General features: G+C 51.4%; 4 protein-coding genes across 7 annotated transcripts in view; 2 read left to right on the top strand and 2 right to left on the bottom strand.

The window, feature by feature from the left end:
- Positions 1 to 258: 258 nt before the first annotated feature.
- Positions 259 to 60,611, bottom strand: OLFM2 (olfactomedin 2). Of its 2 annotated transcripts, none has more exons than XM_059159901.1 (6): positions 60,434 to 60,611; positions 4,434 to 4,583; positions 3,332 to 3,478; positions 2,876 to 3,095; positions 2,427 to 2,533; positions 259 to 1,389 (listed from the first exon to the last, which is right to left on the bottom strand). In XM_059159901.1, exons 1-6 carry the CDS (start codon positions 60,497 to 60,499, stop codon positions 712 to 714), a joined length of 1,368 nt encoding a protein of 455 aa, XP_059015884.1. In that variant the 5' UTR covers positions 60,500 to 60,611; the 3' UTR covers positions 259 to 711. The 2 variants fall into 2 exon arrangements, with proteins under 2 accessions (XP_059015884.1, XP_059015883.1); XM_059159900.1 differs by lacking the exon at positions 60,434 to 60,611 and adding an exon at positions 43,479 to 43,741.
- Positions 60,612 to 74,821: 14,210 nt separating this feature from the next.
- COL5A3 (collagen type V alpha 3 chain) lies at positions 74,822 to 111,434 on the bottom strand. 3 transcript variants are annotated; one of them, XM_059159904.1, is made up of 67 exons: positions 111,192 to 111,431; positions 107,432 to 107,590; positions 107,148 to 107,337; positions 106,915 to 107,071; positions 106,153 to 106,257; positions 105,702 to 105,854; positions 103,775 to 103,888; positions 103,523 to 103,669; positions 102,413 to 102,460; positions 102,298 to 102,339; positions 101,918 to 101,980; positions 101,284 to 101,358; positions 101,104 to 101,187; positions 100,868 to 100,924; positions 100,721 to 100,774; positions 100,490 to 100,543; positions 99,884 to 99,937; positions 99,749 to 99,802; positions 99,531 to 99,584; positions 99,135 to 99,179; positions 98,974 to 99,027; positions 98,747 to 98,791; positions 98,541 to 98,594; positions 97,972 to 98,016; positions 96,971 to 97,024; positions 96,837 to 96,881; positions 96,653 to 96,706; positions 95,024 to 95,068; positions 94,862 to 94,915; positions 94,614 to 94,721; positions 94,109 to 94,162; positions 91,140 to 91,193; positions 90,231 to 90,275; positions 89,918 to 89,971; positions 89,751 to 89,795; positions 89,340 to 89,393; positions 89,188 to 89,241; positions 89,044 to 89,097; positions 88,803 to 88,910; positions 88,555 to 88,644; positions 88,230 to 88,283; positions 87,325 to 87,432; positions 87,112 to 87,219; positions 86,971 to 87,024; positions 86,461 to 86,514; positions 85,738 to 85,845; positions 85,610 to 85,663; positions 85,424 to 85,477; positions 85,252 to 85,305; positions 85,063 to 85,116; positions 84,430 to 84,537; positions 83,744 to 83,797; positions 83,520 to 83,573; positions 83,162 to 83,215; positions 82,937 to 82,990; positions 82,662 to 82,769; positions 82,427 to 82,480; positions 81,870 to 81,923; positions 81,577 to 81,684; positions 81,246 to 81,299; positions 81,130 to 81,165; positions 80,632 to 80,685; positions 79,834 to 80,041; positions 79,640 to 79,752; positions 78,000 to 78,068; positions 75,884 to 76,123; positions 74,822 to 75,795 (listed from the first exon to the last, which is right to left on the bottom strand). In XM_059159904.1, the coding sequence occupies exons 1-67, from the start codon at positions 111,277 to 111,279 to the stop codon at positions 75,649 to 75,651; spliced, it is 5,238 nt and encodes a 1,745-aa protein (XP_059015887.1). In that variant the 5' UTR covers positions 111,280 to 111,431; the 3' UTR covers positions 74,822 to 75,648. The 3 variants fall into 3 exon arrangements, with proteins under 3 accessions (XP_059015887.1, XP_059015886.1, XP_059015888.1); XM_059159903.1 differs by having other exon boundaries at positions 107,432 to 107,593; XM_059159905.1 differs by lacking the exons at positions 74,822 to 75,795; positions 75,884 to 76,123; positions 78,000 to 78,068; positions 79,640 to 79,752 and having other exon boundaries at positions 79,903 to 80,041; positions 81,639 to 81,684; positions 107,432 to 107,593; positions 111,192 to 111,434.
- Positions 111,435 to 113,082: 1,648 nt separating this feature from the next.
- On the top strand, positions 113,083 to 119,613 carry RDH8 (retinol dehydrogenase 8). Its single transcript, XM_059165122.1, has 6 exons — positions 113,083 to 113,200; positions 116,351 to 116,512; positions 117,174 to 117,353; positions 118,471 to 118,564; positions 118,912 to 119,095; positions 119,202 to 119,613. The coding sequence occupies exons 1-6, from the start codon at positions 113,098 to 113,100 to the stop codon at positions 119,415 to 119,417; spliced, it is 939 nt and encodes a 312-aa protein (XP_059021105.1). The 5' UTR covers positions 113,083 to 113,097; the 3' UTR covers positions 119,418 to 119,613.
- Positions 119,614 to 130,470: 10,857 nt separating this feature from the next.
- Positions 130,471 to 140,083, top strand: part of LOC131823497 (complement C3-like) — a 26,058-nt gene continuing 16,445 nt past the window's right edge. Inside the window, exons 1-18 of the mRNA XM_059159906.1 lie at positions 130,471 to 130,611; positions 130,742 to 130,949; positions 131,417 to 131,591; positions 131,776 to 131,846; positions 131,949 to 132,037; positions 132,117 to 132,199; positions 132,439 to 132,526; positions 133,257 to 133,359; positions 133,463 to 133,583; positions 133,849 to 133,964; positions 134,607 to 134,747; positions 134,829 to 135,035; positions 135,265 to 135,465; positions 135,980 to 136,141; positions 136,410 to 136,539; positions 137,430 to 137,510; positions 139,529 to 139,726; positions 139,881 to 139,992. Of these exons, the coding sequence (XP_059015889.1) occupies positions 130,541 to 130,611; positions 130,742 to 130,949; positions 131,417 to 131,591; positions 131,776 to 131,846; positions 131,949 to 132,037; positions 132,117 to 132,199; positions 132,439 to 132,526; positions 133,257 to 133,359; positions 133,463 to 133,583; positions 133,849 to 133,964; positions 134,607 to 134,747; positions 134,829 to 135,035; positions 135,265 to 135,465; positions 135,980 to 136,141; positions 136,410 to 136,539; positions 137,430 to 137,510; positions 139,529 to 139,726; positions 139,881 to 139,992 (2,357 nt within the window). The 5' untranslated portion in view covers positions 130,471 to 130,540. The remainder of the gene's footprint in view (positions 130,612 to 130,741; positions 130,950 to 131,416; positions 131,592 to 131,775; positions 131,847 to 131,948; positions 132,038 to 132,116; positions 132,200 to 132,438; positions 132,527 to 133,256; positions 133,360 to 133,462; positions 133,584 to 133,848; positions 133,965 to 134,606; positions 134,748 to 134,828; positions 135,036 to 135,264; positions 135,466 to 135,979; positions 136,142 to 136,409; positions 136,540 to 137,429; positions 137,511 to 139,528; positions 139,727 to 139,880; positions 139,993 to 140,083) is intronic.

The following is a 140,083-nucleotide window of genomic DNA, read 5'->3' on the forward strand; positions in this document are numbered from 1 at the left end:
TTCCTCGTTGTGATAGAATCCTCGGTTGTTTGGATCAAATTGCTGCCAGACAAACTGTTTTCAGACAAAACAACTTTGGCTTGGGTCTCCTCACCTGTCTTCCCCAAGGGCTCGCCCTGCCATGCCCCCGGCGTGGCCCCCAGGCTGGGCTTGTCAGCCTGGGACCCAGGGGACCCAGCTGGGATGGGTCTCCAGGCTCCCACTTAGCCTCCACCTTGCCTCCTCTGCCCCACTGGGACACACAGAGCAACCAAAGCATCAAATGTCAAAGGTCCCGTTTATTCCAGCAACCTGGAAAGAAAGTGTAAATTAAAAAAGAAACATTCATGCACTCAAATCCTTGAAGGGGAGGAGGGGACTCAGAGGGAGGGCCTGGGGGGGGGGGGGCGGCATGGGGGGGGGAGGGAAGAGAGGGAGCCGGAGCCGCAGACAGGGAAAGAACTGGAGAGTCAGATCCATGAAAAGAAAGAGACGAGGGACATCAATAAAAAGGCGGAAAGAGTGAAGTATCAAAATCAGAGACCAACAAAGGAAAAAAGACACAGAGAGAAGCACTAGTAGAAATACGGGGGCAGAGAAGGAAAGCCTGGCGAAAAGGGAGGGAGAGGGGAAAAATGGAGGGGAGAGGGGGTTGAGAGAGGGCCCGACAGAGACAGAAAGCTGGAGGGACCCCCAGCGCCCCGGCGCGGGCAGCCAGAGCTCCCGCAGCCGCTAGGGGTCCCCCGCGGTGCTGATGACGTGGAAGAGGGTGACGTTGTAGAGCACCTGGTGGCCGTTGTTCCAGGTGTAAAGGGCCCGCTCCCGGGGGTTGTAATCCAGCATGGAGATGTGGGAGTACTGGTTGTGGAAGGGCACGTCCGTGTACTCGTAACTGGACGTGTTGGTGAAATAGGCGAAGTAGACCTTGGCCCCGGCCAGGTGGGAGTTGGTCACGTAGAGCACGCCGCAGATCATGAAGGCCTCCCCGGCGCTGCGCTTCGGGTAGCCGGTGTCCCAGGAGCGCACGACCTCGAGGGTGTGCGGGTCCAGCCGGCTGACCACAATGTTGCCCGCGTTCTGGTTGGTGGTGTACACGGCCCAGAGCCCGCTCTCGTCCACCATGAAGTCCATGTCCGAGAAGCCGCCCCAGGAGTAGGGGAAGGTGTTGTTGTAGCCGGCCCCTGGCAGGCTCCGCTGCACCAGCACCGAGCGCGAGCGAAAATGGTACTTCACCACCACGTTGCTCTGGTACTTGTTGTAGAAGAGGGAGCCGTTGTACACCACGTGGCCGGTGCCTGCCCACGGCTGCGGCAGCAGGTGCTGGATAAAGTTCTGGCCTTTGATGAAGTCCCCCAGGGTGCGGAACTCCAGGACCCGCCGGCCCTTGTAATAACCATCCATGTACCAGACCTACAAGAGAGCCGCTCGTCGCTGCCCCGCCGCCCTGGACCCAGCCGCCCAAAGGCCCCAGCAACCACATGGGCATCACCCGAGGTCATCAGGGAGCCACAGTCACTAAGTGGTCAGGAGTCAGTCGTGGGATGCCCAGTGGCTATTCCTGACCGGTCATAGTCCCAGGAATGACATCATTTGATCGGGAAACACCACTGGTCTGAAAACAGACACTTGTTACCCAAGGATCAGAGGAAGTCGCGGTCCATGGTGACTCGCGGGGCCCAGGAATTCACCACTCATTGGAGATGGGATGGTTAGTGGCCACTGGACAGGCCTGGGCTGACAGGGTCACTTGAATTCAGCCCTGTAGCCACAGGATGACCTCGCCTGCCAGCAGCGGCTCCTCTCCCATCGCCACCTATGGTCGCCATGTCAGTTAGCAGGCGTGAGTGCCCCCCTGAGCACTGATGATCGGGCCAAGCATTTTAAAAAACTTTCATGCCAACGCAATCATGACCATTTTGAAGGTACAGAGATTGAGGCTCAAAGACACTAAGGAACCTACCCAAGGTTCTCTAGCTAAGAATTAGGGGGCAGCAGGATGCAAATCCAAGTCTGATTCCCAAACCCAAGCTCTTCACCACTTGGGTGAACCACCATAATCCCGGGGAGGCCAGTGATCCTAGTGAGACACTGGCTATTGACGACCTCTAGTCTGTGACACTCAGTGACGGCCTGGTGACCGGTGTCAGTCACTAGGATAGTCACTGGACAGTTAGTGGGTGGTTCCTGTGGGTCAGAGGTGATGGGCATTCGTGACCATAGAGACCACTGGAAGTCTGAAGATCAACAGACTTGGTTATTCTCGGGGCTGGGAGGTCCTCCATCACCTGGTGGTTGCTAGACAGTAGAGGGCAGGGCCAAGGGCCCTGGAGATCCTAGGACATTTCAGGCTACAAGAGAGGCACTGGTGTGGAATTACTGGGCACCTGTGGGCAGCCACAGGTTGTCTCCCCCAGGGTCTGACCCTCAGAGTGGGCACAGTCACTCACCCGGCTATCCGCACTAGGGGCCATTGTGTCGGTCATCCAGGAGCCGAAGCGGGACCCCATGGCCCGAATGGTGATGGGGTTACTGACCCCAGTCAGCTTCCCACAACCTGGGAGGCAGGAACAGGGTAGATAAGGGTAAAGGACGGAAGGAGCCCAAGTGGAACAGGGCAAGGATCACGTGGTATGATCCAACTGGGAAGAGCTGGGACCAGGGTAAGGGGGGATCCAGAAACCTGATCCCAAGATGGAGTTAGGTTGCAGGTAAAGGGACTGGGAGTCAAGGGTCAGGGCCATTTCCAGTTTGGGAGTCTATTTTAGGCATTGGATAGAGAAGTCAAAGGTCAAAGCTGATAAGTTAGAGATCAAAACTATGTCCGGCTTTTGGGCCCCCAGGGGGTATTAGGGATGAGCATGGAGGTCAGGGGTCAAAGTCAAGGGTCAAGGCATACCCAGCTTCTGGGCGCAGGCATGGAGCCGCGCCTCCAGGGCCATCACCCGCTGCTGCAGGTCCTCGTAGCCGTAGGCGCCCATCTCCTCCTGGATGGCCGCAAGGCTGCTGGAGAGATTCCTCACCTCCTCCCGCAGGCGCACGATGGTGCGCGTGTCCGCCTTGTACTGCTCCAGGACTGAGCTCAAGGGCAACAGCTCCGACATCCTGTCCTTCAGCTCCTGCCCACCAAGAGGGAACCCTCACTGATCATAACCCCTGACCTTTGACCCAGCCTTTGACCTATAACTTCACCCACCTATCTCTGATGCACACCTGGCCCTTGACACTTGGTCCACAGTAGACCCTGGAGCCCAGCATACCCTTGGTCCTTCCCGGACATGACCCCACTCTCAGAACTAACAGACGCCGATCCCAATTCTTCCCGTGGCCTCTGACCCGACCCAGAAGGACCCACCTGGAAGCTCTTGGTTGAGAGGGACCCGTCGGCTGCCCGGAGTCGTGCGTCCAGGCTTCTCATGAGGGTCTCCATGCTGCGCACGTACTGGAGGTCGCGGTACGTCCGCAACTCAAGGACCTCCATGGACTGGGAGACGTTCTGGACCTAGGAGCTTAGGAACGTTAGGGAGAGCCAGGCTCCTGCCCTTCCCGAGCCCTGAGATGCCACAGATGCCTGGTGGAGCTGGACGGAGGCCAATGGCCCCCAGTCAGTTCTTCACACAGCCGCCAGAGGGAGCTGTTTAAAAGGAAGACCCTGGGGGCCAGTCCTGCCTCCTCACCATGTTCATCCACTGGCGACCACCAGCCCCTTTCCTCTCATGGACTCTAAGCTCCTTCCCTCCTCAGAGCCTTCCCACCTGTCGATTCCTCTACCCCGAGCGCTGCTTCCCCTCTTCTTGCCACGCTGGCTTGCTCATCCTTCCCGCCTCATCTCCAGCGTCACCTGCTCAGAGTGGCCTTCCCCGACCCCCTGCTTCCAGCAGCCCCCTATCCTTTCTCCCATCCTTTCTCCCTGGTTATCTTCTCCCCAGCTACACCTACCACCTGGAACATTCTTACTCATCTGCCTCCTTCCGGTGAGATCCTCACGGGCAGACCCAGTGTCTAGCTTGTCCCCAGCGAAATCCCCAGTGCCCAGCATTGGCCTAAATTAGATGCTCAGTAAGTGCTTTTCAGCTATGAATGAACTGAATTCCCTTGCCCTGTGTGCTTCTTGGGTTGGAGGGTGAGACGCCTCCTCAAGGAACACAAGACATTTTCCTCAGCAGGTGAGTCTGGGGAGCTGAAGAGCTGAGCAGGGCGTGTGTGGTGAGGCCCGAGATCACACATGGGAGACTCGGATGCGGTCTTTCCCGTCCCCACACAACCCTCAGCTTCTCCAAAGAAGCCCCGAACAGATATTGACTAAAATATCCACGTGAAGGGGAGCCGGGTGATCCACCAGCTCTGAACAATCTGTATGGCTAGATCTAGCCCCCAGCTGGCCTGGATGGGGGCCGAAGGCAGAGTGGGAATTGGGAGATTTTCACGGTCTTCTGGGGAACCCGGAAAGTTCTTACCTTCTCCATCAGCTGCCGCAGCTCCCGGCTCCGACCATCGCGGGAGCAGGTGCTCTGTGCGGGGATCACAGCCGTGCAGATGCATTTCCCGTCGGGGGCCTGAGCCGAGGTGTACAGCTGCCAGCCTTCCTCTGGACTTTGGAAGAGGGTCTGTAGGGAAGTCAGGGGTCAGAGAGCAGGAACCCAATGGGGGAGTCACCCTGCCCGTGCTGGAGGAGAAAGAGGACCCAGGGAAATGACAGATGCCCTGGAATGTGCTGGACTATGTGCCGAATACCTGATGCGTGTGATCCCAATCCCTCCTCAAGGAAACCCATTTTACAGATGATGAGACTGAGGTACAGGCTGTTAAGGAACACGGCGAGGAACTGAGGGTTTCGAGCCCTTCCGCAAGACAGGAATTCATTCTCTCCCGCATGCTCACATCCACACAGCACTGCCTCCATAACTGTAAATAGGGCACAGACCCACTGGTATTGATCCCCAAACCTGGAACTCCGTCTCGGCTTTCCCAGAGCACTGTGAAACATGGATTCTGCAGACAACTCAGGGGCTGCTAAGTGCAACCCTACTGTTATTATCTCCCACCCCACCCCTGCTCCAGAGAAGCCCAGGTAAGATGATGGCCAAAGGGTGACAGAATCCTTATAGGGACTTCTAGGCCCTTGAAAAGAAAGCATCACGGCAGACTCCTACATTCAACTTCAGGTCAGTTAATAGGTTTAGAGGTTTAGATAATTCAGGGATCAATCATGGCTGTTGCCCAAGCCACACTCCTTGGAACACTGGCCATCTTTCCAGGCATGCGCAGTGAGCAAATAAACCCGGCATTGCTGGGTAAAACAAGTTCCTTTGATGCAGGACTTATCAGAGACCTTGAAGGCTAATGTGCATCAGGGAACTCCAAAATTTTCTACACCTACTAGAAAATACAAGTGCCCATTCTATGCCTGGCATAGGGTCTGGGATAGGGCTAGGGAGAGAGGAATGAAGACAATGTCTGGCCGCTGCCTGTGGATGGAGGAGGCAGACATCAAACAAGTAACCCCCCCCAATACTTCCAGAACTATTCACGGCAGTGAATGCTGCAAAGAAAGTGCAAGGAGTAACATGGAGTCTTCCTCAGGCTGGGGATTTCAGAGGAGGGACCCCAGAGGAGGGACATTTGAGTTGAACTTGAGGGATGAGTGAGCCAGGAGAAGGGAATAGGGGAAAGGACACTTTTGATAGCACAAATTCAAATCAATATCTGGAGGTATTTAAGAAACATTGCTCAAAAAGCACTAATTAGGGTTGCCTGGGTGGCTCAGTGGGTTAAAGCCTCTGCCTTCGGCTCAGGTCACGATCTCAAGGTCCTGGGATAGGGCCCCGCATCGGGCTCTCTGCTCAGCGGGAAGCCTGCTTCCCCCTCTCTCTCTGCCTGCCTCTCTGCCTACCTGTGATCTCTCTCTCTGTCAAATAAATAAATCTTTAAAAAAAAAAAAGAAAGAAAGAAAGAAAGAAAGAAAGAAAGAAATATTGTTCAAAAAGCACTGAGTAGGGACGCCTGGGTGGCTCAGTGGGTTAAGCCTCTGCCTTTGGCTCAGGTCATGATCACAGGGTCCTGGGATCGAGCTCCGCATCAGGCTCTCTGCTCAGCGGGGAGGCTGCTTCCTTCTCTCTCTTTTCCTGCCTCTGTCTACTTGTGATCTCTCTCTCTCTCTCTCTGTCAAATTAAAAAAAAAAAAAAAAAAAAAAAGCACTGAGTAATCACTGGATGGAACATGGTGGGCCCCCAGAGCCGGCCCCCTTGAACTTCCCCAGAACATTCTGGACTTAGTCATAAGTCTCAATCTTTTCGTTTTTATCAGGGCATAATGGTCTCCTTTGTTCAGGAAATATTTGGTAAGTTCCTACTGTGTGTCAGGCTCTATTGTGGACACTGAAAACACAGCAGTAAACAAAATGCGCAAACACAAAAGCTCTTCTAGAAGCTTACGTTAGACAAAGACAGAAATAGACAAGTAAATGCCAAATATTTAAAGGGTGATGAGTGCCACAGAGAAAAGTAATATAGGGAAGTAATGATGGGGGGGTGGTGCTGTGGTTGGGGGTTGCAATTTTAAGGTGGCCTGGGAGGGCCTCCAAGAAAGTGTCATTTGAGTCAAGGTGAGGGATGAGCCATGCAGATACCTGGGCATGTTGCAGGCAGAGATAAAAGCAGGTGCAAAGGCCCTGAGGCAGTACCATGCCTGGTATGTTAAGGAAACCTGGGAAAGGCTGGCATGGCTAGAGGAGGGAGAAAGGTAGTGGGGCAGAGGGAGGGAACAGGACAGCTTGTGAGGGACCTGTGGGCTATTGGAAGAACTTCACAGTTTTTCCTGAGGGAGGTGGGAACCACAGATGCTTTCGAACAAGGAGGGAGGTCACCAGATTCAGGTGCTCACCGGCACCCCCTGGAGGCTAGGGGGGGGGGGACAGGCTGGGGAGCAAGAACAAGACCAGGGCCAATGAGACCACATAGGTCCAGGTGAACAGGATGGGTAGTGGCTGTAGAGGTGGGCAACGGAAAATTCTGGTCCTAACCAGGATGTGTTCCTACATACCTGGAAGAAATTTTGATAAAACCCAAGTGTTTTACAGAGAAACAAAGCCCCACAATAATTGTTCATTTGGACAGCTGTTAAGTGATTGCCCCACAGAAGATGTTCCCATGAGCTGTAACAGAGATAAGCCAGGCTGTGAGTTATGAGCAATGCTGGAGATGCCAGCTATTAGCGCACCTTTTTTTTTCTCTTCCACTCAATAAAGTCTTTTTTTAAAGCTGATTGTAATGTGAGCAACTGATGTAATTGTACAGATGAGCTTGACTCCTCCACTAATTTATAAGGGAAACAAGCCATTCATAAACGCCATCTGAAATTATTGTAATTAGTCATTCTTTGTGCCTTGGGTTCACCCTTTTGAAGTTGGGGAGATCCCCCTTTTTACCAGTCCACGTCTCCTCCATGGAGCATTGAAGTCACCCACCTTCCCAGCCTTTCTCGCACACAGGGATGATACAGGTAGAGCCAACACTCATGGCTCCCCAGGCCTTCAGTGCAGCAGGCCCCCCGCCCACCCCCCAGCAGTCCCCAACAGTGCCACAAAGGAGTTAGTGATAGATGTCAGCTGCCCTCTCACCTCTCCGGTAGGAAGGCTCTGATGGGCCTGCTGCAGACAATTCTCCAGGGGATCCCACTGGGAGCTGTGCTCCAGGTGCCCATGGTGGTGCCCTCCTCCTTAGCTCGCTCTGCATGGGGGTCCTTCACTTCTCCGATCGGTTCCTGGTGGTATCACCTCCTAGGTGGGTACTTGCACTCAACCCCCTCCACTAGCTCTGCTTCTGAGGGAGTCTCACCTAAGACAAGAAGGGGGGACCCAAGAACGCCTTCCACCTCAATTCCAGAAGAATGTGAGACTAGCTTTTTCTCTTTTCATCACAAATCTGGTTCTTTAAAACAAAACAAAACAAAGAAGTTGGTGCCTAAGCACCCCCATCTGTGTTCCCTTGGCTCTGATCTCCAAGCAATTTGGACAGAACCCCCTCCCCCCACCCAAGATTCTCATTTGTGCAGAGACAATGCAGCCCGGTTCAACATAATTAACATCTCCTTTCTACAATTCCTAGTGTGTCCTTTGAAGCAAACAAGCCATTTTCTCTCAACATACGAAATATTGAATTGTAAAAGAGAACCAAGATTTAAGTGGCAAGGAGAGAAGGCCTCCACGGCTTTCCTAAAATAATTGTCTGCGTTGGACGCACCTCGCTGAAGTGTTCTCTGCAGCAGTGTAATTAAATGCCTGGGGCTTGGCTGCCAAATCTGAGCACAGCAGAGATCCCCGAGTTTCGCCTGGCAGGTTCAAGTTCAAATACACAATCAAGTTCACGTCCCCGGGAACCACTGGAAATGTCCTGAAAGGCTCCCTCTTGAAGAGTGCAAATGCCAGCTCTCTAACTGGGTTTAGCTTGGAACCTCGGTCATGAACTCTTGGAGGTAACAGTCCTAGGAACAGAGAATGGCCCATCTTAAGAAAAATGCTTTTAACAGCAGGTGCAAGAACCCAGGAACTGTCCAGGTACAGAAACCTGCGATCAGGTGGCCTGTCTCACCTCAGAAGTGGCAAATGTACTGGCGAAGCCAGCTGCTCTCTTGGCTGAGTTGCTGGTTCTGAGTTTGATATTCCTGCTAATGGGCTCTAAGCGGGTAAGCTCTGAGCTCAAGTAGCTGTTTCTCAAATTGTCTTTTCTGGCTGGGATTTCTTTCAAATACTTTTGCTGAGGATGATGCCCCAATTAAGCAGCAGTCCCCGTAACAGGTCCAGGACTGACACACAGGAAAAATTGTTCTCACTGTCACACCTGGAATCATCATCTCAGCCTCCAGCATTGCCACCTCCCTCTTGGTTCCAACACAGTCCCTGGTTCCTCCAGGGGCGGGGGGTGGGGGACAGCTATAGAACCTCAGGGAAGCCACCCGTGGAGAACTGGCCATCCGGGGTTAGCCAGCAGGAAGAGAGCGAGCGGCTGCCTCTTAATAAGACAAGGATATTATTGCATTTGAGGCCGGGTAATTTAATCAGGAGGCAGAAGTGGCTTGGAGCTTATGTATTTATTTGTACCCTGCCCTGTTCCAGAGGACTCCAAGTGGTTTACAAGGATATGTAAACTACCACACGATAGCTTCAATTAGATAGCTGAGAAGGAATTCGATGTTTCTGGACGGCAGTCTGCCAATCCCGAGCCAAAGCCTCAAGGTTCCTGCATTTGCATTTAACCCAGCCAATCCCAGAGGAAGAATTTAGCCCAGGGGAATCGAGTGGACCAGCATGCAAGTGTTACAAGGATGCTCATTTAAAGCACTGTTTCAAATTGGACCACTGGAATTTCCCCCCTGCATTGTTGGAGGGTAGGGGGCTTTTGCACATGCACAGCAGGGAATACTATGCAGCCATGAAAAGGAGAGTTTAGTGGCGATTTTTATTGTCATCTTCAGATTGGTCTTATCTTCTAAATTTCTTGATCCTTTAAATTTTTTTTTTTTTTTTTTTGCAAGGGAGACAAGGAAGGAAGGGAAAAGTGGGGACATTGAGCCAGAAATTAGGCTAAGAACAACTCATCCCTTTAAAACCCGAACAACCAGCATATGGTCAGGCCATAAATTTGGCTCCAAGTTCCTTAGCAGCCAACTCAAAAAGGAAAAGCTGGTCATTTATGCGGCTCCCAGTGTCCCGAAACAAAACGCGCCAGATGCTCAGGGGCTGGCTTCCCTATTTTCGGTACCGAGAACAGGCAAGGATCTCTCCCACGATCCTCCCAAAAAGGAGTCCCTGTGATGTCACCAGCATCTCTCCCGGCAACACTCTTATCCCGGGTGGTGGGGGGAGGGGCAAAACAGGTGACGGGGATGAAGAGGCACAATATTCCAGTTATAAAATAAATAAGTCACAGGGATGAAAAGCACAGCATAGGGAACGTAGTTGATCTATTGTAACAACGTCATATGGAGACAGATGGTGACTATACTTCTCATCGTGAGCCCTGCATGAAGTATACAATTATCAAATCACTATGTTGTACACCTGAAACTAATATCACATTATATATTTTTTCAATTAAACAAATGTGTGCCACGGGATACCTGGGAGGCTCAGTCGGTGAAGTGTCTGCCTTCGGCTCAGTTCATGGTCCCAGGGTGCTGGGTTCGAGCCCTATGGCAGGCTCTGTGCTCGGCAGGGAGCCTGCTTCTCCCTCTCCCTCTGCCCCTCCCCACTGCTCGTGCTCATGTGTGTGCAAGCCCTCTCTCTCTCTCTCTCTCAAATAAATAAATAAAATCTTTGGGGGGGGGGTGCTTCTGACAGAAACAACTCATTTCCTTTAGATGTTTCTCACTCCTACTCAGATGGTAGAGCAGAGTCTGGGGGTCAGGCTGTCTGGGTTTAGGTCCTGGCTTGGCTACTGGCTCGTCCTCTTTCTGGAGCAAGTTACTTCATCTCTGATGAGAGTCCCGTGGAGCTGTGGCTGAGGCCATGGGATGAGGAACAGCCGCAAAAAGCCAATGTTGGAGAGGAGTTAGCCCCGTGGAAGATGGGAGATGCTTCCTCTGTCTTCAGCCCCATGTGGCTCAGTTGGCTCCCTGTCCTGGAGGGGAGTCCTGTCTCATCTTGGCCAGCTGGCAATCAACAAGTCTACACTGCTGGTCCTTGTCTCTGGTCCATCCTTGGGTCTTCCTGAAACACCTGCTTTTCCCACTTCTAGGTCCTTGCCCTGGCTGCACCCTCTGCCATGAAGACTCTTGTCCCATCTCATGGCTGGGCTAACCCTTCCCATTCCTGGGGGCTCTTGCATAAATATCTCTTCCAAAACCAGCCATAAGTAGGTAATTGGCAGGCATTGTCATTCGGGCCTTTGACAGGGGAAGAAACTGGGGCAGAGGGTTCAGACCTCCAGTCTACACCTCCATGCCTTCCCTTCCCAGCACTGCTTCAAGGCCTGATCACAGTGGCCATTAGGACCTCACGGGGTGGCCACTGGCTCCGCCTGCCTGCCTCTGCCCCTATCTGCTTGGCTCACCGACCACATTCCTTGGGGCCTAGCATGCTGAATGTTTGTTGAATGAATGACTGGACCGTGGGTGGCCGGGGGGGACAGAGAGCAAAGCCCTTGACAGAGCCACCATGCGTTTCCCGTTCCGCCACCGAAATAGCTTCTGTCTGTCCTCAGGAAGAATCAGAGATTGTGTGGTATCAGGCTGGGGACAGGCACCCGGCAGACTCAGAAGTGGTCACAGCTTCTCCCTGACTGCAGGGACAGCAGAAGGGCCGTGATGAATACTCAGGGACATGTCTGCTACATCTGAGCCATGACAGGGGCCGTGTCCCTTCGGAGGGCTTGAGATAACACCAGTCTGCTCCTGTCAGACCTCGAGATATTGGGCAAATGCCCCCCTGAGTGATAAGCTTGACAGGTTTTAAAGACAGTTATCCGCTCACCCGTGCCTCCAGAGCCTAAGCCCCTGGGGCTCTTCCTGAGACAGCCTGTGGCTGGGGGCGACTGTGAGCCCATCATTCATTCATTCATTCATTCCCTCCTTCCCATCTTGCCCCAAGTGGCTATTCAGGCCAGTAGTGCAGCACAACCTTCTACTGTCTGAAGCCACCCACGCCTTGGGGACAGAAGACCCCGAACGCTTGAGCCCCAGGCAAAGCCAGGACTAATGTTCCAGGATGTCTTAGTCTCTGCCATCACAGTGCCAATGGGGACCAGTAATCAATGACTCCGACTCTCTTGGGAAATGCAGGAAGAGACCCAGGTCGTTCAGTCCGACTGACCTCTGCCACTCAAGTCCAAGGACAGTGTGGGGAAGGCTTGCCTTGTACAGGTATTTACACACTCAGTCCACTCCATCAGAGTGTGGCCTACACGGCATTAGAACCACCATGAATTCCTGCAGACAGCCCTAAAAGTAGGGTGTATGGGCAGGGGTTTGCATGAAGGCCATGGATTCTCATACCAGGGTCACGTCAGTCATCACTCAAGCTTGCATTGAGGAACTGCAAGTCCCCACCATCCCCACCCATAACACTCGAGGACACCCCATTTGAGAACTTTTGGGGCGGGAACAAACCTTCTCCTGAGCCTGCTGATTCTCCCAGGCCTCCTTTCTTGTCCTCTATGACTCCTGAGCTCTTTATCACCCCAGGGCCTTTGAACTTGCTGCTCACCACACAGTTGTCCAGGTGAACCATAATGCGGGCCTCCCCAGGGTAGATGCAATTAGGACAGGGAGGCCCGAGCTCAGGATCTGCTGAGGGGCCAGACCCGGGTGGAAGGAAAGAGGAGGAAGATGAACGATAGGGTGGGTGGACGGGGGTGTCATTTACTGAGATGGAGAAGGCTGGAGGAGGGGCCTGTGGCAGACCAAGGGGCAGGTGGGGAGATGGAAATCCAGAGTCCAGCCTGACACGTGCATCTGGGGGCTGCCTGCAGAGAGATGGGATTTAAAGTCACAGAACGGATGAAGGAAAGGAGCAGACACCAAGCACCCCCACCAAGGCCTCATATTTTATTTAACACCCATAGAGCTTGCCCTTTGCTATGGACTGAAAGTCTCTGTCTCCCCAAAATTCGTCTGTTGAAACCCCACCCCCAACGTGATGGCATTTGAAGGTGAGTCCTCTGGGAGCAAGAGCAAGCAGAGAGCTCCCTCTCTCCTCCTCCTCCCGAGGACACAGCGAGAGGGCGTGGTTTGCGAGCCCAGAATCCGGAATCCAGTTCTCTTCAGACACTGAATCCGCCCGCACACACCTCGATAGACCCTGTAGCCTCCAGGACTGTGAGAAACCGCGGTTGGCTGCTCAAGCCCCTCCATCTGTACCCGTGTGTTCTAGAGCCCACACAGACTAAGGCATTAAGCTGCTTTACATGCCAAGCCCTCACAGCCTCCCCTGGCGCAGCGAGGTGGGTACCAACACTAGCTCCGTTTTACAGAGGGGGAAACTGAGGCACAGAGAGGCACGTCCGTTGTCCCAACCCACGCTGTGGATAAGTATCCAAGCCAGGATTTGGACCCTGACCTGTCAGACTCTTAAATCCTTGAATCCTCAAATCCAGAGTCTCAAATCTTAGCCACGATGCTCAGGGGAAAAGAGTCTCTCCCTCCGCGGAAGCTTGGCCTCAAGACTTGCAGCTCTGATCCACTCTTCCCCGAAAAGCCCGAGCTGGCTTTTGACATGTCACTTCCACATTGAACCTTTTGTGGCTCTAGGTGCCCTCCGCCTAAAGCCAGTCATTAGTCCTACCCTGAGGAGCCCAGCTAAATTCTGAGCCTCCCCACTTGCCTGTCTCTGCCCCACAGTTATTTTAGTTTCCTTTTCCTGCCCCTGGACGTTCCTCTGTACTCTGTTCTTTGCTTAGGACACTCCCCCCCCCCCACCTTCACATGGGGAAAACCTGCTAAGGCCTTCAGAGAGTGGGGTGTTCTGGTTTCAATGCTTTAAATGGCATTAAAAAAAAAGATTTTATTTATTTATTTGGCAGAGAGAGAGGAACACATGCAGGGGGAGCTGGAGAGGGAGAAGCAAGCTTCCCGTTGAGTAGAGAGCCCAACACAGGGCTCGATCCCAGGACCCTGGGACCATGACCTGATCTAAAGGCAGATGTTTAATGACTGAGCCACCCAGGCACCCTTTTAAATGGCATTTTTAGTATTGCCCACACAAGACATACACACACAGAGTCCTGTGACCATGAGACAAGCCCGTTCTATGCACAGAAGTCCCTCAGCATCATTAAAGTGGTAGTAGTAATAATAATAACTAATAATAGCATCATCATCATTATCAGTAAAGCTGACATCAATGGCATACATCCTGTGAGCCAGACCCTATTCTGGGTGTTTTTGCAGCTAATTTTTCACCAATCCTCCTAAGAACCCTGTGCAGTCGAACCAAAATAAATGTTCAAGTCCTGGATATGCAGCTACCCCTTGTGAGTTCCGAAGCTGATCGCTTAGCCTCTGTCATTTGTAAAAAGGAGATCAAGACTGTCCTCTGCTCCCCAAATGTGCACACACACTTAGGTGTAAGCTGCTGGACAGCTCCCCCTTGCTCTGTATGGTTGGGAACTACATTTCCCACACTGCCTTGCTCTCTGGCTTCCAGAAAGGTCCAGCCAATGGAAGGCATTCGAGGAAGACCTGAGAGTGGCAGGGGTATTTCCCCCCTTGTGTCTTGTGTTCTGGCCTATCTACATCCCCTCTGTGGCTTCAGCTTTCACTAATAGTTCCACTCCTGGGCTCTGTACCACCTTTTCTATCTGACCCCAGATACAGGGGTCAGGCTCTCTGCTGTTGCTAATCTCTGGGTTTCATCTCCAATCCTTGTTTAGTTTTATATCTCTTCCATCATCTTTGTATCCAGTTCTCCAAATTAAAATCCCTACAGTTCCTCAAAGAGATGTTTCTTTAGTCAGACCCTGAAGGAAACAGTAGCTGCTCAATAAATGCATGCGCACAGACAGGGAGCTCTAGAGTTTGAACAGCACAGGCTGGTTTCAGTCCAAATTCCAATCTGTTCCTTCCTGTGCGACTTGTGGCAAGTAGCTTAACCCCTCTGTGCCTTTTTTTTATTTAATATTTTTTAAAGATTTTATTTATTTATTTGACAGACAGAGAACACAAGTAGGCAGAGAGGCAGGCAGAGAGAGAGGAAGGGAAGCAGGCTCCCTGCTGAGCAGAGAGCCCAACGAGGGGCTCGATCCCAGGACCCTGGGATCATGACCTGAGCTGAAGGCAGAGACTTTAACCCAGTGAGCCACCCAGGCACCCCATCTCTGTGCCTTTCTTAACCTTTCTGCTTTCTCATCTAGAAGCTGTGGTTGTAACAGCCAGACTTCACTCAGTTGTCCTCAGGTTGAGGAGTTAGAACATGTCAGGAGTCAACTGTAGCGCCCAGCACACTGCATGCTCAATCAGGAGGACCTTTTCTAGCAACCTGGAACCACCGATGTTCTAGAATAGTTCCATGTCCCCTGCTGACTTTTTCTAAATCATTTATTTATTCTGGAATAACTTTAGACTTACAGAAAAGTTGTGAAGATCGGATGGAGAGCTCCCATATGCCCTCCACCCAATTTCCCCTGTTGATAACATCTTACATGCCCTGGTACCCTTGTCACAACTAAGAAAGCAACACTGGTGCACCACTATGACGAAATTTCAGATTTTATGGGATTTCCCCTAGGTTTTCCACCAATGTCCTTTTCCTGGTCCAGAGTCCCATCCAGAATCCCACGTTGCGTTTAGTCCCCACATCTCCTTCATCTTCCTCTCACATCTGTGATCGTTTCTTGGTCTTTCCTTTCTCAGGACCTTGGCAGTTTTTAGGACTAGTGGTCAAGGACTTTGCACATGCCCCACTGGCTTTGAAGGGCAGGAACCAGGTCTTAATTTCTCCCCGCAGTTCCCTGGCACACCGCCCGATGCCTAGCACACAGTGGCTGCTTCACAGACACTTCCTCCTAAGTGAATGAATACATGAATGGCAATCATTTATTTCTTTATTCTCCCACACCCCGTGTTCTGTAGGCATCCCTGCCAGAGGCTAGATCTAGAAAAGTTCACAGTGAAATAAAAGCTCTTCTCTTTTCAGAAGGGTTCCTTTTTGATCCTTTCTTTGTAGACATCAAGGATTCATTTCTTTAATATTTAGGGGTTTTTGTACCAAAGAGAAGCAGCTACATTTGCATCAGACGTCTCATTTTTCAAGGCAAGGGAGAGAGATCTTTCCTGCAAGATGGGTTTCTTCCTTCCCCAAGCTGTCACTTGATTTCTCTGCCTCTCCCTCCCCAGCCTTTGGGCCGCTGGCAGGGGCAGAGTGGGGGTTTGGGGCTCTGGAATCATCCATACTTTGATGTCCTCTCTGTCACAGCCCAAGGAAGCTTAATTAGAACTCCACAAAGTTGCCGAGACCAAACCAGCCTCAGGAACTGGTGCAGGAGCCTGGCTGGTGACGGAGATGAATTAGAAGCTTTATTTCCCATCCCTCTGAATGGCTCAATATTTGCCACGGGGACTTGGAGACCTGCCTTTGGGTACACAGAGTGTGCCCTCTTTCTAACATTAGCAGGTCAGAAATGGGAACTCCCTTTAGCCATGCAAGCCTGCAGGTCTGGCTGCTTTTTATTTCTCAGCCCTGGCAGGGGATGCTGAATGCAGGGACATGAGAAAAATGCCCCTGTCGAGGTCAATCCCCCCCAACACAGTCCCCACTGTTGGAAGACACTGGCCCGGGTTTAATCTCTCGCCTGAAGTTTGTCAGAAGTAAAAATGAGCCTGGGTGAGCTTTTCCGACACTTCCCTCGACTTACAGGAATTCAATTTCTAGACTGGGCATAAATTTGCAGCCATCAGCGCCCGCGGTGGGGGCTGGGGCTGGGCATATTGGCCGGGGATGGATTTCTGAAATCAATCCGTCGGCATGTGGAAAAGGTCGTCATGGGGGAAATTTATCTTCCGTGGCTGGCTGAGGCATTTCACGCCGATAGCCAGGGACGCCCCTGCACAAAATGGAGGTGTTCGCTGTGAGGTTCCCAGATGGGGGCTGGAGGGAGGAAACCTTGAAGGCTGGAGAGTGTGGTCAGGAGGTGACAGGAGACCAACCTGCTGGCTAATAACTCACAGGGACAGCCAGCAGCCAGCACTGCCTGAAAAGCTACTTCCACTGGCTCCGTGTATGACCCTGGGGGGCGGCGAGTTAATGTGGGGTCCAAACCTTTTGTCATTTGGCTGCATCTTTGACAAACATCCTGGGGTTTTGAGGAAGTGAGCCATAAATGGCGTTCAGTTCCTCCAGCTCCGGGGAGGTCACAGAGCTTGGTCATTGAGGGCTCCAACTCTGGAGCCAGACACCTGAGTTCAAATTCCAGCTCTGCTGTATGACCTTGGGCAAGCAACAGGCAGCCCAAGCCTCCGTTTCCCCAACTGTAATGTGGGGCTAAGAATAGGAGTGATGTTATTGAGATTGTTGTTAATGGATTCAGATGGCTTAACACAGGCAATGTCATACACAAGGGAGTGTGATAAAATTGATTATGGAATAAAAATAAGCAGATAGGTGCTGACAGAGAACACAAAAAGGCAGCCAAGTATCTGGGGGACCTTTAAATCTGCATTTAAATCCTGGCTCTGTGTTACCTTGGACAAGGTACTTATCCTCTCTGAGTCTCAGTTTGCCTGTCTCTCCAAAGTGGGGGGGGGGGGGGTGATGACAATGTTGGTGTTTTGAGGGTTAAGGGAGCTAATGTATTTGAAAGACAAGGGAAGGGGTGAATATAAAACAGTACAACAAGTGCTGTACTGGGGGCCGCATGGGGTGCTGTAAGCAGAGGCTGGCTACGGACCCTGGTTATAAGGATTCAGGAACAGCCTTCTGGAAGAAGCTAGAACCAAACAGACTGGATGAATGGGTGAGTGAGAGGGTTCTAGGCAGAAGGAGCTGTGTGGGCAAAGACCTGGGTCGGGGGGAGAAATGGGCATCCTACAAATATTTACTGAGCACCTGCTATGTGCTGGGCACACTTTAGGCACTGGAGACACGGCAGCAAACGAGACAAAGATCTCAGCCCTCATGTCAGTTCCACTCTGGTAAGAGGAGACGCAGCACATGCAAAAGCTGTGCAATGGAGTGCCAAACCTCAAATCGGGAGGCAGGAGGTGAGCTGGGTGTTCTGCCGGTCTGTCCAGATCCCCTCGCCCCACTCCTGCAACCTCTCTGTGCTCTGGGAGGCTGATCCCTGCAGCCCTTGCCTCCCAGAAACCCCTGCCCTCCACTGGAAGCTGGTCAATGATGGCAGCCATCAGAGACAGGGGAGCAGAGGAGAGAGAGTTTGGGGGTGGGGGGAGACACAGTTCAACCCATAACCACATATGAGTAGGGGAAGATCTGGTCAGGAACATCGTGGAGGATGGACTGGCCCAAGCAAGACAGAGACACAGAGAAATCCACCAGGTGAGCACATTGGAGGGCTGACTTGGCCCATCCTTGTAAGTTTTCCAGAGCTCTCAAAGAAATGAATCTCAAAGACAGAAAACGGTCCAGCCACGAGACACTTCCTCCTTTCAAAGGGGAGGGGGCAGTGACAGCCACCAGGGTCACCGGAGCCCTTTGTTAGCGAGAATGGGCCACTTGAAGGGAAATCGATCCCAGCTAAGCGTTGAGCAGCTGCTCCCAGCCAGCACTTCCAGAGAGAGGCCCTTTGCCCCTTCTCCTCCAGGTCTGGGACGGGAGCCAGCAGGGGCCTGAAGATTATTCTGCCAGGTGGCAGGCCCCAGAAGGGCCTTCAATCAGCATGCATTGTGGTGTCCATCCCAGGTGGCATTTCGGCATCACCTCCAGCCTCAGTACTAAGCAGAGACCAGCTCCCCATGTAATGATTATTATCGTCCCCAGCCTTGCCAAGCACCGCCTGTGTGCCAGGCACTATTCATGCACAGTGCATGTGCAAGAGACCTCCTAGTGTCACCTCCTAGACACGTGACCTTGGGCAAGTGACTTGGAACTCATTGTGCCTCAGTTTCCCCATCTGTGAATCAGGGTTGTCATGGATGTAAATGAGTGCCTGTGCACAGAGCTTTGAACCATACAAAGAACCATGTAAGGTGAGGGAGGAAAAGTCAAGAGGTTGAGTCTGATAAGGAAAAGGGGGGAACAGGTGCCACGCTGGATGTTTCCATGGAAGGGATTTAATACAGCGAGTGTAAGACTGAAGAGCCAGAGAGGCTGAAAGAGGGCAGTGGGGGGAGTGAATGATCAAAAGAATAGTAAAGTGCTGGCAGGGCAAAGGGAGGAGCCCAGGAGCTGGGACCACTAAGCAGGACTCGTAACCCCCTGAGTGGAGGGCAGGTGGGAGCTAGACCCAGGAGGAGACAAGGCCACAGCCTATGGCAAAGAAAGGAGGGAAAAATCCTCCGGCTTCTCTCTTCCTCCCACCTCCAACTGCTACCACAGCCTACCATTGGCTGAACCTAACAGGAAGCCAGAGAGCAAGGGAACTTGGGAGATGTAGTTTTCAGGGGTCACCTGTCCTGCAGTACAGAGAACAAAGGGCAAGGAACAGAGCTGAGGGACACCAGGTAAGTGACCAGCCCACAAGTCTGTGGCCCCGTGCCGCCTCTCCCTAAAGTTGTCTTAACCACCAAGCTACAAACTTACAGAACATTTGCTTGGCTCACCTCTCCCATTTCCTGCACCACAAAAAGTCTGATGGGACAGAAATAATGCTGGATCCTTCTTGTCCATAGTTAAGAGCGAAGTTTCACCTCCTACAAGAAACATTCCCTGATTACCTCCTTAAAGAAGCCCTTTTCAGTCCCCATCGCCGTGCCTACCACTTGTCATGGCAGATGCCTTACTATATATATTTGCTGGCTGCTGTGGCTCTTTCCCACAAGGAAGTAAATGTACAAGTACAAACACCTCAGGTCTTGGCAATTACCATGTTCTCAATGCCTAGAACAGCACTTGGCCCATAGTAGGTGCTCAATAAATGTTCGTACAATGTTTTTTGTTTTGTTTTGTTTACAATGCTGCTGGTTTATATATTAAGCGGTGGGGCTAGAATTACAAACACAGGTCTGTGGGGCTACAGAGATGCTGGTGTTTCTACTCTGATGCCCTCCAGCCAGCTACCCAAACTCTGCCTCCTCCAGCACTGAGAGTAAACATCACCGCCTCCAGGAAGCTGCTCTATCCCTACAGACAGATCAGGGACCTCTCCCACTGTGTGTCTCCATAGTTCCCTACCCCTTCCCTCTCACAAGGTTCTTATATTTTATACCTTTACTTGCCTGGGTGGGTGTCTGTTTGCCCTACTAAGCTGTGAGCTCCACAGGGGCAGGGCTCCATCTACTTTCCCACTGGGGCCCCCAAACTAGCACATGCTGGACAGAACAGGCAAGCCTCATCAGGACATGAATGAAAGAATGAATGAATGAATGAATGAATGAACAAATGCCTCCTGCACACTCTGAGTCCTCCAAGGGACCTCCTTCTTCCACTCTCTTTGCCCACCCTCTCTCAGGCTCACTTCCCTTCTTCCCTCTCCTTCTCAGGGTGGGTATGAGGGCTCTGGGTTTTGAAGGAGTCATGGGATCTAAGGCAGATGGGGGTAGTTTGGAAGCACATAGACCCTGGAGCCTAAGAACTTGAGTTCAAATCCTGGCTGCTCCGCTTTCTAGCTGTGTGACCTTGGGCAAGTGATTTAACCTCTCTGTGCATCTGTTTCCACACCTGCAAAATGGGTACCATAGCAGTGTCTTTCAATAGGACCATGGGAGAATTAAATGAGCTGTCCTGACCTGCTTCAGAGCAGCATCTCTTCCTCTCAGTTCCCATCTGAAATTCCCAGACAAGTTTGGGAAGCAGAGGGCTGAGTCTCCAGCAGTTAATAAATCCAGAAAGGATCTCAGCTGTGTCAAGGGAGCCCTGGTGCCAAATTGGCCTGATTTTCATCCCAAGAGAGCTGGGAACAGTTCTGGTGTCAGACATCCGTGCTATGATCGGCATAAATGCCCTATGCTCTTGTGACCCTGTTCATTGGAGCCTGGGGGTGTAGGAGATGCTCTTGGGTCTCTGCCCAGGTCTCCTCACTGGGCACACCCACCCCACAGATGCTGAGTGGGAGCTCCCAGCACTTGTGATCTTTTCTGGAGACCTGGAGACCTTTTCTGGGCTTTAGGGAATCACCACTCCCTGGAGACCCTGAGAGGCATCACCCGCCCCCCAGAGCAGCCAAATCAGAATTGACATGGTGGTCCAGAAGCCCACCCTTCTGCAATCCAAGTTACCTTGCAGAGGGACCTCCACCCCCATGGAGCAGGGAAAAACCAGAATTTACCTGAGGCTTCACCCAGCTCCTCCCCACTCCTGCTTTCCTTACCCTCCACTCACAGTTAACCATGTGCTCCAAATCCCTGACTCGGGATTAGCTTCTCGGGAACCCAACCTAAGACGGGGGGAAACAATAAACATTCAACCTAACGGTATCTGTATGGGTGACCCTTCAAAGTTCACGTTCATACCCAGGCACCACGTTCTGTCATTTTCACCTATACAGGCAATCCGCCTGCCAACCCTGAGAGCAGCTCTGGCTTCAAAATGCATCCCAAGTTCTGCCCAGTCCAACCAGTCTCCATGTGCAGCCCCATCACTACTCTCCAAGGCTCGCTCTGTTGCATTTTTCACATAAAAGGGCACTACCCCTTGATCCTGCTTTAAAATGAATCTTGCTTCTTGTCTCTCTCCCCCACGATACCATCAGCTCCCCCAGGGCAGGGATGTTTATTGCTTTACTCATTGCTGAGTTCTCAAACTAGAACAGTGCCCAGCACACGGTACGGGCTCAATAAACACTTCTGGACTCAAACAAAAAATCCTTGAATGCATTCGCTTGGAGACTGCTTTAATCGCCTCTTTCTTGTACAGCTTTACAATTTCTCATTCTTCTACTCACTTCTCACCATCTCAGCAGTCATCTCCCGGGGGAAGGTGCCTCTGCCCTCATGCCCCTGCTGCCAGCCTGGCCCCACAGCAGTCAGAGGGCGCCTGTGAGAACCTCAAGCCATATTCTTCCACTCTCTACAACACTCTATGGCTCCTAGCTCCTCTGGGCAAAATCCTCACCACGGCCCACAGGGCCCTGAGCAATTTGTCCTGTTCCTTCCCTGCCTTGTCCTGCCCCTGTCCCTCTCTCCCCTCCCCCACTCTGCCCCAGCCCTGCGTGTCTGCTCCCTGCTCCTGCAACACCTCGAGCCTGCTTCTTCTCTCTCAAGTCTTGATGCTGGCTGTTCCCTCTGCCTGGAATGTCCTTCCACCTCCTTCAAATCTTTACTTAAATGTCACGGTTTCCAGAGCCCTTCCTTGATGGCTCCCACCCGGGGTCAAAAGTACAAGCGTCTCACCACTACCTACCCCCTTGCTACCTTACCAGCCTCTGACACGTTTTTACACGGATTGCATGTATTATCATTCTTCCCTCCAGAACGCCAGGCAGGGATTTTTACCTGTTTTTGTTCACTGCTATGTCACCAGCACCTACAATAGCGCCTCACACTCAACAGGTACTTGGTACCTGGTTTGTTAAAATTCTGCACAAACACGCTTTGAGGCAGGGACTCAAAGTGTCCCCCTTGCACAGATGAGGAAACCAAGGCCCAGCGAGAGGTCACGGGTCAGGCAGTGGCCCATGCACTGGGGCCACAGACGTTTCCCTGGTGTGTGAGATGGTGCGTGACTGTGTGTCATGTGGGCTGGTCTGAGCCTGAGGGGCTGTAACTGCCTGACCGTGGACATGGGAAGCCGCCTGGACACGTTCAAACGGATTTTGCATGAGTCTCTGTGTGCAGAAGGGAGGCAGCGGGCCAGACCACAGGCAGGTGCAAACGCGTGTCTGTGTACTCGCTGTGGGTGTGTGACAGTGCAGGGGAGGATGGGAATTTGTGCAACCAGAGCCAAGCTGTGTGTGTGTGTGTGTGTGTGTGTGCGCGCGCGTGCGTGCAGAGGGGTAGCTCCAGGAGGCTTGGATGGGGTTGGAACTGAACTTGAAGGAATGTGGTGGGTGAGGGAAGAACCCCGTCAGCCACAGGCCTGTTATTTATAGACGGATCTTGGTTCATAAATTCTAAATGTTTTTTTTTTTTTTTTTTTATCTCTCTCACTGCCAGGCCCCTATAAATATTCATGAGCTTCCTGCCTTGGAATATTTAAGTAGTTGAAAGGAGGAGTGGGTGGGCCATGAGGGGAAGGAGGGGGTCTCCGTTGTTGTTGGAGGACATGCGGGTGGGGAGAACGGGGGTCTTTCTGGATTTGCCTTCTCCCCTCCGTGCTCCCCTTCCAAGCTGCAGCTGGCAAGACGGGGAAGGTTCTCAGCCAATACAGAGATCTCCCAATGCCTATTATTATTCTTCCCCAGTGTCTGTGGAAAAATACCGCCCACTCCAGGGGCAGAGAAGGTGTCTGCGTTGTTTTCTCAGCTCCGGCTTGGAAACTCATTACCCTGGGACCCCCGGCTCCGGAGGGAGGGGGAGGACCCTCAGATGTGCCAGGAGGCAAAGGATCTCTGCAGGCAAGCCACCGGGAGGGCATGTGGAGCCCCGTGCCTGGCCCTGAGGAGAGGGACGGGTCATAAAGGTGGGTCCCTGCAGGAGGAGATGAAGCATGTGCGTGGGACACTGCAGGCGTGAGCGTGCAACTCTCTGAAAGTGTGAGTGACCATGACGGTCAATTCAACTGTTCACAACTTTCCCATTTCTTCTCTCTCGGGCGCATCATAGAGCTGAGTTTCTCCAGCGTGGCCCCATGACTCCCTCTAACCAACGCCACGTGAGTGTCGGTGACTTGCCGGTGACGGCTTTAAGAGCCACTGCATGATTTGCCACGTTCCTGTCTCAGCCATTGTGGAAATGTGTGCTGATGAGAAGCCTGTGTCAGCTGGGGTCCCAAAGTAACCATACAAGGTAGAGACCCCTGTCAACTGCATGAGTTCATTTGAAGAGCGCATGGACGTGTGGCACCTCTGGGTGGCCGAGAACACACTACGGTGCATAGCCACTTATAAGCCCAAGTGTGTGAGCATCAGCGAGTGTGTGAAATTACACATATGCACGTGTCAACCAGAGACAAGGAAGAGCGTGCAAGACTGTGGGGGAAAGACTGTGAGTGTAAAAGGCAAGGCACTGCACTGCACACCTCCAGGGGGCGCTGTTCTCAGAGCACACCACTCCCCTAGAATCATGCCATCGTCACAAATACGACAGTGTCGTCACGGGGGAGGCAGTGTCTGAGTGTGCTGCCTTGGTCGGCTGACCGTGTGTCTGTGAGACCGATGTGGTCTCTGCATGTGGTACATGAGGATTTGTGTGTGGCTGTTGTGTCATTGTGTACATCTGTGCAAAGCATGTTGCTGTGTGTCTGAGGCACAGGCATGCGTTTGGGGCTGTGTGTGTGTGTGTGTGTGTGTGTCCGCTGCAGTGTGCATGTGTGAGCCCCTGTGTGTTACATGCCTGTGGAATGTAGGGACCGCTCTAGTCTGCACCAGACAGGTCACAGTCAACATGGAAGGATGGATGGCCACCTTCGGCATTCCCGAGCTGTCGGCCCCACTGAGCGTGTTTCCCAGCTCATGGTTCTGCACTGGCTCAAACTCAGGTCCTAGGATGATCTTACATTGGAAAATAAAATTCATGCCCCCTCATTAGTCCTGGGACCTGCCATGTCACTTGCAATGGCTATTAATCACAGAGGTACTCAACAGTTCAAGGGAGGAGTCTCAAAAAGCCGGGAGATCCCCACAAAGCAAATCTGCTCTCCCTCATCTGCCCCAAGATAAGCCTGTTCTCTGTTTCTGTCATCCTGAGCTCTGCTCTGGTCTACCCCAGGACCTGGGTTTGGCCTTGTCTATCTCAGGTTTCCACTATAGCTCTGATATATTCAGGACCTGAATTTGTTCAGGCTTATCTTGGGTCTTTCCCTAGACCCCAAGTTTAGCCTCTGTGTACCCAGGGTTTGGGGCTGACCCTCATCTGTCTCAGAGTCAACCATGGAGTATCTTAAGACCTCAAGGGTATATCCCTGCTCTGCCCCAGGATTTGACCTAATCCCAAGTCTTGGAACCTGAGTTGAGCCTGGTCTATCTCAGTATCGGGTTCCACCTTCATTGAGCTTGACTTCATAACTGGCTGAGAAATCCATTAGCTGAAGCTTCTTCTTCCTGAGCATCTCCCCACTCACGGAGCTCAGGCCTCTGAATGTCCACTGCAACGGAGTCTTGTGTCCCGGGATTAACGAGGGTAGGGGAACTTTATTTTCCAATGTCATTACCTGAAGTTCATCAAAGTGGATTTTATGGGTCTTTTTCAAGGATTATTACAAGGCTTTCTTGATGGGCTATTACAAACGGCATTAATCTTCAAGAACAGGGGACTTTATGGGAACCAATCACAAGTCTTACCTCATAAATTCTGGAGCTGGACATCTGAGCTCTCTCTAGGCCCAGAGGCCAACCCTCAGGCCAGGAGTTCAGGAAGGGACTTTGAAGAAGGCTTTCTTCATGGTGGTGCAGCACAGGTGTCATGGGGCCACTTGAACTAAGCAGAAAGACTCTAGACATTTTCCATTCTCCTCTAACCTTCCTTGATTTCCCAGGGAAAATTAGAGGCATAAAACAGAATCCCGGGGCACCTGGGTGGCTCAGTGGGTTAAAGCCTCTGCCTTCGGTTCAGGTCATGATCCCAGCATCCTGGGATTGAGCCCCGCATCGCATCAGGCTCTCTGCTCAGCAGGGAGCCTGCTTCCCTCCCCCACAACCTGCCTCTCTGCCTACTTGTGATCTCTGTCTGCCAAATAAATAAATAAAATCTTAAAAAAAAAAAAAAAAAAAAGAATCCCTCTTCTCCTGTCATTATCTCCAAACTTCTTCCCCATCCTGGCCCTTACTTCCTGCTGCAGTGGAGGAACTGCCCTGCATCTTCAGGTTCACGCAGCTGTTCTTGTTTTGTCCCTTTCCCCCTTCTTGGGAGTCTTACACAATCAATATCCTGTCTTTGTCTTGCATATTCAACTTCTCCCTTGCAGGCAGATCTCTCTCATTAGTTTTTAAAGAACTCAAGTCTCTCCTATTAAAAAACCAAAATACCTTACTTGATTCCTCCCTCCATCTGTCTCCTACTTCTTCCCTCTCCCTAGTTGCCTACACTAACTCCCTCCTCTACCACTCCTACCTAGTTTTTGACCCCACCATATGACCAACACAGCTCTTGCGAAGTCCACCAACAGCCTCCATGTTTCTAAATCCAATGGACATACTTCTCAGCCCACCACCTTCCTTGACCTCTCAGCAGGATCGGACTCTGTTGAGTGTTCTCGCTTTCTTGATACATTTCCTTCCCTTGGACACTATGACACACGCTTGCATGGTTCCCTCCTACATCGACACATCTCCTTTTCTTCATCATCCACCTAGTCATTAAATGTTACTCTAAACCAGGGATTCTCAACCTCAGCACTAGTGATATTTTGGCTGGTAACAATTCTGCACCCTGTAGGGTGTTCAGCAGTTTCCACCCACTAGATGCCAGAACTACCCCATCCCAGCTGTGACAATAAATGTCTCCAGATATTGCCAAATGTCTCCTGGGTGTGAAATCGCCTCCCAGTTGAGAACCACTTACCCTTGCCAAAGCTTCCATCACCACCTGCATGCATAAATGTCTTCAGAACTCCAAACCCATATATACCGCTGACTCTTTGACCTGCCCCACTTTGGTTGTCTCAAAAGCATCTCAATCCCAACATACTCAAAATGAAATGCAAGATCTCCTCTCTTGAACCTAGTTCTCATCATCTTCACAGCACCGCCCCCTCCCACTGCCGCCAAGTCAGTGGTTCAGATGCCCGGGCGTTATGCTCACCCCCATTTCCATTCCCTCATCAAGTCTCATTGATTTTAACTTCTTGGTATTTTGTGTTCATGCATGGCTCTCCATCTTTTTTTTTTTTTTAAGTGTGATTGATTGATTGATTGATTGATTTGCAGGGGGCAGAAAAGAGGGAGAGAGAATCTCAAGCAGGCTCCTTGCTGAGTGTGAAGTCTGACACGGGGGCTCAATCCCACACCCCAATATCATGACCTGAGCTGAAATCAAAAGTCAGACACTCAACAGAGTGAGCCACTCAGGCACCCTGGTTCTCTATCTTTATCACCACTCAGTAGTCCAATTGAGTCCAAACGGTCTACTCTCACAGTTCAGAAAGTCTGTCTGGTCTACCCTGATAGACCTTTTCTTTTGCCTTTCTACTCTACAGATGAGAACCTCAGGGAACTTTCACAATGCGTATCTGATTATAACATCCTCCCAACCAAAACCTCATTAGTAGATTCTCTTTTTTCTTAGAATACAGACAAAAGTCCTTAACACAACCATAAAGCCCTGCAGCTTTACCGTAACTTTACTTATCTCTGCTTTCATCCCACACAGTCCTTACCCTCCAAGGTCTTCTTTAATCTGTCATACTGTCCACACTTTCTCTCACCCCAGAGCCTTTGCATAAGAAGTTCCGCGTTGGTGGTATAGTGGTGAGCATAGCTGCCTTCCGTAAGAAGTTCCCTCTGTCCAGAGCACCCTTTGCTCTTAGCTTCAGATCCCAGCTCTTGCTTTCTACACCTTTCCAAATTACATCAAATCCCTTTATTAGAAGCTCTTATAACACCATGGATCTTTTCCTGAAAGCTGTTATCATAGCTGCCATTTATACTTATTTGTGAATATTTGACCATTACCTGTCTCCCCATTTTGAAGGATGCCCCACGCACTCTGTCTGCCTGACTCACCTCTTCTCTCCTGTGATGTACATAGTAGGTCCTCACAAGTACTTGTTGAATAAATACATGGGTGGAAAAATGGCCCCACTGCTCTCAGGATAAAGTTTGAGTGTCTTCCCTGGCATTTAAGGCTCTCCATCACCTCGAGGACTGAGCTCTCAGTCTATAAAAGGTCAGGGCAGACACCAAAGGGCACAAGATGCCAAATAGAGAATAATAATTCAGCAGAAGCAGGGCATTGAAGACAAGGGATGATCAAGAGAATATACGTCCCATTGGGAGGGGGGAAATCTTGAGGAGACACTGGCTTTCCATAGAGCACAGAAGGGGGTGCAGACCATCATCTCTTCCTGGCTATTAAGAGATAGGATGACCTAGCTGTCATCTGGCCAGCTCTGGTCCCCACTTCTTTTAGAAATTCTCCTTAGGGGGCACGTGGGTGGTTCAGTCGGTTAAGCATCTACCTTCAGCTCAGGTCAGGATCCCAGGGTCCCGGGATCAAGTTCCACATCGGGATCCCTGCTCAGCAGGGAGCCTGCTTCTCCCTCTCGTTCTGCCTGTCCCCCTGCTTGTCGTCTCTCTCTCTCTCTCAAATAAATAAATAAAATCTTTTTTAAAAGGAAAGAAAGAAAAGAAACTCCCCTTGGGCCTCATATTTCTCTCCAGCTACCATCCCATTCCTGTGTTCCTTTTTCTCACCCTCACATATGATCCATCAGCAAGTCCTGGTGGCTCTACTTCAAACATGTACCAAATCTGCCCACTGCTCACCATTCTGGATGCTTCTATCTTGGCACAGCCACAACTGGTTTTGCTTGGACTCCTGTGGTTACCTCCTCCCTCACCTCCCTGCTTCCACCCTCACTCCCTGAAACCCATTCCCTAACAAGGAAGTTAGAGGGATCTTCCAACAATGTGAGTCAGTCAGATCATGGCACTCTTCCCCACTGCAACTGGTCCAGCACTTAGAATAAAAACCAACAACTCAGACTCCTGGGTGGCTCAGTTGGTTGGGTGTCTGCCTCCGGCTCAGGTCGTGATCCCAGGACCAGGCACAGCCCCGCTTGGGCTCTTTGCTCAGCAGGGAGTCTGCTTCTCCCTCTCCCTCTGACCCTCCCCTCCTGCTTGTGCACGGTCTCTCTCTCAAATAAATAAATAAAATCTTTTTTTTTTTAAAGTTGCTAAGTAAGTGGATCTTCAGTTGTCACTACACACACATATACACACACACAGGTAATTATGTGATGGAGATGTTAACTAACCCTATTGTGGTAATCATTTCACAATATATATGTGTATCAAATCATGTCATCGTACACCTTAAACTTGCACAATGTTAGATGCCAGTTACATCTCAATGAAGACGGAAAAACATGTCACCTCCCCAGAGAGCCTGCCCAGATGTCCTGACAAAACAAGCCTCCTGGCTACTTTCTTCCCCATCTCCTTGTTGTCTTTACAGCGCTTATCTATCTGAAATGAACCTGTTTATATTTATTTGCTTACATGTTTAGTTTGTGTCCAGTATAAAATACACATTGCAAGACTGAAACAGATCCGTCATATTCACAGCTGTGTCTCAGCACCTACAATAGCATCTGGGACTCTAGGTATGTCCAATCAGCTTGTCCAGTGAATGAATGAATGCATGAGTAAAAGATGGGTGTCTATCACTGCCCCCCCCAGGTTCCCTTCCAAGAGAAGGCTCCTACCTGTAAATCCCTACTGAGAAAGAGACCTCCATAACAACATGTTCCCTGGTACCCAAGGTATCCAGTCTCAGCAAACTGGACAAGTTGATTCCTGATACACATTGAAACGGGCAAATTCTCCATTCCAGGGAGATGGGTTTAGAATGTGAAGGTCAAGGCAATTAAAAGATGTGGGATTGTGGCGTTGAAGAGGATCAGGGGCTTCTGGACTGAGGGGCACCCAGAGTGGAGGGGGATAGGAGAGAAGGGATTCATTCCTGAATCCAAAGCATCCCAACCTCTGCCACCATGCCTTGCCCAGGTTTAACTCTTGGCACAGCGCTATTACAGGATTATAACTTCTCCCCGTTACCACTAAAATGCAAGCTCCACGAGAGCAAGCGTCTTGTTTCTCTTTCTACCTGGTGCATAGTAGGTGCGCAGTAAGCATTTGCTACTGAATTGAAGTGAGTGTGTGAGCGATGGCTTTCCAAGGTCCTGGAGCCCTGGGCACTGGGTTTTGTGAGACTCCCTGCATTCCTTATCTAAAGCTCCTCTTAAACCAGGCCATTTTAGGGGGCTTTCTATTCCAAACACATTCTGACACCCACCCAAACCGAGGCAGACAGACCAGACTGTGATGCTTAGAGGCAAATGAGAACAAAGAGGGATGTCAGGGAAGAACCAACCAACGAGAAAGGAAACCATGGCTTTCAAGGACTGATTCTCTCAAGTGAGAGCAGGAGAGAAACAGACAAAGCTGGAAGCCCTGAGGGACGCTGCGCTGGGTGCCAGGACAGGACCGTCGGGGGGATGAGAGAAAAGGCTGGAAAACTAGACACAAAGGACAAGGATCTCTTTGCATTTCAAGGAGAATATTCATAATGGTAATAATGATGCTGCTCAGTGATAATTATGGTCCCTAACATTCACTGGGCTCTTCCTTGTGCCAAGCACTCCAACCATTTGCCAGCACTGGCCACCATAATTAGCTCTGATGGGAGGAGGGCATCGATAGGGGAGAATCTCAACTGAAACAGTCTGGGGAGTGCGGCTGGGCTCAGGACACTATATTCCTGGATGGTGTCACTGGGCCACCCAGGTCCCCAGGTGCCTTTAGATTTCCCCTCCCTGTTCTTCTGAAAAGGACCTGGGGACTCCACGGCCATTCCTATTGGCTTTGAGATCTCACTTTGCCAGGAATCCAAGAAACTGAGGGGAGGAGGAGAGCTTGGACATTCACTTCCCAAAAGAGTAGCATGTGGAGGGACACCTGGGTGGCTCAGTCAGTTAAGCATCTGCCTTCCACTTAGATTATGATCCTAGGGTCCTGGGATCAAGTCCCGAGTTGGGAATCCTTGCTCAGAGAGGAGCCTGCTTCTCCCTCTGCCTGCCATCCCCCCTGCTGGTGCTCACTCTCTGACAAATAAATAAATAAAAATCTTTAAAAAAAAAAAAAAAAAAAAAAGGAGGAGGGCACCTGGGTGGCTCAGTGGGTAAAGCCGCTGCCTTCAGCTCAGGTCATGATCTCAGGGTCCTGGGATCGAGCCCCAGGTCGGGCTCTCTGCTCAACACGGAACCTGCCTCCCCCCCTTCTCTCTCTGCCTACTTGTGATCTCTGTCTGTCAAATAAATACATAAAATCTTTTTTTTTTTTTTAAAGTAGCTTGTGGACACTGGGGTACACAGGAGTTCTGACTGTGTAGACATCTGTGTTTATCTACAGGCGCCGGTGAGCATCTGTGTTCTGGACACACAGAACATCCAGGCTCATCTGTGACCAGCCACGTCTACAGGTGCACACTCGTGTAAACCCAGGCAAAGCCTGATGTGCCTCAGTGGACAAGTGCAAGTGTGTATGTCTCACACTGTCGCCGACTGGCCATGAACATTCCCTTCACTCTGAAACAGTCATCAGCGTTCTATTCCCATATGCTCTGCGCACAATTCACAAGCCCCCAAGTCAATCTGCATAATCGGTCTTCATGTGTGCACAGACACATATGTTTGTGTTTCCTGCCTTCTCCCTGAGTGTCCGCGTCCGTGTCCACGCGCGGCTCTAGATCCACGTCCGTAAATGCATGTTGCCTAATCCCACAACCAGTTCCACCACCATGTGTGATCACGCATGTGAATGCCTCCCTGTAAGATACCCATGACCCTCTACGTGACCCCACATGCATGTCTCCCCAGAAGCCACGAACATGTCACAGATCTGCATCCATCCAACAAAACCAGGTGAAACAGGTGAATTCACTGGAATTAAACGTTAAAGAAGAGTCACGCTTTCGCAGGTATAATTCTCGATGTCCTTCTGTGTCTACCTGCATCCGCGAACATTCGCACACTTCTCTCAGGAACTGAGAGGAACTGACATCTGTGCACATTCTGTCGGTGGCGCTCTTAGGTCTCCCTGACTAACTCATTAGCATTGCAGTCAGTCCTGAAATATTCCTGCAGAATCTATGCTTTACTAATAAGCCTGATGTCCTGCTGAGGTCACATGGCACTTGCGAGGGCTAATAGAGCCGGCCTCAGCCAGCAGGGTTGGGGAATCCTGGCCTCCTGGAAGAGCCAGAGAATGCACTCACCGTAATGAGCAAACTCTTCTTCCTTCTCACTGCACCAAGGCGTCCCAGCCACTGCCTGTTGAGATGTTTACAGCCCCCAAACCACCACGGAATTGCACAAAGGGGTGCATCTCCAGAGCTGTCATGGTACAGAAGACTGCATCACCCATCAGAGTGCTCCACTGAGGGCTGCATCAACAGATGGGTCATTATACTGTGGGCTGCATTACCTTGTCGGGCATTACACTGAGGGCTACATCATCAAACCTGTCTTTATACGTGAAGATGGCCTCATCCTTTCGGTCGGAACACTGAGGGCCCCAATCCCAGGCTGATGAGCATTATACTGAGGAGCTTACTAGCCAGAAAATAAAACTCGAGAAGCAACTTTTTCCCTTTGCATTGATAACTCCTCTGAGTAAGGCTGAGAAGTAATCCTAAGGGAACCGGTAGGACCACAGCAGTGGGGGAACCAGGGATCCTGAAGCGATGCACTGGGAAAAGGAAGCTGCTGCAACAGAGGAGCACACGGTACATCGAGGGCTGGAATTCAACCCTGCTGGCCCAGCGATGCTGGAGGTGCTGGGGAAATTCCGAGTGTGTAGCTGCAGGGCTGCCTGACTAGTTCCTCCTGGAAGCCATAGATACCGTCATGCCTCCTCTATTCCTGCCACCGAGGTCTGCAAGACACATCTTGTCCTGCCTTCAAGGACAGACGCCTCGCCTGCCAGTGCAGAGCTCCAGAGCACGGCATGTGAGCGTGCATGCTACGACAGGCCCTGGCATGAGCCACATCCTCTGCTGGGCTCCATGTGTCCTGTGGCACCCCGACACACTCAGGCGTGCTATGCTCAGACGTTCCCATGTGAGAGACACGCTCCGCCCTGCTCCAACACATCCCATGGGCTCAGACATGCCCGGCCACCATCAGATTCTCCTTCTACAAAGGGGCATGCCTGCCATGAAGACATGCCCTGACACGTTCAAACACGCTAGGACACATAACAGCATGCAGGGCAGTCTCCAACAGACATCCATGTGCTCCAGCAGGCTCGGGGGAGCTGGCAGGTCTCCAGCTTCCACCCCTGAGGCCACACGCCTGTGGCCACCTTGCCCTTCCAGATGGATGGATGGGGCAGCGGGGAGAAGGCGGTTATAAATTAAACATTGAGACACCGCCTGAGCACCAGACTCCTGCTATCTATTCATTGGCTGGTTCTCTCCCAGGAGGCTGCGGGACCACAGGATGGGGAAGAGGGCAGGGGAAGTGGCTCATTTAATTAATTAGTCCTAATTGAGATATCTTTGTAAATATCCCTTTATTGAAGGACACGAACCCATTGTTTCATGGGAATTTGCTGTCTCCATCTCTAGCCCCTGAGTATCGCAGAAACAACAAGAAAAGAAAGAGCAATCCAAAGGGCTGCTTGAACCCTAGCCGTGCTTCTGACAATGACAGCAGCGCTGAGGGACAGACAGGGAGGCTCAGAGAGACAGAGATCCAGGCGGAATTACGGCAGAGAGACCAAGAGATATGGGTGGAGAGAGATAGGGAAACAACACAGGGCAGGAGACAGCACAGCAGGTAACAGGGGGGTCACAAGATGCCAGCAGAGTCAGGATGCAGGCCCCAAAATGAGGGAAGTGGGAGAGGCTGCCGGAGACAGGAGGAGAAACTACACAACAGGGAGACCAGATGGACCACAGCTCCTCTGCCTTTTCCTGCCTCACCTGGTCTCCTCATCTCTTGGGCAAACTAGCCACTGCAGCAGCAGCAACAATCAAGCCTGATTCCTCTTTGGCCCCTGCTACTCTCCTCTTCTCTCTCCCTCCCCCAATCACCCCTGCAATCATCTCCCTTGTTCAAAATGAGCTTCTGCAGCTGCAGCCCAGACAGCTGTTCCATCTTGGAGCCAGTGCTGGGGCCTGATGGCTGGGTCCTGATGGCTGGGTCCTAGAGGGAGGCCTTCCTCGGTGGCAGCAGGGGAGGGGGAATGGGGGGTGGAGGAAAGGGGCTCACCTGGAGCTCAGGCGCCCACCCACACCTCACCGTGAGATCCCATGAAAGCTTGGCTCTAATCCCTGGCACCCCTGGGGGTCCAGATATCCCAGGCCCCCTCTAGGGCCTTCATGGGCTCACACTGGTCTGGCTCCTCCTGTCTCATTCACTGAATCCTGCCAACACCCACCACGGGTTCTGGCTCTGTCCTGTCTCAAGAGCCCTCTTGGGTCTGAGAATTCTGGTTTCTCCCCCGACCCCTGTAAGAGACCTGGACTGTGATACAGCAACTATGGTAACATAGAAACAGGATCCCAGAGACAGACAGACAGACAGACAGACAGAGGGAGATAGACAGATATAGACCTAGAGATAAGGATGGAACAGATATAGAGACAGAGACACCAAGAGGCAGAGATGACAGAATCAGAGACAGAAGGGAAACAGAGAAGCAAAGACAGAGACACACAGAGAGGACTTAGGGACAGACAGAAACATAGAGAAAAGACAGAGAGTATGAGAAAGAGAGGCAGACACTGAGACACAGGCAGACAGAGATAATCACCAACATTCACTTAACAAACAGTTACTGAATGTCAACCATGTGTTGTAAATACACAGTTAAGACAAAGAGAGGGGAATATGGCTGAGGCAAAAATGTGAGAAAAAGATGGACAGAAACAGAGATTCAAAAGACAGAATTTTAAAACAGTGAAGTATCCAAGGTGAGGCAGAGAGAGACAAGATTGGGAACCAGCCTGCCCCCTGAGGTCTCCCCATGGCAGCCTCTTCCCTCCCACACACAGAAAGACCCGAGCCCACATCAAACTCTCTTAAAGCGCCTGGGGCTCCCCCAGATGGCTGCTTTTCTTCCTCGCCCAGCTTTGTGGCTGCTCCCCACTGGTACTGCACAAAGAGGTGTCAGCCATCCAGAGTCAGAGGGGAGAAGGATGCTGGGGGCATGAAAGACACCAAGAAACAGAAACCAGATCCTCCCTCTGGAAGAGAAAGACAGTTTTAGCCACACGCGAGTGGCCCTAAAGCCTAGACCACCATCCCTTTGTGGCTGTCCATGGTGCTGACTGTAGAGACAGGCTGCACCTCAAGCCATTTCTTATGTTGGCCTCAAACTCGGGGTGCACAAGATCTAGGTAGTCAGGAACACCCTATGGGCTCAGGCCGCTACCTACTCACCAGCCCCTCAGACACACCACCTGCCATCCCACCTCAACACCTTCCTGTTCTCTCGGCCTCCCTCCCTCCAACTCACCAGCTCCGTCTCTGCCCAACTCTTACTGAACCTTCATATCTCAGGGCAAATGTCACCTCTTCAGGGAAGCCTTCCCTGACCACCCCTTCGCAATCTCGGCTACATATCTTCTCCTCCGTGGCCCCTACCAAACTGTGATTTTATAGCCATTTGCACAATTCCACATTCACTATGTCTCCCTATGAAGCTCTAAGAGGGAAGAGACAGTCTCCCTTTTCACTGCTCTATTTCCAGTCCCTAGCACAGGACTTGGCATATGGAGGGACTCAGTGATTGCGGGGTGGGAATGACTCTGCTCTCTGATGGCAAGACTACTCCATGCCTTGATGTGGGAAGTTGGCAAAGTGCACATCGTCAGACATCCGTTCAAACAGAGAAGGATTGAAAAACAAGGGCACAGGAAAAGAAGCTTGAAGAAACAGATGCTTCTGGGATGCCTGGGTGGCTCAAATTTGTTAAGCGTCCAACTCTTGATTTCAGCTCAGGTTATGGTCTCAGGGTTGGGAGACGGAGCCCCATGTTGAGCCCTACATCAGGCTCTGCATTCAGTGGGGAACCTGCTCAAGATTCTCTCTCCCTCCCCCTCTGCCCCTCCTCCCGCTTTCTCTCTCTCTCTCTCTTTCTCTCTAAATATAAATAAATCTTTAAAAAGACGGAAGGGGGGCGCCTGGGTGGCTCAGTGGGTTAAGCTGCTGCCTTCAGCTCAGGTCATGATCTCGGGGTCCTGGATCGAGTCCCACATCGGGCTCTCTGCTCAGCAGGGAGCCTGCTTCCCTCTCTCTCTCTCTCTCTGCCTGCCTCTCCATCTACTTGTGATTTCTCTCTGTCAAATAAATAAATAAAATCTTTAAAAAAAATAAAAAATAAAAAATAAAAAGACGGAAGGAAGGAAGGAAGGAAGAAGGAAAGAAAGAAAGAAAGAAAGAAAGAAAGAAAGAAAGACAAACAGACACTTCTTTTTTTTTTTTTAATTTATTTATTTATTTGACAGACAGAGATCACAAGTAGGCAGAGAAGCAGGCAGAGAGAGAGAGGGAGGAAGCAGGCTCCCCAGTGAGCAGAAAGCCTGATGCAGGGCTCGATCCCAGGACCTTGAGATCATGACCTGAGCCGAAGGCAGAGGCTCCAATCCACTGCGCTACCCAGGTGCCCCCAAACAGACACTTCTGATCCTTAGGAAAAGATTCAGAAATCACAGAAATACTCTTCAAAGTTCAGAGGTGCCATCAGGAGGAAGAAGGGCTAAGTAGTCTCATGGGGGAAGAAAGAACTGAGACCATTGAGGACACACCTACTGCCCTAAAGGAGAAAATCCCAGTAATAAACAAAAGGGACAAAGAGCTTGCATGGCACTTCTATTCTGTTGGTGGCAAATAATTATCAAGATGATTTCAGATAATTATGAGTGCTGGGCAGAAAATAGAACAGGTCCAAATAACAGTGTGGGGACATTTTAGCTGGGGTGGTCAAAGGAGGTCTCTTTGAGGAGGTAACATTTGAGTTGGGACCTGCGTGGTGAGAAGGAGCAGGCTAGAAGACATTCCCCGAGATGGCAAAGCAAATGCAAAGTTCCAGAGGTGACAGGAATAAGAGGAGGGATGGAAGAGTGGTCCAAGACCTGAGACTCAAGTAGGTAGGGTCTTGAAATAATAACAGCAATAATAATTAAAATTGTTAACCTTTATATGCATCTTCCATGTGTCAGGTACACTGCTAAGCACAGTGTTACATGGAACATTCTACCATTATCCCCACTTCATAGATAAAGAAACTGAGGCTTAGTAAGTTGGACCAGTGTCAGCAGTTTAGATTTGGTTCAAGTAAGGTAGGCATAAGTTCAAAGGAGGCAAATTTCACACTCACAATCTAGAAGGATTTTCTAACAACTAGAGAGCTCTTTAAAAATGCAACAGGAAGGGACGCCTGGGTGGCACAGTCAGTTGAGGGCTGACTCTTGGTTTCAGCTCAGGTTGTGATCTTAGGGTCGTGAGATAGAGCCCCGTGACAGGCTCCACACTCAGTGTAGTGTCTGCTTGAGATTCTCTCTCCCTCTCCCCCTGCCGCTCCCACTCATGCTCACTCTCTTTCTCTAAAATAAGGAAATAATTTTTTTTAAAAAAAGGCAACAGGCAACTTCATATTCCTTTTCTGCTCCAAATCCCTCCAAATCTGCCATCCTTTGACACTCAGAATGAAGTACAGGTTCCTCCAACCAAATCCTTTCATGACACAGACCCCTGTGGTGCCTCAGGCCACTCCCACACTCCTCCCAGCATAAAACATAGATCTCCAGGAACTCTGAACTGCTTGGTCTCTCTGTGCACACCAGGATGCCCCTTGCCTCTGAGCCTTTGTTCATTCTGTTCCTTCTTGTTCTGTCTTTGCCTGGCCAATTCCTTCTCAAATGTAAGACCTGGTGTGAGTACCATCACCTCCAGAAAACCTCAGCCGCACCCTGGCTAGTTTCAGTGTCCTCCTCTGCACCCCTATAACACTCCAGAAATATGCTTATTATCACACATACCATGTCACGTCACTGTTGAAAAGGCTGCAATCTGACTGAAGTCGGGGATGTTATTCATCTCTATGTCCCATAGTCCAGAACCCTTCCCGGTACAAAGTAGGTGCTCAATAAATGTTTCCTCCTGCTTTGAAGTGTTTGAGCAAAAGCTGGAAGTTTACAATTTAGGAGCAGGTAGATATGGTAGGTGGGGGCTCAAATCCACAGTATACCTACTTATCTCTACTCCCTTGGCCCCCACCTTGGTCCAGCCCCCATCATCACTCACCTGGACCAGCACAGTGGCCTCCTCCCTGGTCTTCTGGCTCCCGCCCTCATACGCTTCCCCCCCCACCCCCAGTCTGCCCTCCTCATAGGGGCCAGCGGGAAACTGAACATCTGAGCCAAGTCCTATCCCTCTTCCGCTCAGAACCTTCCCTGGAATTCCACTTATTCACTCAACACGTGTTTACTGAGCACCTACTATTGCTAGGCCCTAAGCCAGGCACTAGGGCCACAACATTCAATTAAATTTTTATTTTTTTTTTTTTTTTTTAAAGATTTTATTTATTTATTTGACAGAGAGAAATCACAAGTAGATGGAGAGGCAGCCAGAGAGAGAGAGAGGGAAACAGGCTCCCTGCTGAGCAGAGAGCCCGATGCGGGACTTGATCCCAGGACCCTGAGATCATGACCTGAGCCAGAGGCAGCGGCTCAACCCACTGAGCCACCCAGGCGCCCCTCAATTAAATTTTTAAAAAGCCCTGCCCTCATGGAGCTGACATTATAGCGGGAGTGAACCAGGTAGCAGGATAAATAATGGACTGTCCAGAGTATCTTAGAAGTTTGCAAGGAGGAATGGAAAGCATGAGCAGTTCCAGGTTAAAAACTAAAATCCGAGGGCGCCTGGATGGCTCAATCATTAAGCATCTGCCTTCACCTCAGGTCATGATCCCAGGGTACTTGGATCAAGCCCTGCATTGGGCTCCCTACTCAGTGGGCAGCCTGCTTCTTCCTCTCCCACTCCCCCTGCTTGTGTTCCCTCTCTCACCGTGTGTGTCTCTCTCTGTGTCAAATAATAAATAAAATCTTTAAAAAATAATAAAATTTAAAAAAATAAAAAATAACTAACATCCCTACAAGGTTGCCCCATCCCTGAACATGACGCAGCTCCCCCACCACCTCCCTGTCTTCATCCCCAACTGCTTTCCCCCCTTCTCTCACTCTGCTTTGACCACTGGTTTCCTCAGTTTCTCCAAAATTTCAGGCATGTTCCCACCTCAGGGCCTTTGCACTTGCTCTTCTCTCTGTTTGTAACTCTCTTCCTTTAGATACGAGCCCTCTCTCGCTTCCTTCAGATCTCTGGCCAAATGTCACCTGCTCAGAGGGGCCACTCAATCTAAAATAATCCCTCCTCACTCTCCACTCCCCTTACTCTGCTCTTATGCTTCTTCACTGTACATGCATCACCATCTAAAATATTATAGATTTATCTATATGGTTATTTATTTCTCCCTATCCTGGCTCTAGAATGTCAGCTCCCTGAGGACAAGGGTATTTGTCTGTTTTGTTCACTGTTTTGCCCCTGGTCCCTAGAATAGTTGACACGCATAAAGTATGTGGTCGATAAGAATTTGTTGAATAAATGAGTGAATGAACAAGTGGAGATATGCTCCAAGAGAGCTCTTGTTAATTCAGATAAGAGGGGGAGGAATCAGCAGAGTAGGGTGCTGTTTAGGGCTGTTCACAAGGATCTGGCCACCCCTCTCTCTGTTCAGATCAAGGTAGAACCACACTTCTCGCCCTCTGTGAGGTTAGGCATGCCATGCGGCTTGTGTGAACCAAGGAAATGTGACAAAGTAACATTCCAGGGTAGAGCCTTAGGAACTGAGGCAGGATTTGCTGTGCCTCTCCCTTTTCTGTTTCAGTGATCATTCCCCACACAGCCTCCATCCTCCTGAGCCCCTGAATGACTACTGTGGATAAAGTTCTCCAGCCAACAATAAATATAAAGTGCAAGGGAGAAACGAACCTGTGTTGTGTTAAACCACATGGTACCTTGTGTACCTTGACCTCTCTTGACTGATATGGAGTCTCTGGTGCCTTCCACCCCAACCCCCACCTCCACCCCAACCCCCACCTCCACCCCCACCCTCACCCCACCCAGGAAACTGCCAAGAAAAGACATGGAATCTGCACATAGCTGCTCAGACCCTCCCCCCCATTCCTCCCATGAGGAAAAGAGTCCTCTGAAACGGAATACCTCTTGTTCATCTCCCCTTCCTTTTTCTAGCCTTTAAGGGTGAGTGGATGGGCAAGATGCAGGTAATTCTAACATACAAGATGCAGGTAATTCTCCTCGGTCGCTGTAATGACAGCAGCCACTAGCAAGGGGCTGACAGCTTTTAGTCTGGTTCTGGATTTATGACGTCCAGGTGAGGAGCCATTCCGCCGAGGGCTCCCACCCCACAGGGATGGTTTATGGCTGAGCGCTGGACAAAGGTAGAAGCGGTGGAAGCTTCTTCCCCATTCCTTTCCAGAGACGGCCTATAATAGCATTCTTAGAACCTCCTAGAATGCTAAGCTGCTTCTCTAGATTGAATCAGGGAGGGAAATCCTGAGACAAGAATGTCCAGAGGGTCTGGGCTCACCCCCACCTCAGCACAGAACCCCTTTATTAAGTCAAACACCGGCATCCAATCTTCTGCCCTATGACTGGGAATTCTTGCTACCTGGGTCCCTAAACCCCTCCGTTAACCCACATTGGTGGACTAGACTCTTCTACAACTCCTTACTGAGCACCTCGGATGTGCCTAGTAATTTCCATTTGTTCTCCCCAACCCTTGGAAGGTGCATTCTTTTTTTTTTTTTTTTTTTTTTTTTTACATTTTATTTTTAAGTCATCTCTACACCCTACATGGGGCTGGAACTCACAACCCCGCGATCAAGAGTCACATGCTCCACTGACCGAGCTGGCCAGGAGCCCCAGGAGGGCAGATTCTTGATTTAGACACTTGACAGATATTTCTTCTGTGCCTACTATGCACTTGGCTATCACAGCAAACAAAGCAATTCCTTCTTACTGAACACCTACTATGCTCCTGGCCATTGGTTTCCACTTGAAGGTGAGATCCATGAAACTTTATGAAAATCTGATGTTGGTTCAGTCACTTGGCAAATATTTATTGTAGCATTCCTATGCATCAGGTCTTAGGGTTTGGTAACGAGCAAAGCACAGGAGTCCTCTGTGGTTTCTCATGGATCCCATAGTCTAAGGGGGACTCTAAACTCTCCTTGACTAATGAAGATAATGAATCTTAGAGAGATTAAATAACTTCCCCACGGGCATCTGCTAGTAAAGCGCAGGGCCAGGATTCAAATATAGGTATGTATGACTTAGAGCCCTATCACTAACTGAGCATCTACTATGTCAGGCACTGAGCTGGAGATTTTAAGCATAAACATGCTTGACACAGAGGAGGCAAATCAATAGTTTTGCTGAATAAACAAAATGGATGGAAGGGTGGGTGTATAGAGAATAGATGAAGAGATGGCTGCATGATGGACGGAGAGAGGGCTGGCTGGATACACGGACAGAGATGGATGGATGGAGGGATGGATGCATGGAAGGAGAGATAGAGAGACAGATGATGGACAACGGCTGGCTGAAGAGACAGGTGGATGGAGAGATGTAAGGGTGGATAAAGAGACGGACAGATGGAGAAATGATGGAAGGGTGGGTGGGTGGGTGGGCGGGCGGGGAGCTGGGCTATAGATCTGTTACCCACAAGAGTTCTGTGAGGTAGGAGTTATCATCCCATTTTATATATGAAGAAACCACAGCTCGGAATCATGAACTCACTGGTGCCCAGAGTCAAGAACAAGTCATAGAGCAAGATGGGGGAGAGTGGATTCCAACCTTAGCCTACCAGACTCCCAAAACCCTTTCTAGAGCACTGTCTTGTCACAGTTCCCCTTCAGGTACTATCCTAAGTCTCCTGGCATCTCACTCTAGAGAGCCTTGTGCAAGGCTCAGTGGGATTGAGGGATGGGGTGGGGATCAGGGATGGGAGTAATACTTTCAGATGGTAACTTCATGGAAGCACTAGACTGTGGTCCTATTAGCTATAGATAGGTCAGAATGAAGACCAGTTCTATTTGGGTACACATACATGTACACACACTTATAGAAAACCCATGGTTCACACAGGAATCTGCTCACATGCATACAAGGTAGTCACACACACCATTCATACACACATATATGCACACCCTTCTAAAGACACATGTCTACACTTACATGCACACACACACACATACATATTAGCACAGACAAAATCATAACTCAGAGACATACTCTTCCACACTTATGCACACTTTCCTCACACACCATATGCTAGACATATTACACGCACACATTTACACACACTCACACTCTGTCAGAGTGAGGGAGGGGAAAGCAGCTTCCGATTTCAATGAGACCCATCTCTCATCCCCCTCAGAAGGCAAGAGCAAGAAGGCTGTCACAAATCCCTACATGCACATGCAATCGTGGAACACATGCAAACCCACAGTCAGGGACACAGAACTGCAGACACACACTTAGACACATCCACACCCAGACACACTGAGGGACACACAATGAGGGACACACTCATCCTGGGACACACCTTCACACACAGGAAGACACACCTGGACCCTCACGTTGGCAAAGTTCCTAAACTTTCTCCCTTGATTCCCCCCCCCCAACCCCACTCACACACCAAAACTCATGCCGAAATAAACACACCAGGATATACTTGAATCATATCACGGGATGTGACAGACACAAATAAAGACATTGTTTCACACATTAGCTTCAAGTCTGAGAATTTGGACTGAAAGCCCTCACCCGCGCCAAGCCCGATATCATTTCCCCCCAGGGGTGGGACAAAGCCTGGGCACAGTGTTTGGGGTCACCAACAACCCACCCCCCCCCAACTTGCCTTCAACCCTTGGGAGCAAAGACTTCTTTTCCTTTCAGCAAGGAGAAAGAAAGAAGTGTGTGTGGGGGGGGGTGGCCGCTGGGGGGCTGAACCAGGGAGCTGGTGAAGTTAGGGAAATACTGGGCAGGAGAGGGAGCTCCATGCATCCCAGTTCCACCTACTGGGAGGAGTCCCACAAACAGACTGAAGAGGGGAGACGGTGGGAGGGGGAGGCCATATCTGGAGGACTCCGAGGTAAGTTTGCAGTGGAGGGTGCCTTCTCCCCCTCCCCAGGACACCAGGAACACCGTTACTGATCACCACTGAACCTCCCTGCCCCTTCCCCCAAAAAAAACCTCTGTGGCAAGGGAAGCTGGAGGATGAAGGTGATGGAGCAGGACAGGATGGGCTGAGGGAAGGGGCAACCTGTGCTTCTGGGGGCTGTGCCAGCCCTTGCCCCTACCCCAGTCTTGAGAGCCATCTGCCTCCTAGAGAGAGCAAGTTCTGGGAATACATATTCGGCACATGGTGAAGCAGATAACCAGGAAGGAGATGCTGCGGTGGGGGTAGGGGGTGCAGGGGAAAGAAAAAGACAGACAAAAAGAGATACAAAGTCAGAGACAGAGCAAAAGAGAGACAAAGACAGGGAGAAACAGTGAGAAGCAAACCAGAGGGGAAAGAATAGATAGAGACAGAGAGAAAAAGACAGAGAGGGAGACGGGACGACTCAGAAACAGGCAGCAATCCTGAAGGTGGAGACGCTCGGAGACCCCGCGGTTCCCCCATTCAGAGGCAAGGTCCCTCCCAGCCCCCCGAATCTACCCTCCCGCTCCGCCCCACTCGCCCGGACCCGGCTCAGTTGCGCAGCCCTTGCCGCCTGCGCGGGGAGCGGAGCGAGCCTAGTACGTTGTTGCCACTCGGACACTGCTCACTAATAATGAGAAGCAGTAATAATAATAACAAGAATAAACGGTGCGGGGTGGGGGGCTCGGGGTCCCGGGGCTCCTCCGCATCCAGCCCCCAGCCCCCAGCCCCAGGAGGGCGCCCCCAGGCCGGGGGCTCTGGGAAGCTGGAGGGCGGGGGCCCCCGGGGGCTGCGGCGGCGCCGGCGCGGGCACCACGCCCCCCGGGAGTGCCCCCCGCGCGGCGGCCACTCACGATTTTCTCTGAGGCGCCCGCGCGGGACACGGTGCCGTTGAGCCCCACGAGCGAGGGCAGCGTCTGCGACATCCAGTTGGTGACCATGGCCATGGTGCTCAGCACGGCCCCGATCTTGAGCAGCGGCACCGACATCGCGCCCCCGCCTCATGCCCCGCGGCCGCCCGCCGCGCGTCCCTTCTCCGGCCCGCCGCCTGGCGCTCGGTCCCTCGCCACCCAGCCGCCCCGGGGGCGCGAGCGCGAGCTGGGGGCCGGGGCCGGGGCCGGCCGGGGGGCTCGCGGACGCCGGCTGCGGCTCTGCGCGCCTGGCGGGCTCCGCTTATAAAGCGCCGGCTCGGCCCCCCACCCCCTCCCGCGCCTCCGCGCCGGGCACTTCCAGCCGCCGTGACGTCACGGCTCCGGCCCGGAGCCCGGCGGGGGCGGGGGGCGCCCAGACTGCCCCCACTCCCCAGACCCCGGCGCCGCCCCGCCGGGACCGCCCCCCGGGTGAAGGCCCCCTGCGGCGGTGTTCCCCACCTGCCCCACCCCCACCGCCGCGGCATTCCCAGCCCCGCCCCCCATTGGTGTTCCCGCCCCCCCCCCAGCCCCCGGCACTCCCGGGCTACCCTCCGCGCACAGTCCCTTTCGGAGCCCTCGGCGCTCGACCGTCCCCCCCAACCCCTGGGCTCAGTGGGCAGCTGCCCCACGCGGACCACCCGAAGCTGGCAGGGGCCCGGAGTCGCAAGCCCCCACCCTCCTACGGTTAGAACACCGACCCCGGCTCTCTGGAACCCGGCAGCGCAGGCGTCGCGGGCCGTGGAGGCGAGACCCGTGCGCGCCCCCTGAACAGGGCAGCACAGGGTCTCATTTCCCTCGGGGAAGGGGCTTCCCCGGTACCACTCTGGGGACCCCTCGGTGGATTCGGGACCAGGGAAGCCCAGAGTGGTAGGTCTAGAGCCAGTGGACGCGACCGCTTGGATGCCGGTGCGGCAGTGGGGGGTCACCCGGGCAGCCCAGAGGATTTCCCACTACACCGAGGGGCGCATCGTAACCGGGGGCGGCTGAGACGGAGGAGTCAGCCTTTTGCAGACTAGTCCCAGGCGGGTCTCCACTCACAACTCGAACTTGGGGTGGGGGCGGGAAACTGACACTTGGGCCCTTCCTCCAGGCCCCAGGGCTCGGGGCTCGGGGATCCGCCCCTTCCACGCCGGGGGAGTGCAGAGCGGTCCCCAACCCACCCACGCACCAGCCGGCGGCGGGGGCGGCAAGGCGGCCGGGAGGAGCACCCGGCGGGTTTTAATTTCCTCTGTTTTCCCTGCACTCACGCCCCCTCCCGGCGTCCCCGCATCACCTCGCGCTGCCGCCCCGGCCGCCGCCGCCGTCGCCCGCAGCCCGCGGCCGCCGCCGTCTGGAGGCGGCGATGACTCAGGCCTTTCCGGGCCGTGGCCGCTAGCCGAGGGCTCGCCGAGGGAGAAGCACTCAACACGGCGGTAGGGGTCTTGAACTGCCCTTTTTTCTGAGCTTTAACTCCGAGGCAGGTGCTGAGCCCTGGTGACCCCCAGCAAAGACCCCTCCGCCTCAGTTTCCTCATCTGCAATGGGGCTGGTTGTGAGGACCCATGTACCTAATATGTGTAAAGGGCTCAGCTGTCCTGAGAATCAAATTAAAGATTTACTGAACATCTACTATGTGCAAGGAACTGCGAACAACAGATAAAAATGCCTTTGTGGAGCTAAACACTGTATGGGGCAAGGTAGACAAGAGGTAGGAGGGGGAGGAGGAAGAAAAAGTAAAATAGGTAGGGTAAGGGGAGGAAGGAACATCCAGTCAAAACAGGAGAGTAAACTTTAGTCAGGATGGTTGGAGAGTGATATTTGGATACCTGAGGGAAGAGTTACAAAGAAAACAGCAAGTGCAAAGGCCCTGAGGTACTAAGATAACTTCAAGGAAAGGCCAGTGTGGTTGGAGCAGAGTGAGCTGGGAGAGCATGTGTGTGTGTGTCTAGGGGAGTGGGTGCTGTGCTTGTAAAGTACTTTGCAGTGTGTCTGGGCCGTGCCAAGCATTTAATAAGTAGCAGCTGCCTTTATTATTATTTGCAACTAATGATAAACTTTAAAAAATGAGATGTGTCCTAGCCTCCTTGCACTACAGCTTGCATTTACAAGTGCTGAACACTTAGCAAATGTGCTGGCTGAGCCCCAGTTGCAACCTCCCAGGAAAAGTACAGCAACATCCCTATTTGCAGGTGAGGAAACTGGGCTTGAAGAAGAGAGAGGACCAACTTGAGGCGACCCAGCAGGTAAACAGGGGCTCAAGATTTTAATCCAGGCCTGTCTGATTTCAGACTCTGGGCTCCAAGGTCTCCCCGCCTAGAGAATTTGGAACCCACTGACATTCTCTCACTCACCATTGGTGCTGTGGGAACATGCCCTATAGCTCTTCCCGTCAGGCTCTTCCAAGGAGTGGTCTACCCTCACAGCTGCTTTGCTGTCTCTACTGCCTCACCTCCTGCCTCCTGAATGCTCCCAAACTCCTCTCACCAAAGGCAGGAGTGACCTTCCAATCTGCCCATCCCACAGCCTCACATGAGCCCTTATTTAGTTATCCCAATGGTTAGTCTTCATGGATCATTCCCTCTTCTTTCTTTCTTTCTTTTTCTTTTTTCTTTTTTTCTTTCTTTCTTTTTTTTTTTTTTTTTTTAGATTTTTATTTATTTATTTGACAGAGGGAGAGAGATCACAAGTAGGCAGAGCAGCAGGCAGAGAGAGGAGGGGAAGCAGAGAGCCAGATGTGGGGCTTGATCCCAGGACGCTGAGATCATGACCTGGGCTGAAGGCAGAGGCTTAACCCACTGAGCCACCCAGGCACCCCTCATTCCTTCTTTCTTGAAAGTAATTTCTCTTTTGACTTCACAAACACCTTATCATTTCCTAGTGCCACTCTCCCCTCTCTGGCTGCATCATCACTGTCTCCTGCCTTTTCCCTAAATGTCTATGTCTCGCAGGGTTTTGTCCTGGGTCCCCACTCATCTCATTCTGTGTAGAGTGCCTGGACCATCACACCCACTTCCAAAGTTTTGGTTCTGTCTGGCACACTCCCACCTCAGGACCTTTGTACTTGCTGTGCATTGCTGTCCACTCTACCCAGAACACTTTTTTTTAAGATTTATTAATTTACTTGAGAGAGAGCATGCATGCGAGTGGGGGCAGCAGAGGGAGAGAGAGAGAGAATCCTCAAGCCAACTCCCCACAGAACTCAGAGACTGACATAGGGCTGCAGCCAAGCACCCTGCAATCATGCCCTGAGCCAAAACCAAGAGCCAGATGCTTAACTGACTGAGCCACCCAGGTGCCCCCCAGAACTATTACCACAGATACACATTTAGCTGTTCCTTTATTTATATCTCTGCTTTATCAATGTATAGGTCAGAGGCATGCCCTACCTTTCTCCAGAAAACTACATTTCCCAGGTTCCCTTACACACTGGCTTCCTGTTAGGCTTATCCAATGGGAGGCACTGGAAGGAGACTGGAGGGTGGAAGGGGGGGAGAAGCCAGGGTATTTCTCCCTGCTCGTTCTGCTTGGGGTTGTGGTGCTTTCGGTGGTGGCTACATCCCCCACCATGGTCCCAGCTCCCACAGAAGAGCCCCCTTCTCATCATAACACCCATCTGTCAGGTCCCTCAAGCAGTTTTGTACTCTGGTCTATTGCTGGACGCCCTGATCAACCCCATCAGTTTGGCTTCTCAACTCATCTTACACTTAACCAATTCCCTGTATTAAATTCCCTCTCCTTAAAACACCTAGAGCAGTTTGTTTCCCCAGCTGAAGTCTGAGTGATATGGCCATCATGTCGGAAGGACCTTCCCTGACCACTTCATTGACGATAACAGCCCCCACCACACTCTGTCCCTTACTCTTCTTTATTTTCTCATACAGCATTTATCCCCATGTGACATGATTTTTATTTGTTTATGGTCTGTCTCCTCCACCAGACTTTCAGTTTCACAAGGGTACCTACCTAGCCGTATTTTTCACAACTGAAACCCCAGGGCTTAGAATAGTGCTTGGCACATAGCAGGTGCTCAAAAAAAGTGTTGTTGATTGACTGACTAAATGAATCTATAGCTAAGGCTCCCAAAGGTATATCTACAGCTCAGATCTTCAGCTGGAGTTCAGACCCTATGCCCATCTGCTTCTTGAATATCTCACCTGTGTTTCACAGGACTATAGCACATGACGCCCACCAGAACAACCTCAGTCAGAAAGAGGGGCGGTGCTGCTGATGATGTAGAGATATGGGAACCTGTTGTTATGGAGAATATAAAATGTTGCAACCACTTTGAGAAATAATCTAGCCCTTTCCTAAACAGTTACACAGGGGTGCGTAGGGGCTCAGTCCGTTGAGCATTGGACTCTTGGGTTTGGGTCAAGTCATGGTCTCAGGGTCATGAGCTCAGTGTGGAGTCTGCTTGAGATTCTTTCTCTCTTTCCTTCTTCCTCCTCCTTCCCCCACCAAGCCCCTGCTTGCACTCTCTCTCTAAAATAAATAAATAAATAATCTTTTTTTTTTTTTAAAGAAAGTTAAACTGAAACTTACCACAAGACCCAACAATACCATATACCTGAGAGAAATAAGTCCATTCCAAGACTTGTATGTGAATATTCATGCCAACATTTTTCATCATGAAGGAGACCATCCAAACGCCCATCAAGTAGCAAATGGATAAACAAACTGTGGTACATCCATACAGGAAACGTCACTCAACAATAAAAAGAAACAAAGAACAAACATGTGCTACAACATGGACAAACCTTGAGAATATTTCACCAAGTGAAAGAAACCAGATACAAAAGGCCACATTTTGGGGCACCTGGGTGACTCAGTCAGTTAAGCGTCTGCCTTCAGCTTAGGTCATGATCCCAGGGTCCTGGGTTCAAGCCCCACGTTGGGCTCCCTGCTCAGGGGGGAGTCTGTTTCTCCCTCTCCCTCACCCTCTGCCCCTCCTCTGGCTCTTGCCCTCTCTCTCTCTCCCAAATAAATAAAATCTTTAAAAAAAAAAAAAAAAAAGGTTGGGGCATCTGGGTGGGTCAGTGGGTTAAAGCCTCTGGCTTTAGCTTGGGTCATGATCCCAGGCTCCTGGGATTGAGCCCATGTTGGGCTCTCTGCTCAGCAGGGAGCCTGCTTCCTCCTCTTTCTCTGCCTGCCTCTCTGCCTACTTATGACCTCTCTGTCTCTCTCTCTCTGTGAAATAAATAAAATCTTAAAAAAAAAAAGCCACATTTTGTATGATTCCATTTATACAAAATGTCCAGAAAAGGCAAACCAATAGAGATAGAAATTAGATTAGTGATTGCGTGGTACTAAGGGTGGGTGTGGGGATGGACTGCACATGGGTATGAGGGATCTTCTGGGAGTGATGGAATGTCCTAAAACTGGACTGGGGTGATATTTGAACAACTCTGAAAATTTACTAAAAAGCCACTGAATTGCATACTTTTTTGGCATTGTAAATTACACCTCCACAAAACTGTCCAGGGGGAGCATTCTTAAATTGGCCCTTCAAGCCCCCTCCCCTGATGTGCCCTGCAATTGCACTGATGTGAGGAGTCCTTACATTTTGTGCCCCGTTTCCTTGCTTGCTCCGCCACGGTCCTGGCCCAGATGTTACCTCGGTTAGAAGCTACGGACTGTGCCCCCATATCCTTCCTTCTCCTTCCCTACTCCACTCAAACCAACGCTCACTGATCTTGATGCAGAAATGTCTCCAGAAACTATCCTTCCTCCCTCTCTCTCCTTTTCTCTTTCTCTCTCTTTATATATATATAAGATTTATTTTTTTTATTTTACAGAGGTGGGGAGGGGAATAGGGTGAGAAAGTCTTAAACAGACTCCATGCTGAGCTTGGAGCCTGACACAGGGCTTGATCTCACAACCCTGAGATCACATACTGAGACGAAACCAAGAGTGTGATGCTTCACCGACTGCGCCCTCCCAAGGCACCCCTGATATTTATTTATTTAAGTCATCTCTACACCCAATGTGGGGCTCAAACTCATGACCCTGAGATCAAGAGTCACACGCTCCTCCAACTGAGCCAGGCAGGCACCCCAAGAATGTATCCCTTCTTCCCTATCACCACCATCACTCTAAGCACTGTGGTGGGGAGTGCCTTAGGTTGAATGTTTGTGGCCCACCCCCCAATTCCTATATTGAGACCTAATCCCCATAATGTGATGGTATTTGGAGATGAGGCCTTTGGGAGGTGATTAGGTCATGACGGTGGCTGAAAGCATTAGTGTCCTTAAGAAAGAGAGCTCCAGAGAGTTCTGTCTCCCTTCCACCATATAAGAAAACAGAGAGGAAACACCCAATCTGCCAGCACTTTGATCTTGGACTTCCCAGCCTCCAGAACTGTGGGAAATGCATCTTTATTGTTTATGAGTCACTCAATCCATGGTATTTTGTTAGAGCAAACTGAATGCACCGGGACCAGGAGCCACGTCAAGAAATGTTTTTCCCCTGGGGCTCCTGGGTGGCTCAGTGGGTTAAGCCACTGCCTTCGGCTCAGGTCATGATCTCAGGGTCCTGGGATGGAGTCCCGAGTTGGGCTCTCTGCTCAGCGGGGAGCCTGCTTCCCTCTCTCTCTCTCTCTGCCTGCCTCTCCATCTACTTGTGATTTCTCTCTGTCAAGTAAATAAATAAAATCTTTAAAAAAAAAAAAAAAAAAAGAAAGAAAGAAATGTTTTTCCCCTGACCTGAAAATTCTCCGGAGGGAACAAGTTGACAACTGTCGGAAATAATTACCATGGTTGCTAAGGTTTACTGAGTATGAATCCCATGCTAGGTATTATAGGCAGCAATGTACGTGTAATAATTCACTTAGCCCTCAGAGGTAGATAGGACTACAATTCCTATTTTTAAAATGAGGAAACAGGGGCACCTGGGTGGTTCAGTCATTAAGCAGCTGCCTTCGGCTCAGGGCACGGTCCTAGGGTCCTAAGATCGAACCCCGCATCAGGCCCCCTGCTCGGTGGGAAGCCTGCTTCTCCCTCTCCCACTCCCCCTGCTTGTATTCCCCTTCTCACCGTCTCTCTCTCTATGTCAAATAAACAAAATAAAACCTTAAAAATAATAAAATAATAAAATAAAATGGGGAAACAGAGGCACAGAGATGCTAAGAGATTTCCTGAAGGCCCCCAGGATACAATCCCAGACGGTAAGGCTCCCAAGTCTACATGGTGCTTGGTCAACTAGGTCTATTCACAGGGGAAAGAAAAAATGTTGATCCCTACCTCATATCCTATGCAAAGATCAATTCCAAATGGATTGTGTATCTAAATGTGAAAGTCAAACAATAAATCTTTTAGAAGAAAATACAGAACATCTTCATTACTCTGAGGGTAGGCAAAGATTTCTAAAACCGGACACTAACAAGCACTAACCTTAAAAGGGGACAAATATTATCTGAACTACATTAAAATTAAGAAGTTCTATTGATCAAAGACTCCATTAAGAGAATGAAAAGACAAGCCACAGAGTGGGAGAAGATGTCTGCAATCCTTACGTCCGACAGAGACTCATATCTTATTTAATCTCTATGAGGTCCGTATAGATAAATACAGATCCATATCTAAAATCTGGATACACAGGGACACATAGATTCCTACAAATCAGTAAGAAAAAGGCAGGCAGTGGAATAGAGCATTTCACAAAAGGGAACACTGAGCGGTCCATAAACATGTGAAAAGGTATTTAAAATTAATCATCAAGAAATGTAAATTAAATCCAAAACATGTTACCGCTCCACACCCACCGGAACAGCTAAAGGAAAAAGGAGAGACACCACCAAGTGCTGCAGACAATGCGAAGCAGCTGGATTGCTCAAATCCTAAGAGTAAATGGAAAGACTGAAGAGTCTTTGAGACTTTGGAGGAATGGCAGCATTTCCTAAAGCTCCATATATTCCTCCCTACAGCTCAGCGCTCTGCTCCTTGATGTATACAGTGGAGTCTCATTATTTGCGGATTCCCTACTGGCAAACTCACCAACGTGCTACGATTTATGTGTAACCCCAAAGTCAATACTCATGGGGCTTTTGTGGTCATTCCTGGACATGCATACAGGGGCACCAAAAAATAAAAAATATATAGAGTCACCAACCCGCAGGTTCCCAACTGAAGTCCAACACAGACATACTCTGCCTTCTTGCTTCAACTCTTAAAACTGTAAACAAGCGTTTTTTAAAAAAAGATTTTATTTATTTATTTGACAGACAGAGATCACAAGTAGGCAGAGAGGCAGGCAGAGAGAGAGGAGGAAGCAGGCTCCCCACCTGGCAGAGAGCCTGATGTGGGGTTCGATCCCAGAACCCTGGGATCATGACCTGAGCCGAAGGCAGAGGCTTTAACCCACTGAGCCACCCAGGCACCCCAACAAGCATTTTTTTCACTGGTTATTTGTTGCCAAGGTTTTCATTTTTTTGGTGTACTTTTCATTATCATTGGTGATTTCACTATTTTTTTTAAAGATTTTTATTATTTATTTGAGAGAGAGAGGGAGAGAACATGAGATTGGGGAGGGTAGAAGGAAGAAGCAGACTCCCTGCTGTGCAGAGAGCCCGATGGGGACTCGATCCTGTGACTCCAGAATCATGACCTGAGCCAAACGCAGTCACTTAACCAACTGGGTCACCCAGGTGCCCAGTGACTTCACTATTTTAAATGGCCACCAAGCAGAGTGCTAACTGCTCTATCGTGTTACAAAGTACACGCAAGCTGTGACATGTCTTTGAAGAAAACACATCTTGTCAATAAGCTTCGTTCAGGCTTGAGTTATAATGCCTTTGGCCATGAGTCTGATGTTAATCGACCAACAGAACATATTAAATAAGGTGTTTTTTAAGCAGAAACATACATAAAACTAGGTGGCATCCTGTTTGGTCAACAAAATATGCAACCAGAGGCTTACAGAACTCTAACCCCACTTTGATCCCACGCCGTCAGTCGGTACTCGCGAAAACCCAACAGAAATGCAAACAAGCATTTGCTGAAGACGGAGTGTCAGAATATTTATACCAGCACTGTCTGTGTCAGCCGCAAGCTTCACCAACCCGAATGCCCAGAAAGAGTAGAATGAATATATCACGGTAGAGTCACACCATGGAAAGCCATAAAGTGGTGACAACAGACAAAGACCACAAAACGGTAATATTTTTGGAGGCATCTTACAAACATAATGTTAAGTGAGACCAGCTGGGTCCCCAGAACAACATACCTCCTGACTTCACGAAGTTACAAAGCTGGCCCAACCCGTGCGTGGTGAGAGATGTTAGCTTAGAGCTAACTCGTGGGGAGCAGGTGCTAACTAGACGGGGCACGAGGGGGCCTTCTGGATACGTGAAAAATTCTGTTTCTTTACCGGGGACTGGTAACACCATGTCACTTCAAGACAATTTCTCAAGCTGCACCTTTATGATCTGCACACTTCTCGGTAGATAGGTTTCACGTCAATAAGAAAATTGACTCGATATATGAATTCAGGTGTAAGTTCCTTCCCTGTTTGATGTGCAGCAGGTAAAAACGATGGAACTTGCCGGCAGAAAAGCTGAGAAACACAAACCCGAAAGAAAACAAAAACAAAAACAAAACACAAAGCAAGCGAAACTAAGTGTCCTCTGCAAGAAGCCCTGTGGCCTCCCTTATTCACACGTAAGGAAGTCATGAATTCATGTCCACACACACACACACACACACACAACTTGGCGCGCCTCAAAACACAAATGGCGTTACTCTCCTGGCCCAAGCCTGCTTTCTGCGTTTTGCTTGGCGACAGCAAGTGTTTGGAGCTGGTGTGGAAACATGTCTCGCTTTCGTCTCCCTGAAAGTCTCAGAGCCCCACACCCCTCCTGTCATCTCTGCTTTCCTGCCTGGTTCAGAATTCCAGGAGGAGGCTGGGAAGGAGACAGTTGTCCTTGTTAAGGATCCCAGACAGAGGTTCGAACAGAGAGGTTCGCTCCTTCCATGCCCCAAATGTTAGTCCTGCTAGGCCACTGGCTGCCACCAATTTGCCCCAGGACTGCCAGCTCCTGCGGTAATCCTGTCTCTTTGCCTTCACCTGCAATGTCTTTCCATGTTACAGCCAGAGGCTCTGGCCCTCACCCAAATCCAACCAGGTCTCATTCTGGGCTTTAAAATCTCTTACTTAGGGGCACTTGGGTGACTCAGTAGGTTAAGCGTCCAACTCTTGATTTTGGCTCAGGTCATGATCTCAGGGTGGTGAGATCAAGCCCCCTGACTGTGCTCACAGTGGAGCCTGCTTAAGATTCTTTCCGTTGGGACACCTGGGTGACTTAGTTGGTTAAGCGGCTGCCTTCGGCTCAGGTCATGATCCCAGTGTCCTGGGATCAAGTCCCACACTGGGCTCCTAGCTTGGCAGGAAGCCCGCTTCACCCTCTGCCTCTGCCTGCCACTCTGCCTGCCTGTGCTCGCTTGCACGCTCTCTCTCTCTCTCTCTCTGACAAATAAATAGAGTCTTTAAAAAAAAAAGATTCTTTCAGGTGCCTGGGTGGCTCAGTGGGTTAAGCCTCTGCGTTCAGCTCAGGTCTTGATCTCAGGATCCTGGGATCTAGCCCTGCATTGGGCTCTCTGCTCAGGGGAGAGCCTGCTTCCCCCTCTCTCTCTGCCTGCCTACTGATTGACTACATGTGATCTCTGTCAAATAAATAAATAAAATCTTAAAAAAAAAAAAAAAAAAGATTCTCTCTCTCCCTCTCCTTCTGCCCTTCCCCGTCCACTCTCTCGCCTTTTCCTTAAGCAACAGAGAAACAAACAACCTGATTTAAAAATGGACAGAAGACTTGACGTATTTCGGAAGAAGACACACAAGCAACAATAAACACGTAAGAAGAAGCCCGGCATCACCATCTCTTCGCCAAGTGCAAATCAAAACCACAGCGAGAGATGACGTCACACCCGTGGGCTCAAGTCAAAAAGCCAAGGAGTAACAACACTGCCGGCGAGACGCAGAGAAGTGGAGCCCACGGGCACAGGTGGTGGGAGTGTGACCTGGTGCAGCCGCTGTGGGCAACAGCCAGGAGGCAACCCCACTTCCGGGCACACGCCCAAAAGAGTTGGACACCAGGTCTCCAAGAGCTATTCCCGCCTCCTGTCCACAGCGGCGTTATTCACAATAGCTCCACATTCTGCTTATCCCTTCATCCTTCAGTGGACATCTGGGTTGCTTCCGCCTTTTAGCTATTGTGTAGGGCGGGGAGAGTGGGCACAAGCAGGGGGAGCAGCAGGCAGGGGGAGAAGCAGGCTCCCCCCTGAGCAAGGAGCCTAATGTGGAGCTCAATCCCAGGACACTGGGATCATGCCTGGAACCGGAGGCAGCCGCTTAAAGGACTGAGCCATCCAGGAGCCCCGGCGAATTGTACATTTAAAAATGGCTAGGATGGTAGATTTTGTTACGTGTATTTTGCCACAATTTTTAAAAATCTTCTTTTTTGTTTTAAAGGTTTTATTTATTTATTTGACAGAGAGAGAGATCACAAGTAGGCAGAGAGGCAGACAGAGAGGGAGGACGAAGCAGGCTCCCTGCTGAGCAGAAAGCCCGAGGCGGGGCTCCATCCCAGGACCCTAACATTTGGCAGAGGTTTAACCCACTGAGCCACCCAGGCACCCCTAAAAAATCTTCTCTTTAAACACACATACACACACACACGCCCTCCTTAGTCCTGAGAACTACTGCACGGTGGGCTGCGTCACACACTTCTAAGTCCTCACTTGGTGTGTTTCACATAGAAATGACTAGAGACATGAGGAAGACAAAGAATCCGGTTTACCATGTGTTCATCACATATTTTGGAGGGAATAACCGGGACTTTCTCAGGGCCAAAAAGGGGAGGAGCTATTTGCCAATTTCATCCAGTGGCTTCAACTGACTTTGCCTTGTGGTTTCTTGCTTCTCCCGCTGTGACTCCCTGTCTTCTCATCAATTTTTTTTTTAACATTTTACTTATTTACTTGATGGGGGAGAGAGAGAGAGATCACAAGTAGGCAGAGGGGGAGGGAGAAGCAGGTTCCCTGCTGAGCAGAGAGCCCAAGGAGGGGCTCAATCCCAGGACCCTGGGATCATGACCTGAGCCGAAGGCAGAGGCTTAACCCACTGAGCACCCAGGCGCCCCCGTCTTCTCGTCTACTAAACAGGGCTGAGATGCGAGCTGTCCAGGATGTCCAGAACTATGTGTAAGTGAAAGTAAACAGGCTCGAAGAAAGCCTACAGGGGCTCCCAGAAGCAATGAACACAGACTTCATAGATTCTGTTCTGACTCCTCTCTGTTCTTCCTGGTTTCTCCTTGGTTTGTGGCTGAGCCCTAGACGGATGAAGCTCGCTATGAGATGCACGGGCCTTCCACACAGCACAAAGACATATCCGTGTTCTCAGGTGAGAGTTCCCGAAAAGTGGGTAACAAGCTCTCCCACTCCTGTCACAACCCCCTTCTTCCCAGCACAGCCAGACTCAGCTTCAGAGAAGTGCAATCTACCATCCCACCCTTGAGGGCTCACATCGTCACCCAGACCTTGGTGTCTGGTGTGAGGCTCAAAACGCAGAAGATTCCCAATGAGCACTTTCTAAATAAGTGAAAACAGCAAGTTACCGCCTCCCGGGTGCTCATGCTGAGTTCTGGGGACAAAAGTCATTGCCCAAACCAGTTGCCAGGCTTGTAAGAAACCCATCCACATGCACATGGTCAAACCATATGAAGATAGTCACTGTGGACACCTACCCACGTACATGATTATGGCACACACATGCCCCTGTGCCCGCTCTGTCAATGCCAAGTACAGAGTCCTGAAACATATGCACACCCCCGTGCACAGCACAGATGAACTCCTGTAGGGCCAAGGGTCGTGAGGCAAGTGATATGAGTCATTCAAGGGCAGAAAGAGTTCCAGGGTTTATTTAAAATTTCGATATTTTGTATCACAGATTTTTTGTATTAATTTTGATTTTCTTAAAATATTATTTATCTTAGTTTCTAACTTTTTTTTTTTTTTTTGGTCATCCCCTTCAATTTTGCACCTGAGGTTAGTGCCTCAGTTACCTCACCCTGGCCCGGGGCATTGACACACTTTCTGCCTGCACACCTTCAGGAGAGCCACGCGCGGACACACACCACCTCTGCACAAACCTCATTTTACCACTAGGTGTCACCCCAGCTCTTTCATCTTGAGCCTGGGTTTGACTCCCGGCCCCCCCTTCCCCTTCCCTAGGAAGAAAATGTCCAATTCACTTATCTGAATGTCCTCAAGACTTCCTTTTACTTCCTTCCCCCTGGGACATTTACATTTTCTAAAGGAGCCCAAGCGAAGAGAGTGTTAACCCCAAAGAGTGGTGCCCTATAATGGTGGGATTTGAGGCACAAATGAAGAAGGTGGGGTTTCCTGATGCTTCCCATCCAAGAGCGGAGGTTGAGTTGAAATGGGTAGGGGATGGCCCAAGGGGACAGTTGTTCCCTCCTTCCTCCTTTGGTACAAGAGTCCCACTGTTTGAGAAAGAAAGAAACTCTGTGGGAGGAGGAGGGAGATTCATTCATTCATTGAAGTTTTTATTTTAACAGATGCTTGTTGAGCACCTACTGGGTGCCTGGCTCAAAGTCCACCGGACCCTGAGGAGCTGCCACTCTACGGGGAGTCAGACAATGAATGAATAAACAAATTGTGGAGAAGTAGTGACAGGCTCTGAAGAAAAACAACAGAGTGAGAGCTCAGAGAGTGGCTGTGGGGAGGTCATTTTAGAAGGCTAGTCAGGGTGGGTCTCCTGGAGGAGGTGTCACTGAAGTAGAAGGAGAGGGAGGGAACAGTGTCCCAATCAGAAGGAATGGCAAGTGCAAAGGCCCCAAGGTATGCAGTACAAACTGAATTATTCTTCCCTCCCATCCTGTGGGGATCCCAGGGAAGAGATGATGTCAGATCCACAGAGTGGCCAGTCCAGATCTATAGCTAGATCTTAGGGAGGACTGCCCAGTAGTCAGGAAGTGGGCCTCTTTCACTCAGGGAAAGCTATCTGGTAGTCTCCAAGGCAGTCACAGGCCAGACCCAGAACATCTGACACAAACCCTGGATGGATAGATGGATGGATGACTCCTTGGACAGGTGCTACTCCCTGTTCTCAGGGTCAAATCCAAACTCCCATCTATAGCCCACAAATTCCCACTGCATCTGGCCCCTGCTGGCTTCCCTGGCCTCATCTCTCGGCAATGTCCCCTCCCCTCACTCCTCTCCAGACACACCAGCCTCCTTATCTGCTCGTCAAAAATGCCAAGATGCTTGCACCTCAGGGTCTTTGCACTTGTCTTCCCTCTGCCTTGAATGCTCTTCCCCCGGATCCTCAGAAGTTATCCTCTCTGACCTCCTTCAGGGGTCACCTCAAATACCACCTCCTTAGAGACATCATCTCTGGCCACACCTGTTAGAATAGCTGCCCACACCACCACTATCCCTCTTTAATCCCCTGGTTTTTATTCTTCACTCCACCTGCACTGTATTATACACTCATTTTGTTGCTGACACTGTATTACACATTTACTCAGGTCTTGCCTGTCTCCCCCCCCCCCCACAAGAGGGCGGGGATTTGATAACTTGATCTCCCCAGTGCTTAACCACATCTGCTGTTCAAATGGACAAATAAACGACTTCCAAGGACCGCTGGTGGAGCCCAGGACCCATCAGGGACTGAGAAGGGGACTCTGGGACCAGATGGGGGGTGGACAAAGGACAGAGCATTCATTCTTCAGAGCCTTTCCTTCTCTGGAGCGCCAGACTGGGTGGGCCTGCTAGGTGCTGAGGCCAGTTTAGGACGCTGTAGTTCCCGTGGTGGCCGCCTGGAGGCACTGCAGCTAGTTATAGGACCCCGCCACCTCCAACTGACCACCCCAGTTTAGCCCCGCCTTCCTAACCTAGTTTAGTCCCGCCCCCCAAGCAACGCCCTTGGCCTCAGGGGGTCCATAAACACACCCCACCCCCACCCCCGCCCACCTTTCTCTGCACTCTCCAGCACCACTAGTCAATCTCGAGGGCTAGCAGGGGTGGAGGAGAATCCAGAGGTGGTGATTCCCAAGGGTCCTTCTTGGAAGCCAAATTCACCTTCCCTCCTGGTTCATTTTTGTGCCAGCGTTCTCTCAACCTTCTTCCTTTTTTGGTCTCTCTTTACTTCTCTCTGGCTGGCATCTCAACTGAGCGTCTCCTGTGTGCGGCCTGATGCCAGGCACTGGTCACACTGCCCATCCCAGCCAGGATGTGGGTCCTGAGATGGGAAACCAAGAAGTGAGGGCTGGGGCCCCACAACCTCTCTCCCTATGGCCTGGAGGTCTATTTAAAGTCGGACCTCCAGCCCTCCCATGGCCCCCTGCGGTGGGCATTTCTTCTCTTGACCGGGAAAGAGAAGGTGCCAGGACAGTTTTCCCTCCAAGCTTCTACCTAAAACACTCTTCTAGTTTCTACACAGGCACTGTCCACACCCACGGAGTGGATTATTTAACAAGAAGGTAAATGCGTGGGCTCAGGCACGGGGCTGCCTTTGTTCAATTCTGTCTTGCCACTCCTGAGCTGTCTCAGCTTGACAAGCGACTTAACTTTTCTGTGCCTCCGTTTCTTCGTCTGCAAAATGAAGGGAACAGTCACGCCCACGGGCGGGTGCCAGGAGGGCCTTCTTTCTCGTTGTGTGCTCCAAACGGCACCCAGCACATAATGAGCACTTAATACATGTTAGCTGTATTATAATTATTATTTTAGACTCCAGCTTCCCTCTGAGCTCCTACAGATCTGGGAATTGAGGGGGCTCCCGCCTCCAAGATGGAGGAGAAAAGAGGTTTCCCAACAGCTGAAGAAAACTGGGACACCCCCTCCCATTCTACAAGGCCCCCCAAGCCTGCCCAAGAGATGGGGGAACTATGAAGAGGAAGACTTGTTTCTGGGAAAGCATGAATGGGGCGTACGAGGCACCAACACACACGTACACGCACACACACATGCATGGATGTACCCGTTTGCACACACAGCTCCTAGTCTTCCTCCTCCCTTTCAAAGAGATTTACTCAAAGGCACAGAATAGCACACGGTCACCCCAAACTCTCACACAGCCACACACCTGGTCATGCACATTTTGTACAACGCCCAGACAGACGGAAAGAATCATGGGGACACACACAGATGTGTATACACAGACCTTTATACACGGCTTCAGTTGCCCACACACGGCCGGGATTAACACAATCCTCACTTGCTGTCACACCACCAGCCACACAGACACACAACTCCAGGTGGCAGGCTCACAAGCCTGGCACTGTCACATCACCCCTCCAGCCACAGCCTCCCACTGTCACACACAGGCTCTCCCTCACGCACAAACACCCTCTCCCATCACACCCCAACTCAAAGCCGAACACACAAACTCTGTCACACCCAGCCGTGACACAGACACACACACATTTACCCAGCACCCCTCCAGCACCTCACACACGTTCCCATCAGTCACTCACACGTGAGTCCCGCCCCCTTCCCCACATTAGGGGTGCAGGTGAGGAGAGGGGGGCTGCAAAATTTGGGCACCTCCTGCCATAATGGGGGGGAGTGAAGGGTAAGCAACACCCCAGACCCCCCTGAAGTTGCCCCCGCAACCCCACTCAGCTTCAGTGAGATGGCGGGTGTGGGCTCCGGGTCACCGAGAGGATGAGAACCCCGAAGCTGGGGTCAGACTGTCCCCCAAACCATCTCAGCTCGGGGCTGGAGGTGAAGCCCCCTTTCCTTTCCCCAAAACCAGGGTAGATGTCCCAGTCCCTCCCCCGCTGCGACCCCCGCCCCTCTCAGCCCCGGGGCGCTTATGAAGCCCCAAACCGCCTTTCCGTCGGGACCCCCTAAGACCCTCTCCCCTCCTGGGGCCCTTTGCGCCTGCACCTGCCCGCCGGGCCCCTACCTGTCCGGCGAGGCCTGAACACAGCAGCAGCAGCAGCAGCAGCGGCGGGACTGTGAGCGGCCACATGACGCGCCCCCGGCCCGGCTTCCCGTCCCCCCGCCCGCCCTAGCGGCGCCTGGGCGCGGGGACCGCCACCTTGCGCGACCCCGCCCGCCCGGCCGGGGCGACCCTCGCCGCCGCCTCCCCCGCCTCGCCGGCGGCTGGGATTCCGCCCCACCCCCGCCCCCCTCGCGCGCTCCCAGTCTTTGTTACGGGCTCCGCCCCCCGCCCCGCCCCCAGCTCGTCTGCGGGCGCGGACCCCGCTTGGGTCTGGGGGCGGGGAAGGGGGAGGAGCTGGCACGCGGGAGGAGAGCTGGGGACTAGGCCGGGCAGTTCCCCAGGCCCTATGGGGACGGGTCACGGAGATGGGGGAGGGGGTTCCGTCACGTGTTTGTAAATTTCACCCTCCCAGGATCTTTCCCACGTTGGAAATGGGGGTTGGATGGGGGTCAAGGGGCAGGGAGAGTAGGAGGAAGACCTGGTAACGTGGAAGAGAAATGGAGAGGCCCCCTCCTAAAAGAACTCAAGAGTCAACAGAGAAACTGAGGCAGAGCTTCTAAAATGGGCCGTTGAGGGAAGGGGGTCAGCGCTGGGACAAGGGAGGTCGGACGGAGATGCAACGAGGCGTGAGATACCAGGGACCGAGAGGGATGGCCCGCTGGGTGGGCCCGGCTCGGGGCTACCTTGCTTTCCCTCTCCCACCCCATTCTCCAGGCTCCTCTTCCTCAAAGTCCGCCCTCCCCCGCCACACCTGAGACAGTGTCTCACTCCGGGTTCAACCACCTGGGAGACCAGACCTCCAGAGGCTCAAAATATTAACACCCTCTCTAAGGAGAACCGTCTGCATATGAAGGGCATCCTTGTTCTGCTTCTCCCTCCTCTCTGCAGTCATCTTCCCCACCCATAACCCCTCAGTGGCTCTTGTTTGATGGGGAGAGCTGGAATCAGCCAAAACCTACCCGGAGGGGGATGGGGTGGAGGACAGGTATTTTTCTGACCCTACTGTGTGCCAGGCAGATAACAGGTTATGGAGAGTTTTGTCCACGCAAGAAATGAGCTTGTCCAACAGAATTGGGTTTGACCCTGGTTCTGTCACTTCTTGGCCATGTAACCTTAGGCCCACTGGTCTCCTCCTCTCAGGAGACCAGTTTCCTCATGGAGGGTCGGGAGACATGTGTGAGTCTTGAGCAAATAGGGCACCCAACCAGCGCTCAGTCACCACAGTGAGGCATGGAGCTGAGACTTGCTATGGGATGTGGGACACAGAACAGATGAGCCGGGGAAGGCATCTCCTTCATCCCTCAACGTCCTCTCCCCAGATGGAAGATGGTCCTTTGCTGACTCCTCGGACCCAGCCCCAAGTAGGTGTAGAATTAGGAAGGGACGTTATGTTGGTTGGTCTGAACCAGAAGCTTTTGGCCAAGTGTGAGCTGTGGTCAACACTGGAGGGGTGGGCAGGGGGAGTCCCTGCCAACTCTCACCATGTCTGTTTATCACAGAGCGGCACCCTTGTTACAGCTGTGTCTCAGGACCATGAACAATACCCTCTGCGCCCTGAGATGGTCATTGTCATGGTCCAACATGGCCTGTGTTACGTGGTTGACAGTGGTCAGTGTGCCCTTACCTTAGGTCCATGCCGCATCCTTCCCCAGCTCGGCTCTGTTTCAGGGGTGGGGCCCCTGCAAACTACATTTCCCAGGCTCCCTTGCATCCAGTTAGAATGAGCCGGAGGGAGGCCTGAAGAGAGGTTGGGGTAGGGAGTGGGGAGAAGCCAGAGTGTTTCTCCCTCTCCTTCCACTTTGGCAGTGGCAGCTGAGGCTCCTCTGTAGTCTCAGCACCCTGGGATGGGAGTCCTCATTGTGGTTCAGGTCCTGACAAGGGGCGGCAGGCTCTGGACTCTGGTAAGTCCCTCCTCTCTTCAGCGTCACCAGCTCTCGGGAAGATGGTGGTTGGCTACTCACTCTAGAGTCAATTCACCTTCTCCCATATATTCTCTTTTTTTTCTTAAGATTTTATTTATTAAAAAAAAAAAAAGATTTTATTTATTTATTTGACAGAGCACAAGCAGGGGGAGTGGCAGGCAGAGGGAGAGGGAGAAGCAGACTCCTTGCTGAGCAGGGAGCCTTATGCGGGGCTCGATCCCAGGACCCCAGGATCATGATCTGAGTCTAAGGCAGGCACTTAACCGTCTGAGCCACCCAGGCGCCCAGATGCCCTCTCCCATGTATTCTTAAAGCTCAACTTACATCTCTATGGCTAAATCCCCATAGGAGATTTTGCTGCGGTGTGAGTTTTGTTTTCCTGACTGGATCCTGGCCAATACACGACCACAGCCATGGTCAGTAATAATTTGTGTCCCAGTCACACTGTGGTCAGTGTCCTGTGGATGTGTGATCTGTGCTAACCATCAGCATCCTGGTTCTACTGGGGTCAGCAGAGTGGTCAGTTTTGTGGTCTCCATGGGTCATTCTTGGTGGTGTTGGGATCCGCGTGCTGGTCAGTTTCCTGGCTTTGATGTGCTCAGAGCCACAATCACTGTCCTGTCATGCTGTGGTCAGGGTGACCTGGCCATGGTATGGCCAAAATTACGGTCAGGTCACACCGCGATCAGGGTCTACCCAGAGTCCTGGTTGTGCTGTTGTTAGCCTCAAGGTCAGCACTACCACCAGAGCTGTGATGAGCACAGGTCTCCCTTCCTCCATGGTTAGTGTAGTGGTCAGAATTCCGGACCATCGCTGAAGAGAGATCAGCTTCTCAAGGACCTCATGCAGCAAAACTGATGAACCAGGTGACCCAGGGGCTGGCACTGGACAGTCTTCTCTCCACAATGTGTGAAGGCAGGACAGAGGATCATTGGGTCCCCGCCAGCTCTCACCAGCTCACCATTGGCTTTTCCTAATTAGTGCTTGGGCAGCCATTGACTTTACTCTCCTGTGACCCCTTCCTGGGTCTAGCCAGAGGAAGACACATCCAGGCCTTTGTTTTCCCATACTCTGAACAGGGCCCACACAGAGATGACCAAAAGGAGTTTAATGAATGAATGAATCAATGCCACACATGCCTACTCATGCTTTTGCTCTTGTGGGTCCCTCTGTGTATTATTCAGAGGGCCTTTGGTAGCAAGTGGCAGAAAGGCAACTAGAACTGTCTTAACAAAAAAAAATAATAATAATATCAGCTCATGTAACTGAAAAAAAAATTTCAGGGGTAATGGAATTCAGGCATGGTTGGATCCAGGGCTCCTGTTATACCATCAAGATTCTGTATTTCTCCATTTCTTGTCTCTAAAGCATTGTACTGGGTTATTTGTTGCACATCTTTCCTTTCTTGTCAAATCCACATGGGCAACTGAGGGTCAGTCCTGCCAAGGACCCTTGGTCTCGAGAGAGGGTAGAACCTTCCCGTTGCCCCACCTGAGGGCGAGGGAGGTGGATGCTTCTTCTCCAGGTCCTACATGTCGTTGAGGGAGGGCCCTTCCCTGGGGGTGCCCACTCTTTAGCATTTCTAGCCTGTCCAGTGTGTGAACTGAGATAGCCCTCAGGTAGGAAGAAGTATGCACAGGAATGTGTCAAGGCCAAGGGGATGTGGGCAAGGCACTGACCTCATCTGCCTTTGTCCCATTTTTCAGTTGGAGACATTGAGGTTCAGAGAGCTTAAGACACCGGCTGAAGGCCACAGAGAGGATGTACAGCACAGCTGAGACCGTAATTTGGTTCATGTCTGACTCCAGACATGAGAGTTTTAATGCTGTGTTTGCAAGGGAATAGCTGGACCAGACGCGGTGGTGTTCACGGCACCGAGAAGGCCCGGCTGCTCAGCTTACCGAGCATCACCTCTATGCCTCCCAAGCCCATGCGTCTCCACGGGCATCGTTCCAGTGCGCTCCAGGTCCAGGGCTCCCAACTCCGCACCCCCACGTGCTCCCACAGAATGGGAGCTCAGCCCTCCTTCCATGTCCCAGAAGGTTCCCAAGTTCCACGCTCAACTCTGGGAGCTCCCCGCAGATTGTCTCCATTGTTCAGCCCCATTCTCTCCTTCTCTGGGCCGTTACTCACTGTGGAACCGCAGCCATCCCTGGGACCCTCCCTTCCGGGTTTCTCTCTCTCTCACACACACACACATACACACACACACCACGGACACACAGTCACCCAGGGGCACCACACCACACCAGGATAAAGTGGTGTTGTTTGGAACTGGCACACAAAAGCACATGCGACTCACAACCCAATACACACCTCCCAGGCCCAAGGGCGCCCAGAAATGCACACGCAAGATCCGACAGTAGAAGAACATCAGAGGCAAAACAGCCATAATTCCCCAAGACCTGGCACTCGTGAATACAGTAGGTCCAACACACACAGACCCACCCAACCCAAAAAAAATGCACAAACCCACAATCTGGCCACATAGCGCACATGCACACAGATCCCCAGTGTGGACACAGAGTTCACACTGTACAGAGAAACCCCACATGAACACGCCATCCCATATGAACAGCACATAGCTCCTACACAAACACATATACCAGGCTCCAGGACACTCATACACGAAAGGCAGGCACTTCCTACACAAGCACATAAAAGAGAAACATGGTTGGCGCCCGAAACACCCAGTGACCTGCGATTCAGACCCAGTCACACGCCCAGATGCATGGTACGAGGCACACAGTTCACACACACACACACACACACACACACACACACACGGACCCATAGGGGATCCACAGACACCCTCTGACACGCAAAGCCCAGGCCAGGGCAGCGTGGGAATGAGGTTGTGGGAAGGGGGAGGGGGACAGAATGACTAAGGAGGCGTCTCTGGGGGAAGGGGGGAGCAGGAGGGAGGGTAGGCTTGCATCCAGCACATGTGGTTCCCATTACCGGCCTGGGAATTGAGGGATGAGTTGGCGGGACAAGGAGACCCAGCATCGCTTCCCAGCCCTGCCAAGCCAGGAAGGAGAGAGGCCCTAATCGAGGTTACAGGCCCGGAACTTGGCTCGGAATCACAGCAGCTCCTACCAAGAAGGGTCGAGCCTGAGCCAGACCTGGCTGGGATTCCCTTCAACCCCTGTAGCAGTCCGGGGAAGGGTTTCATAGGAGAGGAAAGTGAGGGACCCAGAGAGGTTAAGCCACTTGCCTGAGGTCACACAGCTAGGAGGTGGTGGAGCTAGGATTGGAATTCAGGTCTCTGGGCGGCCCTGACTCAAGCCCTGTAGTAGACAAAAAACTCCTCCGTTCATCCACAAGTAGAGACAAGGCACTCGCTCCAGGTCCAGCCTGCCCTAGATTTGTGACTATGAGTAAGAAAGCCTCTGCCCTCAAGTAATTGAGAGTTCGGTGTATGCACAGATGGACAGAGTTCTCTCTGAACCCTGAGCGTGTTTGGAGAGCCCTGATCTAGCCTGGGGGCAGGGCAAGTCAGGACCAAAAATTGAGTAAGAGTTGGCAGGGCTCAGTGGGCAGAGAGAAGAGCAGATGCAAAGGCCCTGAGGCTGCAGAGTGCAAGAGGTTTGCTCGCCTGTTGAGGGATGATGACAAGTGAGGCCAGAGCTGCCAGACAGAAAGACTTGGGGCCTGACAGGGAGTCCTGGAAGCTTGGGAGAGTGGTGAGCAGGAAGGGGAATGGTGTAGTTTGGCCAACTAGCATGAAGACTGCACCCAGGACAGCTAAGGATGTGTCTTCCCCATAACCCTGAATTTCCATTCGCCTATATTCATACACCCCAGAGACATATTTCCATGTGCACAAAGACACATGCCAGCATGTGTAAATGGAACAAAATGGAAAGCACCTAAAAGTTCATGAGTACAACAGACAGCTATGCTGAGGTAAGCATTTAAAATGACAGGATTCGCTCACAAGGCAAGTTGCCAAAGACATGTTCAATGTTGTACCAGTTAGAGACAGTTCAAGAACTTGCCAAACTATGTGCGTCACCCATGGATACGGGCCCCCGGGATGCAATAAACATGGAGAAATACTCCAAGGACAGAAGTTCCCATGTTCAAGGGAAGAGAGAAAGCGGGAATCGTGTTTAATGGCTATGGAGTTTCAGTTCGGGAAAATGACACAGTCCCAGAGACAGACGGTGGTCATGAATGCACAACAATGGGAATGTACCCAAGGCCACCAAACTAGACACTTAAAAATGGCTATGTGGTAAATTTTATGTGAGGTATATTTTATCTCAATTTCAAAAAAAATTTGAGAGGCACCTGGGTGGCTCATTGGGTTAAAGCCTCTGCCTTCGGTTCAGGTCATGATCTCAGGGCCCTAGGATCGAGCCCTGCATCAGGCTCTCTGTTCTGCGGGGAGCCTGCTTCCCCCCCTCTATCTGCCTGCCTCTCTGCCTACTTGTGATCTCTGGCTGTCAAATAAATAAATAAAATCTTTTAAAAAATAAAAATAAATTTTATGGGGCGCCTGGGTGGCTCAGTGGCTTAAGGCCCTGCCTTCGGTTCAGGTCATGGTCCCAGGGTCCTGGGATAGAGCTCTGCATTGGGCTCCCTGCTCAGCGGGGAGCTTGCTTCCCCCTCTCTCTCTGCCTGCTGCTCTGCCTACTTGTGATCTCTGTCTGTCAAATAAAGAAATAAAATCTTTTAAAATAAATAAATTTTTTAAAATTTGAGTTCATACTCTTTTACCCATAGTGAGGAAAGGAAAGGCAGTCTATGGCAGAAATGTATCCAGGGGCATCAAATGTGTGTGTGATGCTTTGTTTTTTTAGGCGGGGTGGTGGGCACATGTTTATTATAAAGTTCTTGCTATATGTATTTTTTCTTTTTTTCTTTTTTTTTGAGAGTGTGCACGCATAGGCATACACACACACACACACACACGAGCTGGTGGGGCAGAGGGAGACAGATAAACTCTTCTTTTTTTTTTTTTTTTAAGATTTATTTATTTATTTATTTATTTGACAGACAGAGATCACAAGTAGGCAGAGAGTCAGGCAGAGAGAGGAGGAAGCAGGCTCCCTGCTGAGCAGAGAGCCTGATGCGATGGGGGCTTGATCCCTGGACTCTGGGATCATGACCTGAGCTGAAGGCAGAGACTTTAACCCACTGAGCCATCCAGGCACCCCTAGAGAAACTCTTAAGCAGGCTCCACGCCCAGTGGAGCCCAAGGCGGGGCTCGATCTCATGACCCTGAGATCGTGACCAGAGCTGAAATCAAGAGTCTGGCGCTTAACCAACTGAGCCACCCAGGTGCCCCCGCAATATATGTATTTTTTATAATAATAGTCTTTTAGCATTTTACCACATGGCAGACATTGTTCTAAGTGACCTATTTTAAGGAATTTAACCCTCACCCAACCCAGTGCTTAGGTGCTGTCATTCATGGTGGAGACCGTGGTTCACAACAGTGAAAGTCACACTTGCCCCCGCAGAGGAGCTGGTACTGGACCAGATGGCTTGGCTCTAGCCGGGATAGCACACCGCCTCCATACCCCTTCCATATTTCATTCATCGGCTTTGTAACACTAGAAATGGATCCAAGAAGAGGTGGTGTCTTGGAGGGGGCGTGGGAAGGGACATGAGGAATTTCTGGGGTGCTGGAAACAAGTCTGCATCTTGTTTAGGATATGTAGACATTTGTCAAAACTCATCAAACGGAACCCTGAAGATCCGTGCAAACAAATGTTTAAAAAGAAATATACCGGCTCCAGCAATCCCACTTCTGAGTATAGGTCCCAAAGAACGGAAAGCAGGGTCTGTAAGAGATACTTGCACACCTGCGTTCACGGCAGCATTTTTCACAACGGGCAAGAGTTGGGAGCAACCCAGGTCTGTTGACGGGGTGAAAGGAGAACCAAGATGTGGGGTACAGGCTAGGCAGGGTAGCATTCAGCCTTAAAAGGGAGAGGAGCTCTGACACTACACAATGGATGACCCTTGAGGATATTGTGCTCAGTGAAATAAGCCAATCACAAAAGACGAACACCGTGCAACTCTACTTATATGAGGTCCCTAGAAGAGTTGAATTCACAGAGACGGAAAATAGATGGTGGGTGCCAGGGGCTGGGGAGGGGGAATGGAGAATTGTTCACTGAGGACAGAGATACAGGTTTGCAATGTAAAAAAGTTCTAGAGAGCAGCGCCTGGATGGTTCAGTTGGTTAAGCATGGGGCTCTTGATTTCGGCTCAGGTCATGAGCTCAGGGTTGTGGGAGCCCCGTGTCAGGCTCCTCGCTCAACGGGGAGTCTGCTGGGGATTAATAAATAAATTATTATTAATTTATTATTAATGAATAAATCTTGTTTTAAAAGTTCTAGAGATCTGTTGCACAATGTGTATCTACTTAACACTAATGAAGTGTACTACTTAAAATGATTAAGATGGTAAATGTTGTTATATGCTTTTTACCACAAAAATAAGATTAAATAAAATAATAAAAGAGATCTACCAAGAGCAGGGAAAGCCTATGGAAAGACAAGACCAGCATCAAATAAGAGGTAGGACAGCCTCTCAAGATCGGTTTGGTCCTCTCTCTGCTCAGGGTCCCTTGTCTCCCCAGTATCCCCACTGTCCTTTTAGGGTACAGGCCCACCCTCTTTTTTTAAATATTTTATTTATTTATTTGACAGACAGAGATCACAAGTAGGCAGAGAAGCAGACAGAGGAGGAAGCAGGCTCCCTGCTGAGCAGAGAGCCCGATGTGGGGTTCGATCCCAGGACCCTGGGATGATGACCTGAGCTGACGTCAGAGGCTTTAACCCACTGAGCCACCCAGGCGCCCCCAGGCCCACCCTCTTAAAAGGAAACTCTGGTGTGCAGAGCACTCTAGACACAGGACACACATGCGCTCTCATGGGGACAGGCCTTTGTAAGCTTGTGTGGTCTGTACCTGTTTGAGCCCCGAGCTTGTTGTCTTGTGTCTCTGGGTCTGGCTGTGTGAGAAGTCATACTGCACCTTCCCTCTCTCTGAATGAGCCTGTTCTTCAAGGATGACTCCTCCAGGCAGGCTTCCCTGACCACCCTGTCTCAAAGAACACCTTTCTTGTCCTCCTCTGTCTTATTTTTCGTCATAGCACCATGCGACACGTCATATACATACTTGCTTACTGCCTGTCGGCCCCACCTGAGTGTGAACTCCACGAGGACAGAGATCCTTGTTTGATTCACTGCTGGATCCCCAGACCCTATAACAGTGCCTGGCTCAAGTAGGTGCTTTATAAATATTTGCTGACTGAATGAATGGTTGAATGTGCGGAGTCGGGGAGGGGATCTTAGAAACATCGATGACATCAGTTTACCTGAGCCTGTGTGTGTAGGTTGTATGTTGGTGGCATGTCTGTCTGGGTGGGGCTGTGTGTCCCTCTGTCTGCCTAGCATGTACCAGACCCCAGGATGCAGCAGTTCTGGGCGTGACAATGGGGGTTTGGGGTGTGCCAGCACATCTGAGTGTGGGTTTATGAACATGGCTATGTGGCCGTGTGAGGGTGGCTTTGGGTGCGTGTCCAGGCACAACTGGGTGTGCACAACTGTGTGTGAGGGCTGCTAGGCGCGTCAGCGTGTCTGGATCTGGCTGAAGGTGAATGGGTGTGTGTAACACGGGTCTGCCTCTCTGAGACTGCCTGTGGATCTGGGATGTGACACAATGAGGGTCTGATTCTCTGGGCCTTTGGTCGATGTATGTCGCTGAACCTGATTGTCCCCAGTGAGGCTGCCTGTGTGTGCAAAATTCGCTACTCCACCCACCTCGTACAGCCCTGAATGAGGCCACAGGCGGCTCCCACACCGGCTGCCGTGCCCCAACCCCAGTTCAGAACACAGAAGGTGTAATTGCTCAGGAAGCACAAGTGGTGGGATTAATTATGGCCACTGGATATGCAAATCAGCTGGGGGTTTTCGCCCCCGCAGCCGCCTGGGTGCCGGCGATGATGCTGGGTAAATACACAGAGCTGAGCGTGAGGCCCAGAGCTCCCTTCTTACACCTTTGTCAATTACCTTAATTCAGTAGGGCCGAGAGTCCAACACTTTAACCAGCTTTGAGTTAATTAAAGAGTACTCATTACCCTATTTATTGTTCCTCCCCTCTAAAATACCTGCACCAGGGTGGGTCTGGAGTTGCAAAAGCAGAGCCCAGTGGACCTGCATTTATAAAATCCTGGGCTGGGGTGCCTGGGTGGCTCAGTGGGTTAAAGCCTCTGCCTTCAACTCAGGCCATGATCTCAGGGTCCTGGGATCGAGCCCCGCATCGGGCTCTCTGCTCAGCAGGGAGCCTGCTTCCTCCTCTCTCTCTGCCTGCCTCTCTGCCTACTTGTGATCTCTGTCCGTCAAATAAAAAAAAAAACAAAAATCCTGGGCTGTGTAGAGATGTAATGATTTTTATTTATTTATTTGGGAGAGAGAGAGAGAGAGCGTGCAAGCACACGACTTTGAGTGGGATGGAGGGGGAGGGGCAGAGGGAGAAGGAGCGAGAGAATCCCAAGCAGGCTCTATACCCCATGCAAAGCCCGACGTAGGGTTCAATCTCACCACCCTGAGATCATGATCTGAGCCAAAATCAAGAGTCAGACGCTTCACCGACTGAGCCACCCAGGAACCCCTAAATGTAGTGTTTTTTTTTTTTAAACTATGGAAAAAATGCCTCTAAAAGATAATGGCTTTTTGTTGAGCTCTAGACTCTGGGCAAGTTACTTTACCTCTCTGTTCCTCAGTTCCCTTACCTGCAAAATGGGGATAATAACAGAACCTTCCTCAAGTGTTGTAATAAAGAATAAATTAACTCATCTAGGGAAAATCTTTGATGAACAAGACCTGGCAGGTAGATGCTCAATCAGTAGTCTTTGTTATTAACAGTGTCAGTTGAACTAATCATGGATTGCATGGGGATGAAGATTTGGTGTATAAGGGGGTGCCTGGGTGGCTCAGCGGGTTAAAGCCTCTGCCTTTGGCTCAGGTCATGATTCCAGGGTCCTGGGATCAAGCCCCATGTTGGGCTCTCTGCTCAATGGGGGGGGCCTGCTTCCTCCTCCCTCTCTGTCTGCCTCTCTGCCTACTTGTGATCTCTGTCTGTCAAATAAATAAATCTTAAGATTTGGTGTATAAGAAATGTCGTGCATGGTTCTTCATAAGAAAGTGAGATAAATTCGATCTAAGTGTGCACAGTCTTAGAGGAAAGGAATGAGGAGAGAAGGCAAGAAGAGGCATCAGGGAGGGAAAGATGGCAGACGGCAGCAGAATCATGGGAAATCAGATACCACCACTGACACCAGGGACTTTTAAGGACAAGGATATTCAATATTAAATTCTAATCTGTCAATGTTGCTACAGTGGGACCTCCCAGTTTGCACACATGCTTACATGCTGATCTTCAGTAAAAATTGGGCTCGTTTGCTATATTAGTCAGGATAATTAATCATAGCTGCTGTAACAAGCAATTCTTAAACATCTCAAGGGCTTAATGCAATCAAGTTACTTGTTTGATGGAATTCCCCTGTAGCATTCCTCCAAGCAGTAGCTCAGAGAAGTTGGCCCCTTTCTAGTTCCATAGGAGACACTCCCATCTTTCTTACTTACTTACTGTGATCTCCAAGGTCATCACAGACCGAAAGCGCTCAGAGGATCCAGCGGGAGGTTTTATGGTTACCCACATCCCCACTGGCCAAAACCCAGGCTCGTGCCCCAACCTAACTGCAAGGAAAGCAGGGAAATGTGTTCCCAATTAGGAGTGCTCAGGAAGAGGAAAACAACACATAGCCTTGGTGTTATGTTACCATGTGCACTGAGTTAAGAATGTTTGGGAGAGGAACTAAATGGGAAGCAGGCCTGGGTGTACATTTGGGTTGATAGAACAGTGTGAAAAAATCAGCAAAAGCAACAAATCAGGAGAAGAGGTAACCAAGGGAACACCATCCCTTCAAGAGTCAGCATGGGTATTTTAGGGTTTCTGGACTCTTCACTGTGTAGAGGATACTTCCTCAAATTTTGCATGGCTTTACTCCTCATCCTTCAGGTCTCTCTGCACAAATGTTACCTCTTCAGTGAGATCTCTCCTAACCACCTTCTTTCAAATATCCATCACTCCATCACTCTGCATCTTGTTTGATTTTCCTGAAATCACACTACATAACTATATGTCTGTCTACTCTGTCTCCCTCAGCAGTAAGATCCCTCAGACGCCGCATCTTTCTTCTACCCCAGCATTTGGAACAGTGTGTGGCACCGAGTAAACCATCAAGAGAATGAAACAAGTGAATGAGTAAGTGAATGGAAAATAAACTCATCAGTCAACTCCTGAACCCCAATATTCTTCATAGCATCAGTAATGTTTATTGAATGCCTGAGGGAATCCAGGATACGCATTCAGATGGCTTTATGGGACCTAGGTGGCAGGGCTTACCCTGGCTTTTGGAGAGACAATTCACCCCAACCTAAAACCCATAACTACGCAAGCCCACCTGACCCAACTCAACTCACACCAGCCCTCCATCACTCCTAACTCAACTCAATTTGGTAATGTCCAACAACTGATGAATGGATAAACAAAATGTGATATAACCAGACAATGGAATATGATTCAACAATAAACAGGAATGGAGTACCAATATGCACTGCAACATGAACATTGAATCATTATGCTCAGTGAGAGCAAACAGATCCAAAGGGCCACATACTATATGATTCCATTTATATGAAATGTCCAGAACAGGCAAATCCATAAAGACAGAAAGATTAGCGGTTGCCTACCACTGAGACGTTTGGGGGAAAGGGAAAGTGACTGCTAATGGATATGCGATTTGGTTTTGAGGTGATGAAAATGTTCTAAAATTGATTGTGGTGATGGTTGCACAAGTCTGTGAATATACTGAAAACCATTTAATTGTATACTTTAAATGGGTGAATTATATGGTAAGTGAATTACATCTCAATAAATCTATTTGAAAGAAAACCTCAACCCAACATCTAACCCCCAATTCAAGCTACCTCAAACCCAACTCTCATCTTAACTGATGCTGTCTTGACTTCCCAAACTGCCAATCCCCAGTCCCCATTCACAGCAATCCCTACTTACCTCTACTCCGTTCATCCTACTTCCCAAATCGACCCTCATTCATGTCAATCCAACATCTAATTCCAAACCCTAGCTTCAATCCGCTGATTGCCCTACCTCCAATTCAGCAGATTCCATCATCAATCCACAACCTCAGACTCATTCAACTCACTCCAAACCAACCTCCTATTAGACTGATCTTCAAACCATTTTCAACATATCTCACCCAACCCCTACCTCCCAGTATCCAGCACACCTCAAAGCTCCTCTTCTAATTCAATCCTCTCTACCCTCAACTCAGCTCCTGAATGGCCACCCAGATGTTTCACCTCCAGTCATTTTTTTTTTAAGATTTTATTTATTTATTTGAGAGAGAGACAGTGAGAGAGAGCATGAGCGAGGAGAAGGTCAGAGAGAGAAGCAGACTCCCCGTGGAGCTGGGAGCCTGATGTGGGACTCGATCCCGGAACTCCAGGATCATGACCTGAGCCGAAGGCAGTCGTCCAACCCTCACCTCTAGTCATTTTTATCTCAAACCCAAACCACATCCCACGTCCCCTCTTTTATTTATTTATTTATTTATTTATTTATTTTTTAAAGATTTTATTTATTTATTTGACAGAGAGAGATCACAGTAGACAGAGAGGCAGGCAGAGAGAGAGAGAGGGAAGCAAGCTCCCTGCTGAGCAGGGAGCCCGATGCGGGACTCGATCCCAGGACCCTGAGATCATGACCTGAGCCGAAGGCAGCGGCTTAACCCACTGAGCCACCCAGGTGCCCCCCACGTCCCCTCTTGATCCATTCCCACACCCTCAGTTCAGCCAGCGACTCCAGGACTAATCAAGGTCAACGTGGAGATCTAGCTATCCTCTCTCCCTCTTTCTTCTCCCTCCTTCCTCTCCTCTTTCTTCTTCAAAGTTTGAGGTCTTCCTAATAAGTTCACCATTTTTTCCAGCTTTATGGACACAGAATTGACGACATACGATATTGTGTAAGTCTACAACATACAACCTGTTGATTTGATACACTTGCATATTGCAAAATGATTACCATGATAGCATTAGCTAACACCTGCGTCACCTCACATAATTAGCATTTCTTTTTTATGGCGAAAACATTTACGATCTCTCTTAGAGATCCGGCCACTTCCAACTTTTCTTCTAGGGACCTGCATTGGTAAACAGATCCAAAATCTCCAGGGAGTGCCATTATAATCAGATGCTCCCCAGCTCCCAAAGCCACCTGTACCCAAAGACCCAATTAAGAAGGTGGGGGCAGATACCGCAGGTGACCCAAGAGCCTGACCTTAAGAAGGATGTAGCCAGCACTAGATGAAAGACACAGGGACACAGTTCACTGGTTTATTCTCAGACTTGAGATGCCAAATATGCCCTATGGCCCTGGAGGGGAGGGGAACATGCTAGAATCCGTCTCATCATATCCCAGCCCTCCCTAAGGAGGAAGCAGATTAAATATACAACAGAGGGGAATTTCCCTTTTCATCCAGACCCAGGTATAAATAGGGCAGCACCATTAGGATCCTGATTCACCCCCACCATCTTGGCTCCTATCCCACCTGGCATGGCAAGGTGCATTTGGGGAGATATGGGTGGGGGGCGGTATTCAGAGCTGTGCAGAGGCAGCAGAAGGAGCACCCAGCTCAGTCCAGGGAAGTCTCACTTCCCCCTGTGGTCTGACTTTAGTTCCTTCACTGTGAACCCACCTGAAAACAGGAATGAGTGAAGGGGTCCCAGCCTGGGATCAGGAGACATCCAGTGCTTAACTATGGGAAAGGGTAGCACCACAGGGTGTTGAGAGCACTGCCCAGGGGATGGGGAGGCAGGCGTGGGGGGCGTTCGTCAGCTGTGAGTTGGAAGTTCCTTGCATGGGGCATCAGGGGTAGGGAGTTGAGGGATGGGCGGGCACAGAAGGGAGAAAGAGCCAGACTACAGTATGTCAGCTACGGTGCAGTGAGGAGGAAGCCGGACCCTTGGGCCAGGGGTGTGCAGCCCCCAGCCGCCTGGAATGGAGAAGGGATATTGCTTGGCCGTGAGGAGCAGACTCTCCCCAGGCTCCACAGTCACAGGATACGATAAATATGATGGCTTCAAGGCCTCAGCACCAAAAGTACCCCATCGGGGGCTCCCTCATTGTCCCTCCCACCCCAAGAACTCTCAGCTGCTAAAGCAGACAGGGCCCAGTTCAAACCCAAACTTCTGGTTCGTCTGGCCAAAGTCAGTAGCCGCCATGTCCAACAGAGGCAGAAAGCCCACTCGGGAAGAGCTCAACTCCAAGAGGGTCTTCGTCTGTCCCTTCCGGAGCTGACCACGGGGAAGACAGAATGGCGGGTGAGCAGGAAGGCAGCCAAGGTCCCTCCCCACTGCGGCCAGCCCCTGCTCCTCCCCTTACCCGGCAGCCATCATAGGGGACAGTGATGGTGGCCGCTGCCATCTGGTTGAAAGACAGCTCCTCCCCGTTGGCTCCGAGGAAGCGGACGGAGCGGCTGTGATCGCCTGCAGCTTCGTCCAGCCACCCGGCAGAATTCTGGCAGGAGTAGGTGAAACTCTGGCGGGCTGTGGCACTCAGCAACTTTAGGAAGGTCATCTGAACCACGCTCACCGGGGACCCATCAGCGTCCACATAGGAGAACTGGGGGTGGGACCAAGCAGGAGGTGAGAGTGCTCCATTGACCCCTACTTTCTTTCTAAGGAACCTACCTCTCAGGCTCTCCATCCCCCGACCGACCTGCCCCTCTGCCTCGCCCCTTCTCTGGGTGGGCCCACCAGCCATCCAGCACCCACGGGTGCCTGGCGAGCCCCGAGGCACTCACACGGGTTTGCTGAGCACTTGAAATGCACCCGATGAGGAGGAAACTGCTTAAAATGTTAATTCATTGTTGGATTTTAAATTATTTAATGATTTTGTTTTACTGTATTTGATTCATGACTAATAACTGAGGCTCAATCCAGTTATCAGAAAACTTGGGTGTGGAACAACTTGAGTATACACGAATCTACCTTTTCAACTGCAGATTTTATGAAATCTAAGTACGGATCAAGAGCTTCCAATGAAATTTAGTATCCAAATTACGACGTGCTATAAATGTAAAATACGCATCAGACTCTGCAGAACGCGGAGGGAAGGAATTTAAAATGCCTCAGTAACCTTTATATTGATATGACACTCTTTTAGATGCACTGGGTCAAATAAAATATATTATTAACGTGTCATGGGCTTGAGATAACTGGCTGGTCAATCCGTTTCTTCTGGCTTCCCTCTCTTCTCTGTATCATTTCCGAGTTCCCCGACTGATGTTTTCTGGAATCCTATCCCAGGTAAAGTACTTGCAACTGAGTCTTTGTTGAAGGGTCTCTTTTGAGGGAACCCAAACCAAAGTACCCCCACGCTATATTAAGAGCTTTGTTTCTTTGGTTATTGTCTGCCTGTTTCCTTGTTCAGCTTCATGAAGTCAGGAGCCGTGTTTTATTTGCTGCCACATTTCCGGTGCTTAGCACATACATGTATGTTACATAAACAAATCCCAAACTGAACCCAAGTTCCCCCGCCCATCAAGGCTGTTCTTCCTCTCACTTACAGATCTCAGACTCCCTCCCAGGCACCCACCCGCCCACCAACACTCTCCTCCCTGCCCTCCATCTCAGCAATGACTAGGTCCTATTGACTTCCCTTCCAGAAGTTCCAGGCCATGCCCTCCTCCCCACCCCCAATAGCAGAAGCTCCAGCCTGGACCACCTCTTCACTCTCCCAGACCAACATACCAGTCCCCTCCACCCACTCCACCCTTACCAGTCCCGGAGGCACTCTTCTAACAGAGATTAGATTTGGGTCCTTCCTTCACTTAAACACATTCTATGGCTCCCTTTGCCTCACAGGTCTTTCTGGGGGGTGGTAAGCCTAACCCTCACCTTCCTACTCCACCTCCTTTCTTAATCCTTTCTTCATACTTTCTTTTTTTTTTTAATATTTTGTTTGTTTATTTATTTGACAGAGATCACAAGTAGGCAGAGAGGCAGGCAGAAAGAGAGGAGGAAGCAGGCTCCCAGCGGAGCAGAGAGCCTGATGCAGGGCTCGATCTCAGGACCCCGGGATCATGACCTGAGCTGAAGGTAGAGGCTTTAACCCACTGAGCCTCACCAGACCCTCTTTTTTTAAACTCTGGGCCTTCATGTATGCTGTTCCCTCTGCCTGCAACACTTTTCCTTGTCCTCCTTAACTTGCTGACCCAACTCATTGTTTAGGCTTCCACTGATCTGTGACTGCTACCAGGAAGCCTCTGGTACTTCCAGCACTGCGTCTGGATTTCCACCATACTCTGCATCCCCTCCATCACACATCTAATGCTGCCCCTGCCCCATCTGCCACCCCCACCAAGCCTGCAATCACCATGAAGGCAGGGGTGAGTCTTCCCTGTTCCTTTCAGTTCTCATAGCCTCTCCTCCAACTCCCCCTGCACCAGTTCCCACCAGTTTTCATACTATCCCCCCCTTGGCCTCCAGCAACTCACCTTCTTCCCTCGACGGAATGTGCTATACCAGTTTCCTGGCTTTTCCTTGGACCAGGAGGCCATTTTTACCTGGGGACAAGAGGGGTGTAGTGAGCATAGATGCCCCGGGTGCCCGCGAGGTCTTTCCTGCATTTACCCCACACTGAAAGTTGCAGCCTGTATAGCCAGGACTCTTGGGCTGTTCTCTCGCCATGGAGGTGAGCTTGGCTGGTGCATAGGGCAGCCCAAGGGACCAGGGGTCCCTGTCCTCTGAATGCCCTCTGAAGCAGCCCACAACCCATGACTGACAAGATTGGTGGATAAATGCACGCTCCCGCTCCCTCTCCCTCTCCGGCTGTGTGGGAAATGCAGTCCCCCCCCTCCCACGTCCCCCAGTAGAACTGAGCTTTTAGTGCCCAAGAGTGACATTTTAATCCTCATTGGCCGCCTCCCCCAGACCCGCCCACTCCCCCCCCCCCTTCTCTCCTGGTGCCTCCGAGATGTCCTTCTAAATTAATGACCTGCCCTCAAATCCTTGTCTCAGGGTCTGTGTCTGGGGAACCAACTCTGGATCATTCCTCAGTCCCCTCCCCAGCCCCTTTGGGCAGGAGGAAGGTGAGCTGGTGGGAACGGCTCAGGTCTCAGGGACCAGCAACCATTTAGAGGTTAAGCCCTACATGACTTGGGGGTCTGAGCTTGTCTAAATTCCCATCGGGATGGGGGGGGGTTGAGCTCCTACCAAACCAGGGCTCTGACTAGTCAAAAATAAGCAACAAGACGGACATCGCCGTGCCTTTCTGCAGGGTCTGTGCTGGCTGCAGATCTTACCGGCCGTGGAGGAGGCATTAGCACAGGCCCACGTGCTGCCTGTATCTCATCACTGAGCCTGACACGTGCGTCAACACCCCGATGGTACAACCATCCTGAGGCAGATACTGTCTTGAATCCCATTTTACAGATAAAAACAACTGAGGTGACACCTCTCTCCCAACCCAGCGTTCTAGAGCAGAGGCAGCTTGCCTGCTGCCCTCTGCTGCTCAGCCCAGTGCTGGGGCTGGGAGGCTGAGGGCTCCTGATGGAGCACCCCCGTATTCCTGGGGAACCAGGTGGTCTTCCCTCCCAACCCACAGAGGGCAATGAATCTGCGGGCCTATGAGGTAGCAAGTCAAGAGATGGTGGTTAAGGGCTGGGTCTCTGGAGCCAGCCTGCCTTGGGGTAATCCCATCACTTCTCTGCCTTAGTTTCCCTCTCTGGGGATGATGGCCCTCGCACCCCACACCAGGTGGCTGGGACTCAGTACAAATGCAGCTAAGTGCTCGGAACAGTCTGGCACATTTATCCCCTATTTAAAGGCTTCCACCATTTCTGTTTTCTGAATCAGGTTTTTTGGTCTATCTTTTCTCACGGACGGTGAGCCCCATAAAAGCAGAGTTTTGTTTGGTTTTTTATTCTCTGCTGTAGTCCCAGCCCTTCACAGGACTTGGCATACAGCGGGTGCTCAATAAATGTTGGCTGAAGGAAGGATAAGGATCCAAAGGCTGGTATGCGCGGTTGGGCAGGGAGGGGAGATAGGGGATATAGCTTCGGTGGTGGCAGAGGGGTTGAAGTGGTTTCCCGAAGCCCCCTTTCTCCCTCGCAACCCTCCTCCTCCAGGCACTCACCATCTCAAACTTCTTGTCGGGATAGAGGCAGGTCTCCCCTCCCGCAGTGAAGTTGCAGAAAACCCTGAGGGAGTCCCTCGCACAGCCCTGGTTGGGGTCAATCCAGTATTCCCCTGCCGCAGAGCCAGGTCGGTGAGTGTGCACGGGCAGGACCCCATAGGCTTACCGCCCGCCCCGCCAGGGAGGGACCTCACCATCAGGCAGGTGCGGGTGGTTGCGGTGTAGCTCACTGCACACAAGGCCCGGGCGCTCAGCCGTGCCAGGAGGGCGCTGCATCTGCTCCAGCTCTAAACTCAGCGACGTGAGTGAGGCCAACACCTCCTCCAGGCCGCTCTCCAGCTCCCCTGGGCCTGGGAGAGAGCGCCGGCGCCTGCGCAGCCCGTGCAGCTCAGCTCGGGGACCCTGAGCAGGGGCGGGGGATGGAGGAGAGGTGAGCAGAGATGCAGGAGAGACAGGAAGAGGGACAAGCAAAGATGAGAGAGTCACGGGAGGTAAAGAGACACGGGTTGGGGGGGAGAGATAAGAAAGGGGAGAAGGGGCCGAGGAGATAGGCCGACAGAGACAAGAGAGAGATAAACGGGAGGGAGAGATAGAAAGACCCAGAGTTGGGGAAAAGCCGAAGTAATAACACAATGTAAGAGAGATTCACAGGGGAGGTAAAGAAAGCGGAGAGAGAAAGAGGGAGCGGGAAGAAGAGAGAAACAGAGACAAAACAGGGGAACAAGAATTTGGAATAGAGACAGTAAAAGGCCAGGAGGTGGAGAAAGACAGGGAGAGAGAGATGGACGGGGAGACAGAGCCAAGCAAGACGAGACCCATCAGAGCCCCCAGGGGTATCCGCCTAAACCCCCAACACAGCCCAGACCCCCCTCCGGCTTTCAAGGCACCTTCTTCCCCACCTGCATGCCACAAACACCTGCTGTGGGCTCCACCCAGTTCTGGGAGCTGGGGGACCCAGGGGAACCCTCTAACATACTCCCTGGGGAACTTACCGGGGGGCCAGGGGGACCTGGGGGGCCAGTGTCACCACGGGGACCAAAGGATCCCTGTAGGGAGAAGTCACTGGGGAGTGAGCTCTGTCTGTGGAGACCCCTTCCTGCCAACACACATACACGCTCTCACACGCACGCAGTCTCACACTCACACACGCAGTACCGGAGGAGGGACGTGCACTGCTTAGCACCAAGTATAAAATGCACATTTTCTTTCCGTATCTTAACATCTCTGAAAGCAACATCTTAACATCTTTGGCAAATCTCAGTTTCCTTGTCAAAACTGCTTTCGCTCATAGTAGTTTCTAAAATAATGGCTCCTGTTAAAATTGATGGCATCTTAGACTTGATAAAATACAACGGTAGGTGTTGAATAAATATTCAGTGAATGTGTGATTGAATGAACAAACAAACGCATGCAAAGGCACCGAGGTGCGGTGATGTTGAAAGGGGGCGGGAAGCCAGGATGTAGGGGCCCAAGGGACGGCATTTACTCACCGGGGACCCCTTGGAGCCTTTCTGTCCCAGAGGACCCTATGGGGTAGAGACAGGGAGGGCTGGAGTCCCAGCTGGTCCACCATGGTGACCCCACCCCACAAACCCCTCTTACTCACCGCCACGCCTGGGGGCCCAGGGTGGCCCAGAGAGCCGACGGGACCAGGGAGACCCTGAAGAAAGGAACATCGAGGTTATCACGGATGGGGTTCACCCCTATGATCCAGGCACATCCCCCAGACAAGCCTCTAGTCCCCTCAAGAGAACAAGCCACAGACACAGCCTCTGACTTGTAAATCCCCAGATAGAGGCCCCCATTTTCCCCAGACACGACCCCTTTCATTCCAGACCCCAGCTTCCCAAATGTGCGCTCTCCAAATGAGCCCCAGTTCTGCCTCCCCACCCACCCCGTCCTCTGAACACACTCTTCCCGCTTGGGATAGAACTCACAGGTTCTCCCTGGGGGCCAGGGGGGCCCTGCACGCCTGGCAACCCCTGATCCCCTTTCTCACCAGCTTCCCCGGGGGGGCCGATGAGCCCAATTAATCCGATGTGGCCCTGTAAGACAAAAGAGGCACATATGGGGAAAAAAATATGGTGGGGGGGGATGCTTCTAGAGCCTTGGGGTTGTGGGTGTGGGAGCAGAGGAGACCCCAACCTGCCAGCCCTCCGGCCAGGGAGGCAGGTGAAGGTGGAGGAGATGGAGGTAATTGGGGGAGAATAATGGAAGGTCGTATCCTTACCTTTTCCCCCTTGAGGCCAGCATCTCCCTTCAATCCTGGAAGACCAGAGGGCCCCTGGAAGGAGGGGGAGGCTCAGTTAGTGAGTCTCAAACATGAAATCTCAAGGTTCATGTGGGTAATTAGGGGAGAGTCAAATGGGAAATTACTCGGATTTCAAGTGGGAACTACCAGGAATGTGATTATGGTCAGGAGAGAGGAGGGGTGACCAGGGATAAGGAAGGAGTTGGAGCGCGGTAAATATGAACAGTCAGTGGTGAGAATCAGTGTGGAAGGTCAGGGTAGACTAGCAAGATAGAGGGTCAGTTTGACCTATCAAGATGGAAGGTCACTGTGGACAGTATGAACCACCAAGATGGAGGGTCAGTGTGGGTGGTCGGTGTAGACCATCCAGATAAGTGATCAGAGAGATGGTTAGTACAGATGGCCACGGTGGACTGTAGGATGGGTGGTCAGTGAGGGGTCAGCTTGCACCACCAGCACCCACAGTCGCTAGACGGTCCCAGGACACCCAGTGTGGTTCTCAGTGCCAGGACATCAGGGACAAAGAAGTCTCTTACCAGGGGTCCAGGAGGGCCCATCTGTCCAGGTGGTCCCAGGAGGCCTGGTTCACCCTAGGATGAAGCCAAACATGGGGACGCTGCCCTCGGCCAGAGCTCGGTGTGAGTGCCCTGGCCTCCACGCACACCCCCGACGCCCACCCCCAGCCAGGGTCAGTTGCTCCAGATTGTGGTGAGAAACTATAAGGGAGGAGCTGACCCCACCCCACCCCAACCCTATTCCCACCCAACTCACCACAGGGCCGGGGATCCCTCGAAGACCCTCAGGCCCCACACGACCAGGGGGTCCTCGAGCCCCGACTGGGCCTGTCATCCCTGGGGGACCATCAGGACCTGGCTCCCCCTAACAGAACAGGGCAAGGGAAGGGCCAAAAGAGTCAGAGGGAAACTTCCCCCTGACCTCCTGAGGGAGGGGGAGGGAACGGGGGCTCCTGTGTTGATGGCCGTTGATGGCCCAGCTGTGGGTCAGGCATCAGCACAGGGACCCTTCCCTGGCTGGGGAGGACTCACCTTGGCCCCTTTCTCCCCTTCTCTGCCTTCTCGACCCATGCGGCCGGAAGGACCCTGAGGAGGCAAAGAGGATGTGGGGGAGAGGAGCTTTAGGGGTAAAGGGAGCCTGTTGGGGTGACAGGGGTCTGTGGGGGTTTAGGGGGGCCTGTGGGAGTGAAGGGAGGCCAGTGGAGATGGGTGGGGCATGGGTGGGCCCAGGAGAGCCAGGAGGCGGGTCTCACTCACCCTCTTGCCAGGAGGCCCAGGGGGGCCAGGTTCCCCAGAAGCCCCAGGCGGACCCTACGAATACAGAACAGCACCAGGATAGTATTAGCTCATGTTGGTCGAGCGTGACGAGGTTTTAGGACGCCTCTGACCAGACGGCCTCCCCCATACACCACGCCAACAGCTGCCATCTCCCGCCTCCGCACTGGAGTCGCTCATGTTCCTGGGGAAGCCCCAGAGAGGCGAGGCAAGGGCATCTACAGGGCCCTAGGCATCTCATCCACCTACTTCTCTGTCCCCCAGTTCATTCCAGTTCACCCATTCACCCACCCACCCACCCCCCCCCCACCAGCACCACATCCTCTGCTCCGCCACTCACCGGTCCACCAACATCACCAGGGTCTCCCTTCTCTCCCGGGGAGCCATCGATACCCTGTGGGGTAGGCAGGGGTTGTGGAGGCACGTAAGGATTTAGGGGTGAAACATGGGGAAACGTGAGGGTTATTTGCTCCACAGACCTTGCCTAAGTCTATGGAGGGTGGAGATATGGGGACAGAAATAGGACTATATGGGGGCTTATGGGGGAGTAGGGTTCATACCCACCGATACTCCAGGGTCTCCGGGGGGTCCTAGATCTCCTGGGAGCCCAGTGGGGCCCTGGAAGACAGAACAAGGACAAAGCACCTCTCTGAATTATCGGGCATTCATTCATTTATTTGCCACATGAACTGTCCCCAGACACCGCCTGGGCTGCTGAGGATATGCTTGTGAACAAAACACAAAGTCCCCCCCCCCCCCATAGGGTGAACATTCTAGACTCTAAGGTGTACAGGTGCTGAGCTAAACCCATGACACACATCACCTCACTCCGTCCTCCAGGCGCCTCCCAGCTCGGGACTCACAGGTAGGACTGACCCTCCGGAAAGGGGTCAGATCCAACTTGAGGTTCCGCAGACCCTGAAGGTCCTCACTGCCCTCCCACCCCAGCCCAAGCCCCACCATGATGGTAGGAGGGTCTCAACCTCCACCCTAAGGCCAAATCCCACATCAGCCCCAACTCTGGGCATCTATCTCAGCAGTTCCAACGCTTCCAGAATGATTCCGTGTAGAAGCAAGTTGTACCCATACAGTGAGCTATAACCATCATTCGTCAGTATTCAGTCATGTTCTGGATTGCCTGGGGAATCAGCACACTGGAGGAGGAACCCCTCAGTAGAAGCTGGGGAGCAGGTTCAAGAGGATGCAAGTGCCCCTCCCCGATCTCTCCCTCCACTTCTCCCGGGACTCACCACGCTCCCTTTGGCTCCATCCTCTCCAGGGGGGCCTTTCTTGCCTGGGGGTCCAGCAGCCCCAGATGGGCCTGAGTCCCCCTTTTCACCAATTTCTCCCTTGGGCCCCTTTGCAGAAAGAGTCAGAGGTCAGAGTCAGTTGGGACTCTTCAGAAGTCAAGGGTTAGCTTCCCTGGACTCAGGAATCGGGAGTGGTCTGGGACTTTCCTGGGGTCAGGGGTCAGAAGAGCCTAGACTGTCCAAGGGTCAGATGTCGAAGGCATCTAGGGTTTATTCGAGTCAGGGGCCGGGATGGTCCAGTTGCTCAGAGATCATAACCAAGGCTGGTCTAGCCCCCATGCCATGCTGGAGTGAATTAGGAAAGGGGATCCCTCCGGGAAGTTCATCCCCCACATGAACCCCCACATGAACCCCACAGTAGGGTTCATGGTTTGGACCCAAGCCCCCACCTGCACCCTGTAGGTGTACAAGCTGAAGAACTCTCGGTAGCAGCCCTATCTGAGACCTTCCGGGGCTTAGGGATACCTATAGGTCTGACTCAGGCCTGCCCAGATTTCGTGAAGGTGGCCCTAGATGCCCAGAGGTCAGGGATTCCCTGAGACGTGTGCAAGGGTATAGAACACAGTCACTCACAGGGATGCCTGGGGCTCCTGGGGGTCCTGGATCTCCAGCCTCCCCTGGCTCACCCTGCAGGAGGCAAAGTCAGGGTAGGGAGAGCTCTGATTATGAAGGACAGGGAGGAGCTCCCCAGAACAGCCATCCCCAAGCCAGACTGGCTGTGCCTCCCCTACCCTAGGCAGCCCCCTACCCCCTCTCTCTCACCTTCTCGCCCACAGCGCCTGGCTGACCAACTCCCCCAGGCAGCCCTGGAGGGCCCTGGAGAGACAGCAAGCAGTAGAAGTGGGACTGTGGGATCCCAACAGCCCCTTTGGGGGAAATGGAGGTCCCCACCTCTCAGACATCCTGCCCCACCCACCCCCCAGCAAGTCTTCACCTCTGATCCACTGGGGCCATGGGGACCCCTAGGCCCTGGAGCTCCGTGGGGACCCTGTGGGACAGTCAGAATAGCATCCAGTGACCTCATGACTCCCCAAAGGCACCACTAGCCACAAACACCATCCTTAATGGCCACCAATCACCCACCCTCTTCTCCCTCCCACCTTCCCCAGGTTGTCCATACCATGGACCCTACATCTCCAACCTCCCCTTTCTCTCCAGGAGGGCCTGGCAGCCCCTGTGGAAAAAAGAAGAAAGATTGGAGTACAGAGTGCAGGGAAAGAGGCCACATCCCCAAACTCAGACACCCACCTGCAGGCCAGGAGGGCCAATCACCCCCACGAAGCCTCTCACTCCATCATCTCCTTTCTGCCCAAAGAGGCCTGGTGGTCCCCTGCGTCCCTGAGCCCCATCTGCTCCCTGGAGAAGGACAGAAGCAGGGTACAAGCGGGGTCTGAGTGAAGAGTTGGAGATAGGCTCTGGGTCAAAGTCAGGACCGAGGTTAACAATTACAGTCAGGGTTGGGCTTAAGTTTGGAAAGGGTCAGGGTTGGACTTGGCATCGGAGGTGCAGGTTAAGGGCCAGATTTTGGGAATTAAGTCAAGAGCTGAGTCAAAGTTTTCACATGGGCATTGGGTGGTGAATGGGCATTGGGTGGTAAGTTGAGGTCAAGGTCATGATACGGCTGAGATGGAATTTAGGGTTGGGTTTGAGATTGGGGCTGAGGTCAGATTCAAAGTTTGAGTTCAGGTTTGGGGTCAGCACTGGAGGGTGGGTCAGATTTGGGGTTAGGGGTAGGATGGGGTCAAGGTTCAGATTTAAAGATAAAGTTTGAGTTAAGGTCATGGATAGGGTTAAGACTGGGCCTGTGAAGGCCTTCAGGATTCAGGTTGAGATTGGGATTGAGCCAGATTCTGGCGTGAGTTCCTATTGGATGTTGAGTTTGGAGTTGAGTTTGGGTCTGGGTCATGGTGGAGGACACTGTCCATTCCCACCTGTGATCCAGGAGATGGTCACAAAGCCAGGAGCACTCACCGGGGAGCCTGGGTGTCCCATAGGACCCCGTACTCCTGTCGGTCCAGGTGGGCCCTGGGGGAGGGGACACAGCCAAAAAAAAATCTCAAGTTCAAGATTAGGAGGACCCTCAAGATGACAATCACTCCCTCCCACTCCACCCACCAGGAAGCAACAGCTTGCTTCCCCCACAGCCCTGTCTTCCTAGCCATCAACTGATGGGGTCAGACACAGACATCATCCTGAGCTTGGCTCATCAGGACTTTTCCCCAGAAGTCCCTCCAGGGACTGAGCTGGCTCACAGACAGACAGTAGGCACTGTGGCTGAAGTCCTGGGGGAAGCTGGAATGCGATGCCTCAGAGCCTCCCAGAGTCACAGACAGAGAGAATGATGCCATCAAGGAAAGGGAGAGGAGGAGGTAACCACCTCAGCTCCCTCCCCATGCTCTCGAGATCCCAGCTACCCCCCCAGCCTCCCCATCCCTCTGCCTTCCCCCAGGACCACCTCCTTCCCTGGGGCCCCACACTCACCGCATCCCCTTTGTCGCCTTTGCTCCCTTTGTTACCAGGGGCACCCACTTCCCCCTACAGGGGAAAGAGCATGAGGGGAGGACCAACTTGGACTCTCCGTACCCTGAGCCCCTGAGTCCTGCCCTCTCCGTGAACGCTTACCTTGTCCCCATCCTCGCCAGAAGGACCAACAGCTCCAGGGGGTCCGGGAAGCCCCAGGGGGCCTGGGATCCCATCTTTGCCTGCGGGGCCAGGGGAGCCACGCTCGCCCTGATGGGGGAGTAGATGGGGGTATGTCAGGAGTCAGGGCAGAGGAAAGGTCCTGGTATGTGGAGTCCTGAGGATGCTTGAGGAACGCAGTGGGCACGCACTCACCGGGGACCCCTTCTCGCCTGCAGGGCCAACAGGGCCTTGGCCTCCGCTTTGGCCAGGAAGCCCAATGCCTCCTGCTGGGCCCAGTGGACCCCGCTCCCCCGGGGAGCCCTGAAAACAGGGGTAAAGGGTCAGGAAAAATAGCAAAAGTAGTTCTCACTGATAGAGGCCTTTCAAGCTGCCTGGCATTGAGTCAGGTCGATACTGCTCTCTTGGCCACTCTGTGCCCTTCCCCACAGCAGCCAGAGGGACACCTGAGTCGGGGCACACACATCCCCCTGCTCACCACCCTCCATAGCTTCCAGCTCACTCACGAAATGGGAAATCCTCCTGGTAGCCCCCAGGCCTTGCACAACCTGCCCCATTACCTCCTGCCCTCTCTGCCTCCTATTGACCCCCTCGCTCCCTTCCTTCCAGCCACACAGGTCCCACCGTTGCCTCCAGCATGCTGCGCACACTCCAGCCCCAGGGCCTTTGCACATGCTAGTCCCACTGCCTGGAACGCTCTTCCCCTATATACCCACACGGCTCCTCCCAAACCTTCCTCAGGTCTCAGCTCCAATATCACCTTCTCAGGAGGCCTTCCTTGAGCAGCTCATTTCAGCGGCTCTCTCCCTACCCCCCCTTCTCCGTGCTATTCGTGCCACTGATTCCTTATCTCCCCAACTAGAAATAAGCTCCAGGAGAAAGGAGGTCTTTCATCTGTTGATGTCTGGCATGCAGGTAAGTAAGTGTGGGATGGATCATCTCACGGATGGGGCCATGTCACAGGTGAGAAAACTGAGGTCATGGGTGTGAGCCTGTTTGACACCCAGGACAGGGGACTTAATCATGGCAATGTCCAGCTCCCTAGATGCCCCAAGGCACCGTCACCCTGTTTCCCACCCAGCAGATGGGCTTATACTTACATTGGCTCCAACAGGGCCTGGGGGGCCTTTGTCACCCTTTAAGCCAATAGGTCCCTGAGGGAGGAGATGATTCAGTTAAGAGATGCCCAAGGGTGTGCCCAGGTCCTGTCTTCCTTCTGGGGGCTCACAGTTCCCCACTTCTTCCTGGGCACTGAAGGTCAGGGGTCTATCTCCTCCAGGTCCCGCCTGCTGTCATTCCTTTACTTTCATGGTTGTCCCCACCCAGGATGCCACCACCATGTCCCTCCCCAGAGCACCCTTCTCCTTTTCTGCTTCAGAGTCCAGCCAGGTACATTTGGGGGGGGGGGTGGCAAAGGATACTCACTGGATCCCCAGGGGCTCCTTGGGGGCCGGGGAAGCCCCTGGGACCAGGTGGTCCTTCCTTCCCAAGAGGTCCCGGTGGCCCCAGGTCCCCCTGCAGGAGGGCAGAGGAGGAAGGTCAGGCTCCAGAGAAGGGGTGTTTCCTCCTAGTCTGTGAATCTGGGGGTGATTCTGAGCCTTGGGGTGGCATGGGGCCATTGGGAGACCTTTGGGGCCACTCAACTTGAGATTTTCCAGGGGGTAGCGTCTCACCTTGACACCCTCTCTGCCTTCCAGGCCTGGAAGACCTTGTTCACCAGGAGGTCCAGGAGGGCCTGGGGGGCCCCTCTCCCCCAGAGGTCCTGCGTCTCCTGTCTTCCCCTGAAGAGGAAAGATAAGCTTATCTTGAACGGAGGTGGCCCAGCATGGGGGAGGGGGCTGTGGGAGATGCGCTTCCCCCCAGATATCTCCCAACTGGTGCAAAACTGGGAAGACCTGTGGGGTCCATTCTGACCTGAGGACCCACGACACCAGCTGGTCCAGGTGGGCCTGTCTGACCTTGGAAGCCCTGGGGAGAAAAATTAAAAGGGGTGTCCCATGGGAGGAAGAACTAGAGAGCCTAACGGGGTCAGGGGTCAGAAGTCCAGAGGCTACGCACCAAGTCTCCTCTCTGACCAGGGTGCCCAGGACGCCCATCTTTCCCCTGGGGGCCCTGGGAACAAGGTAGGACAGAGACAAGCCATGACTAAGCAGTCTTCCCACCCCCTGGCTTCCCTCCAGGCCACCCCTAATCAAGATGCACTCACTTACAGGGGGACCCTTTGGCCCAGGAAATCCAGGAGGGCCTTGCAGACCTGGGAGGCCCTGAAATGGAACCAGAAACCACAGCCTCACCCCTCCTGCCTGGCCGTCTGAGCCCCGCATTAGGACAAGCATACTGAACACTTTGTGCACACCGGGCATGGAGCCAGACCCGTGACACACACTCAGTCATTTCCCGTGTCACCGCAGCCCTTTACGGCGGGGACTGCGTTTATTCCCATTTCATAGAGGGAGAAAACAAGGCCCAGAGAGGCTGAGTGACTTCCCCAAAGTCACACAGCAGGCAAGTGGCAGAGCTGGAACTCACAGCTCCCAACTTTAGAGGCTGTTCCTTCCACCGTGTCACAATGCCTCCCTCCCTCCTGGGTTTGTCTCCCATCCAGAAACACCCACACTCACCTTTTCTCCTGGGAACCCAGCGGCCCCATCCTGGCCCACATCGCCCTAGGACACAGTGCATAAGATTCAGGCTGCAGGACAAACCCAACTGGGAGGGCTTCGGGAGGACATTGGGAAGCCTGGGTGAGAGGGCCCACGTGGGGGCCTGATCACCCGCCAGCCCATACCTTGGGGCCTGGTTGCCCGGTGGCACCCGGCTGCCCCCTCTCTCCGCGGGAGCCCTGAGTAGAAAAGAAGCAAAGATTAGAAGCGAGAGGGTGGGGGAAGCTAGGAGGTGAACCCGAGTGCTCTGGGCCCCTCCCTCTGGGATCCCTTCTTGCCCTCCCAGGGACACCAACATAACCCTAACCCTCTCCCCTGCCTGCCTGCAGAACCTCCCCCCCTCACCCCACCCCCACCCTCGCCTCTCCTCCTGCAGCCCCTCCCTCCAGCCCCGCCCCCTCCCCCAGGCCAGGCAGAATGGGGGAGCCATCTTCTTACGGGTGGTCCCCGCTCTCCTTCCAAGCCTGGCTGCCCCGCCTTCCCCTGGAAAATGAATCAGGTGAGGGGGAAGCAGAAGAAAGCGACGCTGCAGACCTGACACACACAAATGCTTCCAGGCACAGACCCAGAAAGAGGTCTGCTGCACGCTTTATTCACAAGCCTTTCTCTCTCTTTCTCTCTCTCTCTCACACACACACTCACACACACATCGTGCGAAGATCACAGACACCCAGTTACACCTGTGAATGCATCTACAGGGTCCAAACACAGGTGTGCCCGCCCAGAAGGACACCCACTTATCCCAGACTTCATGCCGCAGCAGCACACGTTGGGTGACCCACAGCCTCGGATCGACACCTGGAGCTCCCCATGCAATCTGTTCCTTGCACATGTGCACACTCAACCTAAACACACGCACACACGGATTCACAGGACACGGTCCTTATAAGCACAGCGGTACCCACAGATTCTTGTGTGTAGACACCGTGTCCGCAGACACAGGGGCCACACACCCACCATGCACGTGTTTGCACGCCATGTCCACAGACACACGGGCACCTGTGAGCATGTCCCCACCCTTGCACACACACATTTACCTCTGCGGTCACACACATGCGTGCAGGCCCGTGTCCTTGCTGACCGCAGGCCCACAAGCTGCAGCCCCCAGACCCCATCTGATCACACTGTGAGGCGTGTGCCCACTGGCACACGCAAGCATGTGGGCAGGGATGCTAGGTGGGGTCACCTACGTGGGCCCTGCCCTGTGTATGCGGGTATGTGTGCAGACAAGTGTTTCTAGGCTTACATGCAGCCACCCAGGGGCCTCCCCATTGTCCCGCAGAGCCACACATGTCATTCTCCTGGCCAAACCCTACCCTCTCCCCTGACCCCTGGATCACGACTCACCCGCTTCCCTTTTTCTCCTAAAGGTCCCAGAGGCCCAGGAAAGCCAGTAGATCCCTGAGTTGAGAGAATCAGAGAGAAAAGTTGTGGGTAAAAAGTGGGTGGTGAGTAAAGTTGACCCCTCACCCTTCAGCCACTCCATCCTTTCCAGAAGCTTCTTTGGTCCTTCCAGCCCCATCCTCCTCCAAGGCTTCCTCTTTCCCTAGCCTCAGCCCTTGCTCATTCCACTCCCGCCACACTGGCCCCTCCATGCTTTCAGGCACACTGGTACACTCCTGCCTCTGGGCCTTTGCACTGGCTCTTTCCTTTGCCTAAACTGCTCTTCTCTCAGGTCCCCACAGACCTGATTCTTCATCCTTTGGGTCTCATTTAGATGTCAACTCCTTAGAGAAGCCTTCTGCCACCGTCCTGACCACCACACCCTCCAAGTCACTTGCTGTCTATTACATTGTCCTATTTTGTTTTCCCAAAATATTTATATTGAAACAACCTTGTTCAGGGCGCCTGGGTAGCTCAGTGGGTTAAGCCTCTGCCTTCAGGTCAGGTCATGATCTCAGGGTCCTGAGATCAAGCCCCGCATAGGGTTCTCTGCTCAGCAGGGAGTCTGCTTCCCCCTCTCTCTCTGCCTGCTGCTGCTCTGCCTACTTGTGATCTCTCTCTCTCTCTCTGTCAAATAAATAAATAAAATCTTTAAAAAAAAAAAAAACAACAACAACCTTATTCACTTGCCTACTTACTCATTGTCTGGTTTTTCTGCTAGGAGACGCTGCTCTAGTCTTATTCCCCTCAACCTGGTACAAAGTCAGAGCTTACTTGATATTTGTTAACTAACTGGCTGCAGTCCATGCTGTCCTGCCCATCTTGGAGGCACCCTCCATCCACCCAGGGGAGGACATCACAGGCTCTGCTATCTCCTCCCGTTCCTCACCATGTTTTGAATCCCAGACCTATCACTAGACTAGCTGTGTGGCCCTGGACAAATGGCTTACCCTCTCTGGGCATCAGTTTCCTTACCTGTAGCCTGAGGATACCAATAATACCTCCCTCACAAGGTTTTGGTGAGGCTTAACTAGGATAACGTATAGAAAGTATACATGGCATGTGGCATACAGTAAGTGTTTATGACACATTAGCTGTCATTCTTCAAGCTGATTATTACTGACTGCTATGGACCAAATATTTGTGTCCCCTCAAATTCATATGTCGAAGCCCTATGCTGAAGAATGGCATTTGGAGGTGGGACCTGTGGGAGGTAAGTAGGTGGTGACAGTGGAACCCTCATGAAGTGGATCAGTGTCTTTAAAATGTTTTTGTTTTTTTTTTTACTTATTTACTTGAGAGAGAGTGATCGGAAGACAGAGAGAGCATGAACAGGGGGGAGGACCAGAGGGAGACAGAGAACCAGACTCCCTGCTAAGCAGGGAGCCTGACATGGGGCTCGATCCTTGGACTCCGGGATCACAGCCTGAGCTAAAGGAGGACACTCAACCAACAGAGCCACCCAGGCACCCCAGATCTGTGTCTTTATAAGAAAAGGAGACTCAGGGTGCCTGGGTGGCTCAGTGGGTTAAAGCCTCTGACTTTGGCTCAGGTCATGATCCCGGAATTCTGGGATTGAGCCCCACATCGGGCTCTTTGCTCAGCAGGGAGCCTGCTTCCCTCCCCCCTCAACCTGCTTCTCTGCCTACTTGTGGTCTCTGTCTGTCAAATAAATAAAATCTTAAAATAAAAAAAAGAAAGAAAGAAAAGGAGACTAGATCTCTCTCTCTCTCTCTCTCCCTCCTTCCCTGTCCCCATCTCTTTCTCTCTCTCTTTCTCCCTCTGTCCCCCTCTCCCGCCCCAACCCCACCATTCGAGGACACAGAGAGAAGACAGCTGTCTGCAAACCAGAGAGTCCCCACCAGAATCCAACCACGCTAGCACTCTGATCTCAGACTCCCAACATCCAAAAGAGTGAGAAATAAATTTCTGTTGTCTAGGCCACGCTGTCTCAAGTATTTTTGTTATAACAGCTAAGACAACAACCTCAACTTAAACAACACATCATGCCTTCTGCCGCGTGTTGCTCGCTGTCCAAAACACATGGACTGGACTTGGCGAAGAGGCTCTGCTCTAACTCCCATGAACTCCTGCTCCAGTCGGTTGAGTTCTATTCTTAGGTATGGTGCCTTGAGTTTACTCCCCAATCTGTTTGTCAGTTGCCCTTGCTACTGGAGTCATGTGACTTAAGGAAAGTTTACAGAACTGATGGGATGCAGAAAGGAAAAGAACGATGTCTACCAAATCTAAGTTAAATGGAAAAGACTCAATAAAAAGGGAAGTCACTAAAAAAAGTCCCATCAGATGAGGCATGCACAAGATAACTGCCAGATGGAGATGACAAAAGTGTGGAACTCTGGAAGGACTTGGCGCTCGGATTCCTTCCCAAGTGTCCAAGTTTCTGTTCCACTTTATATAAACCCAAACTATAAATCTTCAGTGATGTAATGTGGGTGTGGCTTAGGCAGAAAGACCTGTCTAATCAGCAGCCTCATCCATTAAAAAATTGGCAGACAAATGTATCGTTTTATATAAGTGCATTTTATTGTAAGTTATAATTCAGTATTGCAAGATATGTATTTTTTTGTGATTCTCCTCCTTACTGGCTTGGTTTGAACCAGCCTCAATCACACCAGATAGGAAGGATCCTAGAGTTTTATTATCAAAATTATCAATGTCATTATAATCAAACTGATGAGATAAAGACTACTGGGATCTCCATTTTACAAAGAAGTAAGTATGCTCAAGAGACTTGCCCACGGTCACTAGGCAGGTAAGGAGTGGGTATTTGAATCCAAATCTGATACCAAAGCTCACATCTTTTGCTGTCTCTTAGTGACCCAAGGGGTGGATAGCTCACTCCCCTAGACCACAACCTGGCCCTGAATATCTCAATGTTGCCTTTGCCTACTCCCAACCCCTTAGCTTCTTACCTTAGGGCCTGGACGTCCCGGATAACCTGGGAGACCTGGCACCCCAAGCTTGCCCTGCAGAGAAGTTATGGGACAAGGGTCAGAAATTGCAACCTCAAGGTCAGAAAAGAAAGGACAGAATGGCTAGAACATGGTGACGGGGCAATAGGGTGAGATTCAGGGAAACATGAGTTCAAATCTTGGCTCCTGCCTGCTAGGAGCATGTCTCTGGGCAACACATTCTATTCTACTCTATTCTATTCTATTCCAAATCTTAGTTTCCTTGTCTGTAAAATGGGGATAAAAATGCCTGTTGCCTGTGGTGGTTATGGGGATAAAATCAGATACTGTGCATGAAATTGCTCTGTAACGCTGAGTTAAGAAATTAGAGATGGTAAGTGTGGTAGCAGCCTCCTGAGGTTGGAGATAAAAGAGCCAAGGGTAGAAGGCAAAGGGCCAGGGAGTATCTTGGCTGCAGGACGGGAAGCTGTGAGTAGACTGGAGAGGGTGACCAAGGTCCAGTCACCTTCTCCCCAGCTGAGCCTGGGGGACCCTCCTTGCCAGGCAGCCCCTCCTGCCCCTTTAGTCCTTCTGGACCATCCTCTCCTCGGGGTCCAGGGGGTCCGGGGAGCCCCTGGAATAGAAAGGAGGAATTAGACCCTGTGTTGCTTCTGGTCCCTGCAGCCCCCTATCTTAGCCCCAGCATCCTCCCACCTCACTGGCTTCCCCAAGCGCCCCAGAACCACTGAATCCCTCATCTGGAAGGCATCTTACCCGATCTCCTTTAAGCCCCCCATCACCCTTGAAGCCTGGGTAGCCATCTTCTCCCTGGGTGGGAGGAAGTGCAGAGGTCAGAGGTCAGGGCTTCAGCGAAGGGATACTACAAGAGCTCCATTATTAGGGCTCCCCCCAACCAGGAACCCCCTCCCTTCTCACCTTCTCTCCTTTCTCCCCCTGGAGGCCCCGGTTGCCAGAGGTACCCTGGAAAATAAAAAAGATCTCAAGTCCCTCCCCTGCTTAAGAAGGGCCCTCCAACTCAGTCCCCTGCCCCAAAACAAGTCAGGACAGGCCCAAAAGGATACTGGACAAGAGCAGAAGGGGGCAGCCTTAGAGGAAATGACCTTTCTCCAAAGCCTGCTAGTGTGGTGTGCAAGAGGCTGGCTCTCCACCCCTCTTCCCACTGGCAGCCTCCCAGGGTCATCTGTGTGGGGGTGTGCAGGGAAGGCCAAATTTCCGAGTAATTGATTCCAATCTCCCGGGGACACTGTGTCCACAGTTCCTTCTGGCAGGAGAAAGAGGATGAACATTCCAGGCCCCAGTCTCATTCTAAAGGCAAAGGAATGTTCCCCATTGTGCTGGCTACAATGCGACTCTGTGCCTGGCAACAAGGCGACTCTGTGCTTAGCTACAGCAAGGCTGCTCTGTTCAAGCCCAGGTGCCCAAACCCTGAGCTTGGGTTGCAGTGAAAATTGCACTTGGTTACAATGTGACTGAGCTCAGACACTATCATGAAATTGCACTTGGATACAACATAATTGTGTTTTGACAATAACATGATTGTCTCTAGCCACAGAGAGATACAATGTAACTGAGCTCAGAGACTATCATGAAATTGCACTTGGATACAACATAACTGTGTTTTGACAATAGCGTGATTGTCTCTAGCCACAGAGAGATACAATGTAATTGAGCTCAGAGACTATCATGAAATTGCACTTGGATACAACATAACTGTGTTTTGACAATAGCATGACTGTTTCCAGCCACAGAGAGACACAATGTAACTGAGCTCAATGTCTATAATGAAGTTGTACTTAAATACAATATAACTCTTTTGACAATAGCATGACTATCTCCAGTCACAAGGGGATTCACTTGACCACAATGTATCCAACCAAGCTTAGGCCACCCTGGCTACAATATAGCTACTAGACTCAGTTACAACATAGTCTTTAACTATATATAATTATGCCTGGTTACAATGTAACTCTTAGTTTGGCAACCCACAGGACACTGTGGCTGACTATAATAGAGCCACTTCCTTGGTTATAGTATAACTGAGCTTGCCTACAAAGCCACAATGTGATGAGTTGCCTCTTGGCTACCACCAAACTCTGTTGTTAGACCACAGGTACCAATCTTGCTACAATGTAACTAAATTTATATTAGATATGATTCCAATGTCCCCGCCCTTGGTCAATAGTAGAGCTATTTCTGTGCTTGAGGATTGCATGGCCCTGGGCTTGCGTTAAAGCCCAACTGTCTGCTTCACTACGGTGTGCTGACCTGGACTGTGTTTACAGTGAAATAGGTCCAGCCTCAGACAGGCCTAGCTATTCTCAACTACAAGGAGACAGCTACATTGCAATACTTCCCTGGCTGTTCAGCTCCAAGTAACGCACATAATTCTACCTATTGTCACTCAGATTGAAACCTGACTCCTACCACACCTCTCCTGGCCGACTGATACCTCTCACCACACGTGCACACGTTTCCCATGAAGCTGGTTCCCCAGACCCAATGCCAATGACCCATCTCTACTTGCAAGCACCAAGTATCACGTACCTTCACACCCCGAGGTCCAGGATAGCCCGGGGGTCCTGCAGACCCTTGTGGACCCTGAGATGGAGATAAGATCAGTGCCAGCCTGTTCTTCCCCCGCTCCATGGTCCCGGTGCCCTCATCTCTCTCCTCATGAGTCTTGCCTATCAAGCTCATCCCCAACCCAGTCTCTCTACAGGCCACTCACCTGGGCCCCTTTCTCTCCCGTGGGGCCCTCATGGCCTGGGTGACCCTGGGGAAAGAATTCATCAGAGACAGATTTGCCATTCAAATTCCCAAGCCTCCTCCTTCTCCCTCCTTTTGCCTGCACCCAGTTCTCACCGGAGGGCCATCAGATCCTGGAATGCCTGGGATTCCTGGGTTCCCAGGGGGACCCTGAAAGAAAATGAACAGTATGGAGAGTCTGGCATCTCACCAGGAACAGCCTTACTCAGACCTGCAGCTACTCAAGGTAACAGAACAAGCATATCCCACAGGCTAGGAAATTTCTTCCTAGCTCTGCTCAGACTTGCTGTGTGACCCTGGGTAAGTCCCCTTCCCTCTCTGAGCCTCAGAAATCCTCCATCTCTGGGAGCGTTTAGACAAGGGAGGTAAAAACAGTGTGGAGGGGTAAAAAAAAAAAAAAATAGTGGGGGGAGGCTCCTTAGCCACATCCTTTTCTTTAGAAGTGCCTTCATCTGATGAGAGGTGAGCCCAGGAAGGCATGGGGTGACCTGCTATGTTCTACAAATAGTGAGTAGGTCCAGAAGTCGGCCCCTTGGCCCAACTAAGCCAATTAGATTTTCTTCCGAAATTTTGAGGTAAGCAACACCTCACTTCATAGAAATTACAATCAGATGGATTTGGGTAAAGAAACTGTAAGGTCAGAAGGAGCTAGGGGCGGAAATTGTGATTAAAGCAGAACTAAATTGTGTAGAAATAGAACCTGGGAGTGAGGACAGACTAAGATATGTGGAGAAAGAAGCCTGTCTGCTGGGGGAGATGGAACAGATGTGCACAGGAATAAGATGACACCACAGACCCCCAGAGAAAGGGCTCTCCTGGCCCCTGGGTCTTACTAATATTTGTGATGACTGGCATCTGTGGGTTCCCCTAAATTCTGAGAATATCCCCTTATGTGATCTAGCTTTGGTGGATTTCTGTTTCTCCCAACCAACCCTTCCCCCCAACAATATTTTTTAAACTCTGGGCTTGTTTAAGGAATGTTACAATTTATCATTAACCAGGGCTAATAAAAGGGTCCTAGTGGGGGAGCTTTTCCTGTAGACAGAGTTGAAGGAAGAAGACAGGAAAGGGTGATGGTGGGTAGGGCTGTCACTCACCTTCTCCCCAGGAGTGCCAATAGGTCCCTGAGGGCCAGGGAGTCCCTAGGGACATAAAAAAAGAAGGTAAAGGTGAGGGTACCCAGGTGGCTCAGTGGGCTAAGCCTCTGCCTTTGACTCAGATCATGATCCCAGGGTCCTGGGATCGAGCCCCACATCAGGCTCCCTGCTTGGTGGGAACCCTGCTTCTCCCTCTCCCTCTGCCTGCCTCTCTGCCTACTTGTGTTCTCTCTCCAACTCTCAAATAAATAAAATCTTTAAAAAAAAAAAAAAAAGAGGTAAAGGTGGGGCACCTGGGTGGCTCAGTTTGTTGAGTGTCTGACTCTTGATTTCAGCTTGGGTCATGATCTCAGGGTTGTGGGATTGAGTCCCATGCTAAGCATGGAGCCTACTTAAGATTTTCTCTCTCAGTGTCCCTCCACCTCTTGCTTTCTCTCTTTTAAAAAAAAAAAAAAAAGGGTAAAGGAAGGCAAAAATGGGTAGTGAGCTGGGAAGTGGAAAGGCTGAGAGTGGTCTATGACCTTAGCTGACTACTACCACCCCCAATTATTGAAAATGATAGCCCAAACCTGGGACCCGGGATTTCCCTGCTGTCCTGGAGGGCCTGGTTCTCCTGGAGGACCCTGCAGAGAAAGGGGGGGTGCTGTGAAGCTGGAAGGGGTCATGGTGTTGAAGTGTCCGTGAAGTTGAAATAGGGGTCATGAGAGTGGACAGGGATACGTTTGGATGATCGTAGAGTCAGGGCATCAGAAGTGTCAGAAGGCAGAACACGTACCACATTTCCTTTGGCTCCTGGAGCACCATCAATTCCAACTACACCCTGGGGGAGGAGAGGGTGTGAGACCCGGGCAGATACCACACAGGAGCCTGAGTCTGAGACACCGAGAGGCACAGGTGGAAAGATGAGCGGGCAGAGAAACCAGGTAACAGAAATGGACATGCAGAGGGGACAGAGGTGAGAAAGGGACAAGCAGGGATGTGGACAGAAAGTGACATTCTCACCGGCCGTCCCAGGGGACCAGGGGAGCCTCTAGGGCCGATCAGTCCTCGGGGGCCCTGCAAGGAGGTAGGAGCATTATTCCAGCATCACTGCCCTGACGCCCCATGAATCGTGACTTCTTCCCCTGTGCCAGGCAAAGGATCCAGAGGTCCCTGATACTCACGGGCTCCCCAGCCTGGCCAGTGGGCCCCGGAGGTCCTTCTGCTCCCTGCAAGAAAGCATTCATCACTTGCTGAGGGGGGAAGAGAAACACTCAGAAAACCACCTTCCCTTGTCTGGGGAGACTCTTCCAAGGCACCCCAGAGTCAGAGCGTGAGGCAGTGACCAACAGAATGAGCACATGGGATTCAGTCCAGGCCCCTGACCCCAGTCCTGTACCTGCAATCCTGAGTCTCCCCTACTAACTCTGGTACTAGCCCCCAGCTCTCCATGTACCTTTTGGAGCCCCAGCGAGGCTAATGACACACGCCTCTCACCCTGTCCCCTGAATCTTCTATTTCTCTCTGACCTTCATTATGGCCTTCTAGCTTCTAGACCATTCTGTCTCCTCCAAACTTACCTTCTCACCGTCCTCTCCGGGGGGGCCAGGTTGCCCCACATGGCCAAAGTCGCCCTGGAGTTGAGAACAGAGGGAGTTCAGAGTGGAAACGTGGAGCTGGTCCAGGAAAGCATGGGATGAGAGCACACCCACAGCGAAGGAGCCTCTGATACTGGGGGTGGAGAGGGTAGCATGGATATCGGGAGGCCCGGTGTGGTGGAGGGGCCTCACACACTCACCCTCTGGCCCTTCTCTCCAGGCAGCCCTGGCAAGCCATCAAAACCCCGATCACCCTGCACAAAGAGACACCACCGGAGCCCTGAATCCCTGATCTGACAGTCCCTCCCCATCCCAGTCCTGACCTTATCACCTACCTTAGGTCCTGTGTCCCCTGGGAGGCCCCGAGCACCATCTGCTCCAGAGCGGCCCTATCAGGGAGGTGACAGCATCAAGATACCTATCACTTTCCTCCTGCAGAATCCTGGGGGATTCTCTGTGTACCAGTTTAACCTCCCCAATACATCTCGAACCTGTCCATTAGTCTTTACTTCCAGGCCGTTTGCTCTAGTCCATGTCACCACCATCACAAAAATTAAAATCTTCCGTCTCTATTAAGTGTCCAGCTCTGTGTTCCTCATTGCATTTAAAACTGTCTGGAATTATCTTGTTCATCATCTCCCTCAGTGCACCAGTCTTTTCCTCTGCACGTGCTGTTCCCTCTACTTAGAATACCCTTTTTCTCCTATTTACCTGGTTATACCTCAGATCTCAGTTCAAGCACCATTCCTTCTAGAAAGTCCTCCTTGACTCTGTGTCCTGGCCAGATACCTTGTGACACACTCAGTAGAGCTGCTATTCTCTGTTCTCAGAGCCCTTATCCCACCAATGACACCAACAGACCCTGGGGGCGAGGAGCCAAGGCTCACGTTGGGTGTTGAGGGACGGATGAGGGATGACCTAAAGACCTACAATTTACTCACCATCTTTCCCTCCCGGCCAGGGGGCCCAAGAGGTCCCTGAAGGCCTCGGGGACCCTAGGAGAGAAAAAAAGGAGGAAGAAAAAGGAGAGGAAGGACTTACTTTAAATCATTCTCTAGGAAGGGCAATAATTACAAAGGTATCCTCAGCCCCTTTATCACTGTCCTCAAATAGCACTTCTCTGGGAGAAGGTCCTTCCCATCCAATCCTGTCCCCATCCCCACCAATCTCACCTGTGGCCCCATTTCTCCCATCTCTCCTTTCTGACCAGGATACCCAGGGAGACCCTTGGAGGAAGAGAGAGAAGATAATGGAGTTAGAAGGAGGGTTCCCCCTCCACTGAGGTATTCCCCCCTCCTCCATAAAGACTCCTTACTCACCACAGGGCCTGGGCGCCCAGTGAGCCCTACTGGGCCGGGAGGACCTTTCATAGACAGCTGGAAAGATGGAGGGGAACAGAATATCAGGTCTCCCCAAAATACCAACACCCTTCCAAAAGGCATCTTCAGGAGAAAAATACCCCCTGCCTCCTGGCTAGCCTTCATTATTCCCAACCTGTCACTCTCTCAAGGTCCTCCCATTAGCCCCTGTTGGTCCCTGATTCTCCTCTACTCACCTGAGCTTGTTGCAGTACTGCCTGAGCCTGGGCTTGCTGGAAGGAGACTGGGGGTCCTTTGAGGGAGCTGCTTGCAAACTGGAACTAGGGGGCAGCTAGTCGTGAGGGAAGCCCAAGGAGAGGTCCCATCCCGGGTCAGGACTAAACCCCCAAGGATGTGCCACCCTATCTCCCTCTTACCGGCATCATGATCACAGTGCCTGGTAGACCCCGGATCCCATCAATGCCAGGGATTCCTGGGAGGCCAGCCGGACCCTGAGAGAGGGAGAGACACAACGGGGGATGGAGGGAGAGAGATGGACATAGACAGAGATAAGAGAGTTGGAGGGGAAGAGGGGAGCAAGATGGAGAAAGACAGAGGCAGGGAGAGCAAGAAAGAGCGTAGGCAAGAGAAAGACGAGAGAAGGAGGGAGAGTCATAAAAAGTGGCAGAGATGGAGAGACAGAAGACAGAGGTAGAAAGATGGAGAAAAGGGGACAGGGAAAGACAAAGACAGAGGGAGGAGAGAAAGATGGGGAGGCAGAGGGATGGAGACAAGAGAGAAAGACAGAGACATGGGGAGAAAAAGATGAGACACTCAAGGATAGAGACAGATAGAACAGAAAAGCAGGGGAAGGCCCCCAGAGAAAGAAGATGGGTGATAATTCACAGATGGGGAGAGAGATGAGTGGGTTAGGTCAATGCCATCTTCAACATGATGTCCTCAGTCCCTGACTCTCAGATCCACATTCAGACATACAAGTTCCCAATTTCCACTTCACAGCCTGAAACCTCACTCCTCCCAGAAGGATATAATCCAGAGGGAGTTTCTTACCGGTAGACCACGGTCTCCAGGGAATCCTGGGGGACCAGGGGGACCTGAGGGGCCAACCACCCCCTGTTGAGGACAAAGGAACCAAAGTCGTAAGAAATGCAAAGCTTGAGCCAAGCCAACTTCTAACCCACCATCGACCCTGACCCCACACACACCTCCTTACCCCTCACTGAGCCATTCTCTGGCCCCTCAAAACTATACTGACCCACATCTATCCCCCACTTTACATCCCAACCCCTATTTTGACTCATCCTGTGAGCTTCAAACATGTAATAATCTTTTAATGATATGGCAACATTATACCCCAGCCCTTTACCCCAGGGGCTCAAACACCCCAACTAGAAGAGAAAGGAAAGGGGCAGAGTGCAGCCATGACTCACTCGGGGTCCTGGAGCTCCTGGAGGTCCCTCAAACTGCTGTCCCTGGGGGAGAAATGAGTGTGATCCCCACCCTAGCCCAGACCCCTCCACCTCCTCCTAGCCCCAGACCCCTCACCTGTTCAATCACTGCTGGTTCCCCTTTTGCTCCTTTCTCTCCAGCACTCTGAGGCAAGGGAATAAAGAGAAAAAAAGATGTGAGTCCTGGCCATCATCAAGGAGGAGAGTGTGGACTTTGGAACATCCTGCAGGGTCCTAATCCTGGAGCTGCCTCTCACTACCTGGATGATGGGGAGCAACTTATTCAACTCCTCTGGCCTCACCTGTAGAGTCAGTAGGTGAATGATAACTGTATATATCCCATTGGAAGAAGAATAAATTAAAACAATGGTTAGGACATAACAAGCACTCAGGGTGAGTTGGCTATGATTATTCCCCTCCTCTCCTGTCCAACGTCAAGGCTAGAACTTGGCTCCTTCCCTGTCTGCACTGTTTTCCTAAGCAATCTTATCCAATCCCTTGGCTAAAGGCAGCATCACTCTGGTGTTGATTTCCAAGTCTTATCTCCAGCCTCGATCATGTCCCTTGAACTCCCGAATCTTCTAAGCTATCACCCACTTGACATCTCCATTTGGGTGCCAAGCAGGGGCTGCCAATTTAGCCCACCCAAAACGAGATTCTTAAGATTTCTCTACCCCCGGCACCCGCTTTTCCTTTAGGCTTCTCCATTTTATTCAAAGGTGCCACCATGCATCTATCAAGTCATCCTTGCATCTTTCTTCATCTCCAGTAGCAAGACCAAAATGGAGCATGGTCCAAGTCTGTCCACTTCTCTCTATCCCCACTGCCACCACCCTCATCCAGGTCCCCAGGCTGTTGTTGCATAAACCACTGGTTTCCCTGCTGCCCCTCTGGCTCCCCCTACAGTCCATATGCTGTTCAGCAGCCGGATGGAATTGAAAGCTCCAGATCAGACCATGCTCCCTTTCAAGTGGCTTCTCATCTTGCTTGGACTGAAAGCCAAATGTGCCATCCTACCCACAGAGCCATCCGTTAGCACAGCTCCTGTCACATTAGCATCGTGCTAATATTTGTTGACTACAGTGGGGTGGTGGGAAGGCATTCTAGGCAAAACAACAAGAAAGCAGAAGAGAAAATGTGGGAGGCAGCTCCAGGCAGGACTCCCTAACAATTCCCATCCCCCCACAGCCCAAATCCTCAGACTCACAGGAAAGATGTGGAACTGAGGCTGTGATGGCAGTTCTGCTGCCTGGAAGTCAGGGCCCATGGTGGGGCTATCTCCTTCTTTGTCCTCTTTGGCTAACTTAGTCTCCAGTGTTCTTAGTTCAGTTCCATTGTCAGGGTCCAGGTCCCCCTGAGGACATTGAAACAGACCAAAGTTTGCCCCTGGCCTCCTCATTGTCCACCACCACCACTGCCCCAGGACTTTCCCTTCCAGCCCTATCCACTTCCCACTGACCTCTGGTACGGTGACATTGTGGCCAATGGTCACAGTGGTGGTGATGACCAAAGGTGTGGGAGTCGGAGGCAGAGTTGAAGCTGGTGTCTCTGTTTTGGGGCTGTCGCTGGAGGTCTGCAACAGGAACAGGAGTATCAGTTCTGGGATTCAGTCCAATAAAGACAAAAAGAGGAGACAGGCTCTGCCCCCTAGGAGTGCCGAGTCTGGGGAGGGGAACAAAAAACACCAGAGAGGTATAAGGTAGGGGGCTTCCCAGTGGAGGCAAATGTGCGCTGACTAGACCAGAAGAGCCAGCAGGGGAGGCTTCTAGTGTGGAAGAGGAGCAAGGGGGAGCCAGGTCTGGAGACCTGGAAGGCAGAGTAGGACTGGCTCCAGAGCCCGGAGATCAGAGTCAAGGTCTAGTACTCAGGGCCAGACTCTTCGAAGCGTATCCTATATGTCTTCTCCCAAGGCAGAGCTCAGTGGTCAGCAGGCAGGCCTCAATCAGAGAAGCCTGGACAGCTGCAGAGGAATTTGGTCAAGGGCACAAAGAGGGTAGGAGAGGCCCAGGTGAGGGGCTGGGACTAAGGAAGGAGTTGGGGAGGGGTTCTTTTTCTGGGCCTGAGTGGTCATTTCTTTCTCTCCACTGATGCTGAGAACAGATGTAGTGCAACCAATGACTCTCCCCAGCCTGGACATCAGCCAATGGCCTGCACCAAGGATGACCCACCAGCTAACAAGCCCCTATTAATGGCCTCCAATTATTCCTACAACCAGTGACCCATTATTAACTCCAGTAACTCCAATTAATGACCCCCATCAATAACCCCTGACTAATGATCCCCACTAAAGGACTTAACCAAAGACCCCTCCAACTAATAACTCACATCACTGACCACACAGCAGTTGCTCCCATAACCAGTGACCCACCCGTGGTCCCCCAGTCAATGGCCCCAACCAGTTATTCTCCTATCCAGTGACCTCCCCAACTAATGACCCCAACCAGTGACCTCCTCCATAATAAGCACTAACTAGTGGCCCCTCAACTAATAAGCCCCACCAGTGACCCCTTAATTGATTATTCCCCAACCAGCAATCCTCTAACAATGAACACCCATGAGTGAGCCCAACTCTTACTCCCCAACCAAAGACCCCCAAACAGTAATTTCACTAACCAATGACCCATCAATGACTTCCCAACTAATAACTCATCAAGGACTCCCAAACCTATTATCTCAACCAGAACCCCTTGAAAGTCATCCCTTCAACTGATGATTCCAGTTGGTGACCCCAGAAATGCCTTCAATCAGTGGTCCCCTCCGGATGACCTACCTTCCCAATTGATGATACCTAGCAATGACCTCCCACCATTAACCCTAAATCAGTGATACCAGTAACACCAACAGTGATCTCTATCAATGACTTCCAACAATGACCTTCACCTAGGAACCTCTCAAACATCGACCTCAATCAACATCCCTATAGTGACCCCCCAAGCAGCAATCTCTTTCATTGAAGCCAAATAATGCCCCCACACTAGACTCCCCCAATGAATAACCCTCACCAGTGGTCCCAATGAGTCAACCCCAAACAATGATGCTCTAACTAATGAACCCATTATTCACCCCAGCTAATGGCTGCTCTTAGTAGCCTTCATCAAGAACCCCTTAACAATAAGGTACTCATCTGGGTATGCCCCCTTCCTCCAGCCCCTAAAACTGGATGTTGGGGGTCAGATATGGGAAAACTCATAGGACAGTACCAGCCCCCACCACACACACACACACACACACACACACACACACAGAGTTATGAGTCAGCTGAGAAGAGTCAAGGCCAGGGACTGGAGACCAAAGGCAGAGAGCTTGGATTAGGCACCAGCAATCAGTGCAAATCAGAGACCAGAGGTCAGGCAAAAAGCAGAGGTGAGTAATCGCAGATCCCTTACCTCTTTCTCCAGGGAGCCAGGAGGTGGGCTTGGGGTCAAGTTTTCCTTGTTCTTCTTCTTCCTGCCCTTCCCCTTCCGACCTCGCCCTTTTTTCTTCCCTTTTCCCTTTCCCTTCCGTCGAGGAGGAGGAGTTTCTGGCTCGCCCTGGGGAATCTGGGAAGATGACCCCCATCAGGTCCAGAGCCCCACAATGGAGGCTCCATTACTCTGTCGTCTGGGACCATGCTGGCACATGGCCCATTGGTCCTATGTTTTGAAGCCAGGGCTCACTCAGCCCTGTGACCTAAGGTCAATCATATGATCTGGGGCTTGGAATCACTGTTATGTGACCTGGATCAGTGTCTCTCATGCCTAGGATCTTTCTGAGGGCAGGGGTCAGAATTCACTCATTCCTGGGACCTGGAGCCAGGGATGACTCAGCCTGTGACCTCAGAACAAGTGCCTCACTCACCCCTGTGGTGGTAGGGTCCGGGCTGTCACAGCCAGGAAGGTATCGCTCACAGGCCTGGAAGGCAGCCTGGGGATCCGGACTTATCAGCAACTCCTGAATATCTCCCTGGGGAGAGGATGGGGTTCAGGGAAGGGAGCCACAGGCTGACTCTGACACCCCATCCCAAGCACCAAGGCTCCCTCTAACCAGAGCGGCCTAAGTACAAGGAGGGGGTGGCAATCCCTCTGCCCGTCAAAAGTGAGAGTAGGAAGAGTCTATCAAGGTCACACCAAATCACAACGGCAAACCACACCCCACAACATCTGTCTCATCAGAGGCACATTATTCCTTTGCTCTCAGGCACATAGTAACCCTTAATACGTGCCAGGTGCCCTTCCCGGCTTTGGGGTTAGGGAGAAGAACAGGACAGATGTGGCCCCTGGCCCACGGGAGGGGACACGTATCACAACCACACACAGCACAGTCACCACACCAAAAACACCTCTGTCACCAGCCACCCAACAGCACGCCTTGCCAGCACCCAGCATCATAACCACCCACACACAGTTACACATAACAACCAGAGCCGTCCGTGTCCCCAGCTTACTCTCCCCCCACAAGTCAAGTATGTGCCATCATGCATTATCATTCTGTGACTCTACAATCACACACCATGAAGATGCACACTGGACAGCTCCCTTCTCCTATCTGCTCCACATTCAGGCTGTGGACAAAACTCCCACCCATCCTCTGCCTCGGTTTCCCCGATCACTGAAGCCCTACCTCAAAAGTCTCCTCCCCGAGGTCTTGGGTCCCCAGCACAGTGAGTCCAGCTGTGCTAATGAATCGAGGCACCTGGCCCAACACAGGGGGCTGAGGCTCACAGTCAGCCACCAGAGTCACCATCCTGCCATCCACACTGACTGCCACACGGTGCCACCTGCAAGGGGACAGTCTCGGTGGGGGGGTGCTTCTCACCCCACTTCTCTCTGGACCCCAACTTTCCCTATACTCACCCGCCATCCATGAGGTTGACTTGCTGAGGGAGGGGACTGAAGGAGTCCCCTAGGAGGCTCAGAGCTGGCCCCAGAGCCAGGCCCAACTGCCGAGCACCACCCTCATCATAAATGGAGAGAAGGACAGACTGGTTGGCTGGCTGGCCCCGCAGGGTGATCAGCATGGAAAAGTTCTCAGGAAACGGCCCATCTGAAGGGGCAGAGGGAAAGGGGCATCTCAGATGGTCTAGCAGTGACCCATGCTCCCAGAATGACTCCTTCCCACCCCTCCTGCCCTGACTCACCTGGAAAGAGCTCCCACGTGGGGATGCCAAGTGTACTGGCCTTGCCAACCCTGAATGCCCGATCACCCTCTGGGGCCCTCTGGGGGCAGAGGCCAGGCCCCTCAAGGACCCCAGCCTGGCCCCCTCGCATGCCCAAGGCCTTCAGCACATCCACAGGGCCTGCTGTAGAGAGAAGCCAGGGTGCAGGGCAGTTAAAACAGACCCAGCACTTCAAGTGAGTAGCTCAGATTTGGGAAATTCAGCCTCCCACTGTGTTTGTGGGTCCGGGAGAAGGAGCAGGCCTGGGACCTGCACCCATCTCACCACCCCACAGCTGTTCGAGCTTCATCAGCCTGTTGACTCCTGTTTGGGTTGATTTTTCCCCCCCTTGGTTTTTTGGTGAGGGAAAAAAAAAAAATGTTGACCTACTTCTGGGATGAATCAAGGCTTCCTGGCCTGAGCCCCGGAGCCAAACTGTCCCCTTCTCTGTGCTCCCCCACACCGACGGACTCCCTGGGGCTTCTTCCCCAGCCTGAAGCCCCCTGCCAGGGAAAACCCGCTTGGAGAGGAGGGGCTCCCAGTGCGGTGTGTTTTTCCTCCACTTCCTCCCTCCAACCTCCTCCTTTGACCACCATCACCCGTGATCTGCGCCCTTTCACCACGACCTCTCCTGACTTCTTCCTTCTGACCTCCCCCTTGATCACTATCACCCATGACCTCCTCCTCTGCCTACCCCAGTCTCCTCTATCTGACCTGTGACCTCCCCATTTTATCACCCTCTCTAGCCTCCTCCTTATGACCACCTCCGTCTAATAACCTCCTGACCTCCTCCCTCTGACCCTATTACTCTCGTCCCAGGAAAGGAACTGGTTTGGCCCAACCAGATCCGAAATCAGGCCATCCTACCAGCCCCACCCCACAGAGCAGGCCAGTGCTAAGTGGAACCACATGGTTTGAGCGGGGAGGGTGGGGGCTTCCCCTGAGCCCAAAGCCCCTGCCTGCTCTCCCCTCCCCCCAGCAGACTGTCCCACTGACCCCCTGACCCAACCTCTTGGCAGAAGCCAGTTCTGTCAAATCCACCCATGACCTCATCCGGGGGGAGTTTCTGCTGATCTCACCATTGGGAGTCAGGGTGGGGGGCCAGACTTGGGGGAGAAAGGGGCTTGGATGAGGGACCCCCATCCAGCTCCTCCTGGGTCAGATCCTTCATTCTCCAAAACTTACACACCCCTATTCCAGCCTCTGCTCACTCCTGCCCCCAACCTCCTGTTCTTTCTTTCTTCTCTCCCCCTCCCTGCCCTCTCTCTCTGTCCCACTTTCTCTGCTGGTCTTTCCAGGTTCCTCTCTGCGTCCAACTCTGAATCAGTGTCTCTCTTTCTCTCTTACTTCCTAACTCTCTCTCTCTGTGTCTATTGGTATTTCATATATATATATCTGTGTAGATTACTCTCCCCGTCCTTCTCTCTCTCTCTCTCTCTCCATCCACGCCCCCCCAATTTTGCCGCCGTCACCACCCCCACTCTAATTGCCTGTTCTCTGGCTGGGCTGTTATTAAGAGGTATTTGGGTTACAGTCCCCTGGGACTAAGATCTGAGCTCCCAGGCTCTGTCAACCACAAGGGTCACTCCCCCACAGAATGATCATACCAGCTGCCCCCTCTCCAGGCTGCAGCCCAGCGGACAGCTGAGATCCATGACCCCATGCAGTGTGGCTCTCCCCTCACCCAGACCCCTGTCCCCATGCTGTGGGAAGGGGTAGCCTCTCGCCCAGCTGCTCATTCACATTGAAAAAGTCCTTCCCATCACCTAACCCAAATGTCTCCTGCTTCAATCTTGTATCTCCTCTGTAATGACCTTTCAGAAACTGACTGCCCTTTCTTTTCATGGCTGGCTTTGTGACAAGAAGACACACAAGAGGCATTGAGTCCTGCCTGCAGGCCCAGAGGGTGGGGGTCGGCTAGGGACCCAGCCTGACCTTCCCCCACACTCTCCCCTGTGTTGGTCAGGGCCCCAGGGAGATGTTGGATGGGGTCTAGGATATGAAGGGAGGCAGGCAGACCCTAGGTTGGCATCTCCTCAGAAAGGTAGGAGAGCATAGGAGTGAGTGTATGTGCCATTGTACAAGTACACGAGATTGTGCAAGTGTGTCCATGACTCTATATGGAACAGGGAATGGCTGAGCATGCGATCTGTGGATGTGTGGTGTGTGCCAAGTATCTGGCCTCCAGTGGGGAGATTAGGTGCGGGTGTTCGGTGAGTGACTGGACAGGCATGTGGGCTCGGGTCCTGTCAGTGAGCAAGTGAGTCTGTGATTGTAACAGATGAGACTGGAGATGAGGGAATGTGGTTATACGTGAGAGTATGGCCACCTCGGCAAGCGGGTGACTGGCTGTGAATGCTGACAGGGTTGCGTGGATACCAGTGGAAGCCTGTGCCAGGGCTGCAAGGCGTAGGAGGGTGACAAAGGCTGTGACCCTGTGGCGGGTGGCTGCTGGGGTTGCCTGGGGCGTGGGCACCGGTGTTTAAAAATTCCTGGTGTCCCCGAGGGCTTATATTCTGAATGGATGCCTGAGATTGCACGACTCTGGGGATGTGTGAGCATGGGAATGGGACATGGGCCAGTTTGGGACAATCCACGTGAACAGGCACCTCCCTGGACTCCAGAGAAAGTGAGAAAGTGTAGGACGGTGGGTGTGTGTGTGTGTGTGTGTGTGTGTGTGTGTTGGGGGCTGAGTTAACATTAGGGAGGGACTTCCAGAAGTGCCTAAGCCCAGCCTCTCTCAGACCCGGGATGCCACTTGAAGAACCATAACCTTCCCAAATCCTTGGGCGCCCCCAATCCCGACCCTTTGGGGCGGAGCGCGGCGTCCAGCCAGAAGCGCGCAGCTGGGCGTGCGTCAGCGCTGACTCACTCGTCCGACGGCCCCCGGGACCCCTTGAGGCCCCTGAGAAATTCCTCAGGAAAAACACCCGCGGCTCGCTCAGCTGGGGGGGGGGGACTTCCACTTCCGCCCCCGCCCGCGCTCCGCCCCGCCCCGCGCCCCGCCCCGCCTCGCCCCTCACCGCGGCCCTCCCGAGGCCCTGTCCATGGTGCTGATCGCGGCTCTGGGGAGAGCAGGGTGGGGGAGGGGAGAAGTGGGGGCAGAGGAGGTGGGGGCGCGCCAATTGGAGACAGAGGAGGAAGAGGAAGAATACGATGAAGCCATTAGGAGCGATGCAAAGGAAACTTTGAATCCCCGATTAGTCCCCTCCCATACTCGTCCCCACTCAGCATCACCCCCAGAATCATCCGCTCGCGTCCTTATGGGCCACTTTTTACACCCCCAAATCACAACCGAACCCCTCATCGGGTCACCCAAAGACAATCACACGCGTAACACGGTTATTCTCTAAGTCAGCCCTACACAGACACACCCACAACTCACAATCACACACTTGGCCAGGGATCACCCATCACACATATTCATACCATAATCGTCAACTCCCACACACAATTTCACTTCAAATGGCCTCACACACATTGCTACACACACACCTACAAATTGCATTCACTCCAAGGCATCCACCAGTAAAACTCGGTCACACGTATCCCCCCTCCCCCCAGCTGTCACACCCACAAATTGCCCAGAGTCGGATACGCGCGCCCAAACAGAGCACCCCAGCCACTTGCTACACTCACGCCCCCCTCGCACGCCCCCCATTCCTGACTCCACCCCATCTTTTGGGAGCTCGCTAGATCCTGCCCTCTGGATCCTACTCCTATCTCCTTCTTTCCGGCTCACCCGCCTGCGTCCGGAGAAGAAGCTGCAGCGAGGCCAAAAGCAGACAGAGGCCGGCCCGCGGCTGGCCCAGGCCTCCGCGACTCCCCATTCCGGCGGGGCCCACACGCAAGGCGGGGACCGGCCGGGGCGTCTACGGGGCGCGGCGACTCCTCGGGCTCCGGGCACTCGCTCGCCGCGGCCGGCTCCACTCGCATCGGCAGGAGACTGCAGGAGACCCCGCCCTGGCCTCGCCCTGCTCTCCCGCGCCCGGCCGGGCGGGGCTCGCTGGAGGAAGGGGGGTGGCTGACAGCTGGTGGGGGAGTTGGGAAAGTTTGTGCCGAGTGCTGATTGGCCGGCTAGGGCTGGAGCCCTGAGCCGGGAGCGGGGGCTCTTCTTGCCCCACCCCACAGTGGAGGAAAAGGGTCACTCCTACCCAGCCTTAGAATTCGGGGTCCCAGACTTACCCCAAACCCTTTCCTCCTAACAGGCCCCCTCAAAACAGATGTTAGCCCCATTCAAACCTTCAGCTTCCATCAGCCTCCACCCAGGCCCTGGAGTTAAGGCTTTATGCAGCTTTTTTATATCAAATATTTTCTGTCTCACCCAGGCCCCCAGAAGGGGTCCCAGCCTGATGCCCAATTTTCACCCACTTGCTTTATCCCAGTGGCTTAGACACAATGGAAGGTACCAGCTTCATCCCAGGCCTTCCCTTTGAGTGTCTCATCCCACCTCCAGCCTCATACCAGATTACAAAATGGGTTCCCAGCCTTACCCCAAACCCTCATTTCTCCACCCAAATTCCAGAATTGGATGTCCTGGCCTCACCCCCAAACCTTTGACACAGATTCCAAAACACAGTCCTCAATTTCTCCCAAACTCTTAATCTTCAGATAAAGGGTCCCATTTCCATCCTAGCCCTCTCCTCCCCTCTCCATGATTCAGGTCCCCAAATAGATGTCTTATCCCCAATTCCAAATCTTCACATATGCCCGCATTAAGTGGGGGAAGTCTGGCCCTACTTCAAAGCAGGGCACTGCCTTAGGGAGAGGTGGATACTTGCCATTCTTTGGGTGAGGTAGAGCTACCCTTCACCCTACTGGGACCCCCCACTGTGAAGCTCCCTCATCCCCCCCCAGGGGGTCACATGGAGCTGTCTGTGCAATTGAACAAGCACAGACTTGTGGGATCTGAGGGAGCTTCTGCAGGGAGAAACCTAAGGTGCCTATCCTCCACGGGGAAGAGGGAGAAGCCGGCAGTGTCTCCCTCCCAGCCTCTGGTTCTTCGGACAAAGAGTGTCTGTCTCCCCAGAGAGGATGGGTGGAGCCCCATCTGGCCTAAGGGTGAAAAGGGGGCAGTGGGGTGGGGAGGAGAAAGGGAATTTCCCCAAGCTGCTGCTTCTCCCTCCTCAGGGACCTCAGCGACTAAGACTTCTCCTGCTAAAAATTCTCATCGAGTGCCCAGCCCTGCCTTGCTGGGAAGTTCTTCCTAGTCTTCCCCAATCATGTGACATATCTACACCCATTCTTGTCTTTGAGAGGAGCCTTCTGGGACCATATGCTCTGCCACTTTCTCTCACTCTCTCCCTTGCATCAGAGATTCTTTGCCCAGAATCGACAGGAAGAGAATGCCCCTGCTGATTCCCCCACCCCCGAATGATTTATAGTTATAATAAAAAGACCCTAGTTGTGAGTGTAGCAGTGAGAAGAGATTTTTAACAGATAAAAGAAAGAGGCTATTTTGAGGTTAAAAGATTTCCCCCACCCAGCTGCCTGCCCAGGGTCAGTTCAGAATTGCTGTCTCCTGGGGCCCCTTCACCTTGCAGGGGAAAGATGGGAGGGTGTCTAGGAGGTAGGGGGGATGAGGCTAGGATGGGTGGCAGGAGTCAGGTGCTGGCCAGCAGAGGTCACCCATCCCGGGAGGGATCAACATGGCCGACGCACCCCGGACTGTACTGATCTCAGGCTGCTCCTCGGGAATTGGCCTGGAGCTTGCAGTGCAGCTGGCTCATGACCACAGGCACCGCTACCAAGGTTAGAGGCCCAGGGTGGGGCTGGGAGGGGCAGGGGTGGGCATTCTGAGGACCTTCAGCCCTCCTGGCACCATTTCCACTAGCCCATCCCGTCAGCTGTATGTATGGGCTTGAGGAGGACCGAGGACACATGGAAGCCCCTTTCCCACCTCTGCTCATGAATTATCCCCTCATCCAACAAATATTTCTTGTGCACCTACTGGGTGCCAGGCACTGTTCTAGGTGCTGGAACCACAGCTGTGAACAAAACAGACAAAAATCTCTGTCCTCAGTGTAAGGAGGGAGCAGAGCAAGGACAGACAATAAACAGACTTTTTAAAAATTGTATAATATGTCTAATGCTCATAAGTGCTAAGAAGCAAAGTAAGTGTGGTATATGGTAGGAGGTTGGGGGGAGCGGGGGGGGGTGATTTTTTTAAAGGGCTGGTGGGGAGGGCTTCCCTAAGGTTCCTCTTGGGCATTCCCTAGGACTCCCCTCCCCCACCCCTCCCCAGATTACTGCTCCAAGATAAGCCTCTTAAGCGACCCTGACCTTGGGGGCTTAAAGGGGGCCTCTAAATCTAGGGACTTAGCCTCGGGCAACTCTGGAGTAAATTGCCTCCGTCTGCACTCCACCCATGGGAACCTCTGACCCAGAGCAGGCTGCAGCTGAAGTGGGCAAAGGGCTGCTACTTACAAGAAGGTTGCAGGGGGTGAGGGCATTGCCCCAGTTGGCAGAGCAGCTTCTCCCAACCCTCTGCCCTCTGTCTTAGAGACACACACAGCCTTGGATGGGACAGACCGAGTGCCAGTGCGCAGGGAAGTAGTTGTGCTGTGTGTGTCCCTTTGTCCCTGGGACACTAGTCACAGCCCTGGATAGGCAGATGAATGTATAAAACTGAAAGATGTTTGTGGAGTGCTTACAATGTGCCAGGTTCTGATCTAAGTGTCGTGCATCCAGTAAGTCATTTAATTCCCCTATCACCCCTATGAGGTGGCCACTAACATTAGCCCCACCTTAGAAATGAGGAAACTGGGACACAGAGTGCCAAGGATTCTTGCCCAAAGTTGCCCCGCTGGAAAGTGGCAGAGCCTGGATTTGAGCCCAGGCAACCCACACCCTGGGACCACAGTTGTCACTGTATGGAGATGTATGTGCTCCCATTCATCTGTGCGACACCCATGAGTCACACAGGGCCACAGACTATATGAACACGGCTCCCAGCGCTGTGCATGATCATGGGTACACGCATGAAGGATACAACATGTATACAGGGGTTTGAGCTCAGCACTCCCAACAAACCGAGGTTCAAATCCCAGTTCTAACACTTACTAGTGGTGGGACAGGCAAGGAACTTCATTTTCTTAGCCTCAGTGTGTTGATCTCTGATAGGGACAGTAACTTTACCTACTTATTCTGGCTGCTATTGCTAAAGAACAAATCATTCCAAAATTTCTGGTGTAATAGGACAATGGTAGTCACGGTTTACAAAAGTCATAGTTTACAAAACGCATGGTTTTGTAAAACCATGGTTTTTGGTTTACAAAAGCCATAAATTTGGAAGGGGGCAGCTAGGTGATTCTTGCTCAGGGTCAAAGGCTACAACTGCAACAGTGGGGACTAGTCACAGCTCTGGGCAGGCATCTCTCCTCCTTCTAATAAGGTCAGGTCTTCTCCATGTGGTTCCTCTGTCTGGCTAGCTTGGGGCTTCCTCCCAGCATGGTGGCCTCAGGATAGCTGGGCTGCTACAAAGTGGCCAAGGATTTTTTTTAAAGCTTGTATTTACTTATTTGACAGAGATCACAAGTAGGCAGAGAGGCAGGCAGAGAGAGAGGGAGAGGGAAGCAGGCTCCCTGCTGAGCTGAGAGCCCGATGTGGGACTTGATCCCAGGATCCTGGGATCATGACCAGAGCCGAAGGCAGCGGCTTAACCCATTGAGCCACCCAGGCGCCCCGTGGCCGAGGATTTTAAGAGTAGATTACAGGGCTGCCTGGGTGGCTCAGTCAATTGAGCATCCAACTCCTGATTTCGGCTCATGTCATGGTCTCAGTGTCATAAGCTTGAGCCCTGCATCGGGCTCCGTACTCAGAGCGAAATCAGCTTGGGATTCTCTCTCTCCCTCTCCCTCTGCCGCTCCCCCTACTCCTGCTCTCTCAGTCTCTCTCAAATAAATAAATAAATAAAATCTTTTTAAAAAGAAAAAGAATGGAGCTCCTGGGTGGCTCAGATGGTTAAGCATCTGCCTTCAGCTCAGGTCATGATCCTGGGGTCCTGGGATCAAGCCCCGCATTGGGATCCCTGCTCAGTGGGGAGCCTGCTTCTCCCTCTGCCTCTCTCTCTTTCTCTCTCTCTGTGTCTCTCATGAATAAATAAATAAAATCTTGGGGGAAAAAAAAAGAAAAAGAATGAACATTAAAGCAAACAGAGTAGAAACTGCAATACCTTTTCTGACCTAATCCCAGAAGCCACACAATATCACTTTCACCGTGTTCTGTTAGCGCCCAGCTAGACACCAGATGCAAGGAGAGGGAAATGAGATATCATGTCTTGAGGGGGAACAGCAAAATTCTCAAAGAGCATATGCGATGAAAAATGCTGTGGTCACCTTTGAAAATAAGCCCGTTACCTTATCATAGGGTTCTCGTGAGGAGTAGAGACAATGCTTATAAAAGTGTGTAGCACAGTGTTTGGCACATAGTAGATATTCAATAAATCGCCAGTTCTGTGGCTGATGTAGATGTGGCTATTTGTATTTCCATGTACGCACAACGCACATATATTGACCCTAAATATGCATGCATTTCTTTTCTCAAGGCAATGTGTTCTCTACTTATTTTATTTCCTTACTCACTGGACTATCAATGCCGTGAAGTCAGGGACTTTGTCTATCTTATTTCATGCAGTCGTCTCAGCACCAAGAATAGAGCATAATGTGTACTAAGTCCATGCTCAGTAAATGTTGGATGGAGGCTTGGAGGGCTGGAGTGATGAAAGTACATGTAAATGTATTCACACTATATGCATTTGGGGTTGTATAGTAAAATAGGTGTGTAAACCTGTGGGTCTCCATCCCTCTGTGACGGCTCATGCAATATCATGGAGATATGTAAGTGAATGCACAGGCGAAAGGAACCCAGTGCTTGCCTCAACCCTCTGCTTTCTGTCCCCAGTGGTGGCCACCATGAGGGACTTGGGAAAGAAGGGGACACTGGAGGCAGCTGCCGGGGAAGCCCTGGGGCAGACCCTCACCGTGGCCCAGCTGGACGTGTGCAGTGACGAGTCAGTGGCCCAGTGTCTCAGCGGCATCCAAGGAGGGGAAGTGGATGTGCTGGGTGAGACTGAACAGCCCCTGGGGTCACCCTCCCCTTCCCTGACCTAAGCACACGTCCTCATTGTAGTGAATCCTCTCCAATGTCTGAGCACGAGCCTTCTTGCTTCACCAGCAACCTCTAGCCCTGGACAGAAGGGGTAGGCAAGATGGCTAAAAGCCCAGGGTACCAATTTATTAGGGTTACAAGAAATAAACTGAGTCCTGGGGGTAGGGTAGATTTTACTGAATAGAAGAACACCATATGGTGTTCTGTTACATTTGGTTTTTCTCCAAAAACCATATATTGGAAAACTTGGAAAAGTTACTTTGATGAGTCATTTGGGGAACGGAGCATGATGTAGAAGCAACACATGATCTCTCAAAGACCTTCGAAGGAAGGTGGGTGTGGCTGTTTTGATGCAAATTGGGGTCAGAGCTGAATTGCTCTTGCATTAAGGGGAGGCTGCTCCCAGCAACCCTTCCCCCCACCTGGAGTTCAGGGTCCTCATAACAAATGCTAAACTATATGTAAAGATTATCAGGGTTCCACAATTGTCCACTCAGGATACTCTGGACTGGCCCTGAATTTGGAGTAAGGGGTGGGATAATTCAGGGAGTGTCCCTAGAGGAGTGACACTAGAAGGGTTGGGGGACTTCCAAGTAACCTTCAGTCTCCTCCTTAGTGAATAATGCTGGAGTGGGCCTGGTGGGGCCCCTGGAGGGGCTCAGCCTAGCTGCCATGCAGAACGTCTTTGATACCAACTTTTTCGGGGCTGTCCGTCTGGTCAGAGCTGTCCTTCCTGGCATGAAGAGAAGGCGAAAGGGCCACATTGTGGTGGTCAGCAGTGTCATGGGGCTGCAGGGTAAGCCCTGGGGACCCACCCCTTGGAATCTCTTCGCATCTGACCCTCCCCAGGCTAGAAGAATGGCAAATAGGTTTTAGCTCATATTCCAAATGAGCCTGTGTTGAGAAGGATTCTGAAGCTCTATAGGAAAAACATTTGCAGATTAGATTATGTCGGCCAGGCTGCGAGAGCTAAGCGGTAGTGTTGTAAGTGCTGCAACGGTCATCCCCATCCAGCATCAGTGCTACTTCTGGACACCTCTAAGCCCAAGGCAGGGCTCGAACTCACAACCCTGAGATCAAGACTTGTGCTGAGATCCACAGCCGGACGCTTAAGCAACTGAGCCCCCCAGGTGCCCCAGAACTCCTTTCCTGTGACATTTTTTGTCAAATACCTCTAACCAAGCCCCAGAGATGCCTAGCTTTGGAGCTCTGAGGTTCTGCAGAAAAAGAGAGCAGTGATTGTTTAGCAACATCTGCCGTGAGCCTACTATGGAGGCCACTTATTTGCCATCCATGCTCCTGGGTCTTTCTTCCTTGATCCCCTCTAGATGCCCTTCCTCTCCCTGGAAATTCCCTGGGATCTGCCCTTACCTCCTCAGCAGCCTCCTGAAGAATCCACAGTATTTGGTTTTGTTTGTTTGTTTGTTTGAAGAATCTAGCTTATGTTACCCCACCATGGGGAAACTATAACTACCCATCAGTCCCATCCCTTTGGCTCCTCTTCCAGCTGTAGCTCCTGACCTCAGGAGCCACATTCACTCTCAATAAGGACAGATAAGAAAGCTGCTGAATAGTACTTGCCCTCAGGGACCCTGGCAACTCTATGCTCAAGGGGCCCAGAGGTTTAGAGGATGGACGGAAGGAGGGTTTTCCAGGGCAAAGGGCAAATGGAGCACAGGGAAGAGGCAGCACGTGGCACCCCAAGACAATCTCATCCTAAGCCTATGGGTTCATCCTTCAACATATGCTCCCATCATACATACGTACACTCATCCTGTTGGCCTTAGATACCCCCCCCCCCATTCTGATCTTTAAACCCTCTTCGCTCCGTCTCCTGAAGACCCCATGTCCCTCTGGACCCACAAGCCTGTCGCCCAGACCCCAAAGGGCCCAACCTTCTCCAATCCTCTCAGGTGTGGTGTTCAATGAAGCCTATGCAGCCTCCAAGTTTGCCCTGGAGGGATTCTTCGAAAGTCTGGCTGTCCAGCTGCTGCAGTTCAACATCTTGTGAGGCGGGCGTTTGGGTCGTGAAGGGGGGGGGGGTGGAATGGGAGACAGCGGTGGAGAAAGGTGAGGGAAGGGGAGGCGGTGAGAGCGGTGAGAGGGCGTGGGCTGGGAAGGCCGAGATGGTGGGAAAACAAGGCAGCAGTGAGAAAGTGGAATCAGGAATGAGGGCAAGGGAGTTACCGGAAGACCGTGGAGGAGGATGGGGGATGGGCAGAGGAGAAGCTGGGGGAACCAGGAAGGATGAAGGAATGTTGAGAGAAATCGGGGGAGAGAGGAGAAGAGGGACCGTGATGGGGCCGAGAGTGGGGTTGGGTTACTAGACCCCCTACCCCTATGGATATCCCCAGCATCACCCTGGTGGAACCTGGCCCAGTGGTCACTAACTTTGAGGGGAAGCTCCTGGAGCAGGTTTCCACAGCCGAGTTCCCAGACACTGACCCCGACACCTTGCACTACTTCCGGGATTTCTACCTCCCTGCCTCCAGGGAGCTCTTTCACTCTGTAGGACAGAGCCCACAGGATGTAGCCCAGGTGAGTGGGGAACCCAGAGTCCCAAGACATGGCTCAGATATGTGAGGGTGCCCACCCTGCAAACCCCCCCTCCCTGAATCCAAGAGCTCAGGGCTCCACCCCATAGGTCATTGTCAAGGTCATCAGCTCCACCAGACCACCCCTGCGCCAACAGACCAATGCCCGCTACACCCCACTGATTGTGCTCAAGACTGTGGACCCCTCAGGCAGCCTGTATGTACGCATCACCCACTGCCTGCTCTTCCGCTGGACACGCCTTCTCAACCTTGGCCTTCGATGTCTGGCCTGTGGCTGCCTCCGCTTCCGAATATGGCCCCGGTGAGCAGAGCTTTCCTTGGAGGCTTCCTGGAGGAGGCAACAGTGTTGCTGGACCTTGAAAGATGAGATAGACTGCCTCATTCAACCTCTGGACTTTATTATCTTGGGTCTGGGAATATAAGGATGATCTAAAACCCCTTCCACATAGAACTGAGTTGACTAACGGGTCTTCGTACTTTTCTGATCACACACTCTGTCAGCAAAATGTTTGTACACTCACCAATAGTGCAAGTATATTTTTTTCATAAAATATGTATTTGTATCCACGAGTAATCACTATATTAAATATTTAATAAAGCTCAATTTCTTGTGTCTAAATAAAATTTTTTTTTTATCGGGGTGGGGGGGGAGAGCGAGCACAGGCAGACAGAATGGCAGGCAGAGGCAGAGGGAGAAGCAGGCTCCCTGCCGAGCAAGGAGCCCGATGCGGGACTCGATCCTAGGACGCTGGGATCATGACCTGAGCCGAAGGCAGCTGCTTAGCCAACTGAGCCATCCAGGACGTCCCTAAATAAAAAATTTTTTAAAAATAAGTTTCAGGGGCGCCTGGGTGGCTCAGTGGGTTAAGCCGCTGCCTTCGGCTCAGGTCATGATCTCAGGGTCCTGGGATCGAGTCCCGCATCGGGCTCTCTGCTCAGCAGGGAGCCTGCTTCCCTCTCTCTCTCTCTCTCTCTCTGCCTGCCTCTCCATCTACTTGTGATTTCTCTCTGTCAAATAAATAAATAAAATCTTTAAAAAAAAAAAAAGTTTCACTTCAAACACATTAGAATGGCTACTATAAGTAAACCAAGCAAAGTAACCAGTGTTGGTGAGGATGTGGAGAAATTAGAGCCCTTAGGCACTGATGCTGAGAATGTAAAATGGTGTAGTCACTGTGGAAAAGAATATAGTAGTTCCTCAAAAAAAAAAAAAAAGAAAGAAAGAAAGAAACAGAATTATCACGTGACCCAGCAATCCCATTTCTGGGTATTAACCAAACAAATTGAAAGCAGGGTCTCAAAGCCCATACTTGCACACCCGTGTTCATAGCAGCTTTATTCACAATGGCCAAAAGGTGGAAGCCATTCCATCCATGGTCCATCAACAGAAGACTGGATAAACTCAATGAGGACATCCACGAGATGGAATATTATCCAGCCTTAAAAAGGAGGTGAATTCCAACACCTACTGCAATGTGAGTAAACCTTGAGGACCTTGTGCTCAGTGAAATAAGCCAGACAGAAAAAGGACAGATACTGTCTGATCCCACTTAGATGTAGTCCCTAGAGGAGTCCAATCCACGGAGACAGAAGGTAGAGATGGGGGGAGCCAGGCAGGGTGGGGCATGGAGTCAACGTTGAGTGGGGAGAGAGTTGCAATTTTGCAAGACAAAGAGTTCTGTGGTTGGACGGCAGTCATGGCTGCACGGCCACGCGAGTGGCCTCAGTACTAATGATGTGTACGCTCAGAAATGGTCAAGATGGTAAATTGTGTGTTTTGTACATTTTATCACAATTAAATTTTTTTTAAGATTTTATTTATTTATTTGACAGAGAGAGATCACAAGTAGTCAGCGAGGCAGGCAGAGAGAGAGGAAGAAGCAGGCTCCCCACCGAGCAGAGAGTCCGATGCGGGGCTCAATCCCAGGACCCTGGGATCATGACCTGAGCTGAAGGCAGAGGCTTAACCCACTGAGCCACCCAGGTGCCCCACAATTAAATGTTTTTAAAAAGCAATCGGGGTCCAAGTTTCTTGGCCCTCGTGTGGAGAGTTTGGAAGCAAAGGGACTCTGGGTATAAAGGTTGACCTTGTCTCTTGTTCACCGGGTGACCCTGGGCAGGTGACTTCCTGGTGTCATCTTCTGGAAAGGGGAGCTAACAATAATGGCAGTGAAATGACAGGAGAAGCACCCTGCACTGTGTTCCATTTCGCTTGGAGCTTTTGGTGTGGCTCCTGTTTAGCTGTCTCCTTGGAATGCCAGGCTCGGGGCGAAGGTGTTTTAATTAATGTCTGCTCTTGCAGCCTTGTTAGATAGAGGCTCTCGGGACCAGCCCGGTCCATAAATGAGGGAACTGAGGTTGTCCAGAGCAGACGGGAGGGCAGAACTCAAGCCTAGGTCTGTCCAGCTCAGTGTATGCTGGGCCTTAAGGGTCTCTAGTAACCTCTTCTAGGACAAGAGAAACTGAGTCCAGGGCCCGTGAAAGAGGTCTCTTTGAGTCAGTGCACATATACTGGGGCCACTTAATATTTTTGGTCAAATGAACCCCTCCGTTCTCCTCCCCGACATGGGATTTTTGAAGTTGTGCTGGAATACGGAAAAGAGTACATGAAAATGGGGTCCCTGGGGGGCTCAGTTGGTTGAGCATCTGCCTTCAGCTCAGGTCACGATCCCAGAGTCCTGGGACGGAGCCCGGGCTCCTTGCTCAGCAGGGAGCCTGCTTCTCCCTCCTACTGCTCCCCCTGCTTATGCTCTCTCTCTCTATCTGACAAATAAAATCTTAAAAAAAAAAATGTTAAAAAGAATATATGAAAATAGATCATGACGATGGTTGCCCAGCCTTGTGACTATACCAGAACCACTGAATCGTGCACTTTAAAATGGCAAATTTTATGGTATATGAATTATATCTCAATTTAAAAATTAAATACATTCTTTTGAAGGAATATATGAAGCACACATGTGCGAGAGGTCTCTGGAGTGCCGGTAGGAGGCCTCAGCAGGAGCTGAGAGGCAGGGAGGAGAAAGACCAAAGTATTTCTCCCCCAGGCTCCCTCCATGGGGGTCTCGTGTATTAGCAGCATCTCTCCATCCATCCAAGGCCCCAGCTCCATTTTCTGAAAACCACTCCCTCCCTATGCCCCCTCCAGCCAGTGATGGTGTTGGGACCCCCACTATTGCCATCAGGATGACACTGCACTATCTTCCCTAGGGATACACACCTTCTGTCTTCACCTCTACGATTGTCCCTGTCTTCACTGACCTCCAAATTACCCACTTTGAATATATTATCTTTTTCCATCCGGGATTCTGACAGACCCAGTGTATGTGTGTGAAAGAGCTGGGGAGCAAAACGCATGCACACTAGCTCACCGTCAGACTCCACCATTAGAACGGTATGGATATTTACTGCCTGCCTTACCCCAAAGGTCTCCACCATCCCGATTTCTAAGTGCAACATTATCTTGTTTTTCAAGAAACTCCCTTAAATAAATTATTACAAGTGACTAATTTGGGATGCCTGGATGGCTCAGTCGGTTAAGCGGCTGCCTTCTGCTCAGGTCATGATCCCAGGGTTCTGGGATTGAGCCCCTTGGGGGACCATCATGGGGCTCCCTCCCTGTTCAGTGAGGAGTCTGCTTCTCCCTCTGCCTCTCCCCCAACTCATGCTCTCTCTCTCTCTCTCAAATAAATAAATAAAATATTTTTTAAGGTTTTTTTGTATTTTATTTATTTGTCATAGAATGAGAGTGAGTGAAAGAGAACACAAGCAGGGGAAGCAGCAGGCAGAGGGAGAAGCAGGCTCCCCACTGAGCATGGAGCCCAATGTGGGACTCGATCCCAGGACCCTGGGAACACATCCTGAGCCGAAGGCAGATGCTTAACCACCTGAGCCACCCAGACGTCCCTACATAAATAAATAAAATCTTAAAAAAATAAGATTCTTCCCAAGAAGGAAAAGCCATCATAGTCACCGTAAGTGAGGCCAAATTCGGTATTTACAGGTGGGACGTACGATATTCCAGATCCTATACTCATAGGCTCTTGGTGCAGGAAAATACATCTCTCTCAGATTGGCCTTCTCTCCCAGATTGTCTTGCAACAAGGGAGTGAGGCTGTCACCCCGATTCCACTCGGGTACAAAGTTAGATTTGAGAACCACCACCCAAAGGAGGAGAGACCAGGAAAGGGAGGTAGCAGAAGGGACAGGAGCGTTGCAAATGTCCAGGGCCGTCAGCGAAAGCCAGAGCTGCCGGCTGGTCTTAGCTGCTGGCCTGCGCCCTTCCTTTGCCCCTTCTGCCTTCGAGGGCTGGTGATTTCATTAGCCACCAATATCCACCCAATAAATTCCTTTGCAGCTTAAATCACCCTGAGTCAGCTTCAGTTGCATATAAGGAAGAATCATCACCAATCCAGATGGCAACATAAAAGCAAATTCAGCGGAGGAGGAAGAAATGTTATTATGGTCTAGCGGGATGCCACTGCCGACCAGCAGAAACTGGCCAACGTTCAGAAGGGGCTGAAGACGCACAAACCCCTGTTCTTGATTTCTACAGTCCCACCTGCCCTTTGGTCCTCCCCGTCTTAGCAAAGATAAGTCTGTTTTAGTTGTTCATGCCAAAAATCCTGGAGTCATCTCTACTTCCTCTCTCTCATACCTCACAGCTAATCAGATCTTGTTCACTGGACCTGCAAAATATATTCAGAACCGACCATTTCGCAACACCTTCTGGGTCCCCACCCGAATCCAACCACCATCATTTTTTTTTTTTAAGAATTATTTACTTATTTGACAGAGTGAGAGAGCACAAGCAGGGGGAACAGTGGGGAGAGAGGTAGAAGCAGGCTCCCCGCCGAGCAGGGAGTCTGATGGGGGGCTCCATCCCAGGACCCTGGGATCATGACCTGAGCCAAAGGCAGATGCCCAACCATCTGAGCCCCTCAGGTGCCCCAACCACCATCATTTTTCAGCTGGAGAATTGCACCAGTCCCCTCCCCACTCCCACCTCCTACTCTTGCTGCTCCCTGCAATCCATTCCCTACACCACAGCCCAGAAGACCCTTTAAAAACACCTTCTGAATTGATAAAATCTCAGTGCTTTTAAAAATCAATACGTATGTGTCTATGTACATATAAAAGAATATTTTAAAAGCAATATTTTATAAGTTCAGAACCTGGGTGGCCCAGTCGTTAAGCATCTGCTTACGGCTCAGGTCTTGATCCCAGGGTCCTGGGATCAAGCCCCGCACCGGGCTCGCTGCTTGGCAGGAAGCCTGCTTCTCCCTCTCTCACTCCCCCTGCTTGTGTTTCCTCTCTGGCTGTGTCTCTCTCTGTCAAATAAATAAATAAAATCTTTAAAAAAATTAAAATTAAAATTAAAAAATAAAATAAAAGCAATTCTGACAGCCTCCTCTTTCCCTCAACTGCCTAATTCCTGATAACCCCCCCCAACCTCAAGTTACCTATCCAGGTTTTCCTTCTGATTATACCAGGGGGGAAAAACCTGATAAATGGATAAGCAAACCACAGCAGATACATACAAAGGAATGTTATTCGGCCTTAAAAAGGAAGAAGATTCTGGCACAGTGTTACAACAGGAATGAAACATGAAGGCATTATGCCCAGTGATATAAGCCAGACACGAAAGGACAAATACATTACAGGATTCCGTTTATTTAAGGTACATAGAATATGCAAATTTGTAGACAAAAAGTAAAACAATGGTTAACAGAAGCTTGGCGGGGGTGGGAAGTGGGAAGTAAGTGTTTTATGGGGACGGAGTTTCAGTCTGGGAAGATGGAACATTCTAGAGATGGGTGGTGGGGACGGTTGCACAGTGATGTGAACGCATTTGACAGCATTCTCTGCACACTTGAAAATGATGAAAATGGTAAGTTTCGTGGTGTTCAGATTTTACCACAATTTAAAAAATGAATATGGAGTATTCTAATGGAAAAACAGAATATATAGGTACCTACACATGTGTATAAACGTATTTATTAAACTTTTCACAGAAATCAGCATACTTTACACCTAAATGCGAACTTCAGTTTTCCTTGAATAATATGTCTTAGAAGTGTTCCCATATCAGCCCAAGCAGACATCCTCATTCTTTTGCACAGCTGTGATATATCCTGTTGTGTATGTGGACAATGATTTATGGAACTGGTCCTGTACTGATGAATCTTTGGGTTCTCTCCAATCTTTTCCTATTATATAAACGGCTGCAATGAATAACCTTGTGTGCATATATTATTTCACACATGTGCAAGTGTTTCTGTCATGGGATTACTTGGCCAAAGAACTATGCATTTGTTATTTTTATGAACATTATCAAATTCAACTCTATTGGGAAAAACTGATGTCCGTATGTTAGCACGGTCACTTCCCCACAGCCTCACCACACTGCACATGATTAGTCTCCTACATTTTGGCCATTCTAATGGGTAAAAATTACTATCTCCTATTTCTCTTATTTTTTTTTTAAAGATTTTATTTATTTACTTGTCAGAGAGAGAGCGAGAGCGAGCACAGGCAGACAGAGTGGAAGGCAGAGTCAGAGGGAGAGGGAGAAGCAGGCTCCCTGCGGAGCAAGGAGCCCGATGTGGGACTCGATCCCAGGACGCTGGGATCATGACCTGAGCCGAAGGCAGCTGCTTAACCAACTGAGCCACCCAGGCGTCCCCTATTTCTCTTATTTAAACATGGATTTCTCTTATTATGAGTGAGGTTGACTGTCTTTTCACGTAACAAAGAACCTTTTGTATTTCATTTTTTGTGAACATTCTGACTGCGCGTTTTGCTCAAGTTTTTCTGTTGGATTGTTTATATTTTTATTAGTAATCCCTAGAAACTCTTTATATATTATGGAGATTAGGGAGACTGTAATACGAAGTGCACTTTCCCCCTAATTTTTCAACTTTTCTGTGGTGCCTTTGGCCTTATTTTCATGTCATGGAATTATCTGTCCTTCTTATTGTTGTTACCTTTGAATTTCAAGTCAGAGTAACAAAGGACCTACCCCACCGATTCTGCTAAAACAGAAAAATAATGTCACTCTTCTTTTCAAAATTCTCCAACGGTTCACCCCTTACTTAGACTCAAATCCACAACTATGAGGCCTCCTACATGATCTGATCCTTGAATATTAATCTCAAATTATCTCCCACTCTTTTCACTTCACCGACTTCGTTCTAGAACACTGACCTCCTTACTGTTTCTTAAATACTCCGTGCACATTCCCTTTTTTTTTTTTTAAAGATTTTATTTATTTATTTATTTGGCAGAGATTGAGAGAGACAGCGAGAAAAGGAACACAACCAGGGGCAGTGGGACGGGGAAGAAGGCTTCCCAGTGAGCAGGGAGCCCTACACAGGGCTTGATCCCAGGACCCTGGGATCATGACCTGAGCCGAAGGCAGACATTTAATGACTGGGCCTCCCAGGCACCCTCCATGCACATCCCTACTTCAGGGCCTTTGTACTTGCTGCCCCATCTGCTAGAGAACCCTTTTCCCAGACAGCCACATGGCTCCTTCCTTCAGTTCACCTTCTCAGAGAGGCCACAAGACAGTACCCTGTCCCTCCGTCCCCTGAACCTGCTTTATTTCTCATCACCTGACATATGTTAGCTATTTGGTTTTTGCTTGAAACAAGAACTCACTAGAACGTCAGCTCCATGGGGAGGAGACTTGGCTCACCTACATCCCTAGCACCTACAAGAGAATGCAGCACGAGGTAGATATCCACATATTTGACAAAGGAAAGAATGAGTGGATAAATGAATGCATCCAAATGAGACTCTCCATGGCCTAAGAAGGATTTCGAGACCCTTTCCTTACTACTCCTCAGATCACCTCCTTTCCAGGTCTCTGCCTGGGCTGTTCCCTCCCCCAAAGCAAAACCCTCCCTCCCTAATCCTTTCCCGGGATTATCTTTACTTTTCTAGACTTCGGGCGTCAGCCTAAATACCACTTCCTCCAGGATGCCTTCTTTGACTCTCCAGCCTGGTAGGGTTAGGAGGTTTCTCTGGACCCTCGTAACTGCTTATTCTGGGACAGTTTTCCCTGATCAGGCTGTCAGTTCTGTTGTGGCACCTATCACACGGCTTTCAGACCCAGTAATCAACCCCGAACGTGACTGCGGAATTCTTCCCTCTCCTCCCATAGCAAGCAACAAGCTCCCCCTGAAAATTCTCCCTGCGAGTCAGACCTCCTTGGACCAGGAGGGGAGGCATGGGATGGATGCCCTTAGGGACCAGGAAGCAAGGCCAGTTCCTGAAGCCTTGGGGAAAACAAGTGCATGATCAGAAGCCCTCAGGGACCAAGAAATGACCATGACCGGAGGAGCCTGAGCTGAGACAGGAAGTGAGCCAGCAGGGTAAGACGTTAAGACGCTCCTGATACCTCCTACTGGAGCAAGAAATGTCACCTTTCTGAGCGTTGGTTTCCTCACCTGTAAAATGGAAGGGTTGCTGGGGAGAAAGTCCCTACTAAGTGCGGGAACTTAGGTGTTTCAGAAGTGACAGCCATTCACGGCCATGTTGTTCTGGGCATCACTCCCAGCCTCCTGGATCCTGCCCGGCCTTTCCCGGGAAGCTTTGGGCTGGAAGCCTGGAGAAGGAGGGAGCGAAAACAGAGGCCACACATCCCTGCAAAGTCGTCCCTCCCGCCCTGCAAACCCGGGGTCCCAGGGCGGGGAAGGCGGGCGGGATCGGAGCGGCGGTAGCAGCTGCTCCGGGCGTCCGGCCCACGTCCCCTCCCTCCACCGCCCGCATTCCTGCGGGAGGAGGCCGAGCGCTCCTCAGTTCGACTGGAGGCTCGCTCGCGCCCTCTCGCGGCCAAGTGCGAAAGGTTGAACTTGACCATTAACTTGCTGTAGCGGTCCTGGGTGGATCCCACAGCGGGTCTGCGACCCCCTACCCTCCTGGAGCTCCCTCTCCACACAGGTTCGCTTAACTTGACGTGTGATCTGAGGCAAGTCACTTAACCTCCCTGTGCCTCCGTTTCCTAACGACACAGTTAGGTTTTTTCCATCTGCACAGTGGGTCAATGGGAATTCTAATGAGAATGCTGAGAGGCTGAAAAGGGACAGTCCAGGCGAAGGCAGCTACAGTAGACACCCACTCCCTAAGGGGAAGGGGTTTCGGTCCTCTTCACTGCTGTGTCCCCAGCACCTACAGCAAGGACAGGCATGCAAATGGTGCTCCCGGTTATTTTATGTATTAGTTATTGAACAAATGCTGCCTCTTCGTTTAAGGGACCTGAGACTGGGTGGGGAGGAGGGGACAGAGGTATGAGGAGTGAGCTCCTGTCACTCATTCACCGACTTCCACCTCCATGCATTTGTTCATCGGATGATAAAGCTGTATCACCTTGTTTTCTTTTCTTTTTTTTTTTTTTTAAGATTTTATTTATTTATTTGACAGAGACAGAGGGATCACAAGTAGGCAGAGAAGCAGTCAGAGAGAGAGGAGGAAGCAGGCTCCCCGCTGAGCAGAGAGCCCGATGCGGGGGGGGGGGGGGGGGGGGTCGATCCCAGGACCCCGAGATCACCACGAGCTGAGCCAAAGGCAGAGGCTTTAACCCACTGAGCCACCCAGGTAGCCCAACCTTGTTTTCAAAGTAGTTCCCACCTCCTCTGTTTTTCCCTTCCTGGGCCCACCCCCAAAGACAAAACCAAAACTCAAGGAAGCTGCAGGCTTGAGCATGTTTCAAAAGCCTCAGATAGGCTTCCCTGACCAGGTTTCCCACTGGGGAGACAGAGACACTGGCACAGTGAGCGGGAGCCCAGACTGGACAGAAGGTGGGAGGGACTGAGAATTCCTCACCTTTGGACCGCTTCACTAGGGACTATTGACCTTGGACTCTAGAGCATCACCTGGAGCCTCACGGCTCCCCTGCCCAACCCAGGGCAAGTTGCCTTCACTCACCAGGCCTCTGTTTCCTTATCTATACAATAGGTGGGAATTCTGGGCGCCTGGGTGGCTCAGTGTGTTAAGCCGCTGCCTTCGGCTCAGGTTATGATCTCTGGGTCCTGGGATCGAGTCCCATGTCGGGCTCTCTGCTCAGCAGGGAGCCTGCTTCTCTCTCTCTCTGCCTGCCTCTCTGTCTACTTGTGATCTCTCTCTGTCAAATAAATAAATAATAGGTGGGAATTCTTACTTTAGCATAAAGGGGCATTTATGGTTCTTCTGTCAGTGCAGACAGAGCACGTAGAACAGCATCTGGCACACAGTGAGGAATAAATGACTAGATCCACACTGGTTTTATAGCTCTCTACAAAGATAGAGTCTGGAAAGCAGGCACAGGTTGAACCTAATTAACAAGAGGCTATGAGGTTTAGGGCAGAAATGTACCTTAAGCCCTTAGTAAGTCCTCATTAAATGTCCACTCCACAGGGGCAGGGATTTTGGCGAAGGTGGACACTGCTGTGTTCCCAGCATGCTTAGGAGGGCTGGGCTCATAACACATACTTAATGAATCTTTGTGGAATACATGTATTTTATCATTGTTTCGGGGAGATCTGGTGCTTTCCAATAAGCAAGACTGTCCAGATTGGCAGTGAAAAAAAAAATGGAAAAAAAAAAAAAAAAAGAACCAGACAAACTTGTCTGCTTCTAAGAGGCAGACACCACAAAGTGGGTCCAACATCTTTAAAGGGCATATTAAACAGGCAGTGAAAATTATTTCGGGACAGAGAAAGCCTTCTTCCAGGAATGCCTCAAGCAAGATGTGTTTTTGTCCCTGGTTTAATATGTATAATTTTCCTTCTGGAAAAGGAGCCCAGGGAGCTTGGCGTGATTTAGGAACAATGAACAATGGTCACAATTTACCAAGCATAATTATGCAGAAAGATCTGGAGCCCAGCAAGAGGATTTGACCTGTGACTTTTTGAGAAGGTTCCATTATGGCGGGTCCCGGGGCTGGATGGCTCTATGCCATGGCTGCTCATGCTCTGTGATTGGGGAAATGAAGATATAATCCCTGGGCTGCCCCCGTTTGAGCAGCTACCCCAGAAACTCACCAATTTCACAAGGGCAGAGGTGGGAACAATTCTGTTTCTTCTTGCCTCTCTGGGTCAGTCCCAAACCAAGCTCTGAGCCAAGTCTCCCAACCCTAGGCTTCTTGCTGATAGAGGGGAAGGCTTCCAGGTAAGACCTTATGGGTCATGGAAAGGACAACACCCCCCGTCCACCACTCTGGCCTCCAAGGGGGCACCTGGGATACTTCCTAGTGCAGCTGTTCCCGGCGTCCCATGGAGGATGGGCTGAGAAGGGAGGAGAAGCTCCCTCTTCCCCCATTGGAGTTATGGGATTCCCTCCCCACGCCTGTTTAGATATTAACTGCTCCAGAAGAGGCCAAAGCAAACAGAATAGACAAGAGGACAGGTGTCCGTGGCCTGGAGCTGCACATCACCCCCCTACTGCCATGGACGTGCCCTGGCCTGTGGGGTTGATTCTGCTCCTCCTGGGGACCCCTCTTGCCCATGCTGAGCCGCTGTGAGTTTGGGAGACAGAGGGCACTCAGCCACTGCCTGAGTGATTCCCTACGCGTGCGCCTGCCTTTCCGAAGCTGCTTCCCCAACTTGAGTCCCACCGCCCCCATGCTCCTGCGTTTGTCTACTGGCAGGTACATCCTGGTGACCCCCCGCGCCCTGCGGGTCGGCAGCCCTGAGACCATCCACGTACAGGCTCACTCGGACTCCCAGCAGTCCCTCAAAGGGACCCTCGAGGTGAACCTCACCGTATGGGACTTCCCCATGAAGAAGACAGTGGTGGCTAAGAGCCACCTCCTTCTCTCAGAAGCAAACAACTTTATGAAACAGGCGTCCCTGACGGTAGGTGACAGGCCAGGATGGGATGGGTGGCGGCAGAGGGAGGCTCTGGGTCAGCGGCAGGGATGGAGAGGGGCAGACTCCAGAGCGACTCCCCACGAGGAACACTGGAGAATCGAGGCAGGGTTTGGATATACTTACCGCTCCTCTTATGTCTTGTGCAGTTAGAAATCCAAAGTCCCCTGAATCCGGGCTCCAAGAAGGGCAGCGATTAGCCCGTAAGAAGATCTCTGGGAGAATTAATAAGAGGCGCCCTCTGCTGGTGGCTTGGGAGCCGGACTGTGGACTGGATTGCAGTCCCGCTTTGGCGGGACGCCCTTGTGTAGGAACAAGCTGCAAGGCCACCTTGCTCCCAGCCCCAGAGCCAGAGGGCCCCCATTCAGTTGTTTCTCCCAAGATCTGGCTCAGGGTTTTGCTCCCAGGGATGGGGACCTCTGCAGAGCCTGAAGAGTGTGGACCTCTCTCCCCAGATTCCCGAGAGCCTGATATACCCCCCACAACCTGGACAGCAGCATGTCATCATCCGGGCAAACTGGGCATCCACCTTGACCACTTCATCCATGGAGAGGATAGTCCCAGTGGCTCCCCATGCTGGCTACATCTTCATCCAGACAGACAAGCCTCTCTACACCCCGGAACACTTGGGTAGAGAGCCCAGGCACTTGGCCTCGGGCAGACGCTGACTCTCATTCCCTGCCTCCCCCAGTGCCTGTCATATCCCAAGGTCACCCTCTGCCCAAAGACCCCTATATCCTAATGCCCAAGATCCTAACGACTACCTCCCTCTTCAGATTCTATCCAGAACTCAGAGTCTTCCCTCTCCCTCCAGTTCAATACCGGGTGTTTGCTATGGACCACAAGATGGATCCTGCCCAAAGGATATTCACTCTGGACATCAAGGTGGCCTCTCCTGATGGGAGGGTGGATCCTACTGGGTAGACCCATGAGGTTCTATCATGGTCTGAAGGCCTGGGGCATGAACTACACCCCTTGTCCCCACAGAACCCGGAAGGGATCACTGTGATCAGCCAGGATCTGCTAGCCAAGGACGGTTTCTTCGCAAAATCCTTTAAACTCCCACAGATTGTCAGGTGCTCTGCTGGGAGCCCTGTGGAAGGAGGGTTGGAGGCTTTCCTCAGTCTCCATCTCTTCTAATTCTCTGCGTCTCAGTTTTGGGACCTGGAGCATCGAAGCCAGTTACCAAAGTGCAGCGAAGCAGAAGTTCAAGGCAACCTTTGAAGTCAGGGATTATGGTGAGTAGGGTGTGATGGGCAGGGCACAGTGGGATATGCAAGACACGGGGTTGGAAGTAGAAAAGAGGGATCGTGGTGCACCTACTGTGTGCTAGGACCTAAGCTGGGTGCTGGTGAACAGAACCATGTGTTCCAATCCTTGGGGATTGCAAGAGTCAGTGAGGAAATAGTGAACAGAGAGGGGACATAGAGGGGCAGAGCAAAATATGGAGGGTGTCCACTGCCTTTACCCCACCCAGTGCTCCCATCATTTGAGGTCCAGCTGAAGCCAAACAAGACTTTCTTCCACCTCAACGATGAGGCTCTGGGTGTGGACATCAAGGCTTGGTAAGTCCCCTTGTCCCCAGCCTGGCCAGAGGACCAGGAATGCCAAGAAACTGAATGGGTAGAGAAGCAGATTACTTCTATGGCATTTAAGGTATGGTAGAGGTACTCACTGCCACCCATGAGGTATTCCTGGAAACCTACATTATTTTGTGAGGTTGTCCAGACCACATCTGCCACATGTAAGTAGTACAGACCATTCCTTCTGGTCTCTGGGGTTGTATAGGACATCTGTCCACCAAATAAAGTCATGCCATGTCTCACAGCTCAGACCATCTCTGAAGGTCCACAAGGCTGCACAGGCACATTTGTCATCTTATGAATTTGTTCAAGCCATCTCCACAGTACTATGAGGGCGTACAGACCATTTGTCCACCTGAGGTTGTAAGGGCCCTATCTGCCACTTCTTAACACTTTGCAGACCATCCCTATAGCTTGCTATGCATGCCCCCTAGTCTGCCTGATGAGGTTTTAAGGGCTACCTCCACCATCTTGTGAGGTTGCACAGGCCACATCTGCAACCCAACACAAAGCTTTATGGAACACATATATCACTTCCCAGGGTTGTAGTAAGCAATGAAACCATCTGAGTTTCCAGGGGCCACCTATGCCCCTCCCAAAGTTTTAGCACCATCCAAGCAGCCTCATGAGGTCATACAGGACATCTCTGCAACCACATGAGGTTGCATAGGTGATTCAGAGCCCAGTGGAATGACCCTCCACCCACCCGCAGTTATGTATTCAAAGAGCCAGTGAATGGACAGGCTCTGGCCATCTTCGGGGTGAAGCTGCCTTCCCGTCGAATGATCATCCAAAGCTCCCTGCAGAAAGTGGAGGTAACTGAGTCTTGACCTCACCCTCGCCTAACTTCCCCCTCCACCAAATCTTTTCTACTCCCCAAGAAACCATCTCCTCTTCTCTCTCTCACCCTGAGAGCAGATTTCTGAAGGCCTGGGTCACGTATCCCTCCAGAAGAACACACTGATGTCCACATTCCAAGGCCCAGAAGAGGACTTCATTGGGGCCTCTATCTTTGTCAATGTCACCGTGTTCTCTTCAGGTGCCACCTTTACCCAATCTCCTGGCTGAAGTCAGGACAGTGTCCTTACCCAAACTGGACATTCCACCCGTGTGACCATGGGCCACCTCCCAGCCTGTTTCCTCATCAGAGAAATGCAAAAATGCCAGAGAGGGTGGAAGGAGCTAAGATTGTGTTACTATCTTTCCATGTCCTCACCAGGACAGGCTTCCCATACCAGCAGCTCTGTCATTCTCCCAAGAAACTGAACCTCCTCCGCAGACCTCACCATCCCCTGTCTCTCCAGAGGGTGAGATGGTCCAGGCTGAGACCCCAGGGGTGAAGATTGTCCGGAGCCCATACAACATCAAGTTCATCAGGACTCCCCAGTATTTCAAGCCTGGGATGCCCTTCCGCGTTAAGGTCAGAGTCTGACTTCATTCCACCCAGGGACTCGGAGCTCACTTCCCCTAACAGACCCCTCTCAGGAGACAAAAAACCACACTGGGATCACCTGTCCCCCACAATACATCTGTTTGAGAACTGAATCCATCATGCCTCTCAGACCAATCCCAAGTCTCTCTCAAGTCTCAACCCAAGTTGCCCCAAAGCACTGTGATGGTTCCATAATTTCTCTGTGGGGGGCTTAGTGGTCACAGTCAGGCTAGAAGGTGGTGCACAGGGAGTTATCTTTAGGCTACATTTGCACAGCAAGAATGCTGGTTTTACATACATTCATTTGAGGTGACTTTGAGAAGTCTGATGGACATTAGGAAAACCAGAGACATCCTTTGGTGCCAGTCCTACTAAAGACTTCCCCAAGCCCTCCTCATCTCTCCATTCTAATCCCTTCCACCCCCATCACCCCAGCACACCAACTCCCAGGGCCACCACATATGACTGCACACTGCAAAACTCTAATATGTATGGTTCCCCCAGTGTTGTTCAGTGCACAACTTGTACAGCTATACAAGGCAGCCCTGTCCTTATCAGATTCCCAGTACCCACTTCTCATACCAGGCCACCACCAGGCCTGTCTTTCATCTCACCCCTATTCCACCTCAGGTCTTTGTCTCAAATCCTGATGGGTCCCCAGCCTCTGGAGTCCTTGTCCGATGCCAAGACAAACGAGACCGAACCTCAGCCAGTGGAGAGGCCATTTTGACCATCAACACAAATGCAAATAATCAGAAGCTCCCTATCCTGGTACCAACCTAATGGGGCAGGGATGGTGGAGCACTGTGAGCTAGAAGAGCTGGAAGTTTACTTGCCCATCACTCTCTCCAGGTAGAAACTGAAGAACCTCTCCAGCCAGAAGAGCAAGCTTCAGCCAATATGACGGCTTGGCCTTACTCGACTCAGGGTGGGTCAGGAAACTTGTTGCACATTGGGGTGAACACAGTCGCAGAGGTAGGCAGCAGCATCTACCTGAGCCTTGTCACAGGACATCAGAATCATGAAACCAAGAAACAGATCACTCACTTCACCATCCTGGTGAGTTGGCTAGGACTAAAACTTAAGCCAAGGAATGATTTCCCTGGAACATCCTTGGCTAGCTGGTTTGGAGAAACTGTGAACAATGGTGTGAGGGTGGGAACCATTTGGGGTGGCCTCAGACTAAAGAGCTGAAACAAAAGAACTGTGAGTCTCCCTTGTGAGCTGAGATGGTCTCCAGAAAAGGTTGACCCTACCCTTCTCATTCTTGTCTTCTCTTATCTCCAAGGTTCTGAGTAAGGGCCGGATTGTGGATGTCAAACATCAGTTAAAAAGTGACCACACAGTAGCCACTATTGATGTTACTTCAGAGATGCTGCCCTCCTTCCGCATCCTGGCCTTTTATATACTGCCCAGGGGAACAGGTCAGGATCCTGAACTGGTGGCTGACTCCGTATGGGTTGACGTGAAAGACAGATGCATGGGGACGGTGAGCCAAATTCCTTGAAGTTGTACATTACATCATAAAGCTTGGATGGGCAGAAACGTCTGTCCAAGTTGAAGGGCTCCAAGTCTAGAGACGGGGAGAGGAAGAGGAGATGTGCCCTTAAATGCTCAGCCTAGGTGGGGCACCTGGGTGGCTCAGTGGATTAAGCCTCTGCCTTCGGCTCGGGTCATGATCTCAGGGTCTTGGGATCGAGCCCCACATCGGGCTCTCGCTCAGCAGGGAGCCTGCTTCCCCTTCTCTCTCTGCCTGCCTCTCTGCCTACTTCTGATCCCTCTCTGTCAAATAAATAAGATCTTTAAAAAAAATAAATAAATAAAAAGCTCAGCCTAGGGCATGGAGACTATGCAAACAAATGTGTGGAGTTGGGATTGGCCTGGTGAAGTTCCTAGATGCTTCATCAGACCCATAAGGAGCATAAACTTGAAAGTGGACTTGGGGAAATCCCTTGGTAGCATATGAGGGCCTTTTACTGACATCTCTCTTTTTCCTGGGTCAGCTGAAGGTTGATTTAAAGAAAGAAAGACACTCCCAGATTTTGAAACCCAATAGCGACGTGGAATTAAAGGTGACGGGTGATGAAGAGGCCACAGTGGGGTTGGTGGCTGTGGACAAGGCTGTTTATGTCTTGAACAGTAAACACAAGCTCACACAGAAGAAGGTAAGAATACATGGGCTTTGAACCAGGAGGTTGCCTAAAGGTTCTAAAACTGGTGCTTCAGCTTCTTCAGCTGTAAAGTGGGCAACATTGATGGTTGCAAGGATTCAAGGAGCTAGTGCACAGCTAGAGATTGGAAGGTGATAAGAGCTCAGTGAATGGGAGGCGGTGTGAGAATTATTATTTGACCCAGCAATTTCAGTGCACCATTGCTCCTTCCCTGAAAAGATCACCCAGGCTCCAAAGCTAGGTTCCTATCTTAAACCCCCAGGTCTGGGATGTGGTGGAGGAACATGACATTGGCTGTACATCGGGCAGTGGGAAAGATGGACTTGCTGTGTTCAAGGATGCTGGCTTGGACCTGAAGATGAGCACAGGGATGCATACCCTGACAAGCTCAGGTACAGGAAGGAACATGCCAGGGGCAGGGGGGGGGGGCAGTGCTGTCTAGGGGTTAAGAACATGAGGTCTGATGTCAGACCGGCTAAAATCTAGGAGCATCCTACTTATCATGAGTCAGTTACATTTCCTCTCTGAGGCTCAATTTCTCTGTCCGTAAAATGGGGATAATAACAGAAGTGACTCCCTACGTCTTAGTTAAGATATAGGTTTGGCCATGGGTATCAGAGATACAAACTAACATAGCTTAAACAAGGTAGAAGTTTATTCCTCACTCAGTAAGAGTTCTGAGGTCATTCTGGAGCTCAAGCTCTCTTCTAGCTTGTTGCTCTGCTACAAGATGGCACCTCGTCAGGCCCTCCTGCCAGGCAAGAGTATGAAGGGAAGTGGGAAGGGGAGATATTTTCCCAAATTTCATTTGCTGGAACTCAGTCATGAAGCCCTGCCTAGGTGCAAGGGAGGCTGGGAAATGTAGTCTTCATTCTAGAGTGATATGCAAAAGAGGGAGGTTTAGTCCCCATGGATGAAGGGGGAGAGTGAATACTAGGGACAACTAGGAGTGTCTTCTTTCAGCTATAAATACTGATATCAGTAACAGTTTCTATTTACTACAAGCTGGACACTGTGCTAAGTACTTTCATATGAATGATCTCATTGATAGACCTAGGATTATGCCAATTTACATGGCTGGAGAAATTAATGCCCAGAGAGGTTAAGTGACTTGCTAAAGATTGCACAGCTTTTAAGTGGTGAATCATGAACATGAGGAGGTTACAGGATTAAAAGAAATGATGCTTAGAAAGCACGGGGCATTCTGTCGGCACCCAATAAATATCAGGGATGTTGATAATGATCTTGATGACAGCGACCCCCTCATTCTTCTGACCCTCAGACTGGCAGTGCCCTCAGAGTCCCCCTGCCAGCCGCCGCCGCCGCCGCTCTCTGAAGAGGCTGGAGACCAAGAGGAATGCAGGTCAGAGCTAAAGCTGGACATGTCCCTCCTGGCTTCCTAACCTACTGTATTCATCAGAGCTTAGAAGAGAAAAACTGAAACCACTCTAGGTACTTCAAGCAGAAAGGGAGGGATTTAATGATGGGAGTTTGGTGCTTTCAAAGTCATTAGAGAGTCTGTAGGAGTGGCTGCTTGCTGGGACTCAAAATCACCTCACTGCAGCTTTGTAATGTGTGACATCTCAGGAAACCGCTGCCCATATCTCGTGCGATGCTGGTGGGTCAGTAATGAAGTGCAGAAATGTGCCCGTTACAAAAACACACATAGACTGGGGTTCCCCCTTCAGCTACCCCTGCCAGGGAAAATGGCCTCCACCTCTTCCACCCTCCAGATCCTACACAAGAGTGTCTCGGTGGCAGAACCTTATCTCATCGAGAACCCTAGCGGCAAGGGAGTCTGGGAAATACAGCTTCAAGCTATGTAGGCTCTGTGATACAAAAGAACGTAGACAAAAGGAGAGATGGGTGCTGGGTGCCCATAGATAATAACAAACCCGCCATCCCCAAGGCCAGGGTGTGGACCAGAATAAGAAGCTCTGAGCCTGGGGTAAAGGGAACATGGGAGGCAGCACTGAGTGGTGTTGGAAGCATGGGTTTTGCAAATACTAGATTTTTCCATCTCCTAGAGCAATGCTCATGACTTTGTGAATCTAAATAAAGAGAAAGTAAGTGAAACCTAATAGAAATTGAGGTAAACCTTGACTCTGATTTTGGTATTAAATTGTGCTAACCCCCTGGGAAAAGTTCATAATATAAACTCTTGTTTTATTTATGATAATGATGAGTTATAAAATTTAACTATAATTATGTTAATAGTAAACAATACGAGTTTTTAATTGCTATATATTATATATATATTTATTTATTCCTTTATTTATTATTTTCGGGAGAGAGCAAGTGTGAGCAAGGGGAAGAGCAGAGGGAGAGAAAAAGGAAAAGAATCTCAAACAGACTTTATGCTGAGTGCGGAGCCCCATGCAGGGCTCAATCCCATGAGCCTGAGATCATGAGCTGAGCTGAAACCAGGAGTCAGACCCTTGACCAACTGAGCCATCCAGGTCCCCTGAATATTTTTACCTTTAAGTGTATTCCTTCAGTTTCCTAACTTAGAAGCATTCAACTTGACATCATGCTTTATAACATGGCTTATGTTTTGATTTTTTTAAAAAACTACATGATGGAAATCAGAAGTTGAAATGTTGGGGCACCTGGGTGGCTCAGTTGGTTAAACCTCTGCCTTCAGCTCAGGTCATGATCCCAAGGTCCTGGGATCGAGCCCCACATTGGGCTCCCTGCTCAGTGGGGAGTCTGCTTCTCCCTCTCCCTCTGCCCCTCCGCCTGCTTGTGTGCTCTCTCTCTCTAATAAATAAAATCTTAAAAAAAAAAAATAGAAGTTGAAATGGCATCTCTAATATGCAAACATGGCATTACCAATCCTGTCAAGAAGGGACAGAAGGGGGGGCGCCTGGGTGGCTCAGTGGGTTAAGCCTCTGCTTTTGGCTCAGGTCATAATTCCAGAGTCCTGGGATCGAACCCCGCGTCGGGCTCTCTGCTCAGCGGGAAGCCTGCTTCCTCCTCTCTCTCTGCCTGCTTCTCTGCCTACTTGTGATCTCTGTCTGGCAAATAAATTTTTTAAAAATCTTAAAAAAAAAAAAAGAAGAAGAAGAAGAAGGGACAGGAGGGGGGGGTGGAATGAGAAGCAGCGGCAGCATGGATTCTAGTTCCGGCTCTGCCACTTGGGAGCTGTGTGACCATGGGCCAATGAATTAGCCTCTCTGTTGCTTAGCTTCCTCTTCAGAACCCAGCATATGGGTTCAATGTGAAGCTTCGGGAGGAAGATACAGGCAAAGTGCTGGGACCAGCATCTGCCAGGGTTATGGGTAAATAGAGACCAGGTGTCCATGGCATTGAGGTAGATGAGTCCAAGTTTCCTCTAGTTCCTCTCAGCCCCTCCTCTGTCCCTCTACCTCTGGCCCACAGTGAACAAGTTTGAGACAGAGCTGGAGCGAAAGTGCTGCGAGGCTGGGCTCCAGGAGAGCCCCATCGGGCTGTCATGTGAAGAGAGGAAACGGCATGTCCGCCACGGGCCAACGTGTGTCGCTGCTTTCCTGAGCTGTTGCCGTCTGTCTGAGGCCCTGAGTCAGGAGGCTCGGGAGGAGCAGCTGCTTTTGGGGACATGTGAGGAGGCTGTGGTGGGGGGTGAGGGAGTGGGGGTTGGGGCTTGCCTGAGGGGCATGAAGTCCTGTGGGACAAGTCATGGGGAGATATGGGCCCGGAGGGGACGGGGTGGGAAGCTGCACCGGAGACACCGCCCCACATCCTCTCCTTGCAGCGGATGAAGATGAGGACTTAGGTGACATCCTCCTGGAGGACCAGCCTATCCGAACCTGGTTCCCTGAGAGTTGGCTCTGGACAAAGTTTGAACTGCCGAAAAGTACATCCAGGTAGGACCACAGCCCCCTTGTCCCTGGCAGCATCTGGTCCCTGGCCCTTCCAGGCATCAGTGGACGTCAGTCATAGCCAGTGCCCCCAATG

The sequence above is a fragment of the Mustela lutreola genome, chromosome 2 (genome assembly GCF_030435805.1).
Source record: "Mustela lutreola isolate mMusLut2 chromosome 2, mMusLut2.pri, whole genome shotgun sequence".
Taxonomy (NCBI): domain Eukaryota; kingdom Metazoa; phylum Chordata; class Mammalia; order Carnivora; family Mustelidae; genus Mustela; species Mustela lutreola.

What these genes read in the sequence shown, in the direction of transcription:
- OLFM2 (XM_059159900.1), bottom strand. Translation starts at nt 43,613, where the DNA reads ATGTCGGTGCCGCTGCTCAAGATCGGGGCCGTGCTGAGCACCATGGCC. An exon ending in TGCCTGCGCCCAGAAGCTGG is followed by an intron (nt 2,534 to 2,875) that starts GTATGCCTTGAC and finishes CCTGCCTCCCAG; the next exon opens with GTTGTGGGAAGCTGACTGGG. An exon ending in CCCCTAGTGCGGATAGCCGG is followed by an intron (nt 1,390 to 2,426) that starts GTGAGTGACTGT and finishes GCTCTCTTGTAG; the next exon opens with GTCTGGTACATGGATGGTTA.
- COL5A3 (XM_059159903.1), bottom strand. Translation starts at nt 111,279, where the DNA reads ATGGGGAGTCGCGGAGGCCTGGGCCAGCCGCGGGCCGGCCTCTGTCTG. An exon ending in CAGGCGCTGTGGGCGAGAAG is followed by an intron (nt 85,117 to 85,251) that starts GTGAGAGAGAGG and finishes TGCCTCCTGCAG; the next exon opens with GGTGAGCCAGGGGAGGCTGG. An exon ending in CATTCCGTCGAGGGAAGAAG is followed by an intron (nt 76,124 to 77,999) that starts GTGAGTTGCTGG and finishes TCCCACCCCCAG; the next exon opens with TTCTCCTATGTGGACGCTGA.
- RDH8 (XM_059165122.1), top strand. Translation starts at nt 113,098, where the DNA reads ATGGCCGACGCACCCCGGACTGTACTGATCTCAGGCTGCTCCTCGGGA. An exon ending in CAGTGTCATGGGGCTGCAGG is followed by an intron (nt 117,354 to 118,470) that starts GTAAGCCCTGGG and finishes CAATCCTCTCAG; the next exon opens with GTGTGGTGTTCAATGAAGCC. An exon ending in GCCCACAGGATGTAGCCCAG is followed by an intron (nt 119,096 to 119,201) that starts GTGAGTGGGGAA and finishes TCCACCCCATAG; the next exon opens with GTCATTGTCAAGGTCATCAG.